The 144179-nt window shown below is 35.9% G+C and overlaps 2 protein-coding genes across 5 annotated transcripts; both read right to left on the reverse strand.

Annotated features, from left to right (window-relative positions):
• Nucleotides 1-616: 616 nt before the first annotated feature.
• SCFD1 (sec1 family domain containing 1) lies at nt 617-45936 on the reverse strand. Its single transcript, XM_035552058.2, has 25 exons — nt 45818-45936; nt 42597-42667; nt 41713-41801; nt 40709-40799; nt 39972-40094; nt 38654-38741; nt 36242-36331; nt 35002-35057; nt 34028-34113; nt 32103-32202; nt 28651-28790; nt 27636-27726; nt 27223-27296; nt 26567-26648; nt 19995-20091; nt 16315-16385; nt 15232-15311; nt 14599-14661; nt 13506-13581; nt 12545-12598; nt 7513-7565; nt 6322-6355; nt 4994-5059; nt 1808-1876; nt 617-826 (listed from the first exon to the last, which is right to left on the reverse strand). Exons 1-25 carry the CDS (start codon nt 45846-45848, stop codon nt 803-805), a joined length of 1899 nt encoding a protein of 632 aa, XP_035407951.1. The 5' UTR covers nt 45849-45936; the 3' UTR covers nt 617-802.
• Nucleotides 45937-46127: 191 nt separating this feature from the next.
• On the reverse strand, nt 46128-65901 carry G2E3 (G2/M-phase specific E3 ubiquitin protein ligase). Of its 4 annotated transcripts, none has more exons than XM_035552053.2 (18): nt 65779-65859; nt 65089-65214; nt 64180-64237; nt 63594-63649; nt 61960-62057; nt 60191-60292; nt 59556-59680; nt 58310-58475; nt 57037-57143; nt 56669-56785; nt 55590-55714; nt 55354-55486; nt 54564-54689; nt 53123-53433; nt 52375-52556; nt 52023-52195; nt 50943-51142; nt 46128-50174 (listed from the first exon to the last, which is right to left on the reverse strand). In XM_035552053.2, the coding sequence occupies exons 4-18, from the start codon at nt 63625-63627 to the stop codon at nt 49942-49944; spliced, it is 2232 nt and encodes a 743-aa protein (XP_035407946.1). In that variant the 5' UTR covers nt 63628-63649; nt 64180-64237; nt 65089-65214; nt 65779-65859; the 3' UTR covers nt 46128-49941. The 4 variants fall into 4 exon arrangements, with proteins under 4 accessions (XP_035407946.1, XP_050567054.1, XP_035407949.1 ...); XM_050711097.1 differs by having other exon boundaries at nt 46140-50174; nt 65089-65243; nt 65779-65825; XM_035552056.2 differs by lacking the exon at nt 64180-64237 and having other exon boundaries at nt 46140-50174; nt 65779-65901.
• Nucleotides 65902-144179: the final 78278 nt, after the last annotated feature.

Consider the following 144179-nt stretch of genomic DNA (forward strand, 5'->3'; position numbering starts at 1 on the left):
ACTTCTAAACTGGCTCTACCTAATGCAATTGTTAATAAGCATATTTTAAATATGCACTTAGACAAACAGAACTGTATGTAAGAGCTGTACTGTGAGTAGGGCTTGGTTTCTTTCCAAACATAACGGTCAAGGCAACAGTGCAGAAGAAAATTATTGAAGGCTTTATAGTTTGTAACTGTGACCGTGTAGGCAAGTAGATAAATACGAACACGTAACCTAAATTAGTGTATCAAAAACTTGTGCTGAAGGTGACTTCCAAGTACATCTTTAGATCATCAAGCAAAGCCTGCACAAATGTATGCAGAACTACAAGAACTTCAGTGAAGTAAAAGTACAACCACCAGAAGCCAGAGATCTCTTGCACTAAGGCTGTTTGTCTGTGATCCTAAAAGGCAGTTTTGTTCTTTTAAGTTTTGTTAAATGAAGATAGCTGGCTTTCAAGAACACGTCTCCTAAAGACAGACTTGACCTTTTCTTCAAACTATTGCTTTGTTTACTGTAACAGAAGTTCTGAGATCTTGAAAATGCTATGCTTTTCAGACAGCTCTGTCATACACCATAGTTAATATTGCATTTAGAAAGTAATGATATGAAACTTACCCTCAACAAAAATGGATCAGGTTTTAAGGTTTATTTCAGAAATGTTGATATACACGGTATTAATTACAGTTCTTTTTTAAATGTTATGTTAATGGAGTTGTTTTGAGTTTTAATATAATGACAAAATTATAGATATGAAGATATCTGAATGCTGTAAGAATTCTTTTTGTCACGTTGCCATCCAGGTCACAGTATTTCAGTCTTATTTCTGGCCAAGCTGGGACAGCTGCACATGAAGAGACAAAAAACAGGTTGGTAACTTTATTCTTTCAGTGCAATAAATATCCAGTTCATACAGTAAACATTTCTGTCTGATAACCTCTGGTAATGTCTTTCATCCAAACGCATGCTAGTAATGGAATATTTAATGTGTACCTTCACAGGAGAGGATCTGGGTTTCATATCATATGATATGAATAAATTTCAGTGTTAACGGAATAGTACATACAGTCAGTTTTGAAAGAACAAAGAAACTAATAAACTGACTGAAGAGCTATAAGCTGATAGTACTGTTTGTTTCATTTCCTTTGAGTGCAACAAGAATGAATTTGTTTCTTCAAAATGTAGGTCCGAATAACAATTTATTCTCTTGTTGGGAAGAAGTAAAACCATACTGATGGGCTATTACTGCTGATCGCTGTGAATAATACGTGTTTTTCATTTTTATTGGAAAGAGTAAGAGAAGTAATGGCAATGATAAGTTTATTAACAGCATTAAAAAGACTGATTTTAATACAGGTGGGGGCAGCCTGAAGTTCCCCTTATGCCAGTACTCATAAATTTGTAACAAAATTTAGGACAAAAGTTTCAAGATCACAGTTGAGTAGCAATTTTAAGCTGGAAGAGTTGCTACAGTAGCCTGGGAAGACATGCTATTTGTGGGAAGTATCAAGAACAATTTTTTTTTTCCTGTTAGGATTTATGCTAGGGCAATTATTATGAGTTCAACTGTATTACTTGTGAACTCACATGGACAATACAGGCCTTCAAAAGTTAACAATGACGCCAACCCCCACGCTACAAGCAGGTGAAAACAGCGTAACAAGTACATTAATTTGTCACAGCAATTTGTTTTTGTAAAAAAATAAAAATAAAAAAATCGAGAGCTATAATATTAAAAAATAAAAATTAAAAAAATAAGGATTATGGAAATAATATTTGTTACTGTAAGCAGTGTTATGATGGTGGTGTTGTCAAAGGTACGTACCTGCTTTATAAATTGTGTAGCATTAAAAAGTTCACTGCAGCCATAGAGGACATGTTTGCCTTGTTTACCCTAATAAAAAGAAAAGTCAGGAAGAAATTGAGTGTTCAACAGAACAGCAGAAGTGGCTTTAACTAAGCACATATCAAAAACTTATTTCTTGATGATTTTTAAGTCTTGCACTTTTTGTCAAAAAAGAAAAAGTAGAGTTGGTCCACCACAGGAATAAATAATAATTAAATTGAAGTGGAAAAGAGGAGAGTTGAGGCATAAAGACGTGGAAAAATGTGGCATTATACACTTTTCAACTCATTAGAATGTGAAGTTCTTTGATGCATCAATGAATGGCTTGGGGAAAGTAATAACCTTATCTGAAAGGTCCTCCTCTCTGCTGCCTCCCACAAAAGAAGAACAAACTCTACCCCCTAGAACAACTGGGCATTGCTGTAAGAATAGTAACAGCGTATTTCTGTTGTATATCAGCCAGAAAGCTTCTATCTGTCATTTGTTTCCCTATGATGACGTTTGAAACAGATTTTTTTTTAGTTGTAAAAGGATTCTGAAACAACATTACCTTGAGCTATGTTGGATACATAATAATCCTAGTTTGCAGTGAACAGTTTGATAGTATTTGATAGTGCATCATTTTAGAAGTGAAAATCTGTATAAGTAATATGAAGTTTCAGACTGAATTTACTCCCACTTGTGGGCTAATAATGCCATGGTTCGTTGAAGTTCAAGTATAGGCTCATTCAGAAATCTGTTTCACTGTTAAATTAATTTGCATTTTCCCCTATTAGTCTAATTTCTGCAATTTAAAAAACAAACAGAAAACACCTTCCTGTTGGTGTTTTCTGCTGTCTGTGAGTTATAAATGATAAACAGTTAGGAGAATGGGCAAGACAAGAACAGCACAAAGAGGCCTATCTGCGTAAACTTACTTTCTACTGACAGGAAGTTAAAGCTTACTTACTAAAGAGCAAAACAGGAATGCAAGCCCTCACAAAACGAATTTGTTCCATATATATTACCAATTTTGCTGTTTCAGCAGAAAGTCACAGAAGCAGATTCTAACAGTCAGTAGCTGGTGGTCACATGCTAATGAGGGAGATAGTAATCCTGGTTCAAGTCCTCATCTTTATTAATTTTGAGTGGTTTGTGGTACTAAGCTATTCTTGTCTCTGAGCAGGAACTCGAGCTTGGTTCTTCCCATGTTTCAGGCCAGTTTATTAATCGAGGTCTGGTTTTGATCTAAAATTATTTTGACAGATTCAGTTTTCAGTAATATGAATGAATAGCATTTAACAAAAAAATAAAAAAAATTCAAACACTAGAAAGAATTGTGAAACAGGACTGTTGCCTTTCAGGCAGCTCTGAAATACACATTTCTGTACAATTCCTGTCTTAGATAGAATCACAGAATCATTTAGGTTGGAAAAGACCTCTTAGATCATCTAGTCTAATGAGACCATAAAGGTGAGGCAGGCTTCCCCCTTGGGAGGTCATATTGCACTGATCAAGTACACAGTCTGATTGGGGAAATGTCCAGCACACTTCAGCTCTAACAACTGATCATGAAGATCATGATCATCTTTGTCTACAGGTTCCAGAACAACAACAGAAAACCCATGCCCAACCTCTCATTCTCCACAAGACCTAACATTACTATCATTCCTGAAGCTTTCAGTTCCGTCTGTTCTTTCCATCTGCTTACCCTATCACTTCCTGCTTACCCTCTTATTCCGCAGAAACTTCAGATTCTTGCCACTTCTATATGAAAAACTGGGTGTTTAACTTGCTATCTTATAAAAGTTCTGTATATACATATATATGTGCATACACAGCTAACCTCAGCTATGTCAGTATGCAGCTAGGTGTCTAAGGAGCATATTAGTCTCTGGCAAATGCAGGTTTATTTTAGTAGAAGTAACAAATACACGTTGTTGGCCATCTTTTGAATTGATACAGCACCTGAAACAGCTTTGGGTAAACTAAGGAGCAAGCAAAAAGTTTGGCAATGCACCCTGCTACAGTTAGAATGTTCTAAAGAGTTTGAAGAATATTTTAAGTGCTAAGGTGAACCTAAACACTTTCTGTAACTTTCCTCTTCCTCTCCTTTCCCCTGTTCAGACCAGCTATGTTCCAAAATGGCTGCTTGAGGAGGAAAACAGCCTAGCTCACAAGTTCTAACTTCCTGTTTTGTGTTATTTACTAGAACAGAAAATTACAAAGTGCTTGTTACATGAAAGCTATATTTTTCAGTTACTATTATTTCATATTTATTCTTTTCTAGGAAAAACCTTCAACGTAATCCACCACAGGACAGGAAGGTAGTACCATGTTGGTGAGGTAACTGATTTTACTATACGGTAAAATCAGGCAGGAAGAATGATATGCTGCTGCTCTTAAATAACGTATTTCCTAATTCTAAATTTTATCAAGGTAAGAGCTTGCATCTCATTCCTGCCCCTGCAAAAATTCTAATGATTTGGTTACTTTTCTCCCTGCACTGTTTTTTTGGTGTGTGTGTTCTGTTAGGCTGGCAAGCTGGAACCAGAGATGTTAAATCCCTTACACCACCATTACGTAGTCGGTTACACATTTTCTTCTTTGTGCATATGATAACTCTTATGATTTCTACACACAATCAAATGATCCAGCATTTCAAGAATGAGTTGCCTTCAACTCATTAGCAAAGACTTCTAAATGTAGGTAAGTAATAAATGCTGAGATACTGATGTGGAGATTTTGTCCAGAGGAGTTGTGGATGCCCCATCCCTGGAAATGTTTAAGGCCAGGTTGGATGGGGCTTTGAACAACTTGGTCTGGTGGGAAGTATCCCTGCCCATGGCAGGAGGGTTGGAATTAGGTGATCTTTTAGGTCCCTTCCAACCCAAACCAGTCTATGATGTCCACATGATCTTTGCTTTGACAGCATATCCTCTGCATTCAGAAGTGCAACATTAACAAAAATACCAGAACCAACTGTTCTTCTGAATTAATATTCCTCATTTTCTATCAATTTCTCAGATATTTTTTTTTCTCCAGATGGTATATATAATACTAACGTAAAAGCTAATTTTGTAAGATTTAATCTTCCAAATATTAAATGTTAGAGCTTGCTAAAATTGGTTTCTATCAGTAAGTTAGATTAAGTAAATTAATCACAACCAACAGAAGTGTACGTACCTTTACGTAGTCAATAAGATTTTGATATTCGATGTAGTTGCCTCCTCCAACTACGAACACTATTGCCTAAAATGCAACACACACAATCAGAATATGCAATCAAATTCTTAACATTTCAGTAGTAAACTATATACCAAATCATTAAACATATAGCAAAAGTCATCTCAATCACACTTCTTAGACTAAGAACTGGATAAAAAATCACTAGCGCTCTACTTGAAACAAAATAACAGAGTTTTACTAGGATGCAGAATAGCAAGCAGAGTGATTTTAACATGTCACTTTATTCTAAGATGTCATTTTATTTCTAAGAAATATTTGAAACTTAGATAGTTTCAACTATCACATTTTTCTGTGGAGATGTCTCTGGTGTCCATAAACACAGTTAAAGTATTTTCATGGATTCTTAAGAACTTTGGGAAACGAACAAAATACTTTTGTTATGAAGAAACATATTTTCATTGTCCTTCCCTTTCCCGCTTACTACTAGTAATAACAACATTAAAGGCCATCAGTATTTGCTGGGCTGTGTTTAAAAACAGAACAGCTAATGAATAGAATACGGAGACTTAACAGTTGCTTATTTTTTGTTAACGTTCATTCTCCAGAACTGTTTGACCATACGAATTTTGTGTAGTTTCTATGTTACTACTGTCATTTTTGCTATGACCATCTATGTGACACCACGGGGTATCATTACTTCTGCTCAAGAGGATAATTAAGACATTTCAAGAGAAATCAGAGACACCTGTCTATTGCCAAGGCAAAAAAAAATTTTGCCAATGAAACTTGGTAATGAATTACCTTGGTAATGAATAGATTGTTTCTATTTGCAAACATTTATGTTGAAAAAGACTAATAGTTACGGGCATTTGTATACAATGAAAATGGAACAACTGCTAACACTTTTTTTTTTTCCTTAAATTACAAGGACTGTTCAAAATACTGACACATAACTCAGTGGTCGACATTACTGTTCAAGACTGTAGAAGTTTAAATTTAGAGAACATCCTAAAGCTCTGATACAAAAATAGGGGTGTTAATTTACTGAGTACCCAATTATGGTGTTACTAAATTACTCTAATTATCTCAAGAAGCATTTTCTTGACTTTCTTTTCCCCCCTCTGCTGTTAGTTAATGCTTACACAGTCCTTTGAAAAGGCTTCAGACTACCAGCCAACTGTAATTAATACTAGATGTAATAAGAGTAAGTGTTTCTTGCAAACAGGACCTCTCATTTTCTTAATCATAATCATAAAAAAAAACCGGTACTTTAGAATTTATTTTTTTAATACCTGAACACCAAAAGTAATTTCTACATGACTTACCTCCTGGAATGGATTTTTGTTTCTCGGAACTGAGCTATTAAAAAAAAAAAGTATATCTTATTAGATATTAATTGAAATATGCAAAATATAAGTATTTTATATAATGTACAAGGTTATGAAATACTAAATAATATTGGACAAGAATTTAAAACAGAACACTAATTGCCTTTCTGCATTCATCTGAAGTATTTTATTGAAATGATTTGTTTTGAAAAATCATCATCCATTCTACAGAAACAAATAAACGAATAAATGGGAGTTTTCCTTCATCAGTTTTAAGGCTGCTGTTTGAATCATGAGCTTTATGACAACACTTCTTTTCGAGCTTTTAAGCTCAAACTATAGTGCTGCTAGCTAGAAGCACAAATATAATGAGAGACATACGAATAAAAAAAAAAAATCTTTGTTAGCACGGTTTATGACACAAACCCTGCCTCCTGGAATGTGAACTAGGTAAGTCAGTCAGTTTGTGATGCCTGCAGATGCACTTATTGATGCTTCAAAATCTCAGAAATGACTACAGGCAGCAGGTACTTGTCACAGCTACACCATTACGATTATGATGTTTTAAGGAGGAAGTTAGGGTTAGGGTGGTAGGGAAAATCCTCCAAAAATGTTACAAAAGCAGAATGAAACAATTAAAGTTGCAATTAAAATGAAACAAAATACAAATTTTTCTTTGATGCCTTCAAAATCTACTTAATCTTTGAAGTTACATAGGCTGTAATAATACTTTCAAGTAAAACATACATACTCTCTGAAATTTGCTTCCTACTACTTACTCTACTGGAAATATACTTTGCATGATTCAAGAACAGAGGAAGTAGGGACAAATTAAATTCTTATTTAATGCAAATGACTAAAACCAGGTCCGGATCTACTTTATGCATATTCATCCAGTAATAAACCCTGGCAATTAAATCAGCTGATTGTTTTCCCATAACTGCGATGAAAATTATTTTTAGAAGCTATGTTAAAATTAAGTATCTTCTCCATGTCTTTTTTGCAGCGTTACACAAATTTATCTGGTTGATCCAGTTTCCAGTTGTGAATTCCTTCAATATCAACTGTGTTGTCTTAGAATGAATAATTGGAGGTATTATGTAGTCAGCATGGAAAATAAGAATGAATTTTTTAAGTTAGCCTTTTCACGGCGTAGAAGGAAACAAGCAAAACTCACAGTAAACTTACCTGTCACTGCCTCGTAGCATCTTGGGATCAAAATATCGGTAGTCATCTGTCTCCTATTAAAAAGCGTATTTTAATCTCAAAAAAACCCTAAATTTTGGCTTATGAAATTTCTGTATGTTACATTAAATATCATGCAAACCGATATAATTTCCCAATTTAGCAGATACCATCGTTCAAAATTAATTGTGATGTCCACATATACTTTACTTATATACTTGTACATAACCGAACCAGTACAGAAAAACAAGAGAGAGAATTATGAACTGTATCTGATTCCTCTACAATTGACTATTACACACTTTCCAAAAAATGTATCAGTTGCATAACAAACAGTAAGGCAACATGCAGAAAAAAGTATTGAGGTGTCACCAGCTTCAGAGGACCATCATGCGATTATAAATGTTCAAATTTTCCAGAGAACTGCTAGTGATTTAATACTATGAAACAAAACACTTATATGGCAATGAATGCTAAATACAAGATAGATCAAAATCTGCTACTGTTACGAAACTTACCATTTCATTTCATGATTTATGACTACTATTAAACCAAAATTAAGCTTGTGAAGAAATGAGTTCCACAAGAATTTGAAAAGTCTGTCTAAACTATATATTTTTTTTTCCTTCATGCAGAACACTGAGGCACTTCCAATATTTTTATTGGCAACAAGCAGGATTTTTGCCAACTCTTAACAGAAGAAAAACAAAGCTTCTTAATAACTGCTTCTGACAACTGTGTGGCTTGCATCTGTTTCTATACTACGTTTTCATCCAGGTACTGTGATGTTTAATTTATGGATAAATTGCATGCAGGACTAAAGTGGTTTTCATTTGGGTGCTTACATGCAAGACCTCTGTGTTTTGATGATTCTATAGAACAGAAATCTCCAGTAGTAGACAAGTTATCTGGGGAATTTACTAGAGCTCACAAAGCGTAACTGTTTCTAATATTACAAAATATTTAGTATACATGTGGTAGTATGGTATTTGGTACACACAAGGAAAATAAATCTATTTGATATTAAGGACCTCTGCAAATACATAAAATAAGTCTCTTATCCTCACGTTTGGCTTTTTAACGAACTTAAGATCTAATTTCACACCCAATCTCTGTAAAATGCTTTTATACACTCCACTGGGAATTTCAGCAGCATTTGCAGTCTGCCAGCATTCATGATTTTGGCAGCCTGTTTTATAAAAGTGGTATAGCAACTCTGAAGTAATGAGCGAACTAGGAACACAGAGATATTACTAGACTGAAACAGAGAGGTAAACAGAAACCTTTTACTTAACGAACTGCAGATTCCCTCCTAATCAAAATTCATTACAGATTAATGCCAGAACTAAAATCAGAGGTTTTTTTTTAAAAAAAAGGGGGGGGGGGAATGGGTGGTATTAAAAACAAACTTTCATTTAATTATTTATTTTGTGTACTTCTCCTGTGGGTATTAAACTAAATCTGAAGTAGACACACAAAAATGGCAAACAAATAGAAACGTGATAAACTAGTTTTTGTTTGTTTAAATACACAGTTCCTGCTGAAATCTCATCTGAGGCTGCAGGAAAATAAAAATCTTCTGCTTTAAGTGATGTCTATTCTGCCAACAAAGACAATTGTATAGAGATGTCCTTACACAGCTGAATTTTATTCAGGAATAAATTTCAGGCTATTGAAATTGATTTTCAAGCTTTCAAATTAAAATGGAAAAAGACCCATGGAAATATCCTTGCAGCTCAGGGTGTATTTGGTTTTCTGCTGAAGCTAACATGATTAGTTTGAATTAAGGAAGTCCCCCAGTTTTAGAACTTTTTTTGTTTTAATGCATGAAAAGTAAATATACACTATATCCCTAAGCCTGGAAGTTATCATATTCACTGAGAGAGATGATGTTAACAAAAATACAGTTCCTTTCATATATATCATGAGTAAGTCAATACAAATGTACATATGGTATTGATTGACTAAATTCTTTCTGTGACTTTGTGATAGTAATATTAAAAGTTTGTACATCAAATATTGTCTGTACTCCAGAATCAAACCATTTTATGGAAATTGTTCAATTTACTATCGATGGATGAAAATTTGTATATATTTGACAATATGTTTTGCACGTGTGTTCAGAAAATTTAAGGTTCAGTATCACCAAATAGAGATTAAAAACAAAACAACTATGCTATTAGATTTATAAATAGAACATTCCTATATGAATCGTAATTTCAAAAGCAATTAATAAAAACTTGGTTTGATCAATGTTATTATTTTAAAAACAATAACAAAAACCACACTGATTACTTTAAGGTCATCATGTTTCAGAACAAATATTGCAAGAAAAAGTCCAGCTGTAGTTAAACAATCTAGACAAAAAAAATCACAGGATGGTATTACTGCCCCTGTGAACTGCTCTATCCATTCCTGCTCTGAGGAACTTGGAAAGCACAGGTGTAGACATTTGTCCTTCCTGGTAACTGGCCTTGTGAGACTAAACAAGCACTAGGGACAATCAACATAAAGATCGATTTAAAGACAACCACAGACAATTTTTACACATAAGCATAAGCATACCATTCAGAATAGATTCAAAATTTTAACTGACAATATTTGCGAATGCCAATGGTATAAGTTGCATATTTAATGAATGTAGTTTGTTGTTGCATTTTATATTGGGAATATAATTTAAATTATTTGCATTCATTGTAATAACTGCTTGACTTCTGAATAATCTGTTTTGCATAAAACTTTTATCTATGTGTACATTTCACTTGATTACTGTGGTTGGCTAGTAAGATTCAATGAACTGTAAAGGAGATGATATAAAAAAGGAGATTTTTTTTTTCCTGTGTCATGTCCCCTCCCTGTCTTTTGCCAGCAGGGCAATAGTTTTCTATTCTGGGGATGGAAAAGGACCTCAACCATCTGAAGATGAGCAGAGGCCACAGTGGTGTGTTTCTACACGCAGCCTTTTTACAGGTACAATTTCATTTTGGTTTATCTTACAGCAAGCCTAAACATTCCACGATAACCCTCTGACTTTCTTCTGTTAGTTGAAAGGGGGAACCTACTTATTGAGAAAGTTACTGTCAGCTTTCCTACATGTTAAGAGAATCTTTCTTTAGGGCTTGCCTGGTCTCCTGTGACTTGAAAAGTAGGACTCCCTGTTTTGGGTCACGAATTCTAGTCGCTGACGTGTTAGTGTAACATGAAGTCAGTGACAGACAGATCATCTCAATCTCTCCTTTTTCAAGTGAGAAGATCAATCTTTTCTCCAACTTATCAAGGGGAAATGTGGCTGTTTTCTATGAATACAGCATGACCGAATCTAGTCAGGAAAAAAAAGAACATACGACTTGTAAACTTTTCCAAATCAATTTTTAAATTTGAAACCCAAGAAAACTAGTGTTTATTTTGAATTTTTTTTAAAATAAACTGGTTTACTGGTAACCTAAGTTACCAGTAGTTTTTAATTTCAGATTACCATATTAAGCGTTCTGAGTGACCTCTGCTGGTTGACTAGCTAAAATTAGCCCTGCACACCTTTTCTAAGTCTTGCAAATAGGGACAACAATCAACTCTGCTGCTGAAAATGGCACAAATTTCTTGGTTTGTTAACAGAAGACAGATTTTTTGCCTAACAATCTTGACGTTCTATCTATGAAGTACAGTTTAAAAACAGACAGTTACTTGCCTGTTGATCATTTTCCTATTTTACTATTATTTATCTCTCTTTATATATTTTTAGTACCTGAAGCTGCAAGTAGACTAAGAGTATTTCAAATCTAGTAAGTTTTGCTACTCACCAAGCATACCCACATTTCTGTCAAACACTGCAGCACAGACTTAAAACCTACCATTAAACCTCTTGGCACTGGGTAACTCACAAGAGGATGCACAGACGAGGGAATTGCTAACTAACATATTGGCATTCCATATTAAAGAGGTAGAGATGGATCAGTGGATGTGAATGGCTGACCAGGTCTGAAGAGCCAAAAAGTGTTAGCTAACTAGCAGAAATCATTAAGCAGTGTGAAAATTCATCTAGAACTGCAAAAATCCATGCATTTTTTATATTTCTTTAAACATTTGCTAAGCAAAATAGTGCAAAAATTAGATTTTTTGTTACTAACCCAAAACGTTCTAATGATGAAAACGAAGGGATTGAACTTAACCTCTTTCTAAGTATACTAATAAACCAGGGTGAGATACTACAATTTTCTCTCTCTGATTCTGACGTAATTAAATCAGAAAGACTGACACAATATGGCAGACATTTTAAACGTCTTAAAATTACTTTTAACAGGTGATTTTTCAGAACATGTTTTTGTATAGGATGGCCATGAGTAACAGTTCTGAAGGAACTAAATATGTAGTAAAAAAAGACGGCTTTGACTGTAAATTACATAGAAAATATTTTGGGCTATTTTTAGCCAAATTTTGTAAATTCTAGTAAATGTCTTGACTGTACACCAAGCACTTAAACATTTCAAAACTTCATTAACTTAGACAAGTCTCAGTACGTTGTCACAGGAACAAAAAGACTTTTCTGACAACAAACAAACAAACCTACCTCGTTTCAAACTGAAAGACTACTAAAATATTTTCCTCTAAATAACAAAGCTTTAAAGATATGGGAAACAAAATTTTCTGCAATACACCCATTCACAACTACTTGACTTTTGAACTTGTGCTCTTAAAAAATTACTTTGATTCAAAGAAAACTTCAGACCACAATTTAACTTTCAGAAATCCAGGAGCAACAGAAACTCAGTATAGTACAAGAGCAATAGAAGCTCAGAATAGAATTGCCCTCACAAAACAGCAGTTCCACTGAGACACAATAAATTGTCATGATTTAGAAACTACTTTTATGCCAAAAAATCTCATGAAATTGTTATGAAAATGGTTCTATTACTGAGATACACCATGACTAGATTTAACTCTATTATCACAAACAAAACTTAGCTCTGGCATATTACGTATCACAGCATAAAGATTTCATTTGTTCCATCTCTTTCTATGTGAAGGCAATTATACTTACAGGGTTTGACTTCATCTCCATAAGGTTGTCCAATATACGTGTGACTGGTAGATTCTGTTAAACAAAATGTGAAATTAATATAATGCTGAGATAACTAAGAATTATTCACAAGTACGCTATTATTTATGGACCAGGAAACTCAACTGAACAGCTACACTTGCCTGGAATGTCCTAAGAAAGGATTTAACTTATTGTAATACAAAATAATATCCTTGAATTGTGTTGGCAAACATTATTTCTGTTGCTCATTTTAATTCTATTTCAATAGCAATATAGTACTTCCAAATCTTAGAAAATTTACTTTTCTTTATACAGTTTTGGAAAATTGCACTTTTTATGGTAGTCACTCATCTACTACTTCAGTCCTTTTATTATAGCAAATAGAAAGCCTTCACAGGAAATCTTTTCTTTTCTCCCACAGTGAAGCTGATCCACCTTCAAACCTAAGCCCAGCACCGAAGTCTTTATTAGTGGAAGCTAAGTTTCAGGTTGCTGTCTGATACTTAGGTGGATAATTGGAAATGCTTGAATTGTAACTGAACAGAGAATGAATGCTTTGAGCCTTTCAGTCATCCTGGAATAACTGCATTTAATATATGATGTTCTAAGAGAAGGTGCAGAGGACTATTCATGTTCATGAAGGTCTAGTCTATTTTAAATATTTCACAGCTGCTCTTTTTTTTTTTATTGCTGAAATGAGTCTTAAAGGACACATACTGAAATCTAATTCCTTACAAATGGAGGCATTCAAAGACAATTTAAACATATCCATTACTTATCAGAAAACTAAAAACCACAAAGTGCTAGATATATCCAACAGCAGAGGTTGAGGGCATTGTTTACTGTACAACTAACTTTATTAGTATGACAGAGGTAAAGAAAGGTGTTTTTCTAAATGTTCACAATGCTCTCTCAATAGGCTAATTTTATTGTTACTACTTGTATTGGTCTTTAAACTTACTTGTTGCTTCAGTACCAAGTTCTTCACACCTTCCATCACAAACTGTGATCCTGTATTCATAACGCGTGAAAACAGACTGAAAAACAAAATAAAGATGATATGTAAGATTTTCTTTTTTTAATTTGCATTCTTAAGCTTGATATTGATACTTAATTTCCATTAAAGCTGATGCAACTTAGGTACTAATTCATTCAATTTTTTCATGAATTAAGCTATTTTTCAAGCCACATGGCAACCATGCGTATGGGAATATACCTGTCGTCTAACAACTAGATCCTCACCTATTAGACGTTGTGTGTTCTCTACTCTTTGATCCAGTGAACAGTTTATTTTAAAAACTTCAGTAGTTTAAGGATTTGAGTGTTTTTTTCAAGTGAGTGTCTTAATCACAAGAGTTAGCAGAAATGCTCAGTATATTTCCCAGCTACCAAACAGGAATTTTTCCAAGTGAGACAGCATCAGAATTCTCTCTAAACATACTGTGACAGTCTTCTTATGACAGTGACAGCGCATTTCTGAAAGTACTGCTAGTAATGAGGATTCTGTATGGGATGTTAGTACCCACAGCATAGGTACAGCCATTATCTTCTCTTCTGGTGTCTTAAAATAAAGAACTACACCTTTGAATGATCTGACAGACAACCAGTCCAGGAGACCCTAAAGAAAAAGCATTGCATTCTTTTATCCCAGACAGTATTCAAGCCCTGGAGAGAACTCATTTTGAATGTACAGGGCTGTTCTTATCTTCTGCCATTGATTAAATAAGGCTCTACATGATGGCTGTCTTAGCTTCATTTCAACATGCTGAATTCTTCTCCTATGAGCGTCTGAATATTTAATATGCAGGTGTACAAGTATCACTATGTTAAGTTACTTTCTGGATTTAGCCACTTATCTTTCAATTTTCCTGTGCGTAAATCCTGTGCACTGTTAAGAGGAGATAAGTAATTCTGTAATTTTGTCTGTAATTTTTTTTTTTTTTAATAGAGAAATGTTTCATTCTGAGCCACGTACAGCACTAACTACACTTTTGGTACTACTGAAACAAGCTAAAAGAACCCAAAGGCTTACAGAAAATTAATCAAAAGCATACCCCAAAGGTTTTGGCGTAGTGTTTCCATAGCTGGTTGGAGCTGAAGCCATCTTGGTGAAAGCCCTGTGAAAGCAGGGGTAGAAATCAAATGCTTCATCTCATGGCATATCCTGCTGCAGAATGTTCCACTGTGGTCATTTGCAAGTGAAAATACTTTTGCTTCTCAAACTGTTTCAGAAAGTAACTATTTATTACATGCATCCCTCTTGTCTAGAGCTACAACGGTTAAAGAACCGAAAGGAATTAGATTTTATATTTAAAATACAAAGAATTTATTTTTATAACAGCTGCAACTACAGCAACTGATAGGCAGCGTGGCCCTTTGGTAACAAATCACAAAATCCGGAGTCTGAACTAGCCCAACTTTTCACTGAATTCACTGCATTGTTTCTGTCTTGGATAATTAAGGACACTGATATGTGTCATGTTCAGTAGTGTTCTGGCATTATTAGAGTTCAGCTGTAAAATAAAATTTTGCATGTATTACCATAACAACGACAGCAAAAAAATTATGCCAGAACAAACGTTTAAGGATAATTTACAAGGTATGAGAAGTACTACATAATTCTTTGATACCAACGCTGTATTCTGTAAAATTACCTAATTACATAGGAGAAAAATCAAGTTACTTACTTCCACTGTTTTATGTAATTCAAAGGAGCAAGATTGCAACCTGCATCTGTCAATGCTTTTTTATACTGCTCCAGATCAATCTGAAATTACAAAGTGGAGAAATGCAACAGGTTTACACTACTCTGAACTCCCTCCATGTGGAATACATGATATCCTTACCTAAACATTACGTGTAAAGCTATAGCATTAACAACCAAAGTTAAAAATCAATTATAAATTCCATCCTCTGCCAAATATGAAAATACACCTTAAAATGCAATTTGCTATGATTGCTATTTTATTTTATGCTATTTTGCTATATTTATTTGCATTAAACTTAACTGTATTTGTGGAATTAAACTGTCCACTTTCAGCTAAGGGAACAGTCTGTTCTATCAGCATCTCTCAAAAAACCTGACAGAATTCTGGTTTCCCAAAAATGTCACAACAGTGACTAATAACAATGAAGAGAAGTTTACATAGAAGTTCTTATACATTTATAAGAATACTTTCTTTGCCTAATCTAACATAACTTTTTCTTCCAGTTAGAGCCAGTGCAGCAGTTCACCATAAAATGATTCCATGTTATCTATATTAATTCCTTATTACAAATTTCTACAGTATAATAAAAAACTTCCTTTCATCATAAGCTCAAAAGAACTATTAAGAAATTGCCTCCTGAATTAGTCAGATATTGACATAAAAACATTTCTACATTATGTATCTGCTAGTCAACAAACCAAATTATTTTTGAATATACAAGGATAGAGTGAAGAGAGTCATATCGACATTTTTTTAAATCTACTTATATTGGGCAGTGGAGCAGAATGATGAAAATTGTGCCAAGATGTGTCTTGTAGTAACTCTGGACTAAATGTTCCAAAAGATTATCTTCCTTCTTAATAGCCACCCATATCCTTTGCAATAGTAGCTAATACATTGTGAACAGATTACCTGGTAACACTACAAAATGTACTTCAAGTTGCAATATTGAGCTGGGCATTTCATACTTCTCTTCAAAGAGAAGCAGAAATACCTATTTAATGCTGATACAGAAAAATCCTGTTTGGTAAAATTTAGTGTTACAAGCTGTAAAGGACATACCTCTGAAGGCGCCTGAGCTGAGCTTATGTAATAGATAAGAAATAAACGCATTTTGTCTTCTGGAGTTCCTGCTGCAGTGAAATAAATTGAAAAAAAAAATGTTACTATGCTATGTTAATTGCCCTTCAGTAACAATATGTATGTACATTCAAGCCTTTAGTTATGACAGTAATTGTTACTTCTAAGCATGGACCTATTTGATATATACAGCAGTAAAAGATATTCGGCAATTTTATTAAAAATTGGGTTAGACTGGCTCACTGTTTCTGAAAGAGTTACTCTCACCAAGCTTGCTCGTAACAAATACTGTTCTTCAAGTAACATACAACTAAGTTACCTAGTGACATTACGTCTTATTTTTAAGGGGACTGCATTAACAGGCAGTAATCTGTGAAAGAGACTGAAGAAAAGCATAAAAGTAAAAGCCTTTTTTTTTTTTTTTTGAGCTCTACAATTTGTTTATGCAGCTTTAGGGTTGACTGTACTGAAACACTTGAGCACTGCAAAAGCACTTATGTGAACCTTTGGTCAGGAACAAATGCTGAACTTCTACCTTGTCTTCAGGAAGGATTTGACCTCCTGAATCACCCACCTATTTTCACACCATTCCTTGGAGAACACTGCTCCAGTTTTTTGGGAACCACTATCAGTGGCAATCAAAATTCATCTCTGCCAAATCAAAACGATGATGTGGCCATTCTTGTCATCCTTAGACTATAACCTACTATATCAGATTTTGAACAGCATCTACTTTTTTTCCTAGAACAGGATCACTATTAGTAAAAAGCATAGTTTAAATGGAAGATTTCAGAGGTACAACTTCTCAAAACAAACATTTCAAATTTGTAATTCAACACTGTTAGAAAAGCGTGTTACCTTTAGATATAGTTCAATATTTTAAAAAATGCACCCTTCTGTACTTGTAGGCAAGTTTTGTGTTTGTTTTTTTCCAACTATGGACTGTAGATAATGACAGCAGGGATCACCTAGTCTAATATGCTACTTCTGTTTGTAAGTGAGCATATATTTGGTTTGGCAGAAGTTAAGAATTCCACTTGTTAGTAAGCACTGTCATAACGAACATTTATGACTTGGTACAATTCTTTCCTGGGAAATCAGTTTTAAACAGTAAGCTAGAAGATCAAGAACTAAAAAAAACCCTTTGCATCACTGGAACTAAAAGCCAACTTGCCAGTTTATAGCTTGTGACAATACTTTCTGGAACTTGACAGCATTTACCATGCCCACAAAACTCCTAGAAGGCTTATGCTCATAAAAGCTAAGAGGTCTCACTTAGACACGAGCAGGTGATATTTTCTCTCACCAAAAAATACTGAATTTGAAAAAAAAAAATCTTTGATTATAACATATACACTTACCTAAATCTCAGGAAAAACACTTTTTTTCTGGCAAAAGTACTTTAAGCATACTGCTGATATAAATCATCGCTATGATAAGCGATGGTAGGACTCGGGACCGTTGGCTGTAAAGTGTTCGCTTTTTTTCTAAGCTATGGTCTGTGACAGCATGGAAAGCAGGAGTGGTAAATATTCTGAAAAAACTTGACAAACCTAACATAGAACAACTTTAACTTAAATTCAAAAACTAGCTGGAAGCCTTTAGGGCTACTGCTTAACTATTAGAGCAAAGCAAAATCAGTAACTTCAGTTTTACCACCACTGTAAGGCAGCTAATTATCACAAGTAGTAAATTCCTGTAAGATGGTAAAAATGGGAGGCTGAAGCTGTTAAGTGGTCAAGTCTAAGTGCTATTGTGAAGGGCTTTGCAGATATTGTCCACAAGGCAGGTATCCCACAGATAATACAAACAAGTAGATCACCACTGCAAGTGTTGGCAGACTTGAGGCATTAGTACTTCAAAACAAATGTTTGCTGCTGATACCTCACAACAAATCACACAATTGGAAGCTGGTCAGTTTTACAAGATAGCATAGTCTGAAATAACCACAGTACCTAAATTTAAAACCTTTTATTATATAAATGTCTTAAATCTAGGCAAAGCATATGAAATTCTAATGAGCTACTGTAAACATCTGAAATTTAGCTAATGAAGGGAAACTGTAGCTTGGATGTCTAATCTTTCTCTTGTGTAAACCCGCATTCCTTGTTAAAAGAAATGTTGATATGATACATCAAGCTTGGAAAACAATTATATATATACTGCAATCTAAATATGCATAGAGAATGTCAGTTCAGGTAAAAAGTAATTGATCCACTAGGATATGCTGGCAAGCATAATCATTTCTGTTTTAATATATAATCATCAGCTGTTCATGCAAACGTTAAAGTTGAAATCAAAATAGTACACAAACAGCTAATTCTGAGCATGGAAAAGGACTACTTTGTATTGTTGATTAACAGAAGTAAAGATTGTCCATATTCTTATTAACTTCCTGGTAACAACAGATTTCTAGTGAATTACAGATTAATATCTGACATTACAGATTTTCTGAAAGTTAGTTTCTAGTCTTCATCCAATGAGATCTGTAAAATTTAGCTCAGACTTCTACCAACCGTCTATGACTTCTTCTATTGCCTTTTGACTCTATAGCTCAGACACTAATAAAAGACTTTTAAAAATCAGCAGGTTTTATGTGTATTCTTTCTTCCAAGAAGAATCATTACAGAAACTCCAAGCATACGTTATGTTCAGTATACAGCTGCAAGACTATACATGTAAGCATGCAATAACAAAACATTTTCTTAAAGACCATACTGGGAAAAGAGCAAGGACTCGGGGTCTCTAAAACCTTAACGTTTGCCAATACCCTTGCCAATATTTCCTATTGCACACAGGTCTGTATTCGTAACCTAAGTTTTACAATCTTCTGTAGGTTATTTTGTTCCAGCTGACTGCTATCAGATCCCACTGAATCCATCACAGCGTTGTGAAAGGCTGCAATGACAGTTACGTGAGGCCACTGCCTCTATGCTATGATACCACAAAAAGCCAAGAACCAAAGCCAAGAACCCATTCTGGTCTCAGCTCTTTAGAGTAAGGCCCCTAGTGACTCTTGATGATAGAGAATCTGAGCATCATCCAGTGTGTAAAACTTTGTTATGCATGAGCCATATACAAAACAGCTGTAACCCTTTGCTCCTAGATAATGAAAACAGACATGCCGCAGCTGGGTCAAGGCATATAAAACCTGAGCTGAGTCTTTCAGCCAACTGGCCAATTTATGTCTTCGTTCCATTCTCTGCACCTTCTCACACACCCCCTTTTTTTTTCCTCACACAAGCAAAAGCTACAGACACCACTACTCCTTGACCTAACCAAATCCTATGAAATGCCCTGTTGCGTTCTGGTTTTACAACAGATGCATTCCAAAACATGCAGTGGGATTCTAAAGAACCAGGACTGTTCAGAGCACACAGTTCCATGCTATATTAGTAAATACTGGAGAAGCACAAAAGTTAAAATCTTTTGATCTTCAGAAACAAGGGGTTAGGAATGGATTTTAATGGAGCTGCAAAAGTTGCCAGTATTTTGGAAAATACTCAGCCTAATAATTAACTCTCTAGACTGCTACTAAAACCAGTGAAAAGCTCTTTCCTTTACAAATCCTGCACAGCTTGCATATACGGTCTTTATAGTGTGCATAGGCTTATTGCATCTCTTAACAATGTTGACACAAAGTTCGGATTTAAAGTACTCACCATCTGGGTCAGAAATCATGTCCAGGAGAGATTTATCCAAAGTGGATTTGCTCATTATTTTTTCCTCATATTCAAAATACACGTCCAGCTTTCTAGCCTGTTTAAGAGTAAGTGTTAGGATTAACATCTTCACACTGGGGAGAATATTTCTTTCCTCTTTAAAAAGGCATATAGTTTTAGTTATCAAGACTGTTTTCAGAAAATTATTTTTAAGTAAAAATATTTTTTAAGTAAAAAATAACTAATGCTTGCCTTTATCAACTCAGAAAATTGATGCTTGTGTAATTCTCATATTAGAAATGAAAATGCAAGTTAAGCAACTTGTTAAGAGGTCTGACATGCAAATATTCAACTGGAAGAGGAGCTTTGTTTTCAACTATGCTTTTGCTGTAGCTGAAAACTACGTGCCATCATAAATAGTGTTATGCTGTAGTAAGATAAAATAATGTTCAAATGACTATGTCAAACTTATGCTGAACATCAAGTCTCTCCATCAACGAGACAATTACTCAATGCAGATAAATACAAGAAACTCCTGAATACAGTAAGGCATCATTCCAGAGAAAAGTTGGCAGCTTTCCATTCAAATCTAAAGGGTTGGTACAAAATAACTCTCTCATTCACACTAAATATGGAAAATTTCATAGTTAGGTTATCTGGCTAACACTGGAAAAGAAGCCGCTCATTACACTATGACGTACTTGTCACTTGCAATCACATCAATCACATGCAGACCAGGTTGTGAGCCCCCCCACCCCTTTTTTTTTTTTTTTTTAAGGAAGGATGTCACAGGTACTGCATGAAATTAACGAGGCAAAGGCTTTATGGAAGACCTCACGTGACCATGCAACTAATGACTGCATTACAACACATCTGCACAAACAGCCAAGCTTTGCACGTCTGATCTTGAACTTTCAATTTGAATATACAAAAACGCATTTTAAAGCTTATTTACAAACTTATGTTCCATCACAGATTATTGAGGTTTGAAAATTAACATGTAGTATCACAACAGATGTTACAACTGCTCAGCTTACAAAACCTTAATGTCTGGCAACTGACTAAATTCTGGTGTTTGGACACCGTCAGCTATGCATTGGCTCAAAAAGGAGAGACTGTAAGAGTGAATCTCCATCCCATTGCCTTGGAAGTATTTCAGCTCCAGATCATACCCGCTGGGAGACTGAAATGGTATTACCACATTGAAGCATGAGTCACTGGGGTTTTTCTCAGGTTAACAGATTCAGGACAATTGTGCCTGGTACTGCCGAGGCATGCAAAATTACTATGGCACCTTCTAACCTGGTGCTGTGGTTGGTGTAATGACAGCAACAGAAAAAGTTTAGAAGTCTGGTTTTCATTTGTTTTTGAATCCTACTATTTTTTTTTCCTGAGATAACAAATAAGGAAATAAAAGAAAGCACAAAAAAAGGAGAAAAGAAAGAAAAAAAGAAAAAAAGAAGAAAGAAGGATATTAGGATATTTTACGTTCTGAGTACTTTTAGTTCAGCAAAAAAGACTTACAGATGACAACACAAAATAAGTCACAAGAATATTTTAATATTAAAAACTTTTGGCAATCAGCTTATGGAAGTAGCCCCTTGCTTCCCAGTATTATATACGTAATTCCATTTCTCATTCACCATCTACTGAACACATCAAGAAAAGTAGTTACTTGCAGAAGAGCAACTTAATTTAAAGCCTTTGTGGAAGCTTGTACTTGCAGCTTATAAAAAGTAACTCTCTGAGGATAACAGTTACCGTGAAGTGTGCTCAAGAACTGACCACTCGCTAGTTTGAGGGGCAGAAGGATGTCTTCTTTTGTTTGTCAGACTGACAATGATTACACAGAAGGTGTATGTAGTGACAAAAAAGGAGGTGGAGCTTCTTTCAAGCTGTATTTGCCTTGAGCTCTATTAGAAGAGCAGTCACAGCTGTATTTTGGTAGTTACGGTGTTGTAAAGACTTGCATTAATAACAACTTATTTAGCTGAAAGGTAAAGCGATTATCAGTGGTTACATTGCACTAGTTTAAAGTGAATAGAAGTGAACTACTAGCCTTTTTCCAGGTCCCTACTTCATGTGCAATTTGGTATCTGGCATGTCAGGCAAGTTCTGTGACTCCTCTCCACAGTACTGTACAATTCTACAGTTCTTGTTTGTGTTATAGTTTCCTTAACTGCTTCTGGAGAGAAACAACTGCAAAGAAGCCACCGCAATTTTTGTAGTCTTTCCATAACTTGCTTTCTGTGTTTTACATACATTTGTAGCTCCTCATAAGGAGTTAAAGTCAACGTTTTTAAGTTTAAAGTATTTTTTCCCAGACAAAAGGCATCCAGCAAACAAAGGATTGTCATGAAATCTGGAAACTTCATCTTACTAAGATAAATATATTGTTGAATTTGGCAGTGCCTATGTTATCTTAGCTGGTGTTCTGTTTAATACAAATTTATTCAGATGGCATCTAAAACTATATATACAACATAAAACATTAACTCAATATATTTGTTTACAGATCAACTTTTAAATAAAATTATATAATTTAAACATGAGATACTTTAAATTATAAGAGCAGATTTACAGTTGTTAACTTATTTTGAGCGCAAAATGCTTAAAATTCTTCTCAGCTATGTGCCACTTCGTGATTGTTTGACTAAGACTACCAAACAAAACAGACTACCTGCAGCCAAAAAAGCCTCACTGGCTGCATATATTCACTATGCTTAGAGCCTAAACAGAAACATTAATGGTACATGTACTCTCTTAAAAATTTTGGACAATTACTTTTGGAGTGTGAACTTAGCACTGTTTGGGAAAAAGAAACAGACTGGAAATCCTAAAAAACTCAGTTCTTTTATGTCTGTCCACAGTAGGGACACCAGAGATAAGCACCGATATAAAATTTTCAATACTTTTGCTGATGCGACATAAGCACAAACTAGTGAAATGAATCAATACAGTGAATCTACTCAGCTTCTTCATCAGCAGGTAACTAACCAAGGTTGCTAGTGAAGGTGCTATTTAAGGCAATATTTTTCTTATACGTGTATGCTAGGATTTATATGGACTATGAATAAAATTTCACATGGAGTACTGAACAGCCTTAAACACTACTAGTTAGCTTTTGACGGATTTCCCAGACGTGCCACATCAAGGAGAAAGTTACTTTCCGAAGAGCCAACTGTTCTAAGAAGTGCTGATAAGAAGCAGATGTTCCATTTAAGTAAGTGCCATTTTGCTCACCTAGTGACAAACTCCCAGAGATGCCAAGAGAAAAAGCTAGGGAATAAGAGCTAAACAATCCTGTAGATTCAATCGCAGAATCATTTAGGTTGGAAAAGACCTCTAGGATCATCAATTCCAATAGGACAAGACAGCAAGGAAGAGGTTCTTATGGGTGCTATGGGTGCCATGCCAGATAGCAAGGTGAAGAAAAATAATAAAAACTAATAATAATATCAAGATGTGTTTACAACATTTGCAGTTATTCCTTTCCTGCCTCCTGCTCTTCATTTCCTAATGTGACACCTTGTTCCACGCTAACACCATTCAGTAGACCTTGTAGTTAAAGCTCCACAGTTCACCTTTATTTTTTTTTTCTTTTTTTGGTGAAAGCTTCTAACTTAGCATCTCTAGAAATACCCTAAAATAAAATTTGGCTTATTAACAGCGTAAGTTACTGAGACACGTGGGAATCTCCACCTGAGTGCCAGACTCCAAAGGAGGCATAAAATTCCTTCACTATTAAGCAGAAAAGTGGAAGCAGGATCCACTGAAATCTCTTACAGGGTCATTTTTGTAAGGATTTGTAGGAAACTCTTCTATTCTCTTTACAGTACAAAGGTACTTCCTTTAAGAGAGTGAGAACATGCAGAAGACGACAAAATACATGTATTTTTATTTACTGGAAGGAATTTCTAAAAGATATTGACAGAAAACGGTCAGAAATAACAGCCCACAGAAATCAATGGAAAGAGCGTGGCTAGTCAGGTAGTTATAGCCTGCTCCTATCAGGACGAAGAGGAGCTCTAGGAGAAAGCTGGAGGTGGCAGCCGGAGCCACTTCCCTTTGACTGAACTGTACCGAGCTACCCACAGAATAATGAAGGAAAGGTGACTGCAACTGAACTCAGAGAAACCTCTCATTTCCTGGGAATTTACTTAATAATCAGTTCTGAATTACAGAAAAATGGCCTGTACCACTGTGGCATATGTATCTTACTACATATACTTTTTCTGTTCACGTGGCAAGACAAAACAGAACAGTTAAAATAGTGGAATTCTTTTACAGGGTATGTAATGGATAATTGGAAAGTCCATCCAGATAATGGAGTTATTCAAATTATCAGGCCTGAAGATCAAGTAAAACTGGAGAAACATGGTAAGAAAATTATGTAGGTATTCAACAAAACCCTACACTTAACAAGTGTTAGTAATCTAAGACAGATAATAATTTAAAATCCACAACTTAAATTCATAGGTACAGAATTCCAGCAATGATAACCTACCCCTCTCTGCATTTAATTGTTTTAGAAAAGCGTAAGTGTACATGCCATAATTTGACATACTTCAGTAATCTAAGCGTTCGTAGGAGACATGCAAAGAGATGTATTACTTGAAACTCTAAAGCAGGTAGGAAGATATCCATAGCTCTAGTCTTAAAATTGTTAACAGTTGGGTACAGTCCTTCAGTCACCAGCTTCTTCAGAGAAAAAACAATCAATGCAAGACAAGGATGCCTTTGTTCTAAGTGTTGACAATAAGTAGTTGATGATTCATTTAGTGCAGAAAGTGATGCATTCTTTCCATCATTTCACTAAACGCAGATTTGCCAGAAAACTGCCAGGACCTTTGATTATGTGATTAATTTCTGGTTTCCTCTTGCCGTGTCTTAGAAAATGATCCAAGACTGCGTGGAAAGCAGATGTAAACTGACCATTAAAGAAAAATTAAACTCAGTCTAATTAGAGCGGGTCTCATAGCATTCTTTGCACTGATTCTCATACATGTAAGAAGAAAAAATGCTCAAATATTTACTGTAATATTAAAAAAAACATAATGGGCAATGCAAAGAATCTATTTTAAAGTCTGAAGGTACTTCGAGATCATTTTAAAAGTGAAAATAAAATAACCTGAAGAAAATCATGGTGCCTCACTAGCTCCTCAAGACCTGGGCACATGTCAAAAAAATTACCTTATCCTAATTGTGGTTTCTGTATTTAACCAGATATAAAACCTATTTTACCACAGCCTCAAGGTGCCATCAGAATTTCTTTAAAAAGTACTGGCTGAGATACTGTTTTTTTGTGAAAGTATTTCTGAGGAGTACATGAGGTAACATCTCATCCTGCATTTTAAAATTCCACAGCTTGAGTTAGAAAAAATCTTTTTCTAAACACTGGAGAGTGGAAAGAGGGGAGAAAACAGACAGGAAAAAGGAAATGGAAGAAATTCTACAATCATTAGTGAAAAGGCTTACCAACGGAAAAAAACATGTTTCTGCATTAGCCTGAGTTTAGATAGTTCCTAAGTGTTTGGAGAAGAAGGAAGTGATTCTTTCTAAATCAAAAGAAACTGATAAAAGACAAATGCATCATCAACATACTGAAGGAACTGCATTCCTATCTGTCTCTCAAACTTCTTTGACAGCTATACAGTAAGAAGGTAAGGAGCCTGAACACTTTGCAGGATAAGAATTAAGAATCATGTATGGAGAAATAGATCATCACTCCCTGCGAGCTCTGTAGTAGCAGGCTCCTATCAGAGGAGGGAGCCTAAGTGCTAGTACTGGAGGGCTACAGCAGAGGGACACAAGTAACTCCTCCTGCCCCTAGGTAATGGAAAAGTGTGTCACTGCCACCTCATCAAGAAGGAACAAGTGCATTTGACTGTTGCCAAGAGGACATTGTTGTTCAAAACTGATGTTATTTCCATTCCACATCCCACTCTGAAACCCGTCTTCTGCTTGACAAATTTGTATATAAAGTAAAGCTGGTGTAGGCCTGTCCTTACTGTCATTACAAGAGCAGCACAGACTTAAGCAGGAAAGAGGACAAACATCCTTCTTAAGAGTTTAAATTATGCACAGGACATATCTAACACAGACCCTGCTGGAAAGACCAGTTCTTGCATCATTACTGCCACACCTCTGGATATCATTTTCATTTGGTGAACAGTAAACAGTACTCTTGTGATAAGCACACACAGAAGAGAAAATGAATGCTTAGACTCAAATCATAATTTGCCATGACATGTCTCTAAAATAAACCTAACACTTCCATTGTAAACTTATTTTAGAAAGAATTTAACTCGCATTAAAGGTTGTGGCCATCATAAAAAAGACAAGAGTGTAGTAGTAAATTCCAATACAAAGAAATTGTATTTACTTTTCGTGCATAGACATTCAGAACTCATTCCCCCTCACCCTTCAACACTAAGTAATGTTATACAGCGGTTTCTGTAAAAGGTAGCACAGTTGAGAAGGCTCACTTTCCTATCTTGCTTCATTTGGTCAAATACATTGCTCCAGGCAAGAAGCATCTTACAGAAAACCAAGTCAGAGAGCAATCCTACCTTTATGTGCTCCAAAACAGCTGTTGCAACATTTGTATGAAGATCAATGAGCCTCTTCTTTTCCAGAAGTTCTGGAAGAGAGCTGAAAAGATTAAATACAAACTAACCTGCTGAGTTGCAGCAGACACATGCTGGATCTTACAGGACATTGGACATACCACCTCATCTATGATCAGAATAATTATCATTCCTTTTCCCTTCTGATTTGGGCCTGAATGAAAGGCAGAAAACTGAACATCTCCCTTCTCCAAGGCAGTAGTGGAATGAAAAACAGGTTTACAATTAGGAACAAGTCTAAACCTCAGTCTTCTAGTGTAACTCAAAGTGGTTACGAATACAGAAGAAGGAGAATACGTTTCCCATGCAGAGTCTGTAAGTAAATTTATGCTGCACTTAGATCATTCAGCATTGCTGAGGAAACATTCCGAAGCCATGTTTAGAGGCCTAACATGCACATGCTGTGGAAGTTGCACGCACAACTACTTGTGAAGGGTGCTGTCTTTAACTTTGCCACCATTTAAATTTTATTATTGAGCTGAGTAGCCTATTTTTAAAGCTATTTCAAAAGATATTAAAAGTGAAATGACAGAAGGAATCAGAAATTGTTCCCAATTAATTAAAAAATAATGCATTATTTTATTTATTATTTAACTTACCTAACAGCTGACGTTAGCTTAGCTGTATTGTCAGAAAGCATGCTTATTGCTCCTTCATCCTCCCCTTCTATACCCTGGTTTTGAGGAATGGTTTGGAAAGAGGAATGAAAATAATTGTAAGCATGAAAATACTACATCGAAGTACAGTCAGTGCACTCAGAACCTATTTTCTCATTGCAATAGTAAAGTCTGGATTGTATTTTACAGTTACTATGGAAGTTATATAAATGTAATATCAATACATGCAAGAAATTGAACTTTCTCATGAATTATGGTACTTACGGTCCTATACTTAAGTTTACATTATGCCTAAGACTCAGCATGCACTGATTTTTTTATTTTTATTTTTTGCAGCTGGTGTAGTATGCTGAGCATCTATTAGGCTTTAGATAAAGCACAAATATAAACATTACCATGATACTTTTAAGTCTTTTGACTTCATCTTCCTGGGCTCTGTAGGATTCCAGTTCTTGTTGAACAGACTCAGCTACCTCTGGAAAAGGACTAATGCAACACTCCACATTAGGCTCAGTTAAATCAACAAACTGAAACACTAGAACGAGACATGTTATATGATCAAGATGATCTTGAAAATGTCAGAAATAACAATACACGCATCATGACACAAACTGTCAGAAATATCAATACATGCATCATGCAGCATTATCAAGTCCGTGAGCAGTGACATCTTACTATCTGTTTACTTAAACTTTCTAAGATAGATACTCACTGCTTTCAATATTTTTATGTAATTTTGATAAAAACATCTTCATGCTCTGTCGCCAAAGGCAGATACGATGAATGATACAATGAATATGGACAAAGATCATTCCATAAAAAATTAAATCTCCACAAATCTTTCCAAAGAAACTTAAAATAGAATTACCATAATATGAAAGAATACTTTGAATTTATACTCTCCTCACCATTTTTATTTTTCTTAAAATTTTCTATAGGAATTAATTTTACATGTAGCAAATTCTCCCCCTAAAATTTAATACTTAGTGAAACACATAGTAGAGGCCATATAAATCACAATGTTTCTTTCTTCAAATTCAGTAGCCTTATAGGCAGACAGAACTTCCTATAGATATTTGTTCATCTGAGTAAGGGTAAACACAGCGTACTTCTCTATTTCTTTTTGCACTTCCTAACCCAGAGCCCTTTGTGCTCCAAAAATATTCTAACAAACCTGTTATTTGTACACTTAAAATTAGATTTAAGTAGTTGAGCCTATTAAACAAACAAAACCCACCATACTAACATCGTAAGACCACAGAAAACTTCTCCAGGCACATACTCGGATTCCTGAGCCTAATCGGCAGTGCTATGATACAATCAATATGCCCTTCCGGCCAAACAAACCCAAGGAAGTTCTACCACACAAACTGTCTAAATCAATATAACCTTTGTACCTATAAAGCTTACCTGCCCTTATGCTTCTGCCAAAATTTATCAGATGCAGTTAAATCATAGGATTTCTTATTTTTTTTCTTAGGTCTAGCACCTGCTGGAATACTTTCTGTTCCTGTTGATTCTTCCAAGTTCACTCTATTCAAATGGAAATCCTAAAATAAAAGAAGGAATCATATGTAACTATTTGATAGTTTTTAATCATTAAATCTTTTATACGCAATTATCTTCTGGAATATTTTCTAGAAAAAATAGTAACAACTATTTATTAACATTTTGTAAGAGGATGGTAAACAAATTATTAACTAGATAATAACAATAGCAATGTAAGAACTCAAAAATTACTTGCATTTACTGAAACGCCATCAAACAAAGCAACAAATGTCAAGCAAAGACATGTTTTGTCTTGCAAGCAACCTTCTTAAACTGATCCAAGAGGCATACTGTCTTCTGTATGGAACATACATTATTTAGCAATAGCTGAACGCTCTAAATGCTCAGACCAAAACTTTAAAGCAGTGAAAGTTTCTGTGTTCCATACAACAAGAAGTTTCTAAGGCTGAATTTCACTTACACAACTACAGCAAATATATCAAAATTGTAAAGAAGCTCACGACATCAGCAACAGGAATGTTTACCATGAGGACTACTTAGATAAACCTTCACAGATCTTTCCCTATTTTTTAAACACTAGTGAAATAGTGTATGACAAAACAACAGATCGCAACAAAGCTGCTATTTCTCCATATAGCTTTTCTTCTTCCACAGATATACAAACCTAGAAATTATGTCTTTTAGCTAAATGACAGTTACGCTCACTTACTGTGTCACCACACTGCTTCCTGTAGCCTTTTGTTCCTTTCCCCCATTACTTTAGCCAGGGACAGCACAACCCCTCTGGTTTTCGACACAGAGGTTAGCAAGCATTCTATTGCTGACTTTACTCTAACCCTTTTGAAGAACGTTTAAAATTTCAGAGGTGATCTTTGCTTGGCAAATAACAATAAAAGGAGTAATATTGTTGACTTTACAGAAACTGTCAAGAATCTTTTAGAATATGTTTTTTTCCAGAAATAAAACTCCATTTTATCATGTTCATTACAGTAGATCATATTAAGTGAAATTTTCAAATAAAAACAATTTTAAAATGTCTCTAGTTATCACTTGGCAAAGTTCACACTTTGAGTATTTCATTTTAAAACATCCATGCCAATACATAAGCAAAACCAAGTAGCTATTCAAAGGAAGCACATGCAGCCAATGGGTAGAGACCTCATCTTACACACAGCATGCTTAAAGTTTCAGTTAAAAATAGGGTATTTTTAATGTATATTTGTTCCACTACATAGTGAGATCTATGTTTTGGCTCAATTTAGCTCACCAGTGACCTGAGTTTCCCAGTTAGTTCTGGCAGTGACAGGTATTACCAAAATGATTGATTCCAGTCCCCTCCTTTGACCTCCACATTTTGTCTTTAAAAGGCCTTCTATCTGTGCCTCCCACTTTTCCGTAACCACTCCCGAGGGGTATTTTAGTTGAAAATAGGGATCTCTGCATACAGGTCTGCGTATGTGTAGAAACACCATCATTACCATTTCAAATGACACAGCACGCCATTTTGTGGTTTGGTTAGTATTTAATTCAACACTCCACAGAATTCCATGGTTATCTTAACTGAGAGATTAAACGTAAAACAATTTATCTGGAAGTACATTTTATGTAATTATCACCATTTTCAATTACAATTTATGGCCTTTTGAAAGTCTATGGTGGTTACTTCATGAAATATTATGCTCAGTCTGCAAAGAACTTGGCACGCTTGCCTTTAAGGTGAATAACTTGACTGGTTTTTAAATTAAACTTTTGCCCTTGTCATGGAATCACAGGCCACTTGGTTACAATTTTATTATACAAATTCGTAATCGTATCAACTCAGTCAAAAACGAGAAGCAATATGCAAAATTTAACAAGTTGTTTTAGGGAAACTACTAAAGCCTGATGCAGTACAGGTAAGTTTCCAACAATCCTCAAATCATTCTCCTAGTGTTCTTCCAATACCTCTCCATATTTGCAGCAGTAGGTATCCCTAGTTTCCGCTACATCTTGGATCCCTTTGTATCTTGATGTACCAAAGTCTTATCCCAACACATGCCTGAGGCTACCCAATGATACTTTATGTAGCAGGTGAGGAAGAGGCAAGTAGGCGGAGCATGGCGTGTATTTACTAGCTAGTCAGCAAGCATTTGCTTATTAAATGGCTCACAGGCAACAAACAAGTGTTGACAGTACGAGTTGACTTTATGCAATAGCATCTGCACCTGTAAAATTCTAATTTGGGTCTCCATTCTCTACGCTTACACTGATTTTCAGAAGAAAACCGTAGAAATGCAGTATTTCTATTTGCCAGTCTCCAGACAGTTCAACAGTTATTGGAAAAAACAGTGCAAACCACACTTTTCTCATACAGGCCTTTCCTAAAGAAAACAGGCCAAAAGATGTTTATTTGTAAAAAGCATCTTTTAGGTTAAGAGGAATGGACTGTTCACAATGAATGAGTTACATAAAATAGAATTTAAAATCGTCATAAACCATCCGATTTCTGTTAAAAAAAATCTTCATTGCAACAATACAAGTTTCTAGACAACACTGTACATATGACTAGTTCACAACCAACTACAAACACATAATTATATTGACACAGGTGCACGTGTATCTGACATCTTCCTCTAACAGCCTTGATAATAAACCAAAATATTTCTCAAAGCTACACTTTGAAATGATTTGCACGACTAACTCTAGAGTATATAAAAAGCATCCAGAAAGTAATTATTCTCACTAATATCTTGTATTAATTACACTGTAACTAGGTATGAAATGCACAAATAGCAAGTAGGTAAACAGTATTTGCTTTCATTCAAGTAAATTTCTGCTAGTGGTTTTATAACATAAACTCAAGGAAATGGAAGGGTTTGGGGCTATCTTCATTTGAAAAAAAAAATAGATTTATTTTAGATTCTTCACAGTATGGTCGTATCACTTGGCATCTCTATGCTGAGCATCTACACCATCTTGTGGAGAAAACCACACACATATTTTTGAAATACAAAGTAATACTAAAATCAGTTTTAAAATTCTTTATAAGCATTATTCAAAATGAAATTGAATTTATGGAATTTTGAGTTAACATAAAAGATCATGAACTACTTGAGCATCATCTGAATTATTCAGAATAATCTGAATTGCTGAATTACCCATAGTTTGATAATATCAAACTTTCAACTTTATAACAATTTTAGAAGTTATTCCTACATAAACCTTCTCGAAAAATCTTCCAAGTTGTTTTTAACTAAACAACTTTCAAATAAAACACACAAAACAGATTTTGGAATTAGAGAAAATTTGGTACTAGGTTTAATAACAAGCTGAGTGAAAAAATATTTTTATAACAAAATCAGATTTATTCTTACCAGAACATCATGCACTAAAGCTTGGTATGTCCAAGTATGATGTAGAGGAGTTGCTAAATCTATGTTTCTGTCAACAAGGACTAATAGGGGCCTTTGGAAGCTGAAAAGATGACACTGCATTAGTACTTCTTTAAACATGTTCAGAACATGCCAGTAACATCCTGAGTGCGATCAGCCACCTTCGACACTGTATTTTAAGTTAAAAGCCAAGTTCCCTACTGCAGAGTCCCTCCATCCTTCTCCCAAAGCATCTGGCGTTCTTCAGTGCCAGAAATTCCATGAATCACTCTTATTAATGATAAAAAGCTTATTTAATTTTGTACTGAGTGAGATTAATATGCATAATTTTAAGCAGAAGTCAAAACACCAACCAGTAACTAGCCTTAGGCATTAACTAATACCTTTTTGTTTGGATACGCATCTGAGTTCTAAACAAGTGTTAAATGTGCTTGAGTGGGTCATATTTGACCTTAATCCTCATTACATACCTCAAATACAAAATCCCTCTCTCAACGGTTTTCCATTTCATTTTTCCTCTTTGCTTGTATTAAAGTCCATAAAGAAAAGATTATGAACTCATGAGATGCATTATGGTAACTGCATCAATACTCAACTTTATGTAGAAAAAAATCCAGACATGCCTAAATATCTGGGCTTATAGCTACATGAAAAAATTATAGTGAAGATAGAAGGCTGTGAATTTACAGACCATTGGTGTATCCATTTCCCTAAAGCACATCAATCCTACAATAGATGTGACAGCTAAATTACAGTGTATTTGAACAGAGTAAAAGCATGTTAATTCCATGCTCTGGATTTCCTTGCAATAAAGTATTTTCACGTAGATATATAATCTCAAGAGCCTTAGTTACCTGCCTGTATCATTCTGAAAAGCAAACTCGAGATCTGAAGACATTTAACTGTAAAGGTACTTCCTTTGCTTTGTATCTTGATCTTCTGAGGGTAATAATGCTATCCTATCAAAAAAACAAGCCATCCTTCTGAAGGAAGAACAGTGCTTACAATTCAGTTCCCATGAAAATGAGGGAACTAGTATTTCACAGCTATTCTCTCTCCTCATGGTTTTCAACCTCATTTTATTTTGCCACATTAAGTTTTTGTGTCTTTTACCAAAGATCTGCTTTGAATGAGATAAAAATACGTAATGACTGTTTTATATCCAGTTAGGAGATCATAACCATTGCCTTCAGCTACAGTCTTCCCAATAGATCTCCTTACCTTTTCATGTGCAGTGAAAACTACCATAATATACTTTCCTAAGGCAGCCTGTCAAGTATTCAACTATCTGTCGGCAAAGAGATGTAGGGCAGGCGACTGAGAACACATTTCAGATGCATGCAAGCACCTGCAATGTCTTTTCCCAGCCCTGTTTTCCCTCATATGATTTGAATGCTGATGACCATTCTTAATTGTCTAATTATCCAGCTGTCAGTCCTTATGCAGTCCTCCTGAGGTAGATACAGAGATCAGCTGAAAAACATTTGCTTTTGACATGACTACAACTTATAACTGCTCATAAGTGAGAAATTTGGTATTTCCTCCTTTTTAATGGACTAAAGATTGATAACAGGTATGTTCAGACATGCAGCTGCACATCCTGGTCCTGTAAACTGAGTATAATAGCAGGGGCTAGGTTTAGAGTGTGAACAAAATTGTCTGCTTCATTAAATGATTTTTGATTCACTGTCTCAGGACTGTACATTTTTTCATCACAAGTTTCCAACCCAATTATACTAAGAAGAGATAGGTAATCTTACTTAGAAGTACAGCTAATTCTGTTAATACAGAATTTGAATCTAATCCTTGTAAACAGTTTTCACCATACAGTGGTGACTTATCCTAATGAGATCTTTCTGACAACTTAAATATGAAAAATAAAAATACAGTTATTACTAACACCATACCTGAACTGGCCAGCTCCAAGTGTATCACCTGTAAAAAGACTGTTTCTGGCATCTCTTAGATTCTCTCTGAGCTTCTTATCTAATTTCTGTGGGGAAAAAAAACACAAAACAGCTTTTAACAAACCAACAGCTTCTAAACTTCTTTATCTGATCAACATTTTAAGACTGTGCTGGTTTTGTAGTTTATAAGTGTCTTAGCTGCAGGAAGTCTAGGTCAACTGCACAGTAGACCTGGCCCCCAAGAAATCTTTTCCTTCTTTTTTCTCCCTCCTGCATTTATATCTAGATTCAGGACTGCACAGAAGATAATACTTTATGTCCACTAATATCCCTCTCATGCAATTACCACTCTTTCCCTGAACACGTGAACAAAAAAATGCCATCAGGAGGCACCAACAGGGAACCAAAGTAGAAGCAGAAAATTGGACTGTCAGACACTGCCACAGTAAGCGTTTCATAAAATTGCGACTACCCCCGGTATGAATGCATGCAGACTAAATGCTTACGTTTTATCAACATTAAGGCTTCACTAATGAAGAAAGATGTGAGGAAGATGGAAGAAATGAAGCACAGTGATGATCCCTAGCGAAGACAGCGCTGTAGTAATTTTTAATTGTGATTTAGTTTGGCAATTTCCTCCCTATTTGATGATCAAATTTACTTTGACACAGTAAAAATGTCTTGTAACTCTGGAGTTTCTCAGTAAGACAGATAAAAATTTCTTACTTATACATATAGAAAAAAATCATTCTGATTTAAGTTTCTTAACAGCTGATTGCATAATTTTACAATTTCTACAGATGAGTTCCATGGTACTAAAATCAGAAAGAAAAACTGGTATATCTATTTCCAGTTTTACTTCCTTCAGAACGAAGGAGATACAATGCTACTAGATCTCTATGTGGTATTGAGAAAAGCAACCAGATCGTTAGCAAAGTTTTATAACAACATTTTCTCAGAAAATCATTTCTTACCACTGCCACCATTTCAGCTGCAGTTCCTCTTGAGCATCTGATTATAGGAATAGCTCCTAATAAAAGATATATTGACTTCCACTTGCATTATAATTTTAAGATTATAAGTTAGTGTACTTTTCATAAAACAAATTTTTAGTAACATTTTGAAATGAAAATTTTCAAGTGGACAACACCAATTCTATATTATGTTTTTCTTTCTCAGTCTTTGCCTGTGAAACCAAAAATACTACATAGAAATATATTACGTGAAGTTTTACAAAATTAAGTGAATACCTCATGCATGAATTTATGAGCAGTATAGTGTACTCTAGAACAACAGCTAACATACTGAGAATTGGTCAAATAAACTCTCATACGGAAGCATTAAAACTTAGTTTCAAAAGATCAGAAGTCACTTGAAAACAATAATAATAAGTAATACCACAACAACAAACACAAAATAATGTATCAGTTACATCTCACTGCAGGGGAACGTTATTTTCAAAAGCACATTTTACACTGGATTTCAGGTTTCAAAATCTTTAGCTACTGTATCCCACTGATCTATATAAATATGAAAATTCAAATACCATGAGTTTAAGTGTCTGTGTAAAAGGGCCTTAATTTGTATCATGTTAACACTTGGAAGAACTCAGTTGGTTCAAGGGAACCTGTCTTGAACAGACTGCCCCACAGAGACGCCAAACTCTCTTGAAGGAATATCATCTCAGATTCACTGACCTCAGTGAGAACTTACATTAGATGTTGCCACTATGAAAAACATATGAACTAAGCAAAAATAAAATTCACAATAATGTAAGTAAATTTAATATATCTTCCTACTCTAGGAATTATTTTAGTTAGATCCTTGCAGGGTTTGTGTGATGTTTTTTTCCTTTTTTTTTTTTTGAGCTGCAAATCCAAACTCCTAGCACTGCTGACCTACAGTGCAAACTACAATTTTGTAAAAACAACAAAACCAAAACCTTGCATTTCACTATTTCTCACCCATTGATACTGAAGACTAAATGTATCACCTCCCATGTGGGACAGCCTTTATTTTCTTTTGCACTGATGCAGAGCAATAATTTTAGCAAGACCACTAAAGCTCTCAGCAAATTATTAAGATTTCTGTCACATGTCTACTTCCGCCTTAACTTGGCTATATGAAATCTCTAAACTTCCAGCTACCTCACTGAACATGGGTCTCTTCTAAAAGGAACACAGATTGAAAATATGCTAGAATTTGAAAACTTACCAAGCGTAACAAAAAAACAGAAGAGACTATCAACAATAGTGTCCATTATCGTTTCCATTTCGGTGTCTGTTATATCTGGTCTGTTAATGGCTAAAACAGTGTGGAAAACAGTTAAAATCAGGGTTAAAGAAGTTCATGCGACATTAACACCAAGAAAGTGATCCTCTTCTTACCCAATGGCTGCTAACTGCCAACAGCTTTTGTTGCTGAAGATATCAAATTATTAAATGCCCCTCTTAGCACTCACATTACTTTTTCCTCTTTTTTTTTTTTTTAAGTTAAAAAAAAAATTGGGAAAAATTAACTATTGCTCACTATAAGGTCAAACTCTACACAAACTTTCCCCATTATCTCTAACAATGCATACTCTAACTTCTGGATTTCATAATTATTGTATTACTAAAAATCTCTCCTAAAAAAGCACACAATATGGAACAGGAATGGCCATCCACTTGGAAACCACTTGTCAAATGTAAAATCCTCAAGAATTACCTGTTTAATTTTAACTGCATACCATAATTCTCTTATCTATATTTAAAGATTCTAAACCTTACAGAACCTCCTATAATGGACACACCCCCTTTTTTTTTTTTTTTTACTTAATAGATAAATTTACCTTACATCTCCAGATTAAGGATAATGCCCAAGTTCCAAAACATTTCACACTATAAACAAAAAGATTTCCCTCCCATATTCAGGTAAAACCAAGAAATGCTTAGCAATATTTCTATCAAATAATTAATACTGACAAGAACACAGTAGCCAAAATGAAACATCAAACCTAACGTTATCACAGGTTTCAAGTCAAGCACCACCTCAGGACTCATGCCATAAATGCCCTCCTCCTTTGTTTTAGTTAAATTTAGGAAATATCTCAAATAATTACTTGTCTCATACTCTTTCTTCAAACAGGATCTCCAATGCTCTGAACATTAATGTTAGAGAACGATTATAACTGGCCACGCATAAATTTTAGATGGGAGGTTTATTAAAGGTTTTTTTTCCCCCTAGTTTTTGTCCTCTGAGAACTTGAAAAAGATGGGCTATATTAGCAGTTTTTAATCAGCAGCTATACCCAAGAAGTCAAACATTCTACTAGGCTACCAGGGTGACAGCAGGAACAGAAGCACTTCCCCTAAGCATCTTTCTCCATTTTACACTAAAGTTTCTGGAATATCAGCACCAAGAAATGCAGACTGTTCCCAATATCCATACTTTTGTGTAACCTCAAAGCTTTGACATTAACTGTGGTTATCATTCTGCAGTTACCTTCAACTAATGGTCTCCCAGTTTACAGGGAGGAAATAATCTTATTTTTTACTGCCTTGCCTTTCCGAATTTTAAAATATAAATGCCTCCTTATTGTTATGTTTGAAGCACTCATTTATGATGTTCCAGTAATCTGCAATCTGTCAGTACCTTCCAGTTTTGCACAACATGCACGTTGTTGTACAAAACTGCTCCTTAGGCCAATTTTTGGAAACAAAACAAAACTCAAAAACATGAATAATGTTTCAGCAAAAAGTTCTGTTACATTTTCAATATATTCCTCTCTCTCCACCATTACAAGTTCACTGGGAATTATTCTATCGCAGAAAAGTAAGGTTAATGCAAGGTTCCTGCATTTTCTTATCGTTTTACAAAATAGACAGAAATTTAGTACAAAAGCCTTCAAATAGCATCACACAGGATGCCAGGTACATCTACTTCCTACCAATGTTAGCCATTTACTTTTCCTTCTACACAGTTATAGAAAAATAGAACCAGAGGAAGTCTGAGGGAATAAACTACTCTGTCCTCTTGCCCAAAGATGAGTTAAACTTATTTCTTTATCCTAAGGCCTCCCAGTAATGAAAATGCCATATTTGCATGCATTTTTTCATGTCTTGACTAAGAAAAGTGGGTATTGACTGGTCACTGTCCAAACGATACACAAAACTCGATCAATTAATCTTTCTTGCTTTGCATTACCAACAGAAACTTTCCAGCCCATTCACACAAAACCAAAACATTTAATTAAGAACTGTGTAAAGGATCATGACTAAATAGTGGTGCCTAAACACAACAGCCATCCACAGTGTCATAACATGTTCATAACAATCTTTTCCTGTATTATCCTTTGCATAAAAACTCCTAGTATCTATATCTATGCTGCAGTTTCGCTTTCCTAAATTTGTTATTTGAGAAAATAATTATTTTTCAATATTAAACAGCTGCGTAGTAAAGATGCTGAAATTAAGATCTAAGAACTGACTCCTTCATGACTTTAAATGATATGTCTAACAGATCATCCTGAAGTCTGAGTAGATCAAAGCAAAAGGAAATCATTGCCAGATGTTAACTGTAACTTCAAAATTAAGTTTCAACTTTACACATCTCATTAGAATTTTTACACGAACAAATTTTACTTACCACGATATGAAACAAGCTCTTTGTTTTGGTTACACAATACAAACATATCATCTTCTAAAGTAATAAAATTGAGATACTGATCAAACACCTAGAAATCAAGGAACAATGGTCAGGACAATTCAGAGTAAGGTATAAAAATACCTATTTGTGATTTATTCCTACGTGTTTTTGAATGTGAATGTTACAGAACTACATATGAAAAGAAACAAATGTAAGATACAATGTATGAGTTATAAAAGCCTGTGTAAGGATCCAGTGTTAACATAGGACATGAGAGCGCCTGAGGAGTGCTAAAAGAAAGCAGTCCAACTTCAAGTATTTCTTTGGACAAATTGTTAGTAGCAAACCATCACTGAAATAAAAACAAACAAACAAACAAACAAGTGTTGGATGATGTTATAATATTACAGGTTTATTTTCTTTATGAAGAACTACAATATAAACAGCACTGAGCTCTCACCCAGAAGAGATGAAAGAGGGCAATAGCTACACATTAGGAGATAATAGCTCACAAATTCTATTTCTTTCTTTAAAATACTCGTACATTCAGAAAAAAAAAAAGATTAAACCGTTCTATAGCATAAACTGAGAACTGGGGGAAAACAGCTTTACGAAAGTCAGTGCACAGTGCTACAACAACTTACCCCTGCTGAAAACCTAAAGCTTAAACAATATTAGTAGTTTTCATTTCGTTTCACAACGGTTTCTTTCTTTATTTCATGCCAGCAGTACTCCGTAAGAGGAGTGAGAACAAGTGAATGTAGTTAATTATATATGAAAATCATTAGTTTATAACATGCAGATTTTGGTACAGGCATTCAACAAGAAAATACATGCCAGCCACCAGCCTTTAAATTATAAAGGTATAGGAATGTAATGAATAACAGCGTGCATGTATGGAATATCTAGCTCTGTAGTACTCCGCGTATTTAAAATAACAACTGCACTCATTCTGTACTTTTCGTGTAGTTAGTAGCTAAAAATCCCCACTCCATGCATGAGATGCACTCAATGAGTTAAAGAGATCAGGAATACTCTGAAGCCACTGTACTTCCACTCTTATCATTCAGTACAAAGGACTTGCAGCACTTGGACTTTTGACTAAGATGAAGTATAATACCAAGCTGGATTAATGAGATGACTGCAGATACCCTTTTTCCCCCCAGTAAATCCATGCCCATCACTGAACCTAGCTGAACATTTATTTTGTTCACAGTTCAGTCAGAAAAACTGCATGGCACAGATGTGGTCATGTAAGACTGCAGTAATACCTGTAATGGTAGTACATTTAACGTTAGAGACTGGAAGATTTTCTTACCTTAGCCACTTGAGTTACAGCATTAGCACCTATGGCAGCATTGGCAATATCTTCCAGTTTACTTCTTGAAATGGCAGAAATAAAGTTCAAATAATAAGATTCATAAAGCTGGTTTCGAAGATCCTAAAAGAAAGCAAAGCCACAACCTTTTTTTCCTGATTAAGTACTAATACAGGCCTTAATTATTAAAAAATACACAAACATTTACTATGTGATGATCCAATTATCTATAGTCAAATGAAATTTTTGAAGTACTTGGCTATCTGTTCATACAGATTGCATAGTCCAGCCCCCCTACTCAAAGCAGAGTCAAAGAGATGAGGTGGTTCAGGATTGGGTCCGGTCATTTTGAATATTTCTAATGATGGAGACTTTACAAACCCTCTGGGCAATCTGTTCCAGTGTTTGACCACTCTCATTACAGATTTTTTTTTTTTTTTTTAAACGATTAAATGGAACTGTCTACATCTCAATCTCTGCCCGCTGTCTCGGGCCTTTTCACTCCCAAAACTCAGAAGACATATTTACACTTCTACTTTCTGGGAAACAGAAGTTTTGCATGCAAAAATTTTGGGCAGTATTTTTATGACAATGATGTGCTAATATCCATAAAATGTAAGAAGTGTTGAGACACACACAGAACTAGATACAGAACAGTCACACTTCTATCAGTGCAAGTTTTTTTCACAGAGAGCCTGTTGCATCCACCTGTGTTAAACATTTAGCACGCAAGTTACCTGACACATTCTGTCGATATTTTCCTCTGTCGGCATTACAAAGTAAATAGCTGGAACATCTGGAATAGGATCCCGATCTGAATGCAAAAGCCTGAAAAGAAGAAAAATACATCTCCAGTGTGTTCCTCTTCGGATTATATAAAGTATATAAAAATAACTTCTTTAAAGTTTAGAAAAGACAATCTAATTTCTCAGAATTTATCCTTATATTTAGTCAGATTTTAGAAAGAAAAAAACAGGAAAAAAAATCACACTTCTGTTAACACTTTGAACTACCAAAAATTATAGAAGTCTCTGAAATTTATTCAAAGCTTGAGAAAAGGCTTCACAATATATTATTCCATTCAGGGGGAGGTAAAAAAAAAACAACTGCATCACAAGGTTCATACACCAATTATTACTTGACATGATAACAAAACACCTGTGTAACTTATACTATTACACTTGCCTTTCCTGCTAACTGAAACAGAGAAAGGCAAGGTGCTTACATGTTTCTCTAACATTTCTGCTGCTAAGTCAACACCTTCAACTGTGTTTTGATTTCTAGCCTTCACTTAGCAGAAGTTAATAAACTTTTGAAAAAAATAAACTCATCTTCAAATTTTCTCCATGACTTTTACCACAGCTAAAGAACGCCAATGAACTAACTAAATGTAATATGGAGAAAAATGGGAAATCTCTTAAAATAATACTTTAAATTTCTTAGCATAGATGAGACAATTAAAGTCTATGTGTAAAAAGACAAGCAGAGATCATGCACAGTCCCATGTAGCAGTCTGTACCAAAAAAATTTAAAAATATACAAGAGAAGGATCTGTACAGACATGCTCAAAAATCCTTACTGGATTTTTTTGAACAGGGGCCTCATCTACGTAGTAGGAAACCTTGCTAACAGTGCATAATATTTATTTTAATAGTTATTCATTGAATGATTTTCAGTATTTTGTTCATGATTTCAGGGGAATATTTCATAAAATTACTAAAAAAATAAAATAAATACTTACAGATGCAAAGTGATCCCCATATCTCTCAGCTCTTTGACTGACAGCAAAGGTGAGATTATATCTTGGCCAAATCTGTCATAGATGAGAACCTGAAATAGATACACAAACTTTTTACGAAGAGGTAAACAGTGGATACAGGAATTCAGGCTTAAGGAACTACTGTCCTAAACTTAAAAGTGTTAATTTACCAATTTATAATCATTAATTCATCACGGACTTCCATTTGTGCTTACAAAGATCAAAAAAAAAAAAAAAAAGAACAAAGAAACTCAATGACAAACTGGCAAAAGTTCATCACTTCCTTCTGAAAAATGTCAAATAGGTACCTGCTGTCAGAAATTTGTTATTGTGAATACAGAATTTCTCTGACTACATATGGGTGGAAAAAATGGGAGAAGCACAGGGGAAAAAAAAAAAGAATTAAAGAAAAAAGACAACAATAGATGAAGAAGCAGAATACATGCTTTCCAGTAGCAAAAATTTTTCATGTGACAACTTTACTTTTTAAAGGTAACGAAAATACCTTGAGCTCAGCTTGTCCTAAACTTAACACTACCAATAGTTCCTCCTTTTCCACAGACTTCTTTCTGACTTTGTGAGTTTACTTGTAAGGTATCATGTATGTTTCTGCCAATGTGAGACAGAAGTATATTTCAAAAACGTCCTCCTTAGTTGCTCATTAATATACTTCCTAATGAATGAATTAGTCATCGGGCATTTAATCAACCAATATATGAAATATGTATTTTTCTCAAAACTCTGATATTTAATTCTGTATTCAAAACACACAGAAAAAATATTCTGTATACGTTAAAGACATACAGAATTTACTTGAGTATATTCTGTATATAAAATTCTCCCATTCCAGTTCAAATAGTCCTTACCTTCCATACTGGCTCTCCTGTGCTGTTTTTAACAGGAGGAACATTGAAGTTCAGCATACGTTTCAAAGCCACTGGAAAATAAAATAAAATAAAGCTCAATTCTCTTTACATTTCAAGAACAGACATTGAACACATTAGCAGACTTTTATAATATGTTTAATTTATGAGAAAAAACATAAAATGTAAGTGCAGCAAGTCATATTTACATTGGTTTTGTGCACCTTTTGACAGACATATTACACGTCAACTAGAATCTATGGGCTCTAGTAGACAATGCAAAAAGAAAAGAAGTAAGTCTCAAAACACGAAGAAAGAATCTCTCTCCTTAACTATACGGGCTATATTCTATCACATTTTGCCTTTAAAATAGTTTCAGTATCTTTATGAAGGGTGCATTTTGTATAGTAGGAGCCAGTTTGCTTTAGTCCCATTCTGTTTTTTCCTATTCAGCCAGAACAACACTATATAAACGAGCCATAAACACCTTTTTGCCTGACTAAAACTGACATGGAGTTTTGAACATTTTAAGAATGTTTTGACCACTCATAAGAAATTGCTTCATGAAGGGGTACAAAAGTAACCCTAACCTGCAATAGGAACTCCTTGAAAAAGTAATGTGTTTCCCTTTAACTTCCCATTCAACACACAAAACAAAGCAAATTTCTTCACCGACCTCTAATTTATAAATAATCTAAGAAGCACTTCCTCATTTATCTGATTAAACAATATACTGTGTGCTGTTGTCCCATCTTTGACTAGAAGTAAAATACTAATTGCATAAACAAAAGTTAGTGGCTATTCTCTCCAATTCATAAATAAAATCATCATAACCCTTTGCAAAGAGGAAAAGCTTTAAGAAAACAGGGCAATATACACAACTTTGCTCCTAAATGAGGAGCAGTAAAAATGGTTAACTTCTAACTCTTATGCAAAATGAAGCTTGTGAGAGTACCCAAGTCTGCAGTCCAGCCTCCTCCTCTAGCAGGGTCAGCTGCGAGGCCACCCTGGGCTGCTCAGGATGTCATCCAGTCAGGTCTTGAAACCTCCAAGCATGGAGGTGCCATAACCACTCTGTGCAACCTGTGGCAGTGTTTGACTTGTGGTAGGAAAGTTTCCTTATACCCAGTTTGGACACCTCGTTTCAATTCATGCCCGCTGTCGCTCACCCTCCTGCCATGCCCCGCTGCAAGGAGCCCAGCTCCACCTTCTCAGCACCCTCACCAGGCTCTAAGAGGCTGCCCTTGGTCCCTGTGGAAGCCACCTTTTCTGCAGGCAGAACAAGCCCCCATCCCGCAGCCTCTCTTCACAAGGTAAGCGCTCCAGTGCCTGCCCATATTGGTAGTCCTTTGCTGAACACTTCTCCTGTACTGGTGAGCAACAGATTAGGCACAGTATCCAGATGAGGTCTCCAGGGCCTGAGTAGGGGGGCTAACCATTCCCCTCGATCTGGCTGTGCTCCTGCGAATAGAAGCACACTACCCCAGGGTGCTGCTGTGCAGGGCACGCTGAGGGCTCACGGTCAGCTCCTGTCCACTGAGCTAGCTAGCAGGAGTGCTGGGTCTCCCTGGAATCAAGCCTTCCACGTTGCTTAATGCTTGCTTTTTTAAACCATTGAGCAATCCTAGAAGCTGCTTACAGACTGCTCCTGAAACCTTCACTCCCTCACTGCCAGTGACATCTCCCATATCTAAACTGTATGAGCAATTCTGCATAGTTACAGTTATGCATTTTGGCACAACTGGATTTGAAGCAACTTCCCTGTAGAATTGGCCATTTAAATTAAAACTTGGCATCAGCTCTCTACAAAAGAAGACAATCAGACTACTGACGTGCCGTGACAATCATAACAAACATTCAGCAAGTCTCTAGGTTTCTTTTCTGTATTTGGCATTTCCTTTTTGTTTAGGCCGACTACTCTCTAGGGCAAGGAGCAAGTTTTTACTGTGCTGCACTATGACACACTTTGACAGGTTACAGATCAGACCAAAGCACAACAGATGGTGCACTCACAAGGTAGTACAAGAACCAAATGATGGAAATCTTTTCATCTGGGTGAACACCTTTTAGTTGTTCGATCTACCTCCTTGCGTGTAACCACCCAAATAGAAGACAACGTGGGTATAAACACTGACTGAAATAATCAAGTAACAAGGTGAGGCATGAAAGAAAAGAGTACAGTTGCATAGGATAAAGGGTCAAAGACATTGGGCTTTATGAGAAAGGTACGTAAAAGAAGGAAAGTATTGTAAAGGAACATCAAATAGCACCATCAATGGTAAGTGGTCACAGGAATGAGATTAGAGAAAGTGTAATTACAGTACAGAAAAGATAGAAACATACTAGTATACACTTAAGACACAGGTTGGAATTTTTAGGCGTTTGATTTCAGATATTCCATACTAAATAAATGTACCCAGCATCCTCTATGCCACCAGAAGGATAGGTCAGTTGTCAAGAAGATAAGACCATAGCTCAAACTACCAACAAAAACTTCTGCAAGCTCGGGAAGTAAACATGAATACAGAGGTGCCATGTTTCATGTTTTAGAAATATGTTCAAACAGATGGCTCAGTCCTCCAAAACGCAGCATCGAGAGAGATGAAAGCATCAATTATAAACTCACCGTAACGTGCAAGGAGGGACAGAGTAATCAACCCTTTTACCCACACACAGCAAACCTCCTGCACAACTAGCTGGAGCTGTTAGTCGCATATTCTCAACTTGCTGAGGGTCAATGCGCGCTCCAAGGCCCCCGTACGAACAGGACCACGGCAGCTGAAGTTTTATTTTTGCGGCTTTAGGGGCCGTTTCCCGTGGATGGCTGTCCCAGCCAGACGGGCAGGCGCCACACGGGTGGCACGACCCCGCTCCCGGCCACAGCTCCCCCCGCGCCCAGCGAGCCCCTCCCCGGGGCACTGCCACACCGTGCCGACACCTGCGGCTGCGGCCACGTCCCGGGGCCCCGGGCTCCCCGCCGGCCTGCCGCTGCCTCCGGCCGGGCGCCCGGCTCCTGGTGCCCCGCTCCTCCGGGGGGCGAGGAGGGAGGAGGCCCACGGGAGAGCCGGGTCGGCGGAGCCGAAAAGCCTCCATCCCGCCCCGGGGACCCGCCAGGAAAAGGAGGACGCCGGAGCAGCCCCGGCTGCGGCGCGAGGCCGCCCCAGCTCCCCTCCCCGCCGTGGGCAGGCCGGCGCCGAGGCCCGGAGCCGCAGGGAGCCGCTCACCTGTCTGCTTCTCCCGGATACCGGCCGCCATCTTCCTCCCCCCCAGCCGGGCGCCGCGCTCCGCCCCGGGCCGCGCACGCAGCAGCCGGGCGACGTGGCGGGGCCGCCAGGCGGGGCCAGGCCGCACCAGGCCTGTGCCGAGGGCAGGGGGCGGTACCTCACAACACCCCGCCTGCAGCCCAGGCTTTAAGAGCAAGAGGCTGCAGGTGCTGTGACTTTACTCACACCGTGCGTGGATGAGGAGCAGCTTAAAGGCTGCCTGAGAAACAAAGTGGCGCAAAAGCGATCAATTAGCTACGTGGAAAGGGCAGGTGTTTCAAAGAGAGGCACCAGCTTTTAGTAATTTATTGAGGAAAAAAAAGGTAGAGTATTTAAGTACACACATCTCTGCCTTACAGGGCATAGGACGCACTATCTACATACAGGCTGGAAACGCAGTAGGAACAGCCCCACTCAACCTTTGACAAAGATACCGAGGTAAACATGCAATAGATGCATACAAAGGTGTATAACAGAAGCACAGAAAATAGTAATAAACACTTCTAAAGCTAAAACCCATTAAACAAAAGCAAAACAGTAAAGAACATCACATTTAACACAATAGTAATTTAGCCCCTTATTGCACTTTGAACATATACATGACAGTTATCTCCCACAATTTAGTATTTCAACACTGATGCTACACTTCTCATATAATATTGCTTGAAGCTGCAATATTACAGGCACTGATAGTACAGTCGACTGAGTTAGAGCTGAAAGTATTTACAAAGTTAAACTTCATTGCATAATACTCGAATTACCATAAATTTAAAAACATTAATGCAATACAAAATTAGACGGTTGCGTTGTTTTTACAAACATTAATATTTTGACAATTATTAATTTGCTGTATACAGAAAGATTTTGACATACCAGAAGTTATTACATCTCAATTTTCTTTTATCCAACTAACAGGTACCTTAGGTAAAAAACAGTAAAGTTTGAGCTTTAAAATGCTTTACCACAAATCAAGATGAACTTTAAAGCATATTTTGTAGCCTCCAGTTTCATTTCCTTCTACTTGGATTACTTTTTAATACTATTTTTAAATGCATATGCAGAATGTGATTGTGAATTAATGACTTTAACGCTCTGCTCAGTTATACCTCCAAAAATTTTGAAGTCTTCTAATTCCAAGATTGAACATGTCAATGAAAAATGTCAGGGCTGCAGCACATGATGCTTTAGACTTCAAGTACAAACATACTCATAATGAGGAAAAAAAATAGTATATTTCATTAAAAATGCTAACAGCTGGTTCTAGTTAGCATCCTTTGCATGGATGAAATTAAGTTAGAAAGTTCCCATCCCTTGGCTTTCATATATCTAAAATACAGCATGTTTTTGAAAATTATATAATATATATATTTAGAGACCATATCAAGAACACTAATAGTAACCTAGTATTGCTTACTAGAAAATGATCACCTGAGGAAATAGCTTATTTTAATGTATAAATTGTTGAGGGAAGCTTAGGGAGTTGATGCAGAAACTACGGAGTGAAAGTTCTTTGGCCAGTTAAACACAAAGAGGACTATAATAGTTCTCATATGGTCTTGTCAAATCTTATGAAGGATGAAACTTCATTAAAAATAGAGGAAAATGCAACAGCTAATGCATACACACATTTACTCTTCTTGCATTGCAGAAGTACTTAAATAAGCAACTTGCCTGATTTCCAGTGTACCTCTGGTTATCATTTATATAAAATAAGGAAATTACCCAATGGTATTCCACTTCAGTGACCTACCACATCAATTAAAAACCTGATGGTCAGTAAAGCTAAAGAAATTGCTTCAAGTTTTCAAATGGATTTTATCACAGATGACAGTAATCTCTAATTAGAGATAAAAAAAAGAATAGTGCACAGGGTACACTACTCATTTTCAAAGCATAATATTCTATCTGTAGGAGATTCACTGTATTTTTAAAAAATGAACATACAATATGAGTCCTTGTTACGCAAATCAATTAACAACAGACTGCCTTCTTTGTAAGGGTAACATTATTCTGAAGGCAAGTGAGAATCTAAAAAATGTTATTGGCTATATGGCATTCAAAAACTATGAAAAGGCAGCAGACATGGCATACTATTGGAGAAAAAGATCACAGGAGAATGAGAAAATATTCAGTATATAAAAAAGCGAAAGGATATTGTGCAAGAGGTCATTAACAGCTTAAAGTTCATTTTGAAAGGGACTTTACCACGATTCCAACTCAAAATCAGAGAAGCACCACTACTCCTTTCTTAATTTAAAATACTCTTAAAACTCAAATGAAAGGACTTTTGATGAGATTACTTCAAAGTAGCTAAAAAAAGAGATGTAATTGAGCAAAACTTTTGAATAATTAACTTAATACTTTGAAATGCAAAAACCAGTGGGCGTGCACATTTATTATCCAATGACAGAGATAGTTCTGTATAACAAGAAGAAATGAAGAGACACTGTAGCAATTTAAGGAAGATTTCAAAATACCTACATGTTGTTAAATGACCTGTGTAACTTAAATACACATCAGCTTCTTTGTCTTTAATCTTATAGTACAGTCCCAAATTTAGTAACTGCCACTTCCACAGGTCTTTATTTGCAGTATGCTGCTACATAATTAGCATCTAGTAATACAATTTGTTAATGAGAGGAAAACGTGATGAACCATAAACCAGAACCTAGATTCATTTTATTTTTAAACCACCACATTTATACAGGACACTAACTGTACTTTCTTGCCAAGACATTCAAAAGAAAAGCAATCCTGCCTATATTTTCAATTAAAAACATGCTTTATTGATAAAAAGCATGTTTACTTTTCAGTATTTTGAAAAATGTAAGAAAATATATATATACATATATGTATCTATACACATATCCAGAATAACCTGTGTTTGGGACACAGTATAGGTGACCAAGCTGATATTAAGGGGAAAAAAGTAATTCAGAAAAGAGACCTGCATACATTAAAATTAAAGTTGTACTTAAATTTTCTTTCAATATCATAGCTTTAGTGCTAGTAATATTGTGTTACCGTGTAGGAATTTCACTACTGATCTTTTATGGCTTAATGTTATTTATACAAACACTGCAGAATTAAAACATTTTACACAGTTGAAGTTGCTCAAAATGCACCTAAAATTGAACAGTTAGCGTTTAGAATAAAATCTAGACAACTGTCAGACACTGACAACAGGCTTGATGGTAGACTGAAATTTAACAAATAGTTTTAGTGACTATTCATATGAAAATACTGACTTCTATGCATGAAACTTTCTATATAATTTCAAATGCAATAACATTAAGTCTCACTCTTTTACATTTAACTTTGAAAGATCACTTATAGTTGCATATTTAAGACTTACGTCACGCTTTTAATTCTACGTATAGCCAAAATAGTAAAAAAAAAAACAAACTACTATATAACAGTAGAACGCAGAAATGTGTGCAAATGCCAAAGAATATTTTTTTTTAACAGAAGAAACTCAAGTTGAACCAGATTTTCTTTGCACCTGATTATTTTGCCTAGGTTTTCTCCAAGTTTCAATTGCATTTTAACACTCTAAACACAATAACCTAAAGACTTCAAGTTTCCTAAATTTCATAGGTTCGTAAGAACCAAAATGTAAATGAATCATCAATATAAAAACAATTACTGAAAATAACGTCAAACTGAAGAACTGCATCACAGTGATTTAAGACAAAGCTCTACAGCAGTTATTTGACTTTGAGAAGTAAGTTGCTGAAGTATGTAACACAATCAACATACTTCTAGGAGACTGCTAGAATGTTACAATTTGGTAACATTTCATTTAAGTCTACAGAAAAAAAACAAAACACTATTTTGATTACTTCTGCAAGAGATTACTGGCTCATAAAACCAACTTCAAACCAGGAAAGTGATTCAATAAGAAAAAAAAGATTTTAATTTGAAAACAGTTTTCCATTTTAGAAGATTACTACTTATAGCATGCCTTTGGAGGACAAGTGGGAAAAGGCAGAGAACATGCAATCCAAAAATCCAATAGCACCTTGCCAGCAGATACTCCCTGAAAAAACTGAAGTTTCCAACAATCAGTTTAGTAGCAAAAATATTCATTCTCTTTCAACTCTGAGTGTGTTTCTGATGGTGAACTCCATTTTATTTTTAAAACTCTCATATGTCTTTGTTACTGGAAGCTCTAAGCAATTAAGGAGTCTGTTTCCAATGGGATAACCTACATGCAGAAATTTAATAGTTGGTTCAGGATCAAAACCAATAGGCGGTATAGAAAAAGAACCTGTTACAAAGTACAGAATATCCTCCAACGTCACTACAGACTCACCACCTGAAAAAAAAAGAATTAGATTATATCATTCATTGTTTATCACCCATAAAACATTTACTGCATGTTAAGTGTTATAGGAGAAAAAGTGAAAACAGGGAACCCCTGTTAGATGAACATGCAGTTACATGACTGAAGAATAAAAGACCGTAGCAAGAAAGATCCACTTGGGTTAGTTCTGAAAAATCTTAGGTCAATAGACAAAAAAATAATCCATACTTCTGCAAGAAGAGACACCACATTTTTTTTTTTTTTAAATCTAATATGTTCACAGCATAGCCAAAGAGAAGGGGTTAAAATATTTTTTCTACACCACTTAGTTTTTTATTACTGCTCTCAAGTTTTTATTAAGCAGTTTTATTGTGCAGTTTCAGAAGTAATAACTGGTGATAAAGAGGTGGGGAGTGGGAACAATTAGGAATTGACAGTTAACTCAAAATCTTTGATTTATCACAGCGAACTCTGAAAACCAAACCCTATAGATATACCAGCAATTAAATCATAGAATCATTGAATGGCCTGGGTTGAAAAGGACCTTAAAGATCACGTAGTTTCAACCCTCCTGCTCTGGGCAGGTTTGCCAACCACTAGAGCAAGCTGCCTGGAGCCACATTCAGCCTGGCCTTGAATGCCTCCAGGGATGGGGCATCCACAACCCCTCTGTGCAACTTGTGCCTCACCACCCTCTGAGTGAAAAACTCCTAATATCTAACCTAAATCTCCTCTTAGTTCAAATGCCTTGATCAGGGAATGGGGGAGGGAATTACTTACTTTCCACATCTTGCAAATAACCTATCCAAAAATCAGCACCTCCAACTTCCTTTACACTCGATGAGCAATGGATTGTAAATAGATCACAGAGAGTTTCTGCTGAAAGTCTTTCAGGTTTGTGGCAAAATATGCTAGAGAATGCAACTGGATGCATTTCCATTTTTTCTAGCACACCGAGAGTTTTCAAACCTTGCCTAAAACTAGGAGGAGAAGAGAAGAAAAAGAAAAATGACTAAGCATGCATCAGAAACTCAGTAGGTAACTAACTGAACTCCAGTTACTCTACAGGTTAATTTAAAAAAAAAATCCTCATACTCTAAATTAGTGTTTCATAGGTCTCAGAGATTCGGTCTATTCAAATTTGTCACAGATAACAGAATAAACGGTCAGTATAAATCCAAACATATTTGTTAAAGAAAACCTACCATCAAATACCTTTTTAGTGAGCAAATTAAGAATTTAGATTACAAGTAAGTTCAGAGTCCAATCAAAATATAGTCAAAAGTTGCAACTCTCTCCCCCTTGCTGGAGTCACCAGTACATAGGAACATCAATGCAGTGTTTACATTTTAAATAGGTCAATTTATACGTGTGTGCATGTGTGTGCATTATCACCATCGTAATGGTACACACACCCTAATTAGAGCTTTAAACATTTTAAATTTTAGAAGTGTTGAGAATTTAAGGCTCAAATTTGAGTTTTTCTGAATTAAAACTAAAACATGAAAATTTCTATACCCTATATTTTTAGTGCAAAGGCCTTTGACTGTTATAAACTGTAGAATGACAAACTCCCCTCTTCACAGTAAGAAAAAAAAGAACACAACCAAGTAGTAGAACAGACTAGACAACAAATACTAAGGACACAAGTTAAATAGATACATAATCATTTCAGTCTTCCAGTTAAACTAACAAACTATTTAACAACCACTACTTGATCCACCAAAAGTTACAGATTGTTTCATCCAATTAAATAGAAAATAATCACGAACATGTAAAATTCAGTTTTAGCAACATATTAGTTTGTATTTTAGTATGGAAAAAGAGAGGAATGGTGAAAATTCACAAACCCAAACAAACCTTTCTAAGGGTGAAATAATTCTCTTGATTACATGATGGGTCAATAAGTCATTCACCAGCATATTCTTATCACACAAATCTGTTACAGGTCTTAAACATCCAGCAGCAGCAAGGAAATCATAGCACTCGTGTATAGTTGACTGTAGGCTAGACAGACTATTTGAATATTTTATCTGTAACAAAGATAAAAGTTAGGAATGTGTTTACTACACGTGTATATATGTACATATTTTTATGGAGGGGGAGAGAGGGAGAGCATTTTAATTTGAACTAAAGTTACATTTAATAAGCCCTTCTTATCTCTAAATATAGACTTGAATAAGAATTGCCCAATAAGTTTAGCTTTGTTTACCTTTTTTATTGTTTGCGCTACATCAATATCAGCAACATCTTCCAAGTTTGGCTTCACATTCTCTGGACCGTGGACAAGACAATTGAACAATATTTTGGAAAAGAAACCAGGAGATGGACCACCGTGAACTAGAGAAACTGCAATCATTTTCCCAGCTTCAAAATATAGATTCTCTTTTAGAGCTGAAAATGAAGCAAAATATCTTTACTATATATCCCTAAAAATCATTTTGTGATCCTCTTAGTTTTTATAAAAAATCTCAATGTAATTCACTCTTACTTTAGAGGATGCAACCAGTGAGGTTTGCCATCTCCTGTTGCTTGAAACAGTAAGACCGGTAAGACATTTAATTTTGAAGCACAAGAACTCAAAGAAGTTAGCTTTGGGTCTTTAGAGAGCATGTTATCACAGATAAATGTTCTATAAATTTAAGGAAAAGAAGTTCACTTGCAGGGAACAAAAATAAAAGAGTCCCAAGTCTAATTAAATAGACAATGTATTCTTCTCTTGTTAGTTATCAAGATTTCCAACTACATCAAATATTGCTTTATTCTAAAAAGTAAACGGCAGTGAATTTAAATGTTTAGTGTTACAACTGCCCTGCAACATTTAGAAAAGGAAAGTAAGAAAATCCACAAAAACAATTTGACCTTCATGGCTTTGATTTTAAAATAACAATCACACTGGCCGAGGACAAAAACCTTTAAAGCTACATAGTTCTTTATTTTTGAACAAAGCATGTAAGTACCTTGAGAATCAAGGGACAAGTTCTTTGCAGAAGAGCCCTCAAACAATGATGAATTCTGAAGATGTCCCATTAGTAGCTGGAAGAAAAGGTGTTTTGATCCAGTAGAAGTATCTGTCTTTAATCTATTTTTACAGTTTGTGAACTTTACTTCAATGGTGTTTGTAGGTCTGAAGTTACGCTGCCTAAATCCTTTTAAAGCAGTATTCCAGATATTTTCTGTATTGATGTTAAGCCTTGTAGTTTTTGTATTAATTTGTTGCTTTAACTCCTTCAGTATACTGGAAACTTCCCTTCTTTGTGTTCCTAAATGCCTAAAAGAAAATTGCATGAATTTCCAGATGAAACCTATGATTCAATGAGCAATAGTTACACAGACAGTAACCAAAAATCTTTTAAGAGAAACAAAAACTCTTAAACAGTTTAGCATATTGAAGCCTAAATTATACCAGGAAAATATCTGGAGTAGATTCTTCAAGTTTTAAAATAAGTTGCTACTACAGAGTTAAAGTACATCTAAGAGCTAGCATATACCTTAGCATAAAGTGAAGTTATTTTGCCAATCCAGTTACACCAACGAGGTGCCAAACAATTCTCACACCTTCATTCTATGTTTGAACGATGTGAGACAAGTGAGAAATTGAAGAGCATACAATTTTTTTTTGCATGTGAAGGGATGTTTTGTAACCAAGTTAGAATACTCTTTCAACTATTCACTAATATACATCTTTGTCATTATAATAACAATATATATTTGAATGAGAGAAGAAAAATATTTCAATTCCCATTAAAAAAACAGCACCAGCCTAAATAAGACCCCTTCATTTTTTTCTTTAAACTTTGCCACCAAAACTATTTTAAAATACCCTGTATACTGTAGGTAATTAATTCCCTCATTAGGGTTTTTAGCACATATTACAGGTAGAATTCACAAATTAAGTACTTACAACAAGATAAAGAATTTTGTATCCTTAGAGTGAATATTATACATTAAAACATTATCTTATTACTGATTTTAGCAAAATCACAAACTATTCCTATGGTGCAAATGCAAAAACATTGAAAATTTAGGACATGTTTAATTTGAAAAAAGCAATTAGGGGAATAAAAAAAAATATTGTTTCTAAAGAATGCCTAGCCATGCTTCCTCAAGGACAAATATATGTTTCTGAGTTTTGATTCCCTTGCCATCCAACCTAAAAATTCTCAGTAGGTATCATTTTCTCCTAACCTGCCCCCCTAGCATTTAGAAACATCAGAAGACATTATAAAGTTATGACTTCAGTGTACTCATTCCAGTATCTTAGTGACTATATATAAACACACACATACATATAGCCACTATGCCTACATACAGACACACACACCACGTTCTGCAGGAAATAGGTACAAAGTCATGTGCTAAGATCACTCTTCAATGTAAAAAAAAAATAGAAGAAAATACTTTTTTCTCAGGGACCGGTTCCTGTTTGACACCAGTGGAGATAAGGACATTGTCATTCTGTTGGATGGTGGAAGTTCTAGGCGTGAGCAGGGTGATAAGTTGTTCTGGCATATTATCTTTGGTGATCTATAAGCAAAAAATATTTTAAGAGCAGCTTAACATTTTTTTTTGAAGGTAGCAATATACTTTCTCCACTGTTTCAGTACCAAAACTCATTTGTATGTTTATTCAAATTAAGTCCATCAGTGTGTGGATTACAATTTCAGAAAGAGTCAGCATTTTATTATGAAGTGGTTTTAGGATCTGTTTTGTTGCATCCTATCTATGAGATGGAAGTCCTGACTAATATGATATTTAAATTAAAAATACTGATTTCTACAGACTTGATAAGCTTTTATTACTGCACAAAAAAACCACAATTTATACGAAAACATTGGTAAACTAGATTTCGAGCACACTTAACATGCACAAATACAGATAAGGAATCTTAGCTTTAAGTTTTGCCATTTGTACACTTAACATTACATCTAAATGGTAAATATTCCCTTTACAAGGAGCTTATTTTGTAAACCTAAAAACTGGCTTGCATGCCACCCAATATGAACAACTATAGCAAATTTACAGTGTTCATACCTTACTTGGATAACTGCAATCACTAAACTTTTTGGTCAGACTTAACTCAATTTGCAATTTAATATAAAAATGTCTCTCCTACACAATAATCCATCACCTCCTCATAATTAAATACTATTTTATATTATAATCTGTTTTCTTCTACAAAATTACACACTGGAGAAGAAAGCTGTGTTGAGATCCAGGTGACTGCCGAGGGTACTTTGGAGATGGCTCTTCCAGCAAACAAGTTGTCCCATCTGTCTTTTCAGAGGTAGCCAAAGAACGCTTTTTCTGTTTGCTGTATTTCCCTGCATTGTGAAATGATATCAACTTAATGAATTTGCTAGCTGTAAAATATATACTTTTAAGGTTTACCATCTGAAGAAGTCACCATCACATTTTTAACATTACCTGATTTTGCAAAGATACTTCTGCATTCCACGCACTCCCAGTTTTGCTCCCATGATTTCATAGACGAACAGGCCAAGTGAGTTCCACGGGAACCACAAGATTGACAACGCTTTATTTCCCACTTACTAAAATTAAAAACTTATTTAGAATTACACAGAAGAATGAAACTGATTAAAACTAGGAGCATTCAACAGTAAACTTAATCCAGACACTAAAATAACAAAGCATAATTTGTCGATCTGGTAAGACTATATAAGGGGAACTTTCTTCAGACAAGGTGTACTCACAATTCATGGATACAACAAACAAAAAAAACTACCCATGTTCTAGCACCTTGTATTAAATGAGTATGAGTGAGTATGGCTCTCTTGCCTTGCCTTGAAGTCAATAGTTTAAAGCCAGTATTTTGTCCTCATGTTGCTAGCCAGCAATGTCTTTCTTTTTTTTTTTTTTTTTTAAACAGGAAACCACTGTTCAGCTTTCCAAAATGTTGAATTCTTGAAAGTAGCATATCTGATTGTTTTTACACATTCTAAATAATACTCTTCATTAATGATAGTGTTTAAATATCTGCTAGAATTTTGTCTAGATTTATTCAGATTTGCTTAAATATACTATAACAGAACATGACTGATATGAGTTAAAACACTGGGAGCCAAAAGATACAACTGTTAAAGGCTAAGTCAATTAGTACGTACACCAAGAATGAACTCAGCAATGCTTGGCCAAACCTGCATAGCGCGTAGTTAACACCTACAGGGAAAAACCTACCACATGAACGGATCTTCAAAGTAGAAGCTCTGCCTGACAGCTTTGAGTACTCATTACAATAAAACATACATTTCAGAAACTCACAAATAAAGCAATGAAAAGCAATACAGAAAATGAACTTGATCAAAAATTAAGCAAATGGTAGAGCAGAATAAAGCCTTTTGTAAGATCACTCAAGCCTCTCCAAGCTATCAGCAATATTCTAGCTGCCATTCACATCCAACAGGATGACTCACAGCCTTGCCTCATTAAGTGGTTAGGACTACCCCTTCCACCCCCAGGTGATCTTCCTGGAAAAAACATCATACCTGTCAGGTTCATTATAGTCTCTTCCTTCTTTGCAGAGACATCTTCTAATGTCACAGTGTTGATAACATTGCAGCAGGTCTTGATATGCATTCTCTTCAAGTTCCCAAGATGCATCCCTATAAACAAGGCAGCTGGTCTGCTACTATAACTGTATTTCTGATCATGTAACATTCTAGCAACAACTAAACAACCCCAGGAGGTAAAGAAGAAAACCTAGGGTGAAGTAATTATCTTGCAACACAGAAATTAAACATAACTACCTACAAAAGTGACCTCTTAAGCAAATCTATAAGGGTTCACTTGATTTGTATTACACTGGGTATCAAAGTAGGTTTGTATAAAACTGACTATTTACAAAGTTACTTACTTTTCTGGAATGTGTATGCCCATTCTCAACATTTCTTCCTGAAATTTGTCCTTGTTATTACATACTGTGCACCTAAAGAAAAATATCCCAGCACTCAAAGCTTGATACTGTGTCAAGGAAAAAAAGGGGAAAAAAGAAAAAACAGAAAACCAAAACAATTATTGAATTACTAGCATCCTTAGAATGACAATATAGGTCTTAATATCTATAGCCATAAAATTCATGGACACCATCCTGGTGTGGATGTTAAGTCTGATGACAATCATGATGCCACTTGACCTTGATGCAAATGATATTTTTTCTTCCTTTAGAAGACAAGTGTCTCTAACACTTTCAACAGTTCAGATACAAGAATCAGGATCATAAATGAAAGAATAATCCTTCTTTTCAGTCAGATTCACCAGCTTCAGGATGAGTTTACAAAAAGAACCTCATAACTTTTTCCAACTATGGACTTAGGCAAGGGGAATTGATTATTGACAAATGACATTTTTAGCATTCAGATTCTGCACACAATGGTAGCACACAAGAAGGCAGCTACCTAGGTGGAACTTTATTTCTTAAAAAGAACCAAAGCCTGGAAGTGTGTCAGACATGCAGAAACAGCAGGGAAAAAAAGTTTAATAACATAAAAAATTCCTTCTTGTAAGACACTAGTGTCCTAAACACAATTTTAATATTGTCCTTCCAATCACAGAATCATTAAGGTTGGAAAAGACCTCCAAGATCATCTGATCCAACCATCCCCCCACCACCACTATTACCCACTAAACCATGTCCTTAAGCACCAGGTCCAACCTTTCTGTAAACACTCCCAGGGACGGTGACTCCACCACCTCTGGGCAACCCGTTCCAATGCCTGACTGCTCTTTCTTTGAAGAAAGAACCTGAACCTCTCCTGGCACAACTTGAGGCCATTCCCTTTAGTCCTATCGCTGGTTATGTGTGAGAAAAGGCCGACTCCCAGCTCCCCACACCTTCCTTTCAGGTAGTTGCAGAGAACAGTAAGGTCTCCCCTGAGCCTCCTCTTCTCCAGGTTAAACCCCAGTTCCTTCAACCGCTCCTCACAGGACTTGCGTTCCAGGCCCTTCACCAACTTCGTAGCCCTTCTCTAGACATGCTCCAGGGCCTCAATATCTTTCTTGAAATCTAATGTATTTCCATGTGATATTATCCGTAAGTAATTCTACATAATTTTAAGCAATTGTCCCATATTTTTTAAAATGGAAATGTGATCTCCATGGAAAAAAAAGAAATGGAGAACCTGTCTTACCTGCAAGCATTCTCGATGAAACCAAGCATTTTTACAACAAGGACTTTTCAATACACTGTACAGTGGAAGATGTTCAACCAAATCCAGGCATATCGTACACTGTGAAGGCCCTCTAGATTCTTTATCCGGAAAGATTTGAACTGGTTTATGCTCCCAACAGTAAGATCTACAAATAACAATGTAAGGTTCCCTTATGAAAACAATGTTTTAAGAACCTTCCTCACAAAAAATGAAGATAGCAAAAGGAATTTCCTACGATACCTTTGACTAAACACTTTGAAACAAGCTAAAAGAGGCAGGAGTAAACAAATCATGTATCTAACAGGGCAGTTCAATAGAACAATAGTAAGGAAGAAGCACATTGCCAACTGATACTTGGTAAATTATGTGGATAATATATCCCCCTTTCTGTCAATATTTCTTTTGGTCCAAATTACGTTTCCTGTCATCAGAACCTTGGTTTCTTCCTATATTTCAATGTTACCATGACATTAATGGATCAATTTTCAGTTTGTACAATGGTTCTACAAAGTCTAGGTAGCATGGTGAATTCTAAAATTTACCCCATTTTCAAAGTAAGACAGGATGTGTAGCTGTAGAACAAATTTTTCTGAAAATGCATTATTTTTACATGTGCTTAACTTCATGTTAAACCATGAGTTGTTCATTTAAAAGTTAAATGCACCCACCCTGCAAACTCAACTCATGGTAAGCAGAATGAAAACATTATCAAAACATACTCAAAAGTATTTTGAGTACAGCCAGAATGCTGGAAAGACTATTGTAAAGGAGCATAAAACCATTATATTTGATACTAAACCCATTTCTCCTGCAGTCCACCTCTAATAAGCAGATCTAGAAGTCTTGTGTTTTGAAACACAATGGAACGGGATACAGTGTATTTTGACTGCTCACAGACAAGCAGGACAAACCAAGGGAAGGAATGCGAGGCTTTTTACTTGCCATTTCCACAAATGCACAGGAGGTAGACAAACAAAGAAAATAAAACCAAATGCCAACCATTCTCCTTCTTTAAAAGTACATAACTAGTACATATAAAGTAAATTTTCAGCAATGTAAATTTTGTCTTTGTGTTTTCCACAAATCAGACTCTTTTTTTCCCCTTCAGATAATCCAGATGTCATTAATCTAACAGCCTCTCCAGTGGCCACAATGAAAAAAACAATTATCTCCTGTACAAATAGAACTGAAATGAGAAAACACACAATAAAATCACCAAACTTACCTGAAGTCTTCCATGAACTGGAAAATACATTCTTTTCGTAGCCCACAAGGAAAATGGTAACTTCGCTTGCATTTGGGAGCTACACATCCAATTGAAGCACCCTTTTTCTTACAGATGTTACATTTCTGGGAAGAATATGTTTTTAAAATAAAAGAATAGTAACATCTAAAGTACGAATGACTATTTATTTGTGTTTTGTGCATATTTCAAAGAGAAGATATATACTTATTTTATAGAATTTGATTACATATTGTTTTTATATGCATGTTGACAGTTACCTCTAAGCTGAGATACAAATTATCAGTATTTATAGTTTAGTTGCATCTTTAAAATTACAGCACATCAGCTTGAGGCTCAGCATAATGCCATGAGGCATTATGCATGTATGATTTGCTCTCATTAATTAATCTGCAACACACAGAGGAAATAATAACAGAAAAATTCTACAAGTTTTATTACGGCTTTGGGCTTCTACGAACCCACTGTACTCGTTACTGATATGTAAAATTCAGATTCTTGAATGGGCTTAACACACTGCCAATCGGAGAATAAAACAAACCCCACAAATGACACTATGTGTGCTTAATGAAGAGTTACTCTTTTTTCCTTGTAAAGACCAAGTACTTCATTCTTACCAGTTTTGCAGCTCTGCTAACTTCTTTTCTAATATCTGTGATCAAAAACCCATCCACACCTTCATCTTCTTCTCCCCTCTGCCAAATACCACTTGACATCAACTATGAAAACAAAAAGTATTAAAAGATTCATCTACCTAAAGATTTAAAATTACCTACACTGCATTTGTCAAGTAGAAGAAAGACATTTAATCTAAAAAAGCTTGTATAAACATTTTAAGTAAAGCAGAATAGCCTCCTTCTGGCCCCAAATACATTGACATTAAAAACACTGAAATCTGCCATGAATAATTTACATTTCCAGGCACTTGATGGTATTCTAGACTGATGATATGGCAAATGGCCAGGTAATCTAACCCTGTTTATAGATGCACATAATGATTAGAAAATGATCCAAGGCATCTACGCACTTAGATGATATTCATCAGATATGGGACAACAGGGAACAGTAATCAGTAATATGAAAATAGTTTCATAACATCAAAGTTTTACATAATACTGTAAAGCTCAAGATGGAGTATTTTATCTTCCTTTTCAAAATATAGGGACTACTCAGATAATTGTCAAACAATTACTTTCATCAAATAAAGCTTCAGAGGAAATAAAATTAAATTAGTTTAGTTAATGTGAATGACAATTGTGCTGGGGAGATAATGAAGCACAGTAGGAAGTATCCGTACTGAAGTGCAACCTAAGAGCAAAAGTAATTCACTTTAGAGGAGAATTGGATAAAAACAGATTCCAGTAACTTGGCAAGTCACAAGAGCTTGACAATAATTTAGAGTAAACAATTGCCTAGCAAAGCAGTTATATCACAGAGTTCAAATAACTAAAGAGTTTCATAACTTGATACCTCTTATATTCCTTCCAATCTCATTTTATAGTTCTCTCAGAAGCAAAATTGCAATATAGTACCATTTTCTAATCACAGGATTTTGTCAATACTTTTAGTCTAATACACGTGATATTTTATACCAAAACCGATTAAGAATATTTTTCCAAGTGTGGGATATTTGGCAATGAAATAAGATGCACAGCTAATTGTTGGTTTTTTTTTCCTATAATTCTTTTGTTATATAGTACTCACAATGTTTTAATAAAATCATGTTCATTTGTTTTTAAAGAGGTGGGAACCAAAGCCTAAAAGATAACCGTAGGAAGTTTCTTAGAACAAAACCTCAAATTAGTGATTTATAGAATATTTTAACATCTTCATAATACTCAAGCGTTGCAAGCATTCACTTTCCTAGTTGTTCTGCTCCATCAAGAAAAGATGTTTTCTACCTTTTCATTTGGCCTTACGTGTGACTAACAAGATTATCACAAACAGACCTAAAATTCCTTTCAGCTGCTTAAAACTACTTTAAGAAAGAAATATCTTTACATAACCCCAGAAAACCTCCACCGCTCTGCTTTATCTTTTAAGGATTTAATATCCAACCTATTAAGTCATCTGCAAAAATCCGAGGTTTAGAGTTTGGAAGGTAGTATAAGTAGAACATGCATTTTGGAAAATTACAAGTGTGATAAATATCACACTGCCGCAACTTGTGGCCATTTCCCCTCACCTTAAACCATAAAGGTTTGTTGGGATTTATTTAATCTGCTGCACCTAACAGGTATACAAACCTTCAAGGCTACAAGTTTACGCTGACAGTTCAAGCTTTATAATGAAATATTTGGATGAGTTATGGCTATTTAATATTGTTTGCGTTTACTGTTTTGCAGGTAAAAACAAATGAGCTTCAAGATCAGTATCACATACTTACCAAACAGTAATAATGAACAGTCAGATTGTATTCCACATAGGTCTTTTTTTCTCCATACTTTTCAGGGCAGTCGTCTGTCCATCCACAGAGAACACAGGCTGAAAAACAGATCATGGTTAGGATCAGTGAGCATACTGGAATTACTGTGGATCAGCTGTAAAGCAGTAACTCTTATCTCTTTTAATTGCATGCATCCTGAAGTAGATTACATGATAAAGGACAGTAGATACTGAAGGGGAAATTCAAATTGTCGCTTCTCAGCAATGGTAATTCACGACCCAAGGAATGATCTGGCATGGAGGGGAAGAAGGCCTGACTGCAGAAAGGGTTAAACTGGCTGGGAGCAGTAAAGTCAGAGACAGAACGACTCCCTGTAAGGGAGTGAAGTTTTCCTTGGTGATGAGATAAGGAATATCCACAGCATTGTCTTGTGGCAATCCTGGAATGCAAATGCTAAGGGGCCACCTTAGGGCAGCAGGATTGGTGCTGGGAGATGAACTTAACACCCAGCTAGATTGCCTGATACTGAAGCTCACATGATTGATGCTGGGACAAGTGTATATAGTGACACATCTTTGCAGACTCCCTGTAGAACTGATTACAGCATTAGGACTTGTCCAACGCACTGTTCTTTTATATATATATATATATATATATATATATATATATATTTAAGCACAGATATGTTTAATTCAAGGGATTCAATAAAAATAACCCAACTCTCTTTGAGAAACGTTGAATTCCACAGTAAATAAAGGAGTGGGTACTGTTTATTTATTTTCTAGTTCCCCAGCATGAAAACACTTCACATGTTCCACCTGCCTGCTGATTCAGAAGAGAGCTATCACCCAAACAAACTCACAAGCTGATTTTGCTCCCAACTAAAACGTTCTTCCCAACATACCTGCAGATAATTATTAAACAGTCAAGAATGTCTAAATACGTGAAATATATGACATAAATTTTTTTAGTATAATATACAAAGATGTCACCACCTTAGAATCCACGAAGCAGCTTAACTGTTTATTTGTATACCTACGTGATAATATTTATGAAGAACATTACTGGTATCATGACTATCAAGTCACATACTAACGGTACCTTTAAAAATATACACTAGTTTCAAAACATTCTAGGTCTTGAGACTAATATTATTATCAGCTAAAACCTTGGGGGATTTCCCCATTTCTGGGGTTCCCAACCTACCAACACACTTGGACATACATAGACATGGAGTTTCTTCCCTTCAATTCTTAATAGATATACAAAAGTACATTTTAGATACTCTAACATCAAGAACAGTCATAGTAGAGAGGAGAAAGAGGTACTGCTTCAGCCTAAAAAAGTTTCTTGAATGATACATCTTGAACATCTGGATGAGGTGTGACAGCTGAACTTTCAAGGTTACTTTCTTAAAACATCTGCAGAAAAGATTGTAAGTATTCTGATTACAGCAAACACAAAACCAAGGAAGTTTACAAGTTATTTCTTTTTCATTCTGAGACAAGCGGTTCCAACACAACTTGATTACTGAAAATCCACCTGCTTTTTCAGACCAAATAAAGTAATTTATAATTGGTATTAGATATGCAGATTTAGGACTTACATAGCTATTTGATAAAAACCTTACTTACGTGGACTTTGAATGTCAAAATTGCTTTCACTCATTCTATTGAGTTCTTCTAGCAGCCTATCATGAAAAGGAGATGAAGAGTTAAATACATCTAGTGCATTAAGAATGTCCACTATGTACTGTTTTTACAGTGCACTTTAAATTCAGAAAAATCCTCAAACTCAGTAAAGTTTTTAAAATGGGAACAAGAACAAAAGAACTAATATTAGAATTCAACTGTTATTGCAAGAGATGGGAGTTGAAAAAGCAGAATGCAAATATTAAGAATACACCCACACTAATGGAATGTACTACGTGTTGGTTATTTATTTCCTCAAAATATTAACAATATGCTTTATTTTCTCTTTGGAAAATTAGCTGCTACATCGGATTTCTATGTGTAGGCCTATGCATAAAGCATTTGTAGTTATTTTCAACATCAAAAAAAAAACACAGATATGTAGGGAATTAGCCTTCACTGTGTGCGTACTTCCTTGACAACTTTGGGAAAAAAAAAGGAAAAAAGATAACGCACGCTTCTTCAAGGCTGTCCTAAGATGATTATTCTTTCTCTAGTGTGAAGTAAAACAACCCTTTTAGGTACAAACCTGTAGATCTTTGGCTTGCCTCTTCCTCTCAGGAGCTGAAGGACACCTTACATAAGGTCTGGAAGACAAGCATCCTGGGATCACTGCCTGCAAGTCCATGCTTGACCTCACAGGTAGATGAACAATTCCCTTAATACCTGCCCAAGTGCGCTGGGAGGCAGCCAATCGCACCTCCAAAGGGGAAGTCTGATAGACTCTGAGCTATTGGAGCTTTGCTATCTACCGTTCAGTTTAGATGACTGCCAGACACAGCTCCAAGAACAATCCTCACGCAGCAGCAAGAATTTGTAAATAGAGTCCTGCAGCCATTCGGTTGGAGTTTTAGGAGGAGGGTTGTAACAAGGAGTGAAAAAGCTGAAAAGGGAGCCGAAGAAACTCTTGGGTGTAAAACAACTGTTCTATAGTACTGTACTTAGTAACAGGCAAATGGAATACTGTGACATGAAACGTTTGCCAGAAAGCAATCTAAAATGAAAATACGCAAAGCTGCAACCAGTCTAGGTTGTGGCAGCGTACACAACAGTCAGGTGAAATTATGGTTGCAGTTTTCCCAGAAACAAACTTCCTCCTTTCTAAACTATAAAAAATAAAGATTAGGGATGGGGGGATGGGGATGGACGGGATGGTCACAAAACCCACAGCTTATACTTTTGCCTTTCTCTTAGGGTTTCCCAGGAATGGCCACTGCCAGTTTCACAATCCTGGATCTACCACAGCCTAGTGCAATAAATAAACTCCACATAAAGCCACCCAAAACCAGTTTTTCACGTTATTATGTTGCAAAGAGGAGCATAGGAGCATATTTCTCCTCCATAGAAGGAGAAAACACGTTTGGCTGGAAACAAGAAAAGCATCCCCTCGCTTCCCTTCCCCCGGCCCCAGCAAAACAAACAAACACTCGCTACTCACACCCGCGGATTCCTCCCGCTTTCTCGCAGTCTCTCAGGGAAGCCCACACGAGAGCCCAAATTTGCAAGTCAAAGGATACGCGAAGGCAGGCGCTGGGGCTCCATGCACAGGCCCTACCCACCAGCTCTGCAGGGACAAAGCGATCCCGTGTTAGCCTATTTGCAAGACAAGCACACATTATCACCCAGTGCTTGTAAAACCAGGGCGTAAACAGAATTTATCTCTTTGCCTAAACGGGCTAAAGCGTCCTCGCAGCGATAGCAGTTCTGTTAAGCTCTAGAACTCTTCACTGCCCCGGGACGTCAGGTGTTTTTAACTTTTGTTTGTTTTAATTAGGGGGACGGGGTAACAGGCAGAATTTCGGGTACCCCTTCTCCCCAGGGCACAAACCGGGGCTGCCCGGCCCCGCCGGCTGCGGCCCCTCAGCCCGTGCCGTTTGCGACCGGGGGTCGCCTCCCCTCACCCTCCGAGCCCCCCGTGCCGGGCCGGCTTCCCCGCGTCTCGCCCAGCCCGAGCCCGCTCCTTCAGTCCCGCGGCCAAGCGCCCGCACCGGGGCGGCCTCACGGCCCCGCCTCGCCGCCCCCGGGGGGAAGCGCCCGCTCGGCGCGGCCCCGCCGCCCCCCTCAGGCCCCCTCTCGCCCCTTGGCATGCGGCGGGGCCAAGCCCGGGCCCGCCGCCGCCGCCACTCACCCGCCGCCGCCGAGAGCCGGAGCCGCCCCCGCTAACTGACAGACAATTCAAACCCCAACATCCGCCGGCGTCGCGGAAGCCTGGTGCCCGCCCCCTGCTCCGCCCAGCGCCGCGCCCGCCGTACGCGGTGTCGGGCAGGGGGCCGCTGACGCGAGCCCCCGGGCGGGGGGCGTCAGGAGCTAGGGGGCTTGTGTGGGGACTCGGGGGGGAAGGGGCCCCGCCAGGCAGAAACGGCCCCTACAATGGCGCCCTTTTTTTTTTTTTTTCTGAGCTATCCCGCTTGCAAGGCCACAGTCTTGACCTGTTTTGCCTCTGGTCAAGGCCACAGTCGTGATAACAATGTTTGCTATAGTAAAATGGAGTTTTTCAGCTAAAGCTTTGTAAGTGATGTTTACACAAATGCTTGTGGCATTTGAATGCTGCTGTAATGCGCTGTTGACCACAGCAAATCAAGTAGCACAAGCAACAAACGAAACAGTGACTTTACAGGCATGACATATGCAAGTGCTGCAGCCACACAAATGTGAATAGAAATGGCTTGTCTCTGTTCTTAAATGTTGGCTAATCAGACTTAAAGCATGCTAGCAGATCACCCACCTCATCCCGCCACCCAAAAGGGTCTCTCCCATACCTAGTGCAGAGCTATACTGTCCCTGGTAACTCATCTCCCAAACCTGGAGTCTGCAGTATCTGGCCCCCAGATGTAAGCTCGCCCCAGGAGCTGGGCCCCAGATCTCTTACCCGCTTTGCAAGCTGCCTGGTTTGAAGTTTGCTAGCTGCACATGCAGAGTAGAGAGCTTACTCAGGACAGTCCAGTAGAGTTTAATAAGAAAAGGCTGACGTGATCAGGCAGAGGTCTTGGCAAGATGAATGTTTACACACAGCTGGCCCCTACCTGTTGTCCCACATCCTCAAAGTTGTCTTCCTCAATGTACCTCCATCGCACCCTTTCCCCAGTTTTGGCATGTCCCCTAAATACACTATAATGTATTTTGCAGAATCACACAAGCACCCTAATATCCTATAAAAGTCTGTTCTTTCCCAAGGCTTGTGGTAATCCTCTTTATCCCTCACCAGTTAGAAAGTTCCAGTGGGAACTCCTCAATGCTTTGAGTGGTTTCTTCAATGGCCCAAGATTTCTGGTCTTTGGTATTATCCCCGTTATCTTCTGTTTTGTATGTAGTGTTTGCATATCTGGGGGTTAGCATACTTCTGTCAGTTGTCCAAAGCTTGTATATTAAATAGCTTTTAATCAGATATCCTCAGAATAACTGAGTATTGCACATGTCCTTACAGTGGGTAATTCTGAAAAAGAAGAAGGGCATCTCTTGATGTGAAACAGGGCAAAAACTAGAGACTGTTAAAAAAAAAAAAAAAAGATTTTTAACAAATTTTATTGGTTTTCCTAAATGTGCCTCAGTATGGTGGGTGTCCCATAGTCCCATATTGTCCAATAACCTAGCACGCACATGATACATGAAAAATCCAGGATAAATTCATCCTCCTATGTGGGTTTGAATCTACATTTTCAAGAATTGTTATTGTTCTTCCTGTACTTTCCTTGGCTTACTGACTATTCTAACATATAAAAGAAAGTGGCATACTGCCAATGGAAGTGAGCTTTAATGTTGTCTTTTCAGAGTCAGGGGTTAAACCCCAATCTCACACACTCAGGATAAATGTTCCAGCTAATGATTTATTGAATGCAGAGGGGATGGTATTATTGTATTATTCCCATCTTTTGAAATATATACCTTCCTTTCCTTTTCTGTATGCTGATAATTTCCAAATACACTATATTCCATTTTGAGTCATCTGACTTGTTCTGTTTATTTTTATTTTTTAATTGCAGTCAGAAAAAAATATCTTTCACTCTTTATCAGTCATTCAGGTAGCCCTACCCAAAAGGGAGAAAAAGCTCTAAAGAAAGAATCAACATTTTAATGTTGCTATGTTTGTTTTGTTTTGTTTTGTTTTTAGATGGAGCCTCAAACATTTTTCTTTATTTATGTAAACCTCTGACAAATAATAGCATCCTTCTCTAACCATCTGAAGTATGGTAGGCTGTCCAGAGCTCCAACTCACATATGGAAATGCTCAGTCATGGCATAGCTTTTCAAGTTTTTAGGGGCCTAACCATGATGGCAGCATTTTATACTCCATTTGTATGATCATATATTAATAAAAGTAAACTATTTTTTTTTAATTGGTGTTAGTAGAAAAGTGGCCAGCTTACCTTTTTTTGTTTTATTTATTTATTTTTTTACCATGGACTCTCTTAGTTCCTTTGTTTTCACATTACCATTAGTATTAGCTCACTATTTACTACCAAACCCAAGTGTGTGGGGTTTTTTTCTCCCCCCCCCCTTTATTTTTCCTACTTCTATTATCTTTTCTGATTCTTGTTTGAATGTTTTGATCTAAAATCACTTCTGACTGTTCTCAGTGTCTTTTAAACTCAAACACACCACCTCTTGGCAGCAGGAATTTCCTCACAAAACAGCAATTTCAGGTCTCCTGGTACTGGGTTGCTCAGATAATAAGCAGGTATGTAAGCTGCAGTGGTTAGGAGTGATATTTCTCCTGCTGTGAGACGATGTGGTTTCACCCAGCAGAGCTCAGATACTGCCTGCATTGCTGTGTTCATTCTGGGTCAGGAGTTTAATGTGTCTATATAAATGCAATACCACTCTGTTCCATTCCTTGACCTTTCAAACGGGACATAAGCTGAATTGCTTATAATTTTTCCTCCCTGAGCTAAAAGTTTAAATGGCACTTCTCTTTTGATATATCTGAACACTGTGATCCATGACTAGCACTCTGCTAAGGGCAAGAGAAATGCATTTAGGAGACAAACCCTGGGGGAATAACTGCAATATTGAGGTGAAAGTGATTATATGCATTGTGTCTATTACCCTTTCTGAAGTTGAGAAAGCACTTGCGATGTGCTACATGTACATGTGATGACCAAAATGTTGTAGATTATGTATCTAAGTATTTTTTTCTTGCTTGTTCATCGAAATGTTGTGGCAAATTAAAGAAACTTAGGAAGCTTCTCCTTTTTCATCTTGTAAATAAAAGGCAGGGAAACTTCCACTTATAGAATCATAGAATATTCTGAGCTGGAAGGGACCCATAGGGATCATCAAGTCCAACTCTTAGGTCTCCAAAGGACCACCCAAAAATCAGACCATGTGTCTGAGAGCCTTGTCCAAATGCTTCTCAAGCACCATCAGGCTCGGTGCCATGACCACTGCCCTGGGGAGCCTGTTCCAGTGCCCAACCACTCTCTTGATGAAGAACCTTTTCCTGATACCCAGCCTGAACTACCCCTGTCCCAGCTCCATGCCGTTCCCTCGGGTCCTGTCGCTGTCCCCAGAGGGCAGAGCTCAGCACCTGCCCCTCCGCTCCCCTCGTGAGGGAGCTGCAGGCCGCCATGAGACCTCCCCTCAGCCTGCTCTGCTCTGGGCTGAACAAACCAAGTGACCTCAGCTGCTCCTCATATATCTCCCCCTCTAGACCCTTCACTATCTTTGTAGCCTTCCTTTGGACACTCTCTAACAGTTTTATGTCTTTCTTATACTGTGTCGCCCAAAACTGCACACAGTACTTGAGGTGAGGCTGCACCAACACATAGCAGAGCAGGACGATCGCCTCCCTTGACCAGCTGGAAATGCCGTGCCCGATGCACCCCAGGGCACGCTTGGCCCTCCTGGCTGCTAGGGCACTCTGCTGGCTCACATTCAGCTTGCTGTCAACCAAAGGCCCCAGATCCCTTTCTGTGGGGCTGATCGCCAGCATTTCATCCCCCAGTTTGTATGTATAACCAGGGTTGCCCATTCCCAAGTGCACTTATCATCTCCCAATCCACCTGAACAAACACTAGCCAGTAGGTATAAATGTTCTCTTTTGCTTGAATAGATTATGTTTTGTTTTATTTTTGAAAGTTATATTTAAATGTCAGTAATACTTGCCTTGCAGAAAGTATTTTGTAGAGTCCTTACTCGCAGGTTGTGGGTGATGCTGGATGACACCTTGTGAAGTATTTGATTAAGATGCAAACAACCAGTCACAATATCTTTTCAGCAGTAAGATGAATCTTGTTTTTTAAAGGGCAGAAGAACACTGCCAGGCCTCACAGAGAAGGCTTATTCAGGATCCAAGCACATAAATTAGTTTTTCTAAAGAGAAATACTTTTGTTTTAGAGACTTCAAAATATTGCAAAATAAAATTGTATCTCTCTCTCTCTCTCTCTCTCTCTTTTTTTTTTTTTTTTGTACAGGTTTAAGGGAAATGTATTTGTGAAAATGCCAGGGTACTCTACTGCCACTTAGTTCTTTGAAGGGCAAAGTGTTTCTGTATTTCTTAAATTTTTAAAACAGTTTAGGGTTTCTTGAGATATTAATTTGAGTTTACAAATTCTTATATAATAAGGGAGATAGGTAGCCTTGCTTATGTAATTCCTAACAGACCTTAGTCAAGGAACTTATCTATATTGGCTAAGTAGAATACAGAATATTTTCTTTGAGCATTTAAATCCAGGTAGGATGGGACTTTGAGCAACCTGGCCTAGTGGCAGGTGTCCCTGCCCATGGCAGGGGGTTGGAATTTGGTGATCTTTAAGGTCCCTTCCAACCCAAACCATTCGATGATTCTATGAAATAGAATACTTATTTTAAAGGTGGGCAGGGGGTGTTCCTTTAAGAGATGTTATTTTCTGTTTAGTTTATTATGGAAATCTTAAAGATTTTATAAATAAACAGAAGCAAGCAAGCAACTGAAATCTATTAAAAAAACGAAAGTGCTTTACTCAGGTAGACTGTAGGCAGATGATTTATAAAGTAAAAACTAAGCAAGTCAGAAAACTGATTGTAGGAGTGCCCTTGTCCATTTCAGCACAGCATGAATCAGGTTCACATCAGCCATCCAGGAAGACTCAGATGAGGGAGCAGCCAGTGGATGCAGTAGAAAAAAAAAATCTCAAGCACCTCAAAGTCAACAAAAAGAGTACATTAGATGATGGTTTGCTTTATTTGAAGAAAGTTTCTGTCTCCTCATATTACTTGAGTAGCATGTTAATTCTGCTAAAAGTTCATGGAGAAGTTAATTAAAAAGTAATAATAATAATAATAAGAAAAAAAGCAGAAGATTTGTTATTCTTTTGCTAATCTTTAATGAGGCAAAGAGCTTCAGATTTTGGAAAAAATGTGAACATAGTCATGAATTGTCATTGACAATCAACTATCATTTACAGTTCACTCTAAATCCCTTTCACCTAATAACCAGTCTATCATATTTTTTTTTCTTTGATACTGATGCTCTGAACATCATTCAGAACTAAGACAGCTAAGACTCTCAAAATTTATACAGATACAGGGTCAAAGCTTCACACACCAGAAAGGAAGCTGGTGTGACAGTGTCTTTTTTTTTTTTTTTTTTTAAGTCTTTCGGGTTTAATTGTGACAATAAAGATGCTAATTTTGGCTTGTCAGACAATGGTAGATCATCCTTCAGTGCACTCTAGAAATCCTTTGTTTTCATAAGACCCAGACAAGAAAAAATGGAAACAGGGTGAATGTTCCATTCCCATGTGAAAGCGGTGTTGTACCCTTAGGGAGGAGTACATCATTGTTCTGGTGCTGCACAAAGGCCTTTGAATTACATATGAATGAAGATCCCAGTTCCAGGTTCCAGATCCTGTTACAATTTTGTTGTTTTGAAACACTTTTTCTCTTTTCAAACGATTTAGATGCTAATATAGGAAGTTCAGCATGAAAGATTAGTTCTGGAGTCTGACAAAAGTGGAAGAAAGATGGTGATGGCCCCAATGAACTCTCTGCTGATGTATTTCACTTAAGCAAAAGGCAGGAAGATATCAGGGAGTTATGATTCCTCTCTCTCTCTCTCTTTTGGTTTGTCAAAATAAAGAATCAGGGAGGGAAAGGCCTATGCAATGCTATCATGAAGGTTGTGGATAAATGTAAGGAAAATACCAGATGAACTAATATTAGTCAAGGAATGATTATTCACTGGTAGCATGTGAATATGATTCTTGATTTTCATATTTGTTACTGATGATTCCTTTGCTATTTACAGAGAAAGGAAATTTGACCTGTAACCTCTTTACTATTTCTGCTCAAGCACTGAGATGAGGTTACATTCTCAGCCTTCAAATGCCTATATTACCTAAATTCTTGATTGTTTTAATTTATTATAATATCTGAATTCAGCTGTGCTACCCTGAGATAAGCATTCTGTGTTTAATTTGCTATCCTCTTACTCTGCAGAGGAAGACCTTCTTTGAAGAACACAAATAAGTTTGGTTGAGATGTTATAAGTGTTATATCATTGTAGAAATTTAGAGCTGAAACACTAACACAATCCTTGATTGTCCAGACTTTTCACATTTTGCAAATTGCCTAAGGCTTTAATGTTGGCGTGACAAAAAATTAAAAATAGCAAGACAGTATTTATTTTCTTGAAGCCTTTCTTTTCTTGGATCTCTGTCAAGAGAGTACTGCCTTTATTCTTTTCAAATATGCAAATATATACAAATAAAGAAAATTATTATAAAATTGATAGTTTTAAAATTCAAACTTGGACAATTATTCCTATTAAAATGTCTGTTCTTTTGTCAGGCATTTTTCCTTTTTCTAAGGTAGGATTGTAATAGGAGAAGAAAGTTCTGATATATAGCTGTAAGCCCACTGTATTAGAACTGTGCACAGGGGACTATGTCTGGGTTGTAATTTAAAAAGCAAATATAAAAGTTCAGTACTGGTCTTTTTAATACATTAAATAAAGCTGTGTTTCTTACAGATCTGTTTGCTGCATCACTTGCTAAAAAAAGTATAGTAAAGTATTTTTTTGAAATTCTGCATTTACTGTGTTGATCTACATCTTATTTATGAAGAGTCAGAAAAGAAGTGCAGCTGGAACTCATAACAAAATACATATCAAACTACTCTTACCAAATGATTATTCAAGAGAGGATTTCCCAAATGACTGATCTCTTGCTATTTTGCAGTTGGCTCATGTATGAAGATCTGAAGTAATTCTGTATCTCCATTACTTTAAAATTTGGAAAAGGACTTCCATGATTTCTTTGGGTGATCATGGCTGATAAGTACCCTATGAAATTCCAGCATTTTTTAACTGTTTAGCTACCAAGTCCCTCCCAATTGTCTAGCAAGTTATTTTTAAATGCTCTGTCATTCCACAGGTATTGATAAAGACAACATGCAGAATACCACTTTGGGAAGGAATAATTGAACATATGGAATGGCTTGGGAAAGAGAGTGCCAGTAGCCAAGAGTTCCTTCAGTTCACTGATTTTTCCTTAGTATTCTTGTCAATGGAAGATAGGTTTGGTTGGGAGAGGGCTTGGCTGTGCAGATTCTTTGAATCAGCTGTGGTTGACTAAAACCACCAGAGGGTAAGTGAGCTTCTTATTGATGCATTCTTTTTATACTTTTAGAAGAGCAGTCTGTTTGCAAAGCTTACTCACCCAAAATAATCTTTGGATAATTTCACCAATGAATGCTTTCAACGTTTAAATTTTAGATTAACCAAGACGGTAACATCTAAAAGCACAGCTCACTATATTTCTACTGTAACATCTAAAAGCACAGCTCAGTGTATTTCTGATCTTTTGCCCAGTGCCCTTGATGTTATGGCTGTACAGTTTATCACTGTCATGGCAGTGACAGATGAAGGTGAACTTTTATCATCCTGGTTATGGAATTATATTTACTGATATCGGTAATTAATACTATTCTCATATCTATGGACCACTGCACAATTTATTGATAGTTTTCAAATTAATATGTGGGAAATGTTTTGTATTTGACTTTACATAGAATACAACAGTATTTAGGACATTTTTGTTCCCCTGTCAAGGAAAATCTGGGGGTGAATATTGGGCGTACTTCCTGAGGTCTATCATATTGCCGAACAGTATTGTTGTAAAAATAGCAATAAAAATTAAACCTTGGTTGATGTCCTCACTTCCCCAAAGACTCAAACCCTCACAATGTTAAAATTACTTTCATCTGTCAATTCTGACCACTGTAGACTACATTTTCCTTTCAGGGACCCTGAATAAACATGCTGGTGCATACTGCTTTCCATGTCTAAAACTTCACAAGCAGATTTACATTTTAGTTGTTACATGAACAAGAATATAGAAAATGACTTCATCTGGATTAAAGGCTTTTGGAAAATGAGAGTTACTGCCCAGGACATTTGATCTATTTATTTTCTTTAGAATAAGATAGATCACTGGGGAGTGGCAGTGTAAATTTCCTCATGCCATGCTGCCACTTTGATTCTACTGTACACTAGTAGGGACTGAATAAGCAGATCACCTTCTGAAGTCTGAGTCTTTGCATTGTCTCAGTAGACTGCAAACCTGACTACTTTTAATGGCTGAGGTGGTGGTTGCAGTGATATGGCTCCCTCCTCTAAGTTATGAAAAGGAAAAATAACATTTCATTTCATATGTCTTTATGGAGTTCCAGTCACTACCAGTGTGTTCTTGGGTTGAGCAAAGATATCCAGGGAGAAAGATGGCCTCTCTCATCATGGTCCTCTGTGGTCAGAAGGCTGACCAGAGCAGCTGGGGAGACTAATGCTCTTTTCCACATTCTCGCTCTGGCCAAAAACTAGCCTAATTTTTCCTTGCCTCAGTTTCCCAAGCTGTACTGTATGAAAAATGCTGTTGGTTTTCTTTGCAAGATGTTTTGACCACCATTCTTGGAAGAGATGTTGGCATTGCTACTGAGTTCCTTTAGAACATAATTTAAACTCTTAAGCATAGGTTTTGAAACTGATTTACTTCAATACTATAAAAAGTCTAAAAGATTTTCATAAATCAATCAAGTGGATTGCTGTTGTTATCTGTTGTTGTTTCTTGAAGTATAACAAATTAGAATCCAAAGCTTGGAATATAGTTCCCTATGGAAGCATAGCTGTAAGTGAAAATTACAGAAAATCACCACTAGATGGAGTTAATGATTTTCTAAATTTTTCTTCCAGCTTTAGATATAATAGAGTTGTAAAATGATTATGATCACTGAGTTGTTAAGTGGAATATGGTAATTTAAGTAGCTCACCTGTATCTTCTTATAATTGCATTATCTGTTCTTCTTAGGTTTTACAATTCTCTGATTTTTTTTCACTTCATCTAAAAGTATTTTTATAATTTGATGCAGAATTACAATATTTTAATAGATTTCTTTATCAGACTTGCAACATCCTGTATCAATGCTCAAATTCCCTATTCAGGTCTCTAAGTTGTTTTTATGATTCTCTTCAATTTTGTCATTTCAAAGGGTGAGTTCAGTTCTAGTGGTTTCATCCTTTTTAGTAATTATAAATTGATAAACAACTTGAATTATCATATTTTTAATTTTTATTTCATGTTTAAGTAAAAATAGTGTTATGCATTGTTCTGAAAAACAACTTGAAAATCAACAACGATGAAATTCCAGTTGTTATAAATAAACTGTGAGAAATATACAAACACAAAGATTCTTGCCTCAGGATCTGCAAACTTCATCTTTGTCCAGACTATTTTCATTTCAAGTGTCATCCTAAGTTAAATTCTATTTTTTTTCATGATACATTACTTAGAATAGTCTATCTCATTCTCTTCCTAGCCATCCATTTTTATACCATTAAATAAAACTTGTTCTTACCAAAGAATTGTCTGGATGCAGCAGCTTTTTTTTTTGCCATGGACCATTACTAACATGTCACTTCCAAAGTTGTGCAGAATATACAACCATTCTCAACCTCTCCATTTTCTGAGATTTTTGCCTTGCAGTCAGACACATTACGATAGTCCTTTGTAACAAACAAAAGAGGGAGACAATATTTCCCTTCAATGACATTGCTGTTCTTGAACTACAAATACCAGACAAATTTTTAGTGATTTGTTGGAGAAACCCACTTCATTTTTGGCAAAACAAACGTTACAATATTTAAAAGAGGAACTCTTTCACTATTTAGTGAATATAATCACTAGTTCACAGCTCTTCCAATACTAGATCTTTTCTAAGTCAGCTGTTTTGTTTTTTGTTTCTTCAAGAAACAAAGATAAAAGAAAGAAAAATCTAATCTTAACGTTTCTGTTAGTAGGCACATTACTTAATGCTTTCAGGCTATTACTTTTGCCCAGCCTCTTAGAATATTAATTGATACTAATATAGGAATTATTAATGATGCTGAAAATACAAGATAACAATTTCAGATATGCATACTACATAGTGAAAAAAAGAAGAAAGATGTACATAATTTAAATATTATATGAGAAAGGATGAGAAAAGCATAGCTCTAAAATCTGTTGTTGTCTGTAACTATATAAAATGATAACTATTTAGACACCAGATGACATGCATTTTATTTTTAATTATCCCCAGGAAGAATAGATACTGAAAATAACTGAAGAGATTTATATGAATCCATCAGTCTCTTACTTTTCATCTTGTGTTTAGTGAAAAGTATAACCAAACCTGATGAAGAAGAAAAGAAAAACAGATTTTTTCTTTTTTGAGCCCAAAGTCTGTGCTTTGTTGTGAATCTAAAATCTGAGCTCTATTATTCCTGTATAATATGACTGTAGAACTCAAGCAGTCATATTCAAGCTTACCTATAGATAACTTATCTATTCAGGTTGCTGAAAGCCACACTGAGAATTTTTCTAAATTCTGCTAATTACTTTTGGTCAAGTATTGTCCAAAGCACAATTATTTTGCAGACTAAATTCATGCTCTTTTAATCAACTACTGCTGCAGGGCCATAGGTTGAAAAAATACACGGTACAATTACTTTCGTACATAATGATGTAGCTAAGACTTTAATAGTTTGTGGTGTCTTTTCACATCTAAACAAGTAAATGGGGTTTTGCAACAATTGTGTTGAATAAAGGTCATACACTAACAAATGAAATGGAATAAGCAATTTGTATATAAGCTTATTTTTTTTAAGTTTACAAAGATTATTTTTAAACCATATGTAGGCTCAGTGTTAGCTATATTGTGTATCTGATGATGTAGTCATCTGTCGGAATAGTTTGTTTCACTATCCAATTAATTTCAGAATTTTACCATATGGATTTGATGTGTTTGCTTTATGCATTCATAGCTGTTATCAAGAACTTTAACGGCTTACTAACCCCCACCTATGAATAAAGCTTTTTCCTTTGTAAAACTAGAAGGATGTGGCAGAATAGAAGCAAGAAGAGTTTTTACACCTCCTCTTGTCAGTCTGAATGATTCACTAGTCATGGTAGGCTGTATGCTCTATATCAATACAATTAAATAATCAGTACCTGTAAGTTAAATCAATTCTCACACCCACTAGTAAAAATATGACAATAAAGCTATTCCCATTATAGTTTTCTTTTTTCATTGAAAGTAATTACATATAGTTTAGGGACTACAGCTACAAGACATAAAAAGATACCTAAAACTTTTTCTCTGTAGGTAATAAGCTAAACAGAAAAAAAGATATATTTCTGCAGAAGTACGGTATGTTATTTTTACAAGGACAAGACACTGAGACATGGTAAAGTATCTTTTGTTTATTTAATTATAGACCCTATAAATGTCATTAGGATCCTAGACAAATGGTATTTTTGATTTGAGAATTAACTGCACGATGTAGTAGTTATAAAATTGACATATAATTTTTATTTTTTTAAGTGAAACATTTGTTTGACACAAACTATTTCAGTAGAAAGAAGATACTTATTCTTACTATGAGTTGCATGGCTTGGTCTTTAAAGTACCTTTATTGGGTCTTTACAGCTCAACAGATCTGCCAATTCCTGGGGTCTCTGAACTAGATTTCTGTTAGAAACACAGTCTAGGTGGTGACTGAAGTTTTTTGCTATCTGATGATAAGGTTTTCTATCTACAATGCAGTTGTTATCAATGTCACAGCTATATGGAAAAAAATACATCATTACAGTTAATAAGTATTAGTATCTCTGAACTTGTGGTTATCTTAATCTACTTTGAACTATAGGCACCATGAAAAGTCCATCTCCCTGTCTTTTTAATTTGATCTTAACAGTGCCTTAAAGAAATAGTGAAAAATAATAAGGTTAATCTCTACAGGCTTATTTTCTACAATGTTTCATGCTCTAGAGGTGGAAAGGCCAACCTTAGGCTCTCTACATCTTGGAAATGCAGATAAAGGTAACTCCTACCTTTTATGTCATTTAAGCAATGACTATCTGAATAATCCAAGAAGCTGTTTTTGACAGCATCATGGTATTTTCCAACATAAATGGCTCTGTGGTTCTACAGTGAAAGGTTAATATTTTGAGGCAGCATGTTGTATTCAACACACATGAAAAAACATTATAAATATTCTGAATTGTCTTCTGGTATCTTAGTTGGTCATTTTAATGGAGGGAGGAAAATGAAAACCTACAATTAATGAAACTAGCCAACAATGAAGAAAGGCTGGAAGAGGAAGCATCTCAAGGTATTCTTTTGAAGAAAGGTTTTATTTTACCTTCCAAGTTCTTGTCAGCATATATATATCTGTCACCCTGTAACTTTTCAACTAAGAGAAAAGATTTTTTAAGTTTCCTTTAGGGAAGTAATTTAATTTTGTCATTTAGAATTTCCGTCCTTTTGCCTGATTTAGAAGTAGCATAAAGGTCTAAAAGGCAAATGAGTTTCTGTCTCAATACAGATTCGTACCAAAGTTACTCAAGCAGGGAAACTATTATATGAAGAGGAGGTTAGGCAGAGCAAGGATTTTATGAATATATCTTGACAGACTAATTTTCTTGACTTGCAGTGAAATGAACAGCAGACTTCATATACTGAAGTTTGTACATAACTTAATTTGGTATTAATCTGTGAAACTTACGCAAGTTATTTTTATTTTAGAATATAATGCAATGCCATTTTAGAATGCATGATAGATCTTCAATATTGATAGAGCTATAGAAAGGGGGTGAGGCTTTTGGGGCAGACAGTATGTGAGCCAACTACCTTGAATCCATAATGTTTTTTGATATTCCTTTAAAGGCCAAGTCATTCACGTATGCAGAGAAGGTCTTCTAACTCTCAATCTGTTTCAACATGCCCTCAAGCCCTTCTAAACACTTAAGCTCCTCTGACGTAGCATGCAAAAAGTGATTCGCTGAAGAGGCCTTCATTCCTCTAACATGTACACTGGAGTGACCTCTGGAGAAGGTCAGCGCAAGGATGGTAGAAATGAATGGACAACCAGAACAATTATGAGAATTTCTGTTCATATCTATCACAATAGATACTTGGTGGTGTTTCATTGTTTTCTCTGCTGTGCTTTTCACCTCTGCTTCCAGACTGACAATAAGGCAGCTACATGTTTTATGTCATCTGGACAGGGTGCCAGATAACCTCATCTAGGCTCACTTTTCCCAGGAAAGTTGGACCTGATGGTCTTTAGAGATCCTTTCCTACCTGAGCTGTTCTATGATTCTGCGACCTGTGCACTGACATAACAAATTAGGATGAAATGTGTTGTGATGAGCAGACTTGCAGGAAACTGGGAGGTGACCTGGCGTGCCACAGGGAAGGCTGTTACCATGACTGAAAGCTTCTTCAGAATTTTCCTTCTTCTATGCGTAGGGAGAAAGGTGCTTTTCCCAAACTCGATGTTGATGGTTAAGCTACCCTTTGACATATCCTGGGAGAAGGAAGGGAAAAGAGATCTGCTCAGTTCATCAGCCATTACCTTGCAGAGTAACTTAACAGGTTTAAATTGTACTTGAAACACATGCACATAACCCAGACTAATAAAGTCTCTTGGATTGGGTAGAGTCTTGTGGATTTAGATGTGAGAGATTGTTAAAACAGGTTATTTGGAAATGTTGGCTAGATTTATTGGAGCAGATGCTCCAAAGAGTTGGGGGTAAGAGGGGCGTGCTGCCTTTTGAAGCCGTGGGCTGGAGGAGGATATGAGTTGCAGCTGTGCTGATCGGTTCAGGTCATCCAATGGCAAGGCTTGACAGGCCCACTTTCAGTTCTGAGCATAGATGTTTCTTCCGTTTGTGAAAATACAACATTCTGCACTGATGGGGCACATTCTCCCTAGCAGGTGTTTTACGGCTCTGGAAGCATGGATAGTCCAAGGCATTAGCCCTGAAAATACAGATCAGGCAATATAACTGACCGTAATTAGTCAACTTTGTGAAAGCACTATTACAAACTGGGCAACTGGCAATGAATATCTGTTTCCTTTGTGTAGGCAGATCTCTATTTCCTGGAGTGGCTCAAATTGAACTTTAGTCTTGGGACAGCTTTTTTAAACATCTGTTGTGATTTTTCCAGTATTAGGTGTGAGCCACATTTACACCAATATGTGACTCATATCAATAATTAGATCCTTCCTCACACAACTTACTGAGCGCTCTGCTTATAATACCTGTCAACTATTTCCTTTCTGAGACAGAAAAAGTACTGTGAGTAATTCTGCCATGCAACTTGTGATTGTTATACAGGTTTTTGAAATAATTCCTATTTATTTATTTGTCGGGTATTTCTCCTGATGCTTGCCAAAACTCAAGGTATGTCCTTATCTGTTTCAAACATATTTTGTATATTATCTCTTTACCTTTTATTTATTCAACAGTTAATATAAAGAGAAGGATACAAATTAAGGTTTTAGCTGGAGTGCTGACTGACTAGTTTTCAAAGAGAAAGAAATCAGTGGTATTATACATGATTTTAAGATCCACAGCACTGGTGATATTTATGAACACATGGTAGGTGTGCATAAATGAGTATGTTTGTGTGCATGTAAAGTGGCATTTTATTGAAGAATCTGAGGTGGGTTGTCATGGAGATTAAAAGCTTTGAAACGCAATTCATGGGTACTAGTTGTGTTTGCTGGGCATAAGGATATTTGTTCTACTACTTTGAAACTCTCATTGTAAAAACAGTTATACTTTTATCTTTATTGCAAAGGCTATTCTAGCAGGCTAAGTGAGCAGGGACATGATGAAGACATCTAACTTAAGGGAAACAAACTTTGTGATATGTTTTAGATTAACATTACAATTTTAGTTTCCAAACCATTAACATGCTTATTTTTTACTGTGTAGTGTTTCAGGCTATTTATAAGATGACAGAAAATTGTCAACCTTCCGACCTCCTAGCAAGAAAAAAAGAAAGTTCTGGTCACTGGTAAATGAAAAGGTTTGGTTTACTTGAAAATAATACAGAAATGAAAAACATCAAAGATGTTTTCCTAGCAGTTGCTTTTAAAATATTATATAAATTTTCAGCTTTCTTTATATAAAAAGCTAGGTAATTTCTGATGCTTTTTTTCCTTAAATAATGAGAATAAAAACTTATTGACAAGTTTAGCTTTGAAGAGCATTGTTTTCTGTATGAGAACATTGATGTTTTGCAGTTAGTATGGTTGTTTTTCTAACCAATAAATCAATGAAAATGCTGCAACAAATGCTGCATACATACACAACATCACACATACTCTGAATGAGTAATACAGTTTTCATAACAGACTTGAAGTGATGATTATTAACTAGAATTATATATATTTATATTTAAACTGACACTACAGAATTCTTTTGAGTCTTGACAGATATGTGGAATATTTAAATGGAGTAATTGTAGTTACCAGACCTCCTGGGATTAACCTGCTGGAAAGAAAGTGACATTTTGCAAAGAGAAAAATGAATTTATAATGTGGAAAAAAGCTAAAAATGAGGTTATGGCTTGCCTGTTTATAACCATTCAGGAGGAAAAAATGTTTACATGGAGTCACTAATATGCTGTAGTGATATACTTCACTTACACTTAATTATAGAGGTGCTTTGAAAATAACTTATTGGGTTCTATGTTTTCTGAAATAGAATAAGCCATACTGAAAAGAAACTTATCAGCTATTTTATTTTTTGTATGTTCATGTTTAGGAGTTGATTCTGTGTTATTTATGTTTTCATGAGGAATAACTCTAGTAAATTTAATGTGCTCTATGCCAACATAGAAAAAATATATCCCAAAGGGAACAATACCAACTTCTCTGTGGCACAAACTAATTTTTGATAAATCCCACCCTTTCACCTTTTCTCTCAGGCTCACTCAGATTTTCAATTAGTTTCTTCAATGGCAAACACTGCCTGCTGCCACTTTCCTGTATTGGAGTTGAATAGAATCACAGAATCACCAAATAATTCAGGTTGGAAGAGACCTCCTGAGATCATCTAGCCCCACTCAAAGTACCACTGACTTAAATAGGTTACTTAGAACCTTGTCTGATTGAGTTTTGGGTGGTAGTGATGCTACAAATTCTCTGGGAAACCTGTTCCACTGTTTGACTATGATATAGATATTTTTCCTAACACTTAATTGGAATTTCACATATTGCATTTTGTGTCCACCACCTCTCATCCTATTGTTGTAGGTAGCTGAAGACAGCAACAAGATCTCCCCTTTGCTTATTCTTCTTAAGACTGAATGAACCTATTTCTTTAAGCCTCTTGTTGTACATGACGTGGCCTGGTGCTGGCTGGTACAGCCAGCCAGTGTCCGTGGAGATTGTGGTTGATTGCTAAGAACAGAACTAGAAAAACTCAGGATTAATGGAAAGAGGTTGTTTCAGAAGAAGGAAGTGACTAAGCAGGAGAGAGATCAACAGTTCCTTTGGGATTTGCAGAGACCCTAGTATCAAGTACATAATGCCATCCATGAGCTGGCAGGTTTTGCTGGATGTTAGCCCTTGCAGATCATTTCTCAATAGAATCTTGTGCAGAATACTACTCTATGGGATGGGAATGTTTTCAATAACTTTTGTACTGTTGAGGAGTGGATAGAGACCCAGCTCTCCACTATAACCATACCCACAGTGGACTTGCTGACCCCAAACTAGTTGCTTGCTGGCCTGTAAAACTAGGTGGGGTAGTAAAGCCAGAAGGTAATGACAACTCTCTCCTCCACCCAGATGGACTTCCTGAAGATGGGATCTGATGCTAATGCATCATAGCCTTGGGCAGATCTTTGATGATCACTCTATATCTGAAAGTAATATATTTGCCATTGTTCCTCCTTTTAATGTACACCGTACGTCTAGACCAAAAGCTGCTGTCAACCCTGGGAAAATGGGTGAGAGAGGCAGCTGAGGAGACATCCTAGGTCAATGTTGACAACCTGCAATGGTAACGATTTTGTCTCCACCATGGAGTTTCTGGAACAACATTTGTTCTGCTGTCTTGCCCCGACAAGAAACAGGCTCCCTTCTCCTATTATGGAAAATAAGACAGAACCTTAGAAAGCCAGTGCAATGGTAGGTGATGTGATGCCTTCTCCCTCTTTTCCTGCTCTCCCAGTTGAGAGAAACGGTAACTGGAGCTGCCAGTTAGTGTGCAAGTACCCAGTTATGCAGAGAGATCTCAGCACCAGACATTGTGGTGTTGGTCCTGTAGAGAATCCTGTTGCGTTTTAATTAACAAACTGATCTGGAAAGGTGCAACCATGACATCTCTTGGAGAACTTTTGCAGAACTCTAGAATGAAAGTAAGGTAATAAAATCAGGCATCTGTAGAAAAAATAGAGCTGGAAAAGGCCTTTATAAATTGTTGTCATTTTGACAGATGTTTTCCAATGTCCAATTAAAACTGACTGCAAACAATGAAGATTGGATGACCTTATAAACATTCTGTACAAATATTGCAGTATCTTTACTCAGTCTTTCTTCGTGCAACTGAAGCATGTTATTTCCTGTCCTTTCAGTCATGAGGTCAGGAAAGCCACAGCTCTTCTGGGGCACACTTTCTGATATTGCAAGACTTTGATCATTTTTGTTTTTTGTTTTTTGCTTTTTTTTTTTTAAACTAGACAAGTTCAGTTCTTTTGATCTTGACTGGTGTTCTAAGACTGATAATTCTCTCTGACTTCCTATAGACAAAACCAAAATTCTCTGTGGCTTTTTATAAGCTCCTTAACATTGGAGATAGCATTCCAGGTGAGATAATTCTAAAGTTTAGGAGAATGGAAGAAATATTCAATGTGTCTTACAGCTAATACATCTGTTTATGCATCCTAACATGATGATTGCCTTTTATGCAGCCAGACAATTTGTTCACAGTTGTTCCATTTGTGATTTACTGTGTTACAAACAATCCAGTGTAAGATTGTCTACTGCTTGCATGATACTTAATCTCCAAACCATACTTTGTGTCCTGTTTCCCATAGTATGTTAATACACATGCTGAGATAGGCAGTGTTTGCAAACAGTCTATACAGTCTTATGATTCTGATGATTTTGGGAGTTAGGAGCATTTTATACAATGCTTCCTAGAAGATTTATTTCTTTTATAGAAAAACAATCACTATCTTTATATAGGCTAAAAGGAAAACTAAGCCATAAGAACCTATGAAATTACAATTTAAGAAAAAACTTTACGTTTATGAGTACCAAATTGATCTAAATTTATGATCTCTGTATGAGGATAATTTACAGCATAAATGAGGCATGGTGTATGAAAACTATATCTTCCTATGTTATAGAATTTTCAGTTCATCATGACTTTTACATTAAATACAATAATGTATTTTTTATTAATTTAATATTTATGTAATTTGTTGTTATCATCCTCCAGTCAGTCAGGACACTGAGTTATTTTCATCTCCTAAATGCCCTAGACTAATAAATTGATAATGTATGACTAAAATGAGCTGAAACTCACACCTGACCCTCCTTTTTCTGTTAAATGCCATTTAGGACCTAAAAGCTGAAGTTACTATCATTGCTTTTCCTGTAACTGTGGTTATTAGTTAACTTTAAATGTTATTATTGGGAATAAAAATGATGTTTCTCCTTTTAACTGCAAAAATCTCTTCTATTTTTTCCCACAGCACAGTCATTTCAGCCTTTACTGCAAGCGATGCTTGCTGAGAAATAACACCTTCAGCTATGCTCTTTGGTATCTTTCTCCCCTTGCCCAGGCAGCAAATGGGGATTTTAGAAAATGTATCTATACTGTAAATTGCTGCAATGAACCATGCAACCTTTTAATTAATTATAAGCATTTTTTTGCAAAACATTTGGCCAAATATTTCTTGAGGGTAATGTGATTCCAATTACAGAATGATTTCTCCTTACCTTAGAAATAACCACAGGAAATAAAAAGTAAACTAAGAAACAACAGCAACAAAAACATGCCAAGTGCCCTTTAAAATGTTTGATTCTGTTCTTGCACTATCTTCTGTCTTCATCAGGGTAGTGTCAGCACCTTGTAGTTGTGCATTAAGCTAAGTGTATAATGAGTGGTTCACTCTCTTTCTTAGCTTCTCGGGGAAGAATTAAATGTAGTCACATATCCTGTTTTGGTGGAGTTTTATTTTTTAATTTTTTAGAAGATTTATTCAGAATGTGCCTTAACTGCAGAAAGTTGTCAGAATGAAGGACTCAAGGGACAGAGAATTACAGAGCAGAACATTATTACGTATCCTAGTAACTATTCTTTTAATCCTGTTTCAGCCTATACAACCACAAAAGGGCATAAGAAGGAATAAAGACCTATTTTCTTTATTTTGTGAAGCTGCTTTTAATTCTACAAAGCAAAGTAGGCATTGCAGTGCTGAAATGTTGAGAGCTCTGCTGAGTGGGGTCTTCTCACCTGTGTGGAGCAATGCAAGTATTGCAATCCCACTTGCAAACTGTCCTTTTCTTTTCAGGAGCAACACATGTTAGGGCCAAGTCATTTTGGAAGATATAGGTCTTTGCTATTCAAGGAGAATGCACTAACTAGCAAACAACAGGTGTCAGGTTGTATTTTTCAGTTACTCTTTTTTGAGGCCACTTTGCACAGATAATAATTTTTCATTGGAGATGAGAATTTGGGCAATACAGGAGTCAACAGATTGAAGACTGTGGATAGCTCTGCAAAATGCCTGACTGCCCAATAGCTATTGATTAAAGAAGTTTTACTAAGATTTCTGTTGTCTTCTGTATTTTCTCTTCTTCCATATTTTTTTCTTTTGGATTGTCACTGTTAAAGAAAGGTAACATTCTAGCAAAATGAGATAAAATCTTTAGATAAAACTTAATAGATGTCTCCTCTTCCCCACTTTAATCTTTCATGTTTTGCTGAATATTGGAGAATAAAAAGACAAGGAAGAGAGGGAAATATTTGCCTAACATGAAAGAGAGAGTTACAAAATGAGCATTCAACTTGAAGAGAATGTCAGGGAACAACAGTACCTTATACTGCACTCTAAAAAATTGTAAAAAGTACAAAGGTTCGTAACATATTGTAAAGAAAATTCTTTAGAAATTGCTCTGTTATCTTGGAGGTAACAGACACACCATATGCTGTGTCTGGCAGTTGCTATGGCAACTACTTTTAAAATTTAACATGGGGAAACTATTGCCTAAAATCTCTATGACTTGGGGCCAAATTTTGTGTGATGCTGAGCACCAAGGAAAAGTAAAAAAGACATAATGCAAACCTTAAAATATCTTTCTTGTTCACTTTTGGAATTTTATCTTGAAACACTTATTCTTGTTTGTTTCACAAAATTGCAAGCCTGGACTCCTGAGAATGTTGAAATAAATGGGTACGGTGTCTTGGCTTTTTCTGACCAGAGGCTGATTGCAATTAAATTTAATACAGTGCAAACTACTTGCAATGAAAAATAGGAAAAAATGAAATGCTCATTGAGGCATTTTGTGTATAAACTGTGATATTTATCTGGATGTTGTCATTTTGCCATTGGTTTATGTGCTTGGAAGTTCTTGCCTAAAAGTCAAAGGAGAATAAAATTCTCGAAGGAAATAGATGGGAAGATAATGCATCTAAATAATCTGCCAGTACTTACTAGAAACTGTCATATGCAGTTTTGTTTCTTTGGACAAAGTAGTTTCAAGCTTTGAATTATGCTTGTACTATCCCACCAGCAGTCTGTATAATACACTTCTGAGGGAAAAGACGCTCAAAATATCAAATAAGGATGTTTCTACTGAAAAAACTAATACAAATAAAACGGAAAAGATTTTATCTTCCTTTAAGAAGGTCTATTAGGCCATGGTACAGTGAATGCTGTTACAAATAAACTCAGCACCATGGTAACTGGGTTTCTGTGACCAAGCTGCATCATCAGTTTTACCTTATCCCACATATCTTTTACCGTGTTTCCTAGAGGAGTCTGCAAAGGTAGAACACAATTTAGTCAGAATGCAATAACCATGTAGTCTAACTCTTAAAAAAACTATCCCTATAATGTGGCCTGGAATCATTCAGTAATGGGTTTAACCAAAACTCTCTGAAATTGGATGGATTCTGTCTGTTGACTTCATCAGGCTTTGTTTCAGGCACTGCTCATATTGTTGACCTTTTATTGATAAACATCAGATTAATCATTACCAAAAATGTCTCACGTTTTGAGCACACATCATGTAATGCCATCTTTTTAAAAATAAATGTGTTTTTTTTAAGACTTATATACAAACAAACAAACAAACAAAACACAACTTAGATTATATTAGAACCTTGAAAGAAAGTTTCAATTGGTCTCAAGGGGATTTATTTCATGCCGTTAGGTCACAGAGTGTTGAGTACTTTCTGTAAGTTCCTCCTCCAAAATACTGTATCTTGAGAGCTATTATACTGTGATTCTCTCTCTCACAAGCTGCCACAAAATTGTCAGTGTGTTTATTCACCAGAGAAAGAATTTAAACTTCAAACCTAGTGTAGACACTAGTTCATTCAGTGCTCTTGGAGTGGGTTAGATTTTTAACATTGTAAGTAAATACATATTTTTAAATGCACCCTGTTCAGCTACGTGGTTCATTTTTCTGTCTTTCTCCCTTCTTTGTCCACTATTCATTGATGAAAGCATCTTAATTTAACTTCTTGCAAAATTCTTTGATGGACAGAAGCAATGTAAAGGGTTAAACTGACCTGCAAATAATGTGCTATGGGTTTTGAAAATGACAAATACATTCCTTATCTAAGAAATTCTTAATATGTAGGGATTAGAAATGAGTAGCAGATGTTGGAAGAAAGCAAGGAAAAGCCTTTCTTTTTCTGTTACAAGTTTTGGGCCGAAAATTGTAAAAGAGCCAGAACTGCACTGAAGGAGGCTGGATTTAGTCTGGCAGAACCAGCTGTTAAAATCACAGCTGGTTTCTGGACCTACTAACAAAAAGCTTTTTAGCATATTTAGTTCTTTGCCTCTGCTTCCTCTCCAGGGATATGGTGAACGGCTCCGTCTTCTCTTTTCCCTGTCCACGCAGATCTGGACCCGAAAGTCCCTGCTATTTCCGTGAGAAAGACACTACTTGCTGACTGTTTGTTCCCAACCCTGTCTTCTATCTCTGTCCCTGCATTGTCTGGTTTTCTCTACAGAAATGTGTGGAATTTCTGTAGAAATTTGCTCAGCAGCTCATTTCTGGAGGGGTTATACACGATTTTGCCATGGATCTGGCAATTCTGCATGCTACGTTAAAGTATTTGCTTGCAAATGCCGACCTGCTGCTGAGTATACATTAAGGCACTGATGTTCACAGTATAGCTGATAGCTGGTGGAAATGAAATAATCTGTATTGACACATTTGGAAGTTTCACATCTTTTTCCACTTAACATGCTAACGTGATAATTGCTAGACTGATGATTTTTCCAGTGACACGTCTCCTTTTGTCAATATTTAGACCTGTGTATAGAAAGCTTATCTATCACACCTGGCTAATTTTCACTTAATTTAAAAATAAATGGAACATGTTTAGTTTGCAGGGTTAGCAGAACAAAAAGAGGTTTTTATAAACATTTTTCTTGAAACATTCTTTGAAGGATAGGAGAAGATAATGACAAAAGGATACAGAATCTAGCTCAAATGAAGCCAGATTCCGTAAAGCAGTCAATTATTTTAATGCCCAAATAAACCTAATTGAATGTTGAAGTTGAGACTTCATTTTGCTTACCATTTAATGCAAATGAAAGCAAAATATAATGCGAAATAAAAATAGTAATAACTACTCAATAAAATCACTTAGCAGCACAGCCTGTGAGGCAGACAAATTTTTAGCTAAGTGATTCTGTGTGTCACTGGGCATTTGTTCATAGGGTTTAAATACTGAATCCCAGGGCTTTATTATCTAAACAATTCATTCAGTTCTGTCATAGTGTTTGTTTGCTGTACACTATTAGTGATTAGGTAAGAATTTGTCAGTGAAAGAACATAGGCAGTAGTATTTAGAGTACCCCAAAGGAACTGAAAAACTGTATTAACCTTAGTTTTGTTAAACTTCAGTGCTATTTGCAGGACTGATCCTCAGGAATGAGTGTGACCACACAGATCTGTAAGAATAGGTATCATGGCCTTTGAATGAATCATCTAACCACTACTTTGAAAGGTTGAAATACTTTTTTTGTATTAAATACAACATTTCATCTACATGCAACTGTAATTCCTGCCACAGTTCAGTGTTTCCATTCATGTCTTGCAAATGTGCTATATCTATTGGGGTCAAAGGTTTATTCTCTTATCTTTAATGGTAGCATTTCTTTTGAGATGAATTAAGTTCACCTACTTAAAGCTTTTATTCTATAACTACTTAGATAGTTTTGCTTTATTGTGGTAAATATGGGTATCCCACTTACATGGCAGAGAATTCAGTCATGGTCAGGTTTGACTTAGTCTCAATGGTTATGGAATCTTACATGTAATACAAATGTTTCACAGGGTTTTCAATGTTATACATATGATGTATCATAAAGTTTTGAGATCACTGAGTTAGCTACAGTGTTTTTTTTTCCACACCTTTTTCTTCAGATAATGAAAAGCCACTTTTAGGTTCTGCTTTTGGGCACTTTTGTCTCACAATCTGAAGGATAGCTAGTATTCTATAAATACGCCACTGTGAATTTGCAACATGCATCTATACATAAAAGAGGCATAATTCATACTTTCTTCTACCAGGCCATCATTATTACTAGTCTTTTTTAATGCTAATTTGTTTTCAATATCACAAACATATAATCTGAAAACAACTTTTTGTCTATTACATTTTTAAAAGATCCAAAGAAAAGCTTTTTCTCTGCATGATCACAGTCATCATGACAGCTTTGTTGTCCAGCTACATGCTTATTAATATATCTTTGGTTTTCTTTGTAATACATGGTGCAACTTGTGCTGAAACTTGGAAATGACTGCTTTCACTGCATATCTGACACAGTGCTTCTGTGCTGAAAACCTCCTCGCTGTATTGTATTTTCCCTGTGTCTTGGAAACAAATCTGATCTTTGCCATTTGACTACAATCCTATTCCATTTTAATGCACCTTTATTATTTTTATTTAACACACATTATTTCATATATTATTTCTCAGTAAATGGTTTTAATTTACCCAGCCATGAGTTGCAGTTACTTATGAAATGTCTCAGATAGCTTGTCTTTAATCAGGCATTCTATATGTAACTTTTACTGGCTATTCAGCTCCATATACTTCACCATTTTTGTGCAAGCCTTAAAAATCAGAAATGTGGTTAAGCGGAAAGAAAATGTGCTTTGCAATCAATAGTCTTGATAGAAATATTCTGAATTATTCTGTCTAGCAAGTATTGCAAAGGACTCTGCAAGTCTCTTTGATGCTGCTGAAGGATTATGTTGTAGCTTCCTACACCCTGCAGACACAGCTGAGTATCTGATTTCCTGAGTGGTAGTGCTTTTTTCAACAAAAATCTGGAAATATTGCCTTCATCTCTTTCAATTCTCTGCCAGGCTCCCATCCAGACTAAGAGATTCAGATGGCTTGTTTTTGGCAGAAAAAAGAAAATTCCCCCAGTCCCATAAATTAGAAGTGTTGGAACATCTGCAGAATTCCAGTTACTTAAAAGGCCAGGGTTACAATTGGTTTGTACCCTTTCACCTAACACTTCCAATAAACTTCTGGAACAATGAAACTAAACTGCACCCTACGAATCCAACATGATCAACTTTCAGATTTTATCACAGCCATGTGAAACAAGGTGCATTTCTATGTATTTCAGCTATTAATATTATTTGCATAGATGAGAGGTGGAGGATTTGTTTTAATAGAAGTATAAATTCCTAACTTTCATGTTTCTAAAAAAAATAATATATTTAGATTTTCACAAGGGTTTTTAAAATGAAAATCAAATACAACTATAAAATGTGTTATTAAATAAATATTTAAAATCATTAGAATTTTGATCCAAAGGCCCAGAACAGGGAATGTTGTATGATGCTTGAATGCTTGTGGTTGATAATGCTGTAAAGCAGGGTACAGTTTTGCCAAATCCGTGTCACTTTTGGAACCACCAGAATTCTGCATGGTTCTTCTGTAGGTATATTTCCACAGAAGGAGAACATTAGGACTCTGGTAGGGAAATGCATAAAAGCAACAGAGACTTGCTTTGCCTTAAGACTGGACAGTGTTATAATCACCCTCCACAGCTTTGGGAAACAAGACTCTTGGTTTTGCATTTAAATCTGTTTGGCAATATGCACTATGTCTCCCAGCCACTTGGCTATTTGTAGAATTTGCTGTATTCAGGGGGTTTGAAATACTTTAAAACAAATTGAGCTGAATGGGGATCTTAAACCATTTCCTGATTGGTGTGTCTTCTAGCCCCTAATGTGCCTTTCTAGGTCTTAGTTATTTCCTTTTCATAAAAAAATAATTGCTCTTAAAAATGTCTGGTTGGATTTCTTTTGTAAAGAGAGCTGAACTGAGGAGCTGTGGGCAGATTAACTGGACTGCTTCGTTTAGTAGGCTCTCTGAGCTTTGAAGAATGCTTCAAAAGTATGGAATAAAGCTCTTTTTCTTCCTATTTTTACATGGGCTAACAACTTCCCAGTCTTTTAATTTGCTGTCCTGTTGCATTAGAGTTCATTATCTTTGTGTTACAGTTTAGTAATTCTGTCTGAGTTTCTATCCTTTCTCTCTTCTGAGTCCCTGCTGAAAATGGCAATACAAGTAACACAGCAGAAGCTTGTATACAGACAGAAGATATAATGAGAATAGCACTTCTCATGGGAATTAAATGCTGCATCACAGAGTTTCATTTGCAAATATCTGCAATGGAAAAGCATGTTTAAAAGTGCATTCAGATTTACTGTTTGGAGTCTCTTCTCTTCTGTACTATGCTTGCACTGTTCACATTATAAAACAAGGGATGCAGTTTGAAGTTGGTTGAGGGATAGATATGTAAATTTGGAGGAAAACAAAGTCAGAAAACAGTTTTAAAGTACAGTAAAGATAAAAGTGACTTTAAACCTACAACTGAATTCAAAAAGCAATTTGCAAATATCGTTTAATAATATCTTTAATTTAGAAGTGAGAAATTCAAAGAACAAAGACTTGTCCAATGTTTTTTGGGCTGATGGTGGCAAACTACAGGTCTTCAAATAACAATTCCTATATTATTCTATGATATCATAAGATATTAGAAGATTCTAAGTAAGATCATCATGTTGGCTTTGAACACACAGATCATGTTGAGTGGAAAACCTGACCAGTGATGTCCCAATCCAGATGAAGTTTTTTGCAACATAATAAAAGGTGGAGAGAATATGTATGGATAGTTCATATGTGGAACTGCTAATTCAGTGAAATGACTACCTAATGTCATGACTAAATGTATTTAAAGAGTTACTAACTGAAAAAGAAAAAAAAAGGATATACAGCATGGAACAAAATACAGTGTCTCTTGTATGACGTGTTCCCTGTGACCTTCAAAGGATCTTCCATCAAATCCTTTGATTTTTAATATGAAACTTGAGAAAAACTTAAAATGTCAATGTAGGTATTTTTTCTTTTAATGACAAAGAATGCAAAACTTCCAGAAAGGTAATCTTGACTTTCAAAGAGATCTTGTCAGCTCTGTTGATGTCAGTATCAAAAGAAGTTAATAATTATCTGAAGAAAACACATTTCTCTTAGTAACTTTTTTTCTCATACAAAATTTCTCAGGTTAATCACAGAAGCAGATCTGCAGGGGTATACTGTGCACCTTTACTTTTGCAGCACACTGTCTAAATGCTAGCAAGATTCTTACAGGCAATTACAGCATTATACCTTCTCTGGCATGACTAAACTTATGTTTGATAGGTTGCAAGGAGAAAAACCTAGTAGTTATCTTAAACATATATTTCTTGTACAGTATAATTACCAAAGGAGTGGGTTGCCTTTTTGCTATGTATAGGTCACATGTTTGGCCATGTTGTATATCATTTAAAGGAGACCATAGCAGCTGTTGAAGGTGAACAAGTAACCTGTGGAAAATTGTGAGTGAATTTCATTGCTATACAATTAGTTTTTACTTGAGAGAAATAAAGCTCAGCATTACTATTAAGTGTCATGAACATTTCAGCCAGGATAGGCTATATTCTGTGGAGTACTGGTACTAACTTTGATCTGTGCCCACTTCTAAAAGACTGCTAGCTTCACTAAACTTGTGAAGCTTCCAGAGGACTTCCCAACAAGAGTTTAATTTCTAAATGAATCGCCATCAAGGTCAGTTCTGAAAATCATCTAGATGAAAGAAATAAAAATGCCTTACTGCAAATGAAGCAATGATTATTCTTTTTTTTTTCTTTTTTTTCTTTCTTCTTTTTTTCTATAAGGAGGAAATGAAATTCTAATACAGTAATTCCCTCTGGATGCTCTTTAAAATTTCCTTCAGAATGCAATAGGATAATCCTGCCTACCACCTCCTTTGGTTGGGATTGTGCATGATGATTAAGACAATGACATCTTTGGTTCTGCTCAACAGGAATTATCAGCAGAATAGTGCACAGCAACATTTGTTCATTTATTTATTATGTTTCATTTTACAGAAATTTTTAGGGTTTTAGAGCTTAAAAAGGCACATCTTTTGCCTATTATGTTTCTTTCAAAGCTACACCCATGAAAAGTAAAAGTAGCTTGGAAATGCTATAAATTCTAATTTTTTCACATACTAATTTGTTCTCCTTTGGATTTTTCATAAAGACAAATCAGGCAACACATTTCTGTGCCTTAGTTTCCTCAGCTGGAAAAGGAGGGGAAAAAAAGACGCTGTGCTAACTCCCACATATATTGGGAGGATAAATGTATTGGATAAGCTTGAACGGAAAGCTTTACTGAGGATATTTACAATAACCTTTATTTTGCCTGGCCTCCCATCAAAAGAAACACAGGGTTAATTCTGGAAGCTAATTCTTGGAACTATGCTGTTGTATAAATCTAACCTTGGTATTATTCAGTGCTATGTTCTAAAAAACACCACACTTTTTTCTTTTTTCTTTTTTTTTTTTTTCCAAATAGTACTGCACCATAATTACAATTGCCGTAGAGGCAGGAGCTAAGCAATTAAATTCTCCATAGGTGTCGCATGTAATTGTTCCTAGCGAATCAGAAGATTAAACATGGCAACAATGCACAGCACAAGATAGCCTAAACTCAGTTTTTCCTGCAGAACTGCAAATAGTAGCAAATCAAAAGGCTGTTCTCCTTAATTACCACTGTATGAGGCATCAAGCTAAAAGCAGGCTCACTCTGTAATGTTTTCTATACAACTACAGTATGTACATACAATGCAAGCCTTTATGCACCACCTAATAGACAATATTATACACACAATTATTGCTAACTTTCATTTTACAGGGAGAAATCACTGGTGAGCCTAGGACATTGGCCTCTCAGCTTCCCCAGCAAGCAATGTGTTGACTAAACTAAGGGAACAGTTTTACTTCCTGAAGCCAGTAGAGACTATTTATACTTAAACACATTTCTTCACAACTTACAGCATGTTGTATTAGGTGAGAGTCTGTGAGCTGGATGGGCTGCACTCTCTGCGAGGTTTGCAAGCTGGAACTTGTGGAGCACTTCACCAAGTTTACACATTTTTTCTCTCTCTTTATTCAGAAATCAGCTATCCTGCTGATCAGAAGTCCATTTGGGACTTGAACTCAAGTCACCAGGAGTCAAAGAGCTGAAACAAATAAAAATGATGTCGGTTTTCAGGAATAATGGACATTCTTGTACATTAATATAACGTAAGGAACCAATCAATATATTATTTTTTCTTTTGCTCTGAGCCAACATAAGCATTGGTGCAAGCTGAAATATCTGTAATCCACTTTTGCCAGGATTATATATAGTTTCACGTCATTATTTCTTTAATCAGCTTTTCAAGTGCTGTAAGGCAGCAAGCTATCCCAGTAATGAGTTTCTTCCTATTGTAGGTTAACTGCTTGTTGAGATTTCCATTCAGTTGGAGAAACCATCTTGCTCTCTGACATGTTTTTACTGATTATCAGGGTTACTGGGTACACTGTGCACTGAATTTTAATTGGCATCAAGCTATATATTTTTAGTGAGAAAAATGGGAAGTGCTTCTTATGAAATCCTTGGGAATTCAAGTGCTTTCTATGAGGAGAAACTGATTCATAAGATTTACTGATTCACACATCAGAAGAAAATTAAAAATCAACCTTCCTATGTATGAAATGTTCACCTGAGGCATAAACAAAAGAAATAAAATTGTGAAAATCCTTATTTGAACATACAATTATTCATGTTGTTATAGCAAGTATTATTTTAATTGCTGTACAAAGTCACCAGCTGGCAAATGGATTTTAACTTTCAGCTTATTAACCTGTTTTATCTATGAATTAAAATAACTCAATTGTACTAAAAAATAACTCCAAACAACTACATTTTATAAACATTTCTTTTAGGCATATTAATACAGCAAATAATGCTCATCTTGATTGTACATTAATAAACTGGAATGTTGGAGGAAAAAAGAGGGAAAAATGAATTTCTCAGTAAGTTGTCTTAAGGATGGAAAGCAAAATAAGCCTAGGTACTTAAATACTGGTAACCACAGAGATGCACAGTTTCAAATTTTATAATGAGAGACAGAAAGAAATACATTTAAGTTGGAGTGCATCAAATGTTTGTTAATTATGGTACAACAGGTACATCCTTCTAAGGAGAATAGGTGCTATCTTTCCAGATCATAGGTATGAAATCTATTACTTCAACTTCTTGAAAAGACAGAAATTATAGTGTGTGCCCTCAAATCATCACAGTCCAGCCAGCTGGGGGGAAAAAATGAATTCTCTAAAGCAGCTTGTAATTCCACATACTTGCCACCAGTTAATTAAAAGGTAATGTCCATAATCCACATTTTCATTAGTAAAAGGCAGGTAAAAGGATAAAGAGAATCATTAAGAAATACTGTAGCCAAGGTAACACCGTGTATTTGTGGAAATGAGATACGTACTTTTTGCGACCATTTTATTAGTGATGACCACTCTACACAAAATATAGATCTTCATTACGTATATCAGCAAAGAAGTTGCAGCTATGTTTATTCCTTTAGAAATGTTTTAAGCACTGCAGACTAAGCTAGCCTAAAGATGAAATGCAATGTAGATTTTTTTTTCTCATTTGCATGAGGTGATAAGCCACTGTTAAGCTACAAATAGTGGAAAGAGAAGAAATGAAAAATATACTAATGAAAATATTGCAATGAAACTCTCTCAATGCCTTCAAACAGGCTGATTTGTAGTTACTTGCACAGTTATTAATAGTTTAATTTTATTAGTTCACTGCAGAAAATCCTGATTTACATCTTGTGCAATTAAGTGATGAGTCAGAGTCAATCACATACTAGTCTCAATTACTCTAATGCAAAATTGAAGGTGACCTGAATATGTTTTTTGACACTGAACATACAAAAAGCATTCTGAAAAATCAAAATTTTGTATTGAGAAAAGTAGACCCCAAAAGGCAGAACTTCACCAGCTCTTTGAAAGTCAGTGGGGTGACTAAATCGTGATTGCAGTGACAGAATAAATAATGAACTTAATCCAGATTTACACTAGTGTCAATTTTAGAAATGTAGCCTGTAGCCATCTGATGAAAAAGGTAATCCTGCAAATACAGAAAGAATATTTTAGGATGGGAAATAGTCTAACTTGTGTGCTGAATAGCTATGTGGGAATTTGCTGCAGTAATTACCCTCCTATCATTAGTGACAAGTAATTGCTATAGCAACCCCACTGCCACCTGTCTCACACACTCTTTCTCTCTCTCTCTTTCAAACACACACTCACACTCTCTCTCTACATATTCATATTATTGAAACAAAAGCAGAAAAGCCAGTAGCTTAATGTCATTTATTGAATCACTGTTTTTTCTAATCAACAAAATATAACCTCTTCCTCTCTTGCCAACTTCTCATAAATATTTATCAAAAATATAATGTTTGTGTTGTAGAAAATAGTGCTGTTCAACCAAAGTATCTCCATTCAGCACTAATTCTTTGGGGGAGAGAAAAGAGAACTCTCACAGCTTGAGTTCTTTTTTTTACTGTATTGTACACACTAGGCCGGAGACTGATTTCACAGGTATGGATGTGAATTCTAACAAAGGCAACCACATAACATATGTAAAACTGGCTTGGTATTCACAACCAGGGCAGCTGAGAATAGTTCCCTTTCATTTAGACTCATCTAAAAGACCATCTACAGCTGTTTTCTGTGGCTTTCTGTCAGCACCAGGTATTGCTTTATGGTACGCAAGCATTTACAATTTGTACACAATGTTTTAGTCTTGTCAGCAGCAGGCAGGGACTGAAGAACAGATAGCAAGGTTTCACTATGGCATCACCTAATCCTGCTTCCAGTCTTCGGTTTTGCTCTCGACAATATCAGTGGAACCTGTCTTTGAAACCTTAAAATAATTGGCATGATATCAGTTTGTCTGTATTTGAAAGAACCAGAAATTTGCTATTCCCTGTGATTAGGCAGCAAAAGAAGAAGCGAGAACTGTTGCTGATCCTTTTCTTCCTCAGTTTACAAAAGCCCAGTTTTGCACCTCCAGTTACAAGCGGTCTCCATAAAGCGATGCTCCTGCTACATCAGCATAGGACATAAAACTGGCTAAAAGCTTTCTCACCACTAGATGTCACCAAAATACCGATTAAAGAGGGTTTAGATGCACAAACAACTCTAGATCTCTCTAACCCTATCACTCAGCATGTACAAATGCGAAGATGAATTAAAACAGCATTTTAAATATGAAAGAACAGTAAGGAAATGCATGAACAGCATGTCTTGACATAAGCCATTTGCATCCCACATGTTTATTCCACCTCTTGTGATCAAAAGAGACCATTCATATTTAGTTCTTAATATATGTCGTTTTTTCTAATTTAAGACATAGATTTTCTCATTCTGCTCACTCCATCCAAAAATAACTCTGTCCAACAGTTCTTAATGATGCTAAGGAAGAGAATGGATATCCCTACTGAAGTACAATGGTACTATTATTTTATTTTATTTTTCTAAATAAATCATAAGGGATATTATTTCAGATAGAAGCTTGGGTGCAAAAAGTAAATACATAGCAATATATTTATGCAAATGAACCTTACAGTCTTCAGGTTTTTGCTGAATAGAAAATAGATTTTAAAAATTTCATATCAGTGAGGTAATCTTAATTTTAAAATTACCATACAGACTTTTAATAAAGGCAGTATAAGGTATGTGCCCCTTAAATCCACAGGAAACCCATTCCATCCACTAGCAATCTGAATGTTTTATCTGCTTGCTTTAGAAATGAACATGAAGAAACCTGTTTGCAATCAGCTTAGCTTTTAGAGTGGAAAGGTTGGCTGGTCATGTGAAGCACAGGCAGACTTCAGCTTTCAAGCAGGAAATCCGTGTACTGTCCCTTAAACTATTTGTCTCATCTATTTCTGATTAAATTATTCATTCTTTCTCTGATGTTCTATCTCAAGACAATATGGCCTGTCAAAATACAGGGTGTACAAGCAGAAAGTAGTATTCATTTTGCAGCCACTTGTAGTCCTTCTGCACTAAACCTTGAAGCAGTATATATTAATCCTAGGGATTAGGTAGTAAATGATGTCCTATATTTTGTCACCCATATATCTTGAATTATTCCATATATTTGAGAATTAAATGGCCACCTATATTGTTAACGGAAAATTTGTGCCTTTTAACAATTGGGAATAACTTAAAGACAAATAACAACAAAAGAAAAAAAAAAGAAAACTTCGCAAATATGTAAAACATGACATGCTGTCTCAAAAACTTTATGGAAAGAGTTATAACATTAACATAACATGAAAATTTTAGTAATGTAAATTATTACATGGCTATGTAATGGCACACTGATGTTCCATAAGTTTTTTTTCTTCTCCTCAGAGTACTGATAATGTCATCAAGATTAAAAACATAGGTTACAGAAATGCACCCTTTGTGATGTTATTTATCAGTATTACACATCCTGCTCACAGTTCAATGTCACAGTGTCAATATACTGAGGCAAAATCCTAAATCTGATGAAAATCATGCATAATAAAATTGAATCTTAAATTTAAAATACATTAAAAGAAAGCTCACATCATCTTGTGTTATATCAGGCTGGTATCAGAGTAACATTGTATTTATATTTGCATATGATTTCAGATTCATGGACCTACAGCCATGAAATAAATAGGTGTTCTACATATTTTGCCCTATTATCCTTCCTATCCCCACCCAGGTTTCCACCAATGATAAATCCAAACCTAATCTCCACATATGCATGTTGGCTTAAAATCAGTTGATGTTCATCACTCCCTAAGCAAAGATGAAAAGGGGATAAATAGTTTGATTCAGTAGCCATCAGAGATAACGCTGTGCTATGAACAAGATGCAGGAGATGTATAGCACCCCATAAGTGCTTTCTTTACACGTGCCAGTCCACTCATCCCGTGCCCAAACCTCTGACATACTCAGAGTTTCTTGTAACTCTGCTCTACTATAAGTTGAGACCGTTTAGCTTTTTACAGAAAATACCTGTCTTTTTATGGATTCAGGTCCCTATCTGGAGTCCTTCAGAAAAACAAATTCCAGAGATTTTCCTGAAACTTACTCTTAGAAATGAATGTTTCATTCCATTATTTCTGTGCTCAGTTCAGCCAACCAAATAAATTAATTTTACTTTCAGCAATGAAGAGGTATTTATACAATTTACCTCCTGAACATCAATGCACAGCTAAAGACAAAGACCTATGACGGTAAGCATTATAATCCAACAGTGGGTCAAGAGTCAAGTGTTTAATAGAACATGAACTTGCTGTTTTTGCACCTTCAACTTAAGAAGCTGACCTCTTCTTGATTGTACCAATGCAACAACTCCCCCCAAAGGTGGAGGCAAGAGCTTCCTGGGGGTTATTCTAAGAAATTGTATTCTCATAGTTTAGTTGATGCTTGCAAGAAAGCTCACAACAGTGCCTTCTTATTTGCTGACAGAACTAGTATCCACAGGTCTTAAGTTTATGGGTAGAAAGGATGGTTATTCCTCTAATGTAACAGAAATAACAGAAGAAAATATATCCAGTTCACACCTGACTGTGCGTTCTGCAGACCTAAGATCATTCTATTAAAGTCAAAGCCCATTAGCAGTGTGTAAACAACATCTTAGACACTGACTGTTCATGTTGAATATATTTTTAAATGTTTTCAGTTCTCATTCAAGGCAGAAATGTCAACACTTTTGCCAGACAGTAAAGGGCAGACATTAAAGGGTGCTACAATCTTGAGGCTGCCATCTGGTATCTTTGAGTGCCAGTCCTGATGGAAAGGAGAGGTGATACTTAGGAAGGATGCAAAAGGATAGGCAGTGGGAGGGATTGGAGGGGGAGAGGCTTTGTCAGGAATTTCTGTTGCTCTTTCACATTGACTTTTCACTAAAATCTTGCACATAAATGATTTTTTTTGTTTTGTTCTAGAGATGAAAACTGCTGACCTCTCAAAATCTGCTTGGTATCTTACGAAATCTCAGTGCCTTATACATGTGATTCAAATACAAATAAAGGATTGATGGCATTTATAACGTCTTCTACAGAAGGCATATTGATGGGGATTCATGAGTCACAAACAAATTGCACATGTGAAAGCAAACTGTATTGGAACACATTGCACTTCCATCCAGAGGCTGTTTTATGAAGCTAAATACTATGGCTTACTCATTATGGGGGAAAACTGTATTTTAAATGGTAGTGGAACATATTCTCTGACACAAATGAATGAGGAAAGTTCTTTTCCTTTTCCGCTGTTGGCAAAAAAGGAGAGAATCACTGCCATCCCAGTAGAATGGCAAAGGTCTGGGAATCCAAGAGAATGCAGATTGTGTTGTTTCCTCCCCACTGGACTTATGCTGATATAAGGGATTCCCAAGTCACTCCCAGATAAATAGGGATGGGGAAGTCAGAATCTATTTTATTTTTTCTGTCAAAGATCAGTGGTTGTATTTCCCTTTCTGACCAACTTCTTCTACCCTTAAAACATAAAATCTACATTTACAACCAGAAACGTTTGGTGAGATTCTAGATTTCTAGCTGTGATGACAGATATTTGGAATCATTTTGTCCAAAACTCGGGAACTATTTCTCAGATAGGTATACTAAACATTCATTCAGCTTATTGAAAGGCTAACCACTTTCTAGAAAGGAGGTGTGTGTTTTGAACCTCTATTGTCCCTTACAATATGGTCAACCAAATTTCAGAATAAATTGTACTTCAGGCACTTAACTGAATACTAGTATATTTACACTGTTATAGCTGAAAGCAAAGATAACAAATACGGAAAGCATTAGACCAAGATGTTAGTTCTACAAATCAGATCAAAATCAATAGAGTGCTTGGTGCTGCAAAACTAACCATTAAAAACAGAGGTTTCCATTTGGAAGCATCACTCATAATGTGAGTTAAAATATCTCCCAAGATAGGTCATGTGGAAAATGATGCCAAAATAACTGGTAAGTCAGTAGCAATCTGCAGACTCTTTCCATCTCTTGGCAGACTGATCATATTTTTAAAGTGAAAAACTGGGGTGTTGTGTTCAGGGGTTCTCAGGGAAACATTCTGGCACAGGGAAGAGGAAGCTGGCCAGGAATTTGAAGAAAAAAAAAAAAAGGGCACTCTTCATCTCACTTTCACTGCTAAAATAGAAAATTGGGACACTGTATCGTAAGGACAGGTTGGGATAAATTTTTGTCACTGTGTCACCTCTTCCCTGTCTCCACTCTCAATCTCATTCATTCACATCTTGTCCTCAACATGTGCATGTCAACATGCATGCCACCAATTCTGTGCATGATTTTGCTTTTTCTGCACTCAGTTTTGACAACACAACTCAAACATTCTTAACTCAGAATCTCCCATAATTTTCTGCTCATTAGCTTAAGACCTCTAGCTGAGAGAACAGAACTTAAGCTTTCTCTTCAGAAATACTCTCTCATTTCATGTTATGATTTCCTTTTCCTCCTTTTTGATCATTTAGCACTCAGGACCAACATTTCAACACTGAAACTTCCATCACTTGACACTCAGGGTACTATTCTTCTCTCTCTCCTTTCCTACAATCCCTTCCAAGGTCTAAGACTTTCCTTTGGTTTGTAAACTTACCTTCCTTTATTATTAAGTCCATACCTCAGCATACTCCTACACTTTACACATGCACACTCCCTGTCCTCTTGCTGACTGAAAAGTTTGAACATATGGTTATAAAGGCAATGATGAATTTTGTATGCATGGAGGTTACCTGTGTGAGTTACAGACTTTATTATCTTTTCTTTCACTCCATCTCTCTACTAAACTCTTGCAATATGTTTCACAATATTTCAGCAGAATCCATAATTCTGAGATTTACAGGGAGTAAATCTCATACTTTATTACACATACTTTATTACTAAAATTTAATGTGTTCTGGAGGAAAAGATAGTAAACAGTAACAAAAGAGTTACCCTCCAGGAAAGTTGACTAGAGCAATAACAGAAGAGGAATGCCAAATATTTTCCCCAGTTATAACTTGGAAAATATATTAGACTTGAAAATATATAGTAACTCGGAGCCCATCATGGTAACAAGAATACTATCAATTTATAAGTGGTCAAACATTGTAAGTAGTCAAAAGTTAGATTTTCAGGAAGAACAGGTGATATTCAACAAAATCGCAGAAAACATTGATTCTCAGAGCATAAACACCATCTCTTCTGCAATGGTGGAACAACCTATTCCCTGATTAACAAAGGAAAACTTGAATGCTTCTGAATTCAGCAGAGATAAAATCCATTAACTTTACACACACATCTCTACATCTCTACAGGATCAACACCTCAGAGTAGAAAATGCAGACTTTACAGTTTAAATCTGCTTAGTGGACAAAGAGCTGTAAAAACAAGGACTGAATTCACAGTCAAATTCATTGTGACTTTCACCCTATGTATTTTTAATCTGCTCCTTCTATTATTTGATATTAGTTTAGGGTTATCATATTTGGAAGGTACTGTATTTAATTTGCATTCAATTTAAGAAAGCAGTTGTCTTAGAAGTAGGTTAGAGGTTGATGAATATTGATGAATATTTATCCCAGCTATGTTCTAATGGTATAATTATTTAGCAGGGAGGATTTTTAGGAAATTCAAGAAGGAAACAAAATGTAGAAATAAATATAAGCTAATTTGAATATAGGCATGTAAGTATGGTAGAGTTGTGGAGTCTCAGCTTGTGGACATAATCAACACATGGCTGGATACAGTCCTGGGAAACCTGCTCTAGCTCACCCAGCTTGAACAAGGAGTGGGACTAGATGATCTCAGGAGGTCCCTTCCCACCTCAGCCATTCTGTGATTCTGTGATCCTCCAAGGCTAATTTCTTCGACTAGCTAGAAATAGCCAAGTTTTCCTACTAAAACACTGTTGTTGCAAAGTAGAAACCAAAAGCATGAAATAGATCTCAATATATCCTGTCTATAAATATGATCTTGTTACCACAGGAAATAAACTGTCAGTTAATTTAATTAAAAAAATAAAACCACAGCTCAGATGAAAGCTAGCTTGGAAGTAGCCCAGAGGTCAGAAATTGAAATCTTTGAAGTATGCTCAGTCTTCAACATATGTCCTTGCATGGTGCTGTTTATAAGTTTCTGAAAATGGTGAAGACACTCTGCATTTCCAGTGGGTGTAGGAACAGCAGAAACAGTCAAGGAAGTGAACTTCCCAGATGATGCAATGGAAGTAGTGTCTCCTATGCCCATCTGAAACTTCATTTAACAAGCTAAGGTTTACAGTCAGTCTAACATTACAATGCTAAATTCATTCAGAGGCTAAATTGGTTTATTGCAAGTGAAAACGGTATTGCAAGCATTAATGTCATTTCTGAATTTGACACTAGGCATAAATGCGTTGGTAGAATAGAAGTCATGAGTTTGGGCCTTGAACTGTACCTATGAAAGCTATAACAAAATAATGAAAAAAATCCATGCTAAAGCTACAAAGGTGATTAAGACAAGAAGTTGCAAAATAATTTTGTCAGTACTAAGGAAGTCTATGTAAGAAATTAAAGTTTTGAAAAATTAAAATGGTCAAGTGTTCATGAATAGTTAGTGAACACATTAGTGTTCACTAATTTGAAAGAGTTTGGGCCTCATTTTTCAGAACACTTTAAATAACAAGCACAGATCCAACTCATTTCAGTCACAGCTGTGATCATTTGGCACTTCTATGTATCTGCCAAGGATGACTCAAATAGGTACCCAAAAAGTGTGGCCATTTTTAGCAGCCATTAGGAGCCATATGTGAAATTTTGGTTTAAGTGTCTCGATTACCATCACATTACAACTTTGTGGTAGATTCAGTTCTCACTGTCACAATTCAAATTCCTCATCCTTCACCTACAATTTCCAGACTCCTACAGACTTTCCTAGTTACATGATGGATGAATTAATTTTCTTTTGGTCCTAGTTATATGATGGATGAATCAGTTTTCTTTTGGCAATTTATTCTCTTTCACAGTTTATCCTCGATATGTTCCTAGAACATAGTGTAATGTATTCAATTAGGCAAATGTGAAAAAAATCTACAAAGAACAGGTAAATAAGGACTATACCCTAAAAGTTATGCATGAGTACTGAACTGACTTTACTGAATTAACCTCAGTTCTTGGGTTTCCTGAACTCTGAGTTTCTAACTTAGAAAATTAACATTCTTGATCTCCAGTTTGTACTTTTTTTGTTTGTTTGTTTGTTTGTTTTTCAGAAGACATATAGCAAAAATTACCTGCATTGTAACCATGTCTTGTGTGTAACCACCAGCACAGAACTTAGGTGGTATATATGGAAAAATAGTTGGCTGGTAAGTAGTTGACTATTTCCTTCAGCTGATGTTACAGCCATTTTCACAGCATGCTTCATAGGTATTTTTTCACAACAGAAAAATTCTGGAGTAATTAAGGAGGAAATAGTATAGTTATGTCAGTAGATTGCTACCCTGTAGCTAATGAGCCTGTGGTCTTAGCAGGCTTATTAGAATAGATGCAGTTTGACACTAACATGCCTAAACAATTTTTACATTTGAGTTAGTCTTTGTAAACAGGAATTCATCAGACCGTATGGGCCTACCAGCTGCTAGGTAGAGTTGAAGCATGCCTAATGCTCAGTGTTGTGCAGTATTAAGTTGAAACATGCCTTGTGTTCAGGAAATTATATTGCCTAGTTCTAAAGGATTTTTACTAAGAACTAGAACGTGATATCCACTATTATAAGATGAATTGTAGTATCTACAAATTCATAACCTGGTTGTATTTGGCTGGACAAAATTCAGTGGGCAAAATTCAGGTTTCTGCTCCAAAGCATTCATGAGCTAAGAATTCCAGGTGAAATGCTGAGAGAGTTTTAAAATACTAGAAAATCTTTGAACAATATTTATCATCCAACATCTGACATGAGAATGTCAGTCCAGAGTTTAAAAATTTAGCAAATTTAAGTGCAAATCAAAATTGAATATTAAAATAGTAAAGTGTTAGTCAACCTTAAGGCTATACATTTTCTAAAATCAGTGTCTTTTATGTGTAGGAGGAAGTGTGAAAATGATAATATAAAATCATTACCTTTTTGTTCACCTAATCCTTATCTGCTTTCAAACAAATTTAAAGCACAATGAAGCTTCTATGATCCTAGATTATTTTCTCCCTTTTAAAGAAGTATGAGTTAGTTTTCATAACGCCTCTTCAGAAGGGAAATGGACATTTGCTTCTGGTATTTTTTTTTTGTGTGGAATGTATGTGACTTCATATTGTCAAGGGTATACAATCTTTTATAAGTAATTTCAAAAAAATATTAAACGAAAGATTGAGAAACCTGTCAATTTTTCATATGGGATCAATATTCCGTATTCTAAAGCAGAAACACAGTATCCTCATTACTGTGGCTTTCTCAAATGAGTTAACAAAAGACTGGGGAAGAAATTTAGTATGGTTGTCTTTCATTATATTAATAATATTTTATAATATATGGCAGTGATGCATAACCTTTCATGTATGTTTACAAAGTAATGACATAATTGTTCATGCTTACATGATAATTAAATGTGTTGATGTTTACAATTAGATGTAATAACATAAAGATGGTCTGAATGTTTGCCAATGTATCTTCTATCTGGATCTTTTAAAAATAATATACAGTAGCAACTAATTAGGTGACTAATCTTTATGGCAATTTACAAATGGTTTGTACAATACACACACAAGCAGACACACATACACATATTAACATTCTTACCTATCTAAACATAATTAGTTGGATAAAGCCAGTACATTTTTCCATATAAGTGCCTTTCTTCTGTCTATGGCATATTATCCTTACAGAAAACCTGACTGGATTTAAATTGAAATACAATATAAGTAATTGTGAAGTATTTTATAATAAAGTTTACATTATTTGACATTATGAAAAGAAAATTTTCTTAGCGCTGTGATTTGTATGTACATTTTAGAGTAGTAGCATGAATCAATCAACTCCTGTAGAGGAATGACAAAAAGGGTCATTTATATGTCTGACATGGAATTTACATAAGAATAGATGTTTTTTTGTATTTTGATAAAGACGAAGGTGTTTCTTGTTCACTAAGACTGAAAATCTTGAATGATTTTTTCTTGCAGTGACATTATTAAGGACAAAAGGCTATAAGTACTGTCGCTTCAGAAAAATGTACAACAAAGTCTTTAACCATTGCAATTAATCACAATTTCCTTACAGAAAAGGGATAAATTGTGGCTATTTAAATATGTACAAATGAATACTAATATATTTCTATTTTCAAAATTTTTTGGTTTAAGTTTTAAGTTTTCAAGGGTTGGGGATTAATGTGGCTACTGTACATTTCTAACAAACAAACAGTTTATTAAAACTGACCTGTAGGAAACTTAAACACAGCAGGAACTTAATAATCTTTGTTCATTGCAGCTTTACAGAACCCAGAAAAGGGGACAGTGCGTAAGTACTGCTTAACACATTTGATATGTTACAGTTGTAAAACTGTAACCACGAGCAGCTAATCTAATTTAAAAAAAAAATCAGAAGTGATTATTAAGCTTCAAGGGAGCTGTGAACAAGTGTTAGTGATTGAAGAATATGTGGGACTTCCATTCAAACAGTCAAATTAAGTGATCAGCCCCTATTTAGGAGCCTTTTCAATATATTCTATGCCCCAGGGAATCTAGATCCAACCAAGAGCCATGGCCTGTGGTTGTTCTGCCTACATTTGCAACAGCTTGAGGTATGCCATCTCACATGGCTTAGGGAAATTGCTGCCAGCATAAACCAAATAATTCCCTCCCTCTGGTCTTCAAGAATAGCTGGAAAGTGTAATCTCTCATTATCAAACCTTCTGCTTTATTCTGTCCTGCTGTAGCTCAGTGTCATTGGCCTTGTTCACAGTCATCTCATCTTTGTCACAGATACATTTTTTTCAATGTGACAGAATCACATTTAGTGATCACGAGCTTGACAGATACACGTCTGTAAAAGAAAAAAATATAAAGGGTAAACACGGAAAGATTTCATACAAGTTTAATACAAAATTTATACATTTTTTTCCCATGAAGGTTCACACATTTCAGTTGAACAGATAAAACATTAATTATGATGTAATGCTATATATTCTCCTTTCGAGTAATAAAGGTGGCATCTTTCTTGAAAATTCCTTGTATTTGTGTTCATTCTCTTCATTCTAATATATATTTTTTCAAACATATTCTTTACACCAACTTCAAGTTTCATCATGAAAATCAAACCTTGAATTTCAGCTGGGTCAGGAACATTATTCTATTGCTTTCATATCTGTAGCTAGGTCTACTGTAAACTGATAAATGAGTGCTCATTTGCTACTGTCATATACCAGCATTATTTTACCATTCATACAGACAATCTATCACACATTTACCCAGCCAAGGACTTGCAGACATAATTACTTTACCTTACTCAAATTACTTCACCTAAATCTAATTAGCAACAGGGAGGTGCTGGTGCACCAGTCTCACAACATCAAAGCAACCTGAAAACATTAGGTTTCACGTGTTTTCTTCTCCTGTCATATAATCCTGTGATTCATTGATTTGTAGATGAGAATCTGGCCTCTTCCTCTGGATTTACTGCAGACTGAATTAAAAGGTATCTTGTGGACTACACACAAAATACTGTGGAATGATGCAGGAGAACTATTTTCATGAATCTTTGTAACATTGGTATTGGATGGGAAAGGATAGAGTGCTAAAATGGAAGCGTGAAGTTTCTCTACAGAAAATCTGAGAAACATCTGAGGGATGTCTATTTACAAATGCTAAGTAAGTTGCCCAATTTATGGCTATGAGATCTGAATGATGGTACTCAGTGCTGAACTTTCTCTTAAACTGACAAGGCAAGCCTGCAAATAGCCGAAAGCCCGATGATCTTTTCTTGATCGCAAAATCTCTTAAGCAGATTCTCTTTTCCTTTTGATCTGTAGGAATATTCTATGTTAGTGTAATCAGTAGGAACAGGATATTGCTTTCTGAGTAGCGGGGGAAAAGGGAGAGGATACGCTCCAACATCTTAAAACAGATGAATTAGAAAGGACAGAACCAAACTGCTGCTGCTGGAAAATCTGGAAAGAACATTGTGTTTGACACTTTATAGCAACTCACTTTTCTGAGAACATTTCTATATCCAAACCCTAACAATTCTACGTAAGGCTATTTACATGTAAATTTTTTTTTAACTAGTAGCTTTCATCTAAAGAGTGTTTATTAGATATTTAGAGCATCATGTAAGTATAACAAATAATGATGAGAAAAAAAGATATACTTGAATTTGTATACCCCAAAATATAGAGGTTGGACTAGATGATCTTGGAGATTGTTTCCCACGTGAATGATTCTATGATTTACTGAGAGGTGCCCCAAAGTGACAATATAAGAATCTCATGTCACTTACACAAACTCAGTGCTCTTATCTCTGAAGAGTGACATAACATATTTTTAAGGAAGATATCATATGACAAAGAAATAGCCAAAGCTTTCCAAACACAGTGCTCTCTCTCAAGCATACTCTGGAACCCATTTTTATTTGTCCCCATCTCTGCTAGATGCTTCCATCTCCAAATGTTCTCAACAAACCCCTTTAATTATAATTGGGGAAAAACTTCTCTGCCTCTCTCTTCCTCCCCTCACCCACGACAGTTTTCTGATTTTTCTGATTTTGATTGTAGCCCAGCCTATTTTCCCTACTTCTGAAATTTTCTGATTTTGAATATAGCCCAGTTTATTTTCCCTACCCCTCAAAAAAATCAGCACTGCAACTAGGAACTGTTTAAGATAAGGGGGGAGAAAAAGAAAGAGTGGACCAGATTATCTTCCACAATCCAACTATTGCACATTAATTCACTTATACTATGTATATCTATTCTTTCTACAGGACAAACGCCACCTTGTGTCATACTCCCTAGTTTTGGGAATAATATTAAGTTCATTGTACTATGTTTTTGTATCCTCCAAGTTAAGTTACTGGATTTATTCCACTCTTCAATTAATTTTACTTCAAGAAGAGATTTAGTCATGGGAAAATTCCAGGCAGCTACTGAAGGCAAAAAGATCTCTGGGGGTGTTGGGTGATCAGAAAGAATATATAAATCTCAAATAGGATGAATATTGAAGGTCTAACAAGATTCTGTTTGAGCCACTTCTTCCAGCTATATGATTATCTCATATTTAGGTGGGGATGGTAGGATTCACTAATATCTGAGCTTCCATAAATATGCATCTTCCCAGCAGAGAAATTAATAAAGAAGATAAATTAAGAGAGTGATTATGTGAAAAGAATAGATCAAACCAGTTGCAAGCCAGGATATGATAAGATAGGATAAGATCTGTGATCTTCTGTTCAGTATAGGCTTCATGATGCTGTCTACTCCCAAACATAGTAAAACGTTTAATCACTCCATTTAATCTGATTAGGGAAAAGGATAAATGAAAGAAATCTTTAAACATAATGAACAGTTTATCAGTCTTTTATTAACTATAATGCATTTCTCTGTCCTTCTTGGCATGTAACTGATGAGCATTTACAAAGTAGTAGAGTTTGCTGAAAAGTATAAATATACACTTCTGTGTTTTAACTGCCAAATAATACTTTAAGGTTCATTACAGGTTATGATATATTTTCTATTAAAATGAAAGAATCTTCAAAAACAAAAATTACTACTCTGTGAAGCAGGATTATTAAGTCAATCAAATTTCTCTGTTCTGATTTCTGCAATAAGCAAGAGAAACTTTTCTTTCCAAGGACACAGAGAAGTAGTCACAATTAAATTTTTGTTGTTTTTGCCAAAGAATGAAGAGAACTAAGTAGTAAACATGCCCTAAAGGTGAAATGCATAATAAAATCCTTAACTTTAGTATGAAAGACCTTTAATAAGTATCAGGAGTTGAGCATTAGATTTCTAAGCAACTCAGCATGAGTTGTATCAGCTGTCAAAACAATCCTAGAAGAAGGACCAGATCTTCCTTTAAGTTACTTCTTACTTTTAGTAATTATCTTAGAATAATGAAATATACCATTTCAAATATCATAAGGAGCTGTAGCTTATACACAGGTAAAACGCAAGATCTTGAGATAACCAGATGCATTCTTTCTTGGAAATTCAGTGATCCATCACTATCAAACCACAGAACAAATCCCACGTTCTCACGTTTTTATTTATTTATTTTTTAATTTGTTAAAATTACACATACATAGACAAATATCATAAGGAACTGCTACCCACACAGACAACATAATTAACACGCTGTGCTTGGTATGGCATTTGCCAACCAGCATATTATCTAGGGCTGTTCAAACCTTCCCTATTATGTCAGTCAGTTCAAAGCTGCTATTGCAGAAAGATAGATATTTTATGTCACAAGTCATTTGACCAACACATTTGCTTTCCTTAGCAACTACGCATAAATGTGTTGTGACATTTCATCAGTAATAAGATTTAGTTCAGTAGTTGAAAAGATGACAGACTCTGATTAACAGTATTTTTGGTGAAGACCACACTGGTTATTTTGAGTTTTGGGTTATGTCTGTTAAAGCTCAAGTTCGATGTTCCCTTCCCATAGCCTTTAAGTATGCAAATATGCATGGGTGAAGATATGTATTATTTATAAATGAAGTCTAAATTGTTGATCTCTTTTGTGCAAAGTTTTTGCCTTGCCAAGAGGAGTTTGTTTCCATTCTTCTAACTGTCCCCATCACGTATTTGCATAGCAAAGTAGATGATCTGTACAGATTGTCTGACCACAAACAAGATTAAAATTTGTCTGGCATAATATGTCACTATGACATTCTCCTTGCAATATCATTACATGATACAATATTTTGCAGTGACACCTACTAGTTTTTTCAGGTGCCTACATTTCTCTATGTGAAGTTTAAGGTCTGTTATGAACCAAATTTTGGAATGTGAGAATGTGACTATATGAACAACCAAACCTGTAGACAACGGATTACATGGACACTGCAAATTCAGCTTTTACCCAGTTTATCTACTTAAAGGTATGGGTGATATTATATTTTATAACATTTTTTTGGACTTACAGTTTTTGTAAGCATCTTACAAGGCGGATGTTTTGCAATACAAAGGGCAAATTGAACAGGTCAAAACCCCCATCCAGTGTTGGTTTAACAGTTTCTACTTTCACTGACTTTGTTACAGTTTTAAAATATATCAAAATTTAAAACAAACCTATTTAGTCCTTGATGATTATGTTAAAATGGCTTGTTTCCATTAACAAAGATAAAGTAATTTTTTTTATTGCAGTTTTTATTGTGAATCATATTTAGGAGGAAGTGGGGTCAGTATTTAAAAAAATCTCTTTAATTTTATCATTTAAGTGGTTATTATAAGCACCTCATCAGGTGTTAAGAACTCTTGAGTATTTCCTTTTGGAGGACTGTAGAAGGTAAATAATGTCTAGAAGCAAATAGAAGAAACTGTTTTTCAGTGTTTCAAGTGATTAGAATAGCATAAGCTAGGCCCTAGCTATGCAATCCTGCTTGATATTGGATATAAGATTGATATTGGGAATACAACAAATGACTTTATAAATTTTACGTAGTGCTCATAATTAGCGTATCAGAACACCCACAACCGATGATTTCTGGATAAAGACACGTAATGAGGATAAGGTTTTAGGAACTATGTATATTTTTATGCTGTTACTAAGCTCTAACAGGTTTTCTTTAGTAAAACTGATTCATCCTTGGTATTATTATTATTATTATTATTATTATTTACCCATATTTTAAACTACATATCATAAAATGACACTACAGGAATAATATAATTCTATGTTAAGCATTATGGATTAATTTACAGAAGTACATTGCTGAAACTTTTGAGTGTTTGGTTGGATGACTCAAATTCAAGGGCAGGGAAGTTACCTAGGATATCAATGGATTTGGCTTTCTTAGGAATGGGAGAAAATATTAGACTCTATTTGTGCTGTACTAATGGAATTAGATTGGGGGACACAGGTGAATATTGATAGTATACCCATGAATTAGAAAAGTTTGGGAGAAGCAGTGTAAAAGAGCTTTCCCTCTGAATGGATTTATAAAGCAAATTTCTTTGACTGTTGAATTTAAGACAGTAATAGATTTTTGTTTTACTGAGCCTGTTATACAGATTTTGCAGTCAGATGCCTGAAAGCCACAGAAACTAGAAAAGAAGAGCTGCAAGATTATCTGATTACCACTAAGGGTCACATACTTTGCTATTTTATCAATCATATTCTTAACCTGTATTTGTATTTATTTTCATCATAAAGAAGTATACTTACATACTGTTTAAGTACACACAATTGCTTCTACTTTACAGTGCATGATATTCAGAACAATACGATATTTCCTTTGTTTTCTAACCATTGAGGAAATATAATTGCGGTATGTACATTTTACTTTACTATATACTGGTACATGTGTGTATGGGGGAGAAAGTGATGTTTCTGAAAACTAAAGGTATGGAAGACAGTTTTCTTTTAATAAAGTAGTCAGATGAATCTATTTAAAGGGCAAAACAGTGGAAATTTTGTTAAGCATGCTAACATGAGTGGATATAAATTGAGTTTCAAAACCAGATGATAAACAACAGTAGCTGTTTCCTCCTGTGCTCTAAAGACAACTCAGACAATCATGACTTGGAATTTCTAAAGGGAATACAGACTATATGGATTACAACTACCTTATGGTAGTTATAAGTTATGGCGTTAAGTCTTTAGAAAATTGGATGCTCCTACAGCAGCAGGCCCACGTTTTCCCAGTCTTCTTTTTTGCCAGTTGGATACTTATAGAAGGCCTTCTTGTTGTGTTTGACATCCCTCACCAGGTTAAACTACTGATGGGCTAGATTGCCTCGGTTAATGTGAAATAGTAGGATGAGATAAGTTATATCACAAGCAAATGAAATCTATGCCATTTAGGTTGCAAAACCATTGACTGAAGTTATAGTAAAGGGGAAAAAAAAGACAAAAGACTTTTTTTGGAGTGCAGTGTGGACTGCAGAGTTCTGAAAGCTGGAGCTCCATACACTGCACATCTGTGTGAATATGGTTGTCCTGATTGCATATGCAAACTAGATCCTGGAAACCAAAACAGATGCCTCTGCTGTCACAGCATGGATAATCAGTAAGCCACACAACTGGCCCAAAGGTAGTTAGAAGCTGATGCCAGAAAGTCTATCAGAGTTGCGTTCTTGATTTAACCTGTCACTTTTATCTGAATTATTCTTTTTTTTTTCTTTCCTCTTTTTCTTTAAATGTAACATCTTTAAGAAAACCATTTGCTTTGACTATACCAAGACAACATGGAAAGGAACCTTTGTATAAATGAAAAATCAGGGTAATAACAAAAGCCAGTATCATGTAATATCATGTAAAAGTGAGCTAGAGGTGGAAGCAGGCAAAGAAAGAAAGATTGAAACAAAAATGCTGAGAGGGATTTTTCAGAGGTTAAAGATAGCAGGAAGTTATCTGAATCTTGAAACCCATTGGAATTAGGAGTCATATGGGAGCACAATAAATGCTTCATTCCCTAGGAAAAAAAATAAGTGTTATTGAGCACGCAGGTTATTCATTCAAAGCCTAGGAATGGAGAATTTCCTTTTCCCATCACCTATACTGGCTATGGTAACTAGGTTTTGGGCTAGGGAGCATGGGTTTGAGCGTTCAAACCACATTGTTCCTCTTACTGAGGTTGTAATTTCCTTATGTGGAAATCTGAGTAGAAAGCAACTTTTCTTTGTTGTACCAGTCTTGTCATAGGTACTCAGTAAGAGATGGCTACTGATTTCAGTGACTATTATAATGTAGATTTTATCCTTTTATCCAGTTTTATTACTGTTTTTAAGTCAAGCAACATAAACCTATTCCAGGTGGGTTCTGGTTTCCATAAAAACTAAATTACAATTTGCTTTTTATGAAACCAGTCAGTAATGATGGTGTCCTGGGCAAATGATGAATAGCTATTTTGGCTTGTTTCATAAAAATGGTGTTTTCGTATTTCATAGTGAGCTGAACAGAAGAACTGTAAGGGAATTGGACTGAAACTGGTATTTTCTACAAAGTCATTCTGTACTCACAAGAAAGCAGTATCCCAACAACTACACTGTTACTAGTTCATTTCATTACAGATGTTAAAAAAAATCACACTTGTTTTCCATTTTTCACCTTTTCTGTGAGATATGAAGCATGGGCTAAATTTACATAGAACAACTACACATGTACATTCCTAAAGTTTTGCTATATTTTTTCCTAAGCAAGTGACTCTTTAGCCTTTATTGCTATTGTTTCCTAGCACTTATTCTTTTCCATTACTGTTTTTTTTTCTCTTGCATACTTGAATGACAGAAAGCTGCACCCTCTATCACATGACCTAAATATTCACTTACAGAGAAATATTTTCAAAGCAATGACCTTCCAGAGCAGGCTACAAATTTGATAGTAAAAGCTATTCTATTGATGCTTCTCCTTTCCTTTGTTCCCTTCTCCTAAGGAGAGTAGATTGGAAATACAGCAATTATTCTGCCTGGAAATTGAAAGGGATTTCTGAGCAACCTTGCACAACTGAGCTGGCACATGTAAAAACTGTTTCTGACTCATTGAGCTGGCATATACTGCTAAATCAGCACTGGCAGGGCTCCAGACAGCCTGTCACCAACATTGGATATTGCAGTAAGTACCAGTTCTGAGTATTGTATCCAAATTGGCTTTATTGAGTTGTTTCCTTCAGTGCTGAAAGGTCTGGCTTAAGAAACTAAAGCCTTGGACTAAAAATAAAGAGACCACAGTGGAAGTAAGTGTATGTCAGCTGAGCCATGGTAATTGAGTATGCTATTAATAAAAATACTTTGCTTAAATTTCTTTCAATGCCAATATTCTTACATGGACAGACTTTTAATTTTTTACAAGTATATCAATTAGTTTCTCAATTATCTTTCTAAAATAGTTCAGAAAATAAAAACGTAGACCAAAACATTCAAAGAACGATTATAAACTGCAATACCTATGATTTGCTCAGGCCTAGCAAACGATCTATTTTTCTTCAAATTTTTTGTAACTTCTTTGTTGGGATAGGAGGGTATCCTTAAGGAACTGTTCTCCTTTACAAGTAACTAGGTAAATCTTGATATTATAGTCAATTAGTTTCTCATTTCAGTTTAACCTATGCCATATTTCCTTTCACTTCCTGCAGACAGGAAAGATTCACAGAGACAGCAATCACAATTCAGCTAATCATGGAAATTTACTAGTCTGTGATAATTCAGTTTGATCTGGTCTGTATGCTTGATATATACAAAGTGACACCCACTTTGGACAAGATGTGTCCCATTTAAATTTGGGTATATATTAAGGAGCTTCCAATATACTTGATAGAAAATAATCTCTGGGTCTACAGTAGGGTTCATATATTAAATATCACTGAATGTAGAGAAAGAGAAGATTGCAGAGGTAAAAACAGCAGGGAAGCACGCCATATTAGAATAATGGAGCCTGTGACCATGCATCCAGGATGTCGGAAACCCTACGTAACTCTGTAAAGTCTTTGAGGTCATCACTGCACTTAGTGTCCATGTTAACCAGATTAAAGGTAATCTGTGTCACTATCTATGCTGCAGCACCTTCTTTGATTGCACAGTACGCATCCCCATAGTCCTTTGGAAAATAGGAATGGACCATAAAAAATCAATCTACTCTTCTTTTGCAAAACAGAATGAACTGTATCTGAATTACTCCTGATGTATTTTATTAAATCTAATCCAAAAAAGCTCCACCAAAGGATTTAAAGATGGTCTGACACATTCCAAACAATTTGTTTCGTTAACAGATGAAAACTTTGCAGTTGCAGACTTCTATATTATCTGCTCTCCAGTTAAAGCAGAGACAATCTAAACCTCTAACAACGTGCTGGGAAATGCTAGAATGCTTGGTTATTCCTGTCTGCAGGTTCCAGCACATACTGGAAATGGAATAAATCTTGTGTCATAGAATAGCAGTGAAATTCACAGGGCTTGAGACAATGGTGAAATAGATGTATTAATTTACAAACAAACAAACAAAAGATAACACAGGTATTAAGACAATAGGTACAGAAAAGATGTTTATACCTGTACCTCGTACTTAGTAGGTTCCAAATTTTTTCTCACCCTGCCAAGCTAAAACCTACTTCAGAGCTTCTGGCTGATGTACAGCCCTGCATCTTCAAGTTGTATTAATGAGAAGGAATCTGTCAGAGGGGAGTCATACTTATTTTTACAGCAGATTATCTTTGAGAGCTATTCATGTTTAAAATCCCTCTCCCTCCCACTCGTTCTGGTTTTCTTAATATTAACTCACTGGTGAAAAGTTTTCTTTCATCACTCCATTGCCTTCCTTTCCCAGCTTTGAAAATGCCAGGGTCTTCTGGTTGTGGTTAGATACCATTACAACCTGCTCAAATACTCAGAGGTGAATCACTACCAAATCAAGAAGGAAAATGCTGTTTTCCACCTGCTGAAGCAATGCACAGTCATTGGTACCTTCATATTTATGAAGATAAACTGAACTTTATGTTCCATGTAAATGTGTAAATTGACAATCAGACTTCTGCAAAGGGGATTAATACTTGCTTTTGATTAAGACTGTGTCACTTCATTGATCTTTGATTAAGACCACGTAAAAATAACTGACTTTGGGGTGATATTGAGCTTGGGATGAACAAAGTGACCTGTCTTTAAAGTTATTGAAACTAATGATTCTACAGAAGATTCTACAGTCTGCTGATGCTATCTTCACCCATATGTTATTACACTTTCCATTTACATGTTGGTTTTCAGTGTCTAGTTTAAATTTCTGTTCCTGAAATTTTAGGCTATTCTTTCCCATTGTATCTAACATAGACTGGGTTAATAACATATTCCCTCCTTGCTGCCTTCTCTCAGTTTGTTTTAGCTACCTTCTTCCAACCTCTCATCATTGTTGTGGTTTAGCCCGGCTTGCAGCCAAACACCACATAGCCGTTCGCTCACCCTCCCCCCTCCCTCTCCGGGATGGGGGAGAGAAACAGGAAAGTGAAGCCTGTGAGTTGAGATAAAGACAGTTTATTAAGACAGGAAAAATAATAACAATAATAATAATAATAATAATAGTATTAATAATAATAATGTGTATGAAATAAGTGATGCACAATGCAATTGCTCACCACCCGTTGACCGATGCCCAGCCTATCCCCGAGCAGCCGGCCCCCCCCCCCCCCGGCTAGCCACCCCTATATATTGTTCAGCATGACGTCAGATGGTATGGAATACCCCTTTGGCCAGTTTGGGTCAGCTGTCCTGGGTCTGTCCCCTCCCAGCTCCTGCTGCATCCCTAGCCTGCTCACTAGCAGGACAGAGCGAGAAGCTGAAAAGTCCTTGGCTTGGTGTAAGCACTGCTCTGCAACAATTAAAACATCAGCATGTTATCAGTGCTCTTCTCATTCTAATCCAAAACATAGCACCCTGCCAGCTACTAGGAGGAAAATTAACTCTGTCCTAACTGAAACCAGGACAATCATATATTGTGTTTTCCAGATCTCTATCTTTTTTAGCTCCTCTTTTCTGCATTCTGTTCAGATGTGCATAACTTTCTTGATATATCATTCCCCATGACTGGATGGAGTTTTTCAGCAGACCAAAAGGATAATTCAACATGCCTTAAACAACACCGTATGAGATCTGCTGTTTCAGGTCATATTCTGCAGAACTCCTCCTTCACCTGATACTTCCCATGCTCTGTATAGCTGATGGTTGTTGCCTCTACGTAAAACTTTGACATTTGTTCTTGTTGAGCAGCAATCTCTTTTCAGTACCACCTTTTCAGTTCATTTAAAACTTACTGAATTCAATTATGTTTTCCATTATGCTTGCAATTCCTCCCAAGTTGTGTCACCTTCAAATGTGGTAACTGTTTTCTATTCTATAATGCAAATCCATAACGTAAATACTGAACCAAACAGGACAGATCCTTCTGGAAGCTGTACTGATATATCATTGTAGTTAGTGGGAGGGCTTTCAATTTACTTGATAGTAACTTTGTCATTGTATCTTAACTTGCTTCTGAGGATGTAATGGAGGGTTGAAAACCTTATGATGTTAACACAAATTACCTTTCCTGCTTATAATTACATACAAACAAGCTTGTACATTTTGTCTGCATCAGTGTGGGTATATTCAGTCAACATGTTTTAACTCACAAAAGTTACAGAATGTAAAGAAACAAAACTATTTCAGATGAATGAGCATTATTTTAGTCAAAAATAAACTTGAAGGCATATAGATTTGTTGATACTAGAAGTGTACTCTTCTATGGCTTGTTTATACAGCTTTTTGTGCAAACAAAGGCTTCTCTGAAAATATGAGCATATAAGAATCTAACCTGAAATAAACTTCTGTGCCTTAACCATCTATAGGTAACCAAAGGAGTAGGCCTAAAGGTTTGTGAAAGAAAAATGCCAAGCTCATCAGTAGACTCTTCAGCTGCAGTCAGCTTGTTTTCTCTATGGCATCACTGTTTTTTACACCTTGAGCTGATGAAGACATGCATGCTGAAATGCTTTGACTCAGATGCTCTTACTAGCACTAACCGACCTTAAGGAATTTGGTTAACAGAGCACTAGCCTTTAAACCTCTACCGTAAAGAAGCAACTCTGTCACTTTGCAAAAAATGGGTTTTACCCTTAATGGTTGTATAATGTATCACGTAGTGTGATTCACTGTAAAAATTCTATTTATCTAATGCTATGGTTATATAATAACCAAAGCTGAAATATTTGAATTATTTTGAACAGATAGTTAAAGGAGCTCTTTCTATGTCCTTTAAAGGACACTAATGATGATCATATATAATACACTAAACACCTCTGCAAACCACTCTGCTCTGGATTAGCTTTATTCAGAACACAGACTGTGATTTTGCTTTGGAAATCTTTATAATTCCTGTGACCTATACAGTTGAAAAAAAACCCCATCCCACAGCTATACTTTTCCAAAAGCAGAACAAAGAGAAGAAATAACATACCTTTCACAAGGAACTTGGTATTATCTGAAACCCTATAATCCAAATCTCATTCTGTTTCTTCAATTGGTTGAGTGATTTCAGTAGGCGTGCCTGCAATCTAATCAATTTTAAAACAGCTGTAAAAATAGATTTCATTCACCGAAGGCCATCCTACTCATGGATTAACATCAAAGTTAGTAAACATAAAAGGGGTGTGATGAATTACAAATATCTCAATAGTACCATACAACTTACCCCAAGACTGTGATTTATCAGCAATATTTGGGGTAGCTGCTCCTTTGGAACATAACACTATCACTAAGGAATAATATATATATATAAAAAATTGCTTTATCTAGCAGCAGAGAAAAATTTCTTCCTGTGCCAGGAAGATCTTGTGAAACACTGTACTAGCTGGTTAACACTCATCTGGAAGTTTTAAAAGGGGCTTTACATAAATAAAATATCATAATCATATTAAGCATACAGAAGATGTTATAGCTCAGATGAGCTATATTAGCCTTGCTAATAGTTTGTCCCTATGTGTGCTTTCTTGAGAACAAAGGATGTTTTTGCTAGAGCTACTTCTCAGAATATACAATACATATGTGAATGGTAAATGCAAACATGCATGGCACCTCACTAGCAATAGTGTTTCTGGTGACAGTAAATATGGAAAGGTTGAGAGTGGAAGAAGCCTAAAAAGAAGGACCTTAAAAGAAACATTATTTTGCATTGAATTTCCTCCTGTTCTTCAGAAACAAAATATTAGCATTACTCTATGTGTTACAATAAACACACAGATAGGAAAAAAATTACCAAACAGAAAAAAATAAAATAAATAAAAATTCTTGCTGTCAGTATTCCAAAGACAGATGGATCAGGAATGGAAAGGGTGCAATATATTAGAATATATTAGTGCAAAAATTAATTAAGCCAGTGCTTAGCCATAGTTCATGAAATGAATCTGAGTTTTATTTAACAAAATACATTCACCTGTATATTGTGAACCAGAAGTTCTCCACGCTTTCAGTCTATTTCCTGTCTTTGTCAACTGGCAGATACTACAGGGGAAGTCACAAAGGGCTCCACAAGAAGCATACCTGAAATAATCTACTTAGTGGAAAAGCCTTTTTTTCTAACTTTGTAAACGATGGTTTAGGTTTAAGGGCATGAAGGCTTGTATCTTCCAAATCTGATATTCATTAGGCATTAATAATATCTTATGGTGATGTGTTTCCTAGGTTAGATATCCATGGCAAGTATTTTCTTCCTTCAGTTTGTTCCATGTATTTTACTCTATTCTTCTTCACTCCAGTGAAACTGCTGTTATTTCACATTACTCTAATTTACCAAGCCATTTACATTTCCTCAGTAACATTTTTTGAAACCTTCTTCTATTATTGATGTAATATTTTTTGAGATAAGATGGTCAGGACTGAAATCAGCTTAATGGGAGAGCATACTACTCTTAATGGGAGAGCATACTACTAATTTATATACACTCAGTGTCGTTTACTTCTCACTCTTTATATACGACAAACTATAAATACGACAAACTTTATTCTTACAGTTGACTTAAATACAGTGAAACGCCCCAAAACACGTATTTCCATTTTAATGGAGGTATTACAAAAATATATTTGATCCAGGATTTCTTGATGCTTTCAACTCAGCTCATCTCACTTTAATGCTATGTGCATTGTTTTTCCTATATACGAAAAACTGTTTTTCCTATAAACAGGAAAAACTTGTTTTTCCTATATATAGGAAAAATTGTAAACTTTTTCCTATATATAATCTGTAGTTGCCTCATAATTCAGAGAATATATTTTTTTTCTTCACAACTGTTTCTGCAATGTTTCAGTACACTGAAGATCCAGTGAACAGTCAGTAGAGTGGCTGTTACTTTGTCAGACACTGAAGACCTTCATGTGTGAGGGTGATGATGGAAAAGCTAAAACTATAGCCAATTACAGTATCACCTTTACATTCAATGCTGTCTCCAAACAAATAGCTTTCCTTTTATACACTCTGCACATTCAATCATTCTTAGAATGGGGGTAATTAAAGTGATTAAAAGGGCTTGTTAAGGAGTCAGATCTTTTCAGATAACATGCCAATATCTTAAAAATGATTTATTTATTTACCACATTTTTAGTGGGTGATTTTAAAAGAGTTTGATGCACACTTGTGATGAGAGACTTCCCAGATTTCCTTCAAGTTTTGAAATGACAGACTTGCCTGGCAACAGCGATGGTTCAAAGTATCGGTGCTTTTCTGGCAACACTAATATCAGAGCATTAATGTTGTTTTAAGACTCTGCTTGTGGATATAACATATAGTTTAAATTTAGAAAGAAAAACCTACTGGGGTTCCATAAATCTGCAAAATGGTCAGACTTTCATGCTACTATGGTTCACTGCACAGCAACATTTCTGTGTATGACTCAGGAATAAATTGTGCTAGGTCAGCTTCATATTAAAAAGCTAGAACATTTATTTGAAATGTGTTTTTTTCTTTATGATGAACAAAGTTTTAATTTTGCTTATTGATCTATGCTCATACTTTATTCCTTGTTCTGCTATATACTCTAATATAATAACAAAGGAAATTAATTCCTCTTTCCTTTCAATTAAATATAACGTTTCCTCTTACACGTTCAGACTAAGGCAAGTCCTTTTTAAAATTTGTAGAAGGATGAACTGTTGCATGCTTTCACGGTAAAGCACCTGTGGCTGCAATCTTAACATTGATATGTATCTTTACATAAGTATCATGAGGTGACAGTGGAAAAGAATAGATCATTCCAGTTGTGGAGAAAGGCATAACCATATTTGCTACATATTTTTACACTCTTGTAGCATCGTGCATGTCCTTTCATCGTCAAAAGTTCACACTATTGCATGTCGTAGAAAATGCAACATTGCTTGTGACTGTTTAAATGGCACTTCTATTGAAGTCCATTACTAGCTAGATCTTAGACCTGACCAGAACAGACCTGACCTCCATTTCTCTCGCAGAAATGTTGAAATAAAACTTTTTTAGCAAGCAACATAATAGATAAAGTGAGGACTCATATTTCATACTACTGGACTGTGTTTCTTGGTTCTACACGAAAGCACACCCTTCCAGCTACAGGCTAAATCTCTGCTGCAGTACTCAAAAATAAACAGCTGTGATCCTCTGGGTATTGAGCTATTCAGGCTCTCTTATGACTGTAAGGGACACAAACACAAGGCATGTATACATGCACAGAGCCAAACAGTACAATCTTAATGACCTTGACTGGAAGACATTTTGAACATTTGGGTAGTATTTGTTGCAATTATTATGCTGTAACACCACCCTGCTTGCTATGAAGGAATTCAGGTATACAAATGGTAAAGTACATGCAGACCATTTGCTGTTCTCATCTGGAAAGTGTAGAACTTGCACTATTTCAGAAAAGCACATGAGCAACTGATTCTGGCCCTGAGCCCAGGCAGCCAAAACCCCAAGGTGGGCTGTAACACCAGCTTTCTCTAGGTTGTTCTTTTCCATAACCTGATTACTGCTGGTAAGTGGGAAAGCAAAGATGTCTTACAATTTGGGTCCTACTGAGAGAGACACTCATAACTCTCGCTAGGGTGAGCATTTGTGTCCTTATTTCCCTTGCTGACCCCCACATCTGTATCAAATATATATTCTAAGGCATCCTTACTATCTCTCTGTAAACTTTTGGCTATTGAACCAGTTACCTATAGATCAGAGGTTCAACTTCACCTCAAGCTGAGAGATAGCATTAGCTGTATTTGAAAGCTGTGATCAGTTCTGTCAGTCCATTCATTTTCTAATGCTCATATAAATAAAAGTTTTTATTTTTATAAATATAAATAAAACACAATGCCCACTTGTTTCTGGTTGTTGCCTTCAAGTGATCACGATTTTTCAAGCATAAGGTAAAGATGTGGTCAATGCAACTTCTAAGAGCTTTTATTTTGAATGGAACATGCACATTGATAACATGTTATGGTGAATTTGAATATAACCTACTCTATAAAATCGACCCTGTCTTTAGAATTTTAAAGATCCTATCTTAATATTTTAATCATTACAAAGATACTGCAGCCTCTCTTTTCCTTTCTGTATCAGATAATGAAACTCCATAGTAATTATTACTTTGTTGTATGTGCTCTTATTTAAGTAATTCCCCTTATCTCTGCAGTCTGTTAATCAGCTTCTAGGTTGTACAAATCAGTATAGCACTAAGTGCATTGTGGTCAAATTTACCTGAAAAAGGCAGATATAAGTATCACATAAATCCTTGTAATTCGAAGTGACACCCATAGCTCAGGGCATTAGCACTGGATTAGTTACTACACAATGTAATTGTTTATGCTGTTTTGCAGTGTAATACAGACAAGGCTACACAATCAAAGCTTTCACAGACATAAACAGACATCATACACTGTAATTATATTTGTCTGCAAGATTATAATAATCATAGATGGCAGGTATTATAAAGCAGTTCTTTTTTTTTCTGGTTAACCCATTCAGTATACTCATCTTACTCCAAAAGCAGTTTCTAATATCAGAGTAAAAGTCTGTTTTTGCTATATTCCTGTGGTGGGAATTTTCCATAAAACAGATTAAAAAAAAAAACAAAACCACAAAATATTAATTTACATTTTGCCTTTTCAATTAGTGCTATAATGCATAATATTTTCTTTTGACACAGATTTTCTTTTATTTTTTGTCTGAGTACTTCTTAGGAGTTTAAAGCAAAAGACCCTAAAACCACTTCAGAAATGCCCCTCAGAAACAAAGATTTATGTATGACTTACAATTAGCACAGTGTCATACTCTGTAAATCAACACATAAGGATTTTATCTTAAAGCTACTGAATGCACTTCTGTTTTTAGAGCATAGATAACCCTTTTTATGCCAAATATAACAAAACCTACATTCCTGTACTGAGAGTGCAAAAGATATAGACATTAAGAAATAGGTGAGTCTGAAAAAATCTTCACATAATAACAAAAGTTTCCTGTATTTTCCTTTTCTTTTTTTTTTTTTTTTAATTTGGTGAAGAGAACCTTGACACCCTCATGTTGTGCAAACCCAGTGCTATGACACCACTGAGAAACTGGAAGGATACAAGGAATGAAAGTATTGGAACCTTGTAGGATATGGCCTGTATCAGACATTAAAAAAATAGGAGGTGATTAACATGGAAAAATTGATTTTACAAAAAGTAGTTATAACAGTTAGTTAGAGAAGTGTTTGATGTGTTACATAGAGGAATAACAGGATAGAATGGTATAAAACCAAGAAGGATTTTTTACTGACTAAGCTATGGAAAGTTACGAGTGAGGGAAGAAATGTAAGCTCATTCTCTTGGAAGAACATTTAAAAATAAATAAAACAATCTAAAAAGCATGCTTTTACAAACTGATCCATCTAAAGCTTGTATTAGTTGATTGATTGGATCAATCTTTATGTGAGATAAGATAGGACAGGGGAAAGTATTATATGCAGTTCAAAGCATTTTCCCAAACTATGTTTTAATGGTTGTACTTCCATTACAATTTTTTAGTGGTATAGTCATTAGGTATCTATTTAACCAGTGCAGCTGACTGTCAGATACTGTAAAAACATATATAAAAACACAGTCTTTGCCATAAAAAACTATGAAATGTTAAGCTCAGATAAGTAAGAAGCAAAGGAAAGATTGGTGTGAAGTAAAAGTTCAATTACAAGTTTTTGGATACAAAATTTCTTTGTCATTATAAAAAATTTTAATGAAGTTTATTCTTAATTGTCTCCAGCTGCTGTGTTCATAATAGCTGCTGTCATCTTGCCGGAATGGGGTTTTGTGACTGGTCTACATATGCAAGAAAACAAGTCGGTCCTCTTGAAATAGTGAGCATAAAGAATGTGGAAAAGGTAATGCCATTCTGGCCCCTTTGACCTGAGTTGTTACCTCATGTTACCTGAGTTGGCAGAAAGGGATGGAGCCCTGTTTTAAGCATCGAGAAAGACCGTGAAGTTATACGTTCACAACCATGTTCACATATCATGTTAGCTGGTGCTATTTAATGCTTTAAAATCTTTTCAGCACCATACCATGCTAGTTATCCTAAAGAAGTCTGGTCTAATTGTAGCAGATCCTGTTTGATGATGGACTTTCAGAGCACAGCAAAATCTGACAGTAATTACAAAAGAAGTGTGTCTGATATAAAATTCCTTTCTGGAGCTGCTCCTCTTTGAGGCAGCTGCCCTGGGAGGCAAAAGAATAACATAAAATAACAAATACAATAACAAAGATGTGCAAAATTATGATATCCCCACCCCACTTTATTTGTGAATATAATGCCACTATGGAAACTTGAGGCCTCAGATACTGCTCTACTTCATCTCATAACGAAACTTAAAGCTTCCAGCCTACATTGTAAGTCTTTCAACTGTCATCTTTTGATAGCACTTTTTAAATAAAAGAATTGGACTTTCCTTGGGAGCTGAAAGTCTAAAACAGTGTTCAAAATCATCTACATCTATCTCCATATGCTAATATATGTTGTCTTTGTATATGATTACTGGAAATAATGAGATATCATATGATAATTGATGTATTCAACCAAACATAATCTGTCTGTGCTGTTTTAGATGTATTTGTGACTGGTCCCTGATCAAATACCTGTGTTGGAAGAATTGAGTTTTCTTAGCCATAAAACAAGTCTGATTATAATCCCGTTCCAATACCTTTCAGAGCAAGTAACCTGCCATCTGAGCCAACCTGTATTTCTTTCTTTTTTTTTTTTTTCTTTTTTTTTTCTTTTTTTTTTTTTGAACATGCATTACCCATTACCATTACCATTACCATTGTCTGGTAAACCAATGTGACTCACTCGTATTCACGTTTACCTGAAATTTATCTGAATTGCTACTCTGTTATCCAGTATTTCAGACTCTCTATAAAGACAGAGATCAGTTGAGTTGGAACTCTGAAATCTTCACAAATTTAAATTAGACTTGAGTTCTAGCCAGTCTTTCTACTAGCACTCATTCCTCTATACACTCTGATGGCTCAACATGAACTCTTCTACTGCCTGTGTTTTGTACAGAAGTAAAATGGTGGTTCTCATTTTCTGCAGTTACGGTGCTGAGAAAGATGAGGAACATACTACTAAGAAACATAAACTCATTTTCTGTTCCAATCCATTTCTATGCCATCTCCATCCTTTCTGCTCATGGAATTGCACTAATTACCAGTGCTGTAATAAACGTTTTATTTACATCTGCAGCTTACACATCTTGTATGCACTAGCATTTTCCAAACTCATATTTTATCTTGTTGTTTATTTGTATAAAGTTCAGTCATTAGGCTTTTGTTATTGTCCAAATTTTATGTAAATATACATATGTGTAAATATTGAGAAAAGAAATAACACAGAATTTAAAACATGCATGAAGTTAATGTAAATCCTTCACTGAGCCTGGTATTGATATATGTTATACGCTTGCTTTAATTCCCTACATGAATCAGTTTTTTCAAAGTCATCCTTTGTGCATATTTCCTGCTCATATTATGGTCCTTTAGCCAATAAACAGACTAGTCAGTTTTCCTGAAACAGGGAGAAGGAATGAACTTCGAGTCAGCTCTCTGCTTTTCTGTTTAGGTTGTTTGAAATGTATGTATTGCCACCTCCAAATTACTCTAATGCTGACAAATATCTTGCCATTTGTATTTAAAGTGAAATTAACAGCAGAGATTTGAAGTGGTGAATTGGCACAATAAAGAATTTTTATTTGCTCTGCTGAATATCAGAAAGGACTTGTGTCAGGAAGAAGAGGAATAATGAATTGCTACTTTGACAAAGGCATACACATCTTCTGTTATCTCTCTAGCTACTTTTTGGTATGTCAGTATTATCACCTTTCTTATCACTAAACATTCACTTAAGCACTCTAAGAACTAGTTGTACAGAAAAAAGAAACAAAACATGCCTCTTCCAAAATTATTTCTAAGAACTACCACACAGAGATTTTTATTCTTTGCTAACATCTTTGTTGATGCCAAATACTTTTGGCATATTGGGCATCCCTAAACGGAATTGTGGGTTGGTGTATTTACAATGTATTGCTTGAAAGGGTAACTGTATATGATCTTATAGACATCAAGCTTAATTAACAGCAGAGAATTGGTAACCTTACTATTATTATTATTATAAAAAAGATTAAATTATTTGTTACAGTGTACTGTTGTGTCTGTCCATATAAGTATCACAGCTATGTAACTGTAGTGTGGACTATGAATATTACCACTGAGGTGCTATGACTGTCTACAACCATAAATAATTTCACTGTAAATTACACTAATCTGATTTAAACATGACCAAACACTTTTAATACAGTCAGGCAGAGGCTTGCATTAAAATTTTACACTTGTTTTTTCACTCTAAAGAGGCAGAGAGCCCATACAGTATTATTATATAGGATTTTTTTTATTTTCATGAAAATGGTCTTCAGTACATCACTGATTGAAATTTAGAATCCTTTTTAATGAGCTTTAGAAGCAATGAGAAGGAAAAGCAGATAGTTTGCAAAGACAATGTTCTTTCACCAACTACATGCATTTTCTTGGGAGCATTATCTCTTACATGAAATGTTTTGTCAATAACATAGTTAATCTGATATTTAAAAAGTAGTGCAAAAATTTTCATAGAACTACATTTAAGCACTGAATGCTAAGTACTTGCATAAACTTCATCACAGACTTATCCGTCAGCACTTTGTTTTTTGGCCTGGCTGCTAATGAAATCACTGAAAATGATTTGCTGTTGTCTTTAACAGAACATTTCCTACAGAAGCACAATTTTCCCAAACTAAGGAAGTTGCTTCTCTGTGAAAACAGACAGATAAAACACAACTCTGCTGGAGACAGCTTCTGAAGGCTGACATAGCTTGCCACACTGCTACACTAAATATTGTCAGATGGCAGAGAGCCATTGTAAAGGCTTTTATTGCAGTATTCTTGCCAATCCTGTTTGCCATAAAGGCTTATTGGGCTTTCACTGGTTACAATCCCAGTCACAATTGCCTAACAATTTGCTGCTGAGAGCTTGTGAGGTACAACGGCTGTAAAAAAGGAGCGTTTTTTTTCTGCTCTCAAGAAACACACCTACCAAGAAGGAATGCTCTTACAGTAGGAATTGGAATAAACAGTAAAAATGTGGAGTGACCCTCAGAAATCTTTAAAGAAATGCAGCTGTAACTAAAACACGTCACACATCTAGTGAGTCAGTATTTTCAAAATGAGGTTTTATAATTCAGTATTATTTTAGAGCAAAAGAGACTAATACAATGCAGGGAGTTTGAGAAATTATGGATGCATCTGAAAAAGCTGAAAAATATTTCTTGTTAACTCCAAGGGTTATTATTGAAAATACTCTTTCAACTGAAGCCTGGACAGAGCATGTGAAATAACATATTGTGTTTCTTAACAGTAAGTGGTGACTTTTCTTGGAAAAAAGTAAAGGCCTCAACACTGGTTAGTTTACAACACTTTGCAACTGATTTCTGAAAGTGAAAGTAGCATATTGTATTTATTTTTCAAGGTATTAAAGAAGCCATTATCATAACACTCAGTAATACATTTCCTGGTTCAGAGTATATTTTGGCTATAATCCTAATTTGCATCTGTTTAAACTAGATCATGGGGTTAGTCTTCCAAGTCCTGAAAAATATAACATGACATAAATAAGAGAGACTACAAATTGAGTATAAAACCAACATTTATCATCATCATGTGGGGTTTGATGAAAGCAGCTTGATATTATTGTATACATAATTTCATTGCTAATTAAAAATATATTTCTGTGCTTGTTTATAGAAAAAAGAAATGAATACAAGTGCAATGGAAGGCAGTGCAAGATCCATCTCAATTAATGAAAAATAGAACACAAGGCTATTATTGTACTTGTCTTGGATGTTGTTACATGACTGCTGATTAAGTTATACTGCTCAAAACAAGGCAAAACACCAAAACATGTAAATGCTTGAATATATCCAATGACATTTAATAAGGCTTTCAAGGATGTAGCTAATTTTAGCATAGTGTACAAAGCCAAGAAGACTGGAGTAGCCAAATGAAACTTGGCTAGAAGACACGTGAGGGAATCAATGGGATCTGAAAATAATGCCCTATCTACATTTTCAGGGGTGTTTTGATATCATTCTTGTCTTCTTATTCAGATTTTAGTCTGAACTTTAGTCTCCCACAAAACAAATGACATTTCTTTCCTGTCATCAGGAAGGTAAGGCATCCTGAGAATCCTTCTGAAGTGGACCCCAGTGGAGACACACACACTTAAAGCCTCTTACTACTACTGCATATAGAAAGAAGGAAGGCATGGGAAGTATGTCTGTGGGGCAAGGTAAGAATATGTAATGATGGCAATGGGTGGAAGGATCAAGAAAAGAGGGAGTGACTGGTGAAGAGAACGAAAAACATCCTCTGTCCTCTACTTTTATAAAAAATGGTATTAAGAAGTTCCTGTTAATTCTGATAATGGAGAATCTCAGACAATATTAGGCACATATAACCTGTATTTTGATATGTGGCTTTGTACTGAAAGGGAAATTTCTGAAGTTACTGTGTTCTGGTGAGTTGAAATCTGTTGCCTGCCATTGCAGTTCAGCACAGCTGTCTCTCCACTGTCACAGGACACACAGCTTTCTATGGCTGAATTTAGAATGTAACCAAAAAATTTACCAAAACATTCATCGCTATATTAAAATAGGTGACCCCACTTTTGAGGTATCTATACCAGACTACGTTCCACCAACAATCATTATGTGAAAAACACAGCTACTTATTCCACTGTGGCATGAGACGGATTCTTGTCCTTAGGACGGCTGTCCTAAGCTGTCAGTTCTGGTAAGATGTTTTGTGCGAAACTTTCAATGGAACTGCAGTTAAAATATATTGAAATATTGTTATATCATCTTTCTGTGAAGCAAGACAAACTCCTACCAGGTCAAATGTATACATTGAATTGCAAAATTGAAGCATGCAATTAGAAACAGAAAATATAGTAATATCATAACAGTATAAAAATAAAAGAATAATCTGATTACTAAATCAATGAATGCTGATTCACCCTGATGACTTTTATCTGAAAAGTAAGATTACACTCACATTGTTTCCTGTAATTACTGCAGACTTATGGGTTATGGTCATTGTTGTTAGGTCCTCTTTAAACTCACAAATCCATGCAGTGTTATCTTAGTTCAAGTAAGAATCACGCCCAGTGAGGACTGGATAGAGAAAACTGCAGCCTAAATAGATTGGAAATCCACAGAAACAGAAAGAAGTGAAGAAATAGAGAGGTGGTTGTTTGTGTGGGTGGCTCTGAGAAGCAGAGGGGCAAAGTTATACCCATAGATGCTCAGAGTGCAAGAACAGCAACAACTAACAGAACTTCCACAAGCTGACAACAATGTCCCACCAGATCTGAGATGAGAGTGGGATGCTACCTTAGGAGTCACTCTTGAACTGGAGAGACAGCCAACATGCAAACATGTAGCTGATACATATAAGATGCTGCTTTTTGTAGCTTGTGTTTAGTACACTAGACTTACAAAACATAACAATGCTTATATTTCCAAAGTTATTGAAACACTAGGAAAAATGCTTGTCTGGTTTCTTTTTGGGAAAAATAGAGAGAGCTTTTTCTCTCCCATATCCCAGTCTCCCTTCTCATCCATCCTCTGTGCCTTTTTAAGTGATAAGAATGCTGGAGTCAGAGCTGACACTCAAGATTTGGCCCCAAAGGATGAAGAAAGCATTGCAGCATTACAAAAAAAAAGAAAAGAAAAAAAGAAAGAAAAGAAAAGAAAAGAAAAGAAAAGAAAAGAAAAGAAAAGAAAAGAAAAGAAAGAAAAGAAAAGAAAAGAAAAGAAAAGAAAAGAAAAGAAAAGAAAAGAAAAGAAAAAGAAAAGAAAAAGAAAAGAAAAAAAGAAAAGAAAAGAAAAGAAAAGAAAAGAAAAGAAAAGAAAAGAAAAGAAAAGAAAAGAAAAGAAGAAAAGAAAAGAAAAGAAAAGAGAAAAGAAAGAAAAAGCATTACAGCAATAGTACTTTTGGGGTAGAAGTTGTGTTCAAATTTGTCTGAGCTGAAGTCAATAGTGTGGCAGGCCTGACAAAGCTAATTCATGATCTAATGGGAAAAATACATAAATATACAAAAGTTGATGTTATATATACTGAAATGCATCTCTGTGTGTTACTGCAATGTATATAGGTGGATCTGGTCAAATATTTCGAAAGACTGTGCAAAAGCATATGTTCAAATTTTGAGCAGTTATTCAAATTGACTGTCCATATATACCTCATTATTTTGCTGTTTACAAGCACTCACATTCCTACCAGCACTGTGGAAGTACTATTCTTCAGAGAAGAAATCCTTTTAGGTTAACTAAACTACTGACTATTCATATTTTTTTTTTTAAAGAGCAAGTATTGTAATTATACAATAATAGGTAGAAACAAGCTTTGACCTTTCACACACCACATATTATAAAGAATTCATGAACAACCTTAGCCTGAACTTCATTAGCATAAACTGTTATTCAAGACTTTCTAATGGCAAATAAATTTGACCGTGTGATTGTCCAGTCTTTAGGAGTGGCTAGGCTGCTCAGCTGAGCAACAGGAAGAAATGCAAAAGTGACTCTGCCACTATTGTACTTACAAAGCCCTCAGGTTAATAGGGAATGCTTTGACCTTATGGCACAAATTAACACTACCTCAGGGTTCCTTTAATTTAGGCCATCTTGCAATAGCCTCTAGCAGTCAGGGATTATTGGATGAAAGCAAATCAGCTTGCTGTGAGCAGGGAATCAGGAGAGCTCTAGTCAATAATTCTTGAAGGTACCACTGAATCTTTGGGTGATATTAGGAAGTATTAACCTTTCTGTGCCTCCTGCTGCTGTATGAAGAAGCAGCACTAACATTTCTGTACTTTATAAAAGTACTATGATTTTTTTATGATTTTTTTTTATTTTTTGGATGGGGAAGGGGAGAAACTTGGTGCATAAAACCTTACAAGTCTGCTCTAACAGTTTTGCCAGTCTTTGGTTGGTCTGTGACAGAAGAGTCCCCAGCTCACAGTTTCAGTTTACAGCTTGGGCTGCAAAGTATGAAAGATTTTTTGGTTTCTTTGTGTCTTTTTAGTATACTAAAGAAATGAAGACATCCACAACCATTCAGGCCTGGTAAAAATCTTTTCAGTGTGTACTTCTCTGAAATAAAATGTATTCTCTCTCTATATATGAATGATACTCATGGATTTGCATATATGCATGGATAATTTTCTGGAGTGAGGCACTCTCCAAAGCCCAGCATTTCTGATGTGTTGCAATTAACACACTGCTCAGGGAAAACAGATCTTTAATATGATGCTGTGTGTGCAAAGACTGAAAAAATATAAGTGTATGTTCTTACCAGTTTTATCATTTGGATTTTTCTTTTTTTTTTTTTTTTTTTTTTGGTTAGAAAGATGTCAGTTGAAGCTTCCTGAAATTATATTACCATGTATTAATCACGTCCTTTACCTTTAGTAATGCAAAAATAAAAATTTGGAAATTAATTGATTTTTCATTAAGTTTTAAAACAAACCCTCACTGATATTTCAATCTAGCTTGTATGCATGAATTTCAGAAAAAAGAATGAAAATTTCCCCAGCTGAAACTTTTGCTACAGCTTGACAAATTATCCTTGATTATTCACACATACTTTACTAAATATAGTCGGAAATCTTTGCAGGCAATTTTTCTATTAGCTTTATTATCTGAAAAATAATCTAGCTATTTTATCTGAAAAATAATCACATCATATTGTGTAGACAGACATAAAGTAATTTCTAAGTTCTACAAAAAAACAGACACCATTGTGTACCTAATGCAAAGGAAACAGAAGAGGTGATGTTCTCAGGTGTATCAAATATTTATGGGTTTACAGTAACATCGACAGTAGTGACAGGCTACTCTCAAAATGCTTCAGAGAATCCATTTGATTATTTAGTTGACATATGTACAAAATTCTATCCTCTGACATCCAGGTGGAAATCTTCGCTTAACATAACATTGGGAATATTCTTGTGTTTTTACCCTGGGGAGAAATATATAAAAGATTGTCTGGGGCTATTTCCACTTAATGCCCCTCTCATAGACAAGAAATGGGAGCGTGGACATCAAAGTAAAATATTACTAACTTTTGAAATAGCATTTTGGAGTTAGATTTGCACATTTTGAGTCTGTTACCAGTTTGTGCAGATTCATGAGAAAATTATGTGACCTTGATTTTATCACCTGAGTCATGCTTGTCAAATTTTACCAGAAATGCTGTTTTATTCCCAGTATAAATAAGGAACACTTAAGGGAATATGTGTACCTATCTGTATGCACATGATTCCAGTTTGTTCCTTGCAACAACTGAAATCACAGATGTTGCTCTGTAGTTTACCTGTCACATTATATGAAACATAGAAAAATATGATAAATTTTAACATTCCTTCTTCCTTCTTCAATAACTACAGCTCAGCAAAATTCTTATGAACTCCTGGAGATTTTACATTGGAATGGCTTATCTTTGGTGAAAATGGCTTAAAGCAAAACTCTAACCGTCATATATATCTAGGCAAGGAAACATAACACATTGAATGGAAAGATAATGCAGGTACATGAGTGACATTTAATAATCAACAATATCTGCTGCACATAAAGAATAATAACTTTTTCATTATTTATGTCTTGCCGTAAGTGTAGATAGGCTTCAAAGTCAAGGCTTACGGAATTATTAATGAACCAAACTCGAAATATTTTCAACATGCTCAGAAGACCTAACCTAGCTCAAGTCCCAGCTGAGGAGGAAAGCAAGCTCAGAGCAACTAGGGAGCTATAAGAAAATTAACCATGCTATGAATGGGGAAGACATAGCCCAAGTGCACAGCTGTTCTATGCACTTTCAAAAAGCTAATGCATTAAATAGTTAATCTTCCATTAACAGTGTGTAATCAGTTGGCATGATTTGCTCAACACACAAGAAGACTGGTGACTGCCCCCCTGAGTGTGTAGTTCCAAGCGTCAGCTTTATCAGTCTTTGGAGAAACCTTACCTCACTGTTTTAGACACAAAATATGGCAACTGCATTTTTCTTCTTTCGCAACTGTATAAAGTAAAAAAAGGAGAAAAAATAGAACAAAAGGGGAGAAATCAAGACAAACTTTTCACCTTTATTGGAATGGAGTGAAGGATCAACACTGAGTTATGAAAAGAGTTTGCAGATTAATCTGTGGAAAAATACATTTTGTCAGCAGCACCTGCCATTGCAAAGGAGCAAGAAAAGGCTCAGAGACCAACATCAAGGCAAGGATACTCTTCAGATATGCTGCCTCTTTTGGAAGGATGCCTTTATTTACTCCCTAAAGGAGGTGAGTCCAGCTTGTGGTGTTGGTGTTGATGGTATAAGGAGGAATAAGGAGGAGTGAGATGGGGGATGGGGCTCCAGGAAGACTCTTCCACTAGTTACAGCCACTGGGGTTTAATGCGATCTATAAACTCATCTGTCTGTTTACATACCAGCAAATGATACGTCTCTCTGATCCACTTACATTTCCAAGCCTAATGTATACACAGGGCACTGACGCTGTGTATACAAGACACAGAGATAGCTGGGGGCCGTGTGCTGTCCCTGCTTTCACAGCACACTGTCACTCTTATAAATAAAGCATTCACTCAGGAAAAGAGTCTGAGAGCCGCAGAGCCACATTGCGTGCAAATCCAGCTCAGTGCCTGAGCTTCCTCGAGGTTGAGGCTAATCCTAACTGACATGTTACAGTAAAAGTACTTTATAAAATCAATATTAAATTCACAGCCTTTGACATCCTGGGACATCAAAGATAAAGGGGAAATAAGCCGTGGAGTAAACAGTCCTGCAGCTATGCCAGTTGCTCAAGGAGAGAGGCAAAGGAAGACACAGGAGACCATGGGGTAAATTAGTGCAGTGCTAGTTTTGTTTTTATACTAAGGTCTTGACATCAATGAAAACATTATAAAAACAGCACGCAAACTCTTACAAACAAGAAAAAATATTAGGAAAGACCCACTCAGTTACAAACTCATATAACCTTTTAAGGCTAAAGGGGTAAAATGCTACCTATGCAAGCCACAGTATTAGAGCTTCCTCTTTCAGTAAATTATACCTGAGTGTTAAGATTAAAAAAACAACAACAACAACAAAAAAAACAGCAAGATATCACTGATCTAAAGAACCACTGGGCTAGAATTTGACTGACTGCACAATTCTAATCTGATTGTATCATTCCCACTTTCTTCACCATGGACCCGTGTGTATTCTACAATTATCCAAACTGACATAAAGTCAACCATCATAATGGTTGTACTATGAGTGTGAAGTACAAATTGTATGGGTAATCGAGCCAAGAGAAGAAGGACTTGAAGGACTTGAAGGACTGGTGGAGCTCCTTGCATGCTGAATCGCAGATTCCATCCTCCACACGTAAAATGACAGGAGTGATACTTTAAAAGGTAATGCTGGTTTTAAGTAAAGGCAAAAGGAAGACTGGGATGAATTAACTACTGGAAAATATCCCTTCTCCTCTCCTTACATTCTCCAAGCCATTACCTGTTGATGAATAAATGCGAATACTCTTGATGCAAGGCTGTGCAAGTCAAGATGATGAATAGACAACTTCTTATTGCAGAATTGCATTACGTGAGTTGAAAATGTTACTTGCTATTTCATAGCTTTTGTGTAGACAAGTTTGTAGCTCTAATGACTCTCTGTGGTCCTTGTACCAACCTTGACAACAGACTTGGTTCACATAAAACATCTGATATGCAAGCACATCTAGTCAGAATAGGCAGTAAAAAGGGTAGTAAAAATAACTCTTTTGCATAGTGAAATCTGCTAAAATTATAATTTAACAGATATAATCAGTGACTTTTCTGATCAAGCTTCTAATGTGTTTTTACTGCATGGGAAAATGACACACAATGATTTATTAGCTTGCTGTATCTCACAATATTGTTACCAGCCATTCCCCACTGGTTACTATCTCTAATGAGACACCTGGTACAGTTTAGGGAAGAAAGAGAAAATTAGTAGGCTTGTTAGAATACAATATGAAAAAGAAGGCACAATAACAACTACTTTTACTTAATATTTCTTCAAGGAAGATGCTTCCCTCCAATGCTTAGGAAGACCCATAATTTCAACAATATCCAACCCTGAAGTTAGGAAGAGCTAGGCACCTAAAAGTGACTCTGAGTAGCTTTGTTGCAAATAGTTGAGGATAACAGATCAACTAAAGACGAAAAGATTGCAGGAGTGATAACAGGAACGTGGTAGACCAAACCCATGGTGATAAACGGAGGAAGTCACCTTGTCTCTCCTCATAGGACATACACATTTTCAGCCTTGCAAATGACTGTGTTTCTTTAGTTCTTTCTGCTGATGTCAACATTTATGAGATAATACAGGGGGAGGGAGAAACAATATTAGTACTAAAAAAAACACTTTGTGGCAAAGAAAATATCAGAAAGGTCTATTCTACCAGCTTCCCTGGGCACATATCTGTGACACAAATCTGATTTTATCAGGATAAATGAAATCTTTGTCAGCAAGCAGGATGGAACCATATTAAAACTATTACTAAGACCAAAGAAATCTTTAGCCTAAGGCTAGTGTCTTCATCCGGAGGGAAAAACAAACAAACAAACAAAAAAACCTCACTGCCTCATTTAAATATAGTGCCGGGCCTCAGTGACCAACAACCAGTAATGACATTCGTGGCTGCCTTTTTGGATCTTTCACGTGCTTGGCAGCATGCCAATTACAGAGTTAGAAGAGAGCCAAAGGCTGGATCAGATAATCACTTTATCCATTATTTTATCCTTGTAGAATAAAAAAGTGAAATTGCTGATGGTAGCTACCAGAAGTGAATGCTTTTCAGCTTGCTGTACTGAGGAGCCCACAGGATTCAGTCCAAGGACATCTGATACCTTAGAAGGAACTGAACATGTCTGGCCCTGTGGAAGACCCATGATGAGAGATTTAAGGATGACAGATAACTTGAAAGGTACTTCTCACACCAAAAGGGAACTCAGGAAAGCAAAGGAAATTTTATTATTTTTTTATTTTTTTTAATTTATTTTTTATTTATTTTTTTTGAGAGCAGAGTGGAAGGCGGGTATGTATTCAAACCTTTTGAAGACCTGAACAAGCTGCCTAATTATAGTTTTAAAAAAAAATATCTTTCCCAGTGCTTACTGCTGCTACTCCCACACCCTCAAAAAAGAAAAAGAATTCCTACTGTTGTATTAGAGACTTAATTTTTGTATTCTATGTGATGCTCTGTGGCATTATAAAAATGACAAAACTAATGTACAAAAGGAAATAAAATATTGAAACAGACATTTGATTTTCTTGAGGTGACAATACTGTTCATCTTATTGGGTACTATAACACATTTCATAAATATTTTTTATTCTGTTCTGTATATATTTACACAAAGTATTTATAATCTCAGCTGAACAGCTCACAGCAGTGTACTAAACAACATGAATAACATCTGTTACATATCATTTGCTTTTCCATCACCCCAAAAGAGGAGGCACATACAGTTGGTGCCTCATTTTTGTAAGGCTGATAGGGTAATTTTTGTGTTTTTTTTTTGCTAGAATATTTTTGGATGGATCTTTTTGTTGGATATGGTTGCTTGCTACTACAAATTTCCATACTGCTGTGCACTTAGATAGTTAGAGATGGCAGCGTAAAAAAAATTATATATTTGGATGGAAGATTTCTGGAACTTCTAGTTTCCTCTGTGCAATCATTCCATGACGGCTGAGTCCTTTAGGATATTTTGGTAAATTTAATGAAGATTCACTGATAGACAGTTAATAGACTCCAGTTTGCCCAAGAGGCAGGTTAAGTATTTCCCCATTTTCAAGAATGTTTTGTATATGATAAGCTCAATGAATAGAAATGGTACCATTTTACAGTCTCTCTGAGGCAAATGTGACCCAGAAGTCTATTCTTTTGGGTCCAGGTTCACATTTGATCAATATACATTTGAATCAATATATATTTGATCAATATACAGTAACTGCAATTTTAAGGCTGTACAGTGGTGACTGTGAGTCAAAAGAAACAGTATGAAGTACATAAGTAGTTAGAACATTAGTAGTTTGAGTTACTACATTCATGCCTGATTCTAGTTTGATTTTAGTTGGAAAAAAGGTTGGCTAGATTATACCTGCCCAGAGATGGGTGCTATTACATGTTGATGTAATAGTGTAGAACTATCCTTCTGCTTGTTCCTTCAGGAAATAACACTTTAAATAAGATGTCTTCTGCAAAGTATCCCTGAGAGTATAGCAATATGCTCAACATAAAATAGATAGGCAATAAATACTCAAAACATTACACAGCATTATAAATTCATATAACCACAAATGTTAAATTGAATTGTACACAAATAATTTATTGCAGCCTCTCAAAGTATTTTTGTTATGAATAGCTGCAAACTGAGGATAGTAAATCCATAAAACAAAGTCTTCAGCACAAAATGCTAAATCTACTTGGTAATATATGTTCTTCTTCCTTCTGTAATATTCAAGTCTGCTGGGCTCTGTCCCTTATCTTCCTAAACAAGATTTGATTTAATATCTCAGAATCATCTCTTGAGTAAATTATCATGTTCTCACTTTATCATGCAGAAAAATAAGTATTTCCCTCTGCTTCGTGTGTCCAGTTCTTTGTGTATACTAGTAATGAGAGACCAGACAAGAGATTCAGATATAGGATTTTGCTTGATCTTGCATAGTGCTGTTTTTAGCTCAGCAAGCCATGGTTATTTATGGTTCATTTCCAGGCAGTCATGCGTAAGAATGAGCCATAAGGTCTATGAACTGCAGCGGACTATTGTACTACTAGCCTTTTACTTTATATTCTGATAAGACCACATATGGAACCAAAGAGCAATTTTTCATTACTAGAAATTGGTACACAGAAGTGGTCCAAATTAGGTGATACATTATCATGGTAGTTATTAAAAAGTCAAAATTTGCATATCATCATTATGCATTCATTATTCAAAATATGTAAGATAGCAAGGCTATATACAGGGCATCACAACTGTACCCCACTATCACTGAGCACTAATTAAATAATCTGAATCTGAACTGAAATTCTTTGGCTGAGCTGTGTGTAGGAAGTCCATGTCATTAATTATACTCTTGAATAACAATTATGCACTTTTACTGATACAAAAGCTTTCTTCTTCCTGAAAGGAATGAAGAAAACACAAACAAGAAAACATTTTTCTTTCTGACTCTGCTCCCTGTCTTTAACATTTGATGTTATCTTTTAAGTAGTACTTTTTTTCAGATTGTGAAGAAAATATTATCACTTCATCACTGACGACCAGTTAAATCATGACTCTCTAATGTGCAGACTGTTCATTGATGAAATATTAATGTGACCTCAAATATGCTGGAAAATTAAAACTATTTGTGAATCTCTCACAGTGAATCTCATTCTAAATAACATCTCTATGGTAACTGTACTTTTATAAACCAAAAATTAGATTAACAGTCAACTGTATCAGTATGATAATCAGTCAAATATGATAAATTAAGCTATGCCATAAAGTGTTGCCTATTTCAGCATGATATTCAATTAAGAAAATAAATAAACTAAACATATATATAGATGACTCATTCTGTGTTTAAAATGTTCACAGCTTCAGATCTCAGTCATTAAGTTTAATCCAATTTCCTTTCAGTGTTTCCTCTTTCATTCCAGGTTTCCTTCTGCATAACTAAAAAGTATGAAGTGAAGAAGTCTAAAAAGGTCCTTTCACAATGCATATCATTGTGTGCATATTGTAACAGTGCACACATGGGTAGCACCACAAAGAACACTTGCTGAAGCAAATGCTGTTGAATTTGCATGAGTGTTGTAGACTCCCTCCCAAAATGTTAATGCTCTAACAACATTAAAAACTAAAAAGTTTATTTAAGTAAAAAACTTGAAGCGTTATAGAAATGTCAAGTCTAAACTATAAAGGTCAAAACTGCCTCCCTGTATAGCAAGTGATCCAGTTTCTTTCTTTGATTTGCTTTCAGAAGAAAACAAAAAGCAGAACAGTCTCCCCTCCCACAGTTATTCCAAAGGCAAAAGGTACCTAACCGCTCTTAAGGCAGCAAAATCCAGGAAACCTAGGCATCAATTGCTTCTTCTAGAATTAGCAACTGCAAGTCTTGGGTTTAAATCCATCCTATGTCAGCAGATAACAAAGACAATTTTTGCTGAATGTCTAGTATGAAGATGGTTTCCATGCAGTTTATTAGAAAATGATGGTTATACAGAATACTGATTAGGCCTCAAGTTTTCTTCAAAAAACAAATTTTCTGAAATGTTTCATTAAAAAAATGTTATATGTGTTAAAAATATGTTAAAAAGCAAATGGGTGTGGAGAAAGTGGTAATCTCCTCAAAGTCCATAAATTTGGGTTACTCAGGGGCATGCTGAGGCCTGTACTAACATTACTTCTGCTTTGGTTGTTATGTGCACAGAACAAACAAACAAAAAAAATAGATATTCTTAGAGCCATCTGTATGACATTCTCATTCTCATCCTCATCAGTCCCTACCTGGACTAAAATCTCATACTTGTATATCCATACCTTCAGTCAGCTTGGTCTTCTGTGTCAAATCTCTCCAGTTAGGAGTGCTATTTTCTTTTTGTGATGTTTTGATTTTGGTTGAACTACATTTTTGCACTTTTGGGGGTAACCAAACTTCACTCTTTCTGGTGTAATAAAAACGCTGATAAAGCATATGTTGTAAGGGATAGAATCCTTTGTTTTCCATCACATAAAGCTCTTTTATAGGGTTTCAAATCGGACTTTCCCAATCACACTACCTTTAAACAATATACTAGTTTTACAAAAGAGCTTTTTCCCGTTGGTTTCCTAGCCACTGTCTTGTGAAAGATAGACAGCAAAGCACTTCCTCTGACGTAATTTCCTACATTAGTCTATTGACGCTTTCTTTAGAGTTTTCCCAGAAATTTAGTAATTTTCTTGAGGCTACTGTTGGATGCTACTATTGTTGAGGCTACTATTTAGATGCTTCCTGGCTGTTAAAATAGAAAGTTCCTCCTAAATCCATATTTTCATATGTAGCATAGTGGACGTCAGAGACTCTGCTCTGAGAAAGTGCTGGAGCAGTTTGCCTACAGAAAACTAAAGCCTAAACACTGCACTGTGTTGGCTTGCAGTCTCTTTAAGCTTGCATAGTGGAGAAAGGCTACAGCAGATGCTACTCTGCTTAGCTTATTTTTGTTTGTTTGCTTGTTTGTTTTTCCCTGATGAAGGAATGCTTGCTTTTGCTTTATTTTTGACTGCCTTAATTAAAATAAATGAATTTCCTTTAACTTCTGGAAAGGGGATTCCTGCATAAAGGCTTGTGATGCTCCATGAACCCAAAATAAATCCCACTGAAAGCCTTGATAGCTGAACATCAAAATAATAATTGCATTAGTGGAATAAGTACCTTTAAATGGATTATTTTGGGGTGCTTGAAGCTGAGATACAGAAGCATGTGTTCTGTTGTGTAGTAATAGATAAAACTGACATACTGAGTACAGCTGATCTCTTGAACACAATTTGTCTGAAAGCAACACCGAGCACTACAGCTTGACCTGAAATGAATAGTCCAAACTAAATCAATACTGATTACTACTAAATCCCATTGTCCTGTTACCTGAGGGTGTTACCCAGCAGATGTAAGTCTCAGGAAGCCTGTATTTTACTCCTTGCTCTGCCACTGATCTTCTCTGTGTGAGCCCAAGCAACTTCATGTCTCTGGTGATTTCTCATGTGTGGACCACCTTGCTTGTTTAGGCTGAAAGCTTTTTGAGACCAGAGCCTACTAAATTTTAGTTCTGAGGAAAAGCCAACAAGGCCCTGTGTTCAACTGGGATTTCTAATCTCCCACGCCATAAAAATAATAACGCAAATATAAAATGCTTGCCAGAATGAGTAATTTTAAAGGTAGCCTTATTCTTTAAAGAATAAATTTACTGCAAAGAGCAGTTAATTCAATTAAAGCTCAATATTAATATTAATATCAATTAATTAAATATCAATATCAATATTAATATTGAGATTCATTGATTAATATTGATCCCGCAGAGAGGGATCTGGGGGTTGTGGTTGACGGCAAGTTAAGTATGAGCCAACAGTGTGCCCTGGCAGCCAGGAGGGCCAGTCGTATCCTGGGATGCATCAAGCACGGCATCGCTAGTCAGTCGAGGGAAGTGATCGTCCTGCTCTACTCTGTGCTGGTCCGGCCTCACCTTGAGTACCGTGTGCAGTTCTGGGCACCACAGTACAAAAAGGACATTAAACTGTTGGAGAGTGTCCAGAGGAGGGTGACGAAGGTGGTGAAGGGCCTAGAGGGGAAGACATGAGGAGTGGCTGAGGTCACTTGGCCCGTTCAGCCTAGAGAAGAGGATGCTGAGGGGGGACCTCATTGCAGTCTACAACTTCCTCGCGAGGGGGAGTGGAGAGGCAGGTGACCTATTCTCCCTTATCACCAGCGACAGGACCTGTGGGAACGGCGTCAAGCTGAGGCATGGAAAGTTTAGGCTAGACATCAGGAAGAGGTTCTTCACCGAAAGGGTGGTTGCACACTGGAACAGGCTCCCCAGTGAAGTAGTCACTGCACCAAGCCTGTCTGAATTTAAGAGATTGGACTGTGCACTTAGTCACATGGTCTAAACTTTTGGGCAGACCTGTGCGGTGCCAGGAGTTGGACTTGATGATCCTTATGGGTCCCTTCCAACTCGGGATATTCTATGATTCTATGATATTTAATATTATATCAATATTAAATAAATATGAATATGAACAGTTTTCTAACAACAATTTAAATCATATATTAACTGATGAAACCACATCATGTGAAGAGTCAAGCCCCTTCCTGTCATCTTCATTTGCAATCACAGAATCATAGAATTCTTTATGTTGGAAAAGACCTCTAAGATCATCATGTCCAACCACTAACCTAGCACTGCCAAGTCCACCACTAAACCATGTCCCTAAGCAGCACATCTATACATCTTCTGAATACCTCCAGGAATGGTGACCCAACTCCTTCCCTGGGCAGCCTGTTCCAATGCCTAACTAGCCTTTCAGTGAATAAATTCTTCCTAATATCCAAACTAAATATATCCTCCCCTGGTACAACATGAGGCCACTTCCTCTTGTCCTATTGCTTGTTGCCTGGGAGAAGACACTGATCCCCAGCCCACTACAACCTCCTTTGAGGCATTTGTAGAGAGGTAAGGCCTGCCCTGAGCCTTCTTGTCTCTAGGCTAAATAACCCCAGTTTCCTCA

Source organism: Cygnus atratus, chromosome 5 (assembly GCF_013377495.2).
Source record: "Cygnus atratus isolate AKBS03 ecotype Queensland, Australia chromosome 5, CAtr_DNAZoo_HiC_assembly, whole genome shotgun sequence".
Taxonomy (NCBI): domain Eukaryota; kingdom Metazoa; phylum Chordata; class Aves; order Anseriformes; family Anatidae; genus Cygnus; species Cygnus atratus.

Bases quoted from the DNA above. Each gene is read 5' to 3' on its own strand.
- G2E3 (XM_035552053.2), bottom strand. From the start codon at position 63,627: ATGAGTGAAAGCAATTTTGACATTCAAAGTCCAC. The intron at 54,690-55,353 runs GTGTGTAATTTT...TTTTGCTTATAG, and splicing joins CAACACAGCTTTCTTCTCCA to ATCACCAAAGATAATATGCC. The intron at 51,143-52,022 runs GTTTGTTTGGGT...TTCTCCTCCTAG, and splicing joins ATTATTTCACCCTTAGAAAG to TTTTAGGCAAGGTTTGAAAA.
- SCFD1 (XM_035552058.2), bottom strand. From the start codon at position 45,848: ATGGCGGCCGGTATCCGGGAGAAGCAGACAG. The intron at 36,332-38,653 runs GTAAGTAAAATT...ACACTGTTTTAG, and splicing joins AGAGCTTGTTTCATATCGTG to CCATTAACAGACCAGATATA. The intron at 6,356-7,512 runs GTAAGTTTACTG...TTTTTTTAATAG, and splicing joins ATGCTACGAGGCAGTGACAG to CTCAGTTCCGAGAAACAAAA.